The 143,523-nt window shown below is 48.2% G+C and overlaps 2 protein-coding genes and 1 long non-coding RNA gene across 19 annotated transcripts; 1 reads left to right on the top strand and 2 right to left on the bottom strand.

Moving 5' to 3' along the window:
- Positions 1 to 142: 142 nt before the first annotated feature.
- On the bottom strand, positions 143 to 33,554 carry TMEM273 (transmembrane protein 273). 7 transcript variants are annotated; one of them, XR_015156685.1, is made up of 7 exons: positions 33,331 to 33,554; positions 10,139 to 10,192; positions 8,899 to 9,039; positions 7,648 to 7,678; positions 5,630 to 5,786; positions 5,220 to 5,460; positions 143 to 1,289 (listed from the first exon to the last, which is right to left on the bottom strand). XR_015156685.1 is itself a non-coding variant. In XM_086381606.1 (6 exons), exons 1-6 carry the CDS (start codon positions 33,371 to 33,373, stop codon positions 1,265 to 1,267), a joined length of 318 nt encoding a protein of 105 aa, XP_086237732.1. In that variant the 5' UTR covers positions 33,374 to 33,554; the 3' UTR covers positions 143 to 1,264. The 7 variants fall into 7 exon arrangements, 4 of the variants coding, with proteins under 4 accessions (XP_086237732.1, XP_086237733.1, XP_086237734.1 ...); XR_015156683.1 differs by lacking the exon at positions 5,630 to 5,786; XM_086381606.1 differs by lacking the exon at positions 5,630 to 5,786 and having other exon boundaries at positions 5,220 to 5,243.
- Positions 33,555 to 88,856: 55,302 nt separating this feature from the next.
- C28H10orf71 (chromosome 28 C10orf71 homolog) lies at positions 88,857 to 140,511 on the top strand. Of its 11 annotated transcripts, none has more exons than XM_086381596.1 (4): positions 88,877 to 89,187; positions 111,703 to 111,808; positions 130,992 to 131,094; positions 135,393 to 140,511. In XM_086381596.1, the coding sequence occupies exon 4, from the start codon at positions 135,537 to 135,539 to the stop codon at positions 139,839 to 139,841; it is 4,305 nt and encodes a 1,434-aa protein (XP_086237722.1). In that variant the 5' UTR covers positions 88,877 to 89,187; positions 111,703 to 111,808; positions 130,992 to 131,094; positions 135,393 to 135,536; the 3' UTR covers positions 139,842 to 140,511. The 11 variants fall into 11 exon arrangements, with proteins under 11 accessions (XP_086237726.1, XP_086237731.1, XP_086237722.1 ...); XM_086381594.1 differs by lacking the exons at positions 88,877 to 89,187; positions 111,703 to 111,808 and adding exons at positions 113,802 to 114,085; positions 116,357 to 117,030; XM_086381600.1 differs by lacking the exon at positions 111,703 to 111,808 and having other exon boundaries at positions 88,857 to 89,187.
- Positions 112,361 to 113,711, bottom strand: LOC147342742 (uncharacterized). Its single transcript, XR_015156682.1, has 2 exons — positions 113,289 to 113,711; positions 112,361 to 112,963 (listed from the first exon to the last, which is right to left on the bottom strand). It is a non-coding gene; the product is annotated as an uncharacterized LOC147342742 (long non-coding RNA).
- Positions 140,512 to 143,523: the final 3,012 nt, after the last annotated feature.

Genomic DNA, 143,523 nt, shown 5'->3' with positions numbered 1-143,523 from the left:
GTGGGGTGAGGGAAAGGACCCCACATTCTATTGAGTTTATAGATATTACAGTGGTTACTGAGAATCTAGAAGCATTCACCCTCAGTTCCCAACCAGCTGTCTTAATTAAAATGCTGCTGAAAGAAGCAAATCAATTATCAGATACCTTACAAGATGGTTTATTCTAACACACAGAAAATTGCTTATGAGTATCGCATTACTGCTTTAGGTTATCCGTTAACCAAGGCTGCTAATGAACTACATTGTTATCAAGTCAGATAAAAGATGCCCTGGGAGTTCAGGCAAATTATTACAACACAGCGCTTTGTTTTGAAATATCTCATCTTTACCACACACAAGGTGAGTAACCTAATCTAAGGAGAACCATTCCATGTGGCCACCTGGATTTCTATTGAATGAAAAGGCAAAGAGTATTCCTTAATGCAGCCCAGAAACCCAGGGTACTATTAAGGGGAGAGAAATGTGAATGGGGCCTGCGTCACGCAGCCTTGGGTTTATGTCTCTTCCAGTGCGTCCTCCATGATAAGGTACGGACATTGCCATAGTCACTACAAAATAATCCTATAAGCATAACAACATAATAATCACTTGCTTTGGTATAGCTCACTACAGGCCATGGCAGCTGCTTTCTCTCTTCATCCTTTTTTGGTACCACCATTTGAAAGCTGCGGAGCTGTGGGGCCATTCCACAGCTGTCAGACTCCTTTATCCCACTCCAGCCCAGCCTGCCTTTCTCCTTTTGGAAGGTCTCTCAGTCATTTATAGAAATGGAGACTGCCCAAAGGTTTTCACCTTTCAGTTCCCTTGAGTGTTGACAGGTGGATTCTTCTGACAGCTAAGAAGTTGAGGCCAACAGCTGTAGACAAGGCTGTTCACCTCCTGGTAGACTGCGGTGCTAAAGAAGCTGTGTCTTGAGTCTGGTTCTCATTCCACGAGCCGCTTGCTGCTGGTAGGGTCCACGGACGCAGTGTCATCATGAAGCGTGAACAGCTCTGACACTGGAAACAAGGGCAGGCGTGAGCACGCGTCGACTTCCAAACTTTCTTACTGCTCGCAAGAGTGCTCGTACATCCCTTTATGCGGTCAGCTCCTTGCAGAAGAGAAGCACTGTTTCTTTCAGGACGGAGGCACTGTAGATTCTATAAGTTTATTTGCCCTGCATTTTGAGTTCCATGGGAAGGCCCATCACCAGCTTTGGATGCTCAGATTCAAGCTGTCTCCAGTGAGTAGCTGTCCAGAGTGCCCTCCTGAAGAGGCTGCTCGCTCAGAGCTCGATCACATGCGCATTTCTGGAAAGAAAAAGAGCCATCTGGAAGATTCATTAATACCCAGACCTGAGCTAGGTACCAAAAGAAAGAGAAAGAGACTTGGAGACTCTAGGATAATTAGTGGCTGCCTAGATCCAATTTTCCACCACATCCTCCAAAATCATGCGGATCAACAAGGAGAGAAGCAAAAAAACTGAAGTAGTAACAAGGGTGGCTGTATGTCCTCGTTTTCCTGGGACCATCCCAGAGAACGTCTCCTGAGGATGAGTTAATGCCTGCTAATGCTGAGAAGTCTTTTAACCAAATCCCACACAAATTTCTGGGCCAGGGGTGGGGGTTGGGGGGGAAGACTCAGTAAAATAGGAACTGGTGGGTTTCCTTAAGGTGATAAGACGTGTACTTTAGCCCTAAATCTAACATCTTACTTAATGAAAACCACTAGAGAATTTCCCACAACAGTCAGGCAAAAGACAAATATGCTCACTGTTTCCACTATTATTTAACACTGGTGATTTTAGGCAATGCAATCAGAGACGAGAAAACAATTAGAGGCTTATTGGAAGAGAAGATCTACAATTTGGCAGAAGACATAATATGATGAAAACTCAAGGAGATCAAGAACAAAATAAAAAAAAAACAATAAAAGCATTCAATATGTCAGCTGCTATCATGTTAATGCCCCAAATCAATGACCAATAGGAGACATGATGGGAAATCCCATTTACTAAAGCAACAAAAACATGAAATATTTAGAAGTGAACTTAATAAGAAATGTGAAAAATCCGTAAGGGCAAAATCTGAAAACTCTCCTGAGACACACAAAAACGCACTTGTGAAAAGCATAGGTTTGTGTCAATGAAGGATAACATCCTCAAAAAGTCAGTTGTCTTCAATTTAACGTGTAAACATAATGCAGCTCCAATAAAAACAGCAAGATGTCTGTTTCTGTAGCCAGATTCTGAAGTTGGTTGTCAAGTTTATATGGAAAACAAATACACAGGAATAGCTAGACTGGGAGAGCCAGGAGGGTGGGAACCAGCCACACCAGGCAATACGTGAAGTCACCCCAAGAAAGAGTGTGATGATGGCACATGAGTGATCACAAATACCGCTGGAGAATAATATGAAGTCTAGAAAGAGTCCAACTATAGGTGAAAGTTTTGAACATGATAAAAGTGACAAATAAAATACTGGGGAAAATACAGTGATTTTGAAAAATGATATTAAGATGACTGGATTGCCATTTGGGAAAAAGATAAAATTGGATCTATACCTCACAGCATGCACCGTACCAAACAGTCAGAGATCCAAGTAAAAGTAGACCCATACGAGAACCAGACTAATATATACACGCGTATGTAAATATTTATCTAATGTTATAAAAATTGTATACATGCAAATCTTTTAATTACACATATTTTTGTAAAAGGAACACAGGAAAGATAAAACCGGAACTGTTGAGATTAATTACCTCAGAGCAGTGGGGGTAGGAGCAGAGCAGAGTGGATAAGAGAGCAGGACATCTCCAAGTTTACCTGTTCACACATTTTTAGCTTAAAACTATACATGTGTTTCACATACTCAAAAAATAAAATTAAAGTACAAAGATTAAGAAACTAAACAAAAACCAGCATATACACTGAAACACTTATCTCTAACTATATATCAAACTGATAGCATAATCACACTGAGAAAATAATTAATTCAACTTGAACACAAAGCTCTGTACACATGAAGGGCTAAGTTCTAAGAACAAAGAACAGCAAAGAAATTTTTAAGTGAGTTTGTAGTTGTACAGTATTGTAATTCTTGAAGTATGTATTTTGTGTGTATTATAGGATAAAGCAACTGGATAAAAATATTTCTATGGTTGGGAAACAGGGCTTTCACTTTGGAAGAAGCAAAATAGAAATATGGAATGAGGAAATCTTAAGAAGAATGCTATGATGCTGAGTTTTTGATGCATACTGGTAAATACGCACGTGCTGACTATCCATTGAGAAAGTCTGCAAGAGATGATGCCTCAGTAGCCATAAGCACCCACTGTGCTCAGATCTTGGTTTCTAAAAACTACTCCATGTTAAAGAAAAGAAGGAGGGTGGAGGAGGGGGTAGGAAAACATGGATCTAGGGGAAATGCGTGATTCAAAGTCTGAGCAGGAACAGTGTAAGGTGAGCCTGGAACACTGTGTAATTTCAGAAGTCTATGAAATTCTTAGTGGCTACTGGAATCCAGTCTAAAGCCACCAAGAATTTATTTGTACTGATAACTTGGGACAATTTAAACATCAAAAAGATCCATGATGGTGATGAATTATAATGCATTGAAGTCCTTAGGAATAATGTTCGAGAAATAAGAGAAGAATGTCAGCTATTAAATGTAGAAGGAATGCTGGAATTAGAAACTCAGTACTTTGTAGCCCTCAATGCAATAACTATTCAAAGACGGGCCACAAACAGATGTAAACCATTGGGTGAAGAATTACTTGGGTCAGGGTGTTCCCACGGTCTCAAATTCCCACCCCTTAGATTATTTACTCATTGCAAATGAGGGATTTTCTCTCCACCAGGAGAGATCTAGTTGTCACTTCCTGAGCCAAGCAGTTAAAAGCAATGTCAGTAACAGTGAGAGAGCCTGGAGTCATGTGACTCCTGAGCAGTGCACTGAAAGATATGTGCCCAATGTCACCGCTGCAGTGATCATGACAAAATTCTCAATCTGAACCTGCTCAGGAGGAAAGAGACAAATACAGGAAATAGAACACGATGCAGGAAGGTTAAGTACTTCAAGACTGACAATGCCGTGGGGAGAGAAAGCAACATCGAGAGAAACTAAAAAGGGACAAAATCAAGGAAATAGAACACGATGCAAGAAGGTTAAGTACTTAAAGACTGACAATGCCGTGGGGAGAGAAAGCAACATCGAGAGAAACTTAAAAGGGACAAAATCAAGTACAATGGCTCCTGGCTTGCAAAAATAGAGCTTTAAGAGACACCTGGGAAACAATCAGAGAAATTTGAATACAGGCTGTGAAAGAGATGGTACTATTGAATTACTGCCCATTTCCATTCATTTCTTACCATTCCTGTCACTGTGATTGTGCAGGAGATACATGATGCGTGAATATTATGATATCTACACTAGTTTTTAAGTGAATCAGAAGAAATTACGCATGCAGAGTTAAAGCAAACAGAGCAAAATGTTCATTTATGGATCTAGGTGAAGGTTGTAAATGTTTTTATTGCACTGTTCTTTCAACATTTCTGTGGCTTTGAAGATTTTTCTAAAAGGACAGTGAGAGCATGTGGGTGGTACACGAGGTGTGGGAGAGCAGGACTAGGGGAAGTGAGTTATGAACCGACCGTTCAGATAAACCTGAAGGAGATGGCTTCCTTCCTGGGAACAGAGCTCCTTTAGCCATGACCTTGGATCCTGTCCCCCCTTCCTGAAAGGCTGCCCTATATGCTCAGGCACTGTCTATTCTGACACTTCACAGCAGCGTCGAAAGTCTGACACGTCAGCCAAACTGATGGCTTGATGACACAAAGAAAATTTTGGATTTTTTTTTTTTTCATCAAATGGTTTAAGGTGGCTACAGTTGACTGGCTTCTGTCAAAAAGAAGGTCTTGGAAAACCAAATCAATTAAGATAAAACTTTAACCATCCTGCTGTTAAAACCCAGTTTTCTCAGCTCTAATGAGGCAAATGCCCCACAACTTCATTTAAAATCTTGCCAAAGTACTGCCAGATTAGGACTTGCCACAGTTGTCCCAAAGAGATGCTGATTCCTGACGTCACAGCCAGCCTGACACCACGACTTCCGGCCCATGCCTAGCAATCCCCCTCCCATCCTGCAGGGGTCGTGCAGGAGAGCCTCCAGCCCGCACAGGACAGGAAGGGGACGGCCTTCCCTCCTTTGGGTACGAGCCATCAGCCACTCTTACAACTCACCTTTCAGAGAAACTGAGGTTTAACCTGCAAAACAGGAAGACGGGATGTCATTCCTAGACGACCAAAAGCAGGGGCAAAATTCTGCTACGGAGAACGGCCTGCGTGTCCTTTGCGTCTCCACTCTCGGGTCTATCGGCTTCCCGACTGAGCCTGACTCCATCTAGTGTCGGCTTTGGAAACCTGAGCTGTGTCTTCCTTCTCAGTAGAAGAGCTCTGCTGTGATGATGCTGAGGACAGTTCCCTGCACGCGGTGGAGGAACAGATGCAGGCGGACCCCATCCAGCCATTACCTCCCAACCGCCCACCTCTCCCCATCTTTCCTCTCTTCCCTGCCCTCCTCTGCCCCTTCACACTCCTCCTCCTGTACTTCACTCTCCCAATGTTTATTGTTGGACGGCTATGGCAGCCACCTCGCCTGGGTTATGGAAGTTTCCTCCTACAGCTCCAGTGTATCGAAATAATTCAGAACATCCAAATGTACAAAAGGGCTTCCTCGTGGCTCAGTGGTCACGAATCCACCTGCTAAAGCAGGAGACGCGGGTTCAATCCCTGGACTGGGAAAAGCTCCTGGAGAAGGAAACGACAATCCACTGGAAAATCGCATGGACAAAGGAGCCTGGCGGGCTATGGCCCACGGGGTCCATGAGCAACTGAACAACAAATATACCAAAAGCAGATGCTCCTCTGACCTGATCGTAGGTAGGAGCGTGAGACCATAGGAATGCTCATTCAGTGCTCTTGGATTGGTTTGTGATGTACTGCTCACAGCAGCATGCTCACACAGCAGCATCTGTGTGTCAGACCTGCATTATGAGTCATCACAGCCTGCCACATTCCCTACCCCAGCACGCACATATGCATGTACAAATCCACCAGGATTAAGAATTGGGCATTGTGAAATCTTTCCGTTTTGTGAATCCCATGACTAAGAGGTCCCTGAATCAGAGTTTACACCAGTTCTGGGAACTTCCAGGGGGCACTGGAGCTTCCAAAGCATGACGCCTTCACCCAAAGTGTCCCCCGAAGAGTGTGAGCTGTTTGGATGATCAAGATAGCATGGCTCGTGGGTGGTTACGAAGATCACTCTGTTAGAACCTCCACCAGCCCACTCGATCATCCTGACAGAGGGCCAGAGCTGGCCGCTGCAGCCTGCGGCCACATGCCAGGGTGCCTCAGCCACCCAGTAGAGGGCCCCTGAGACCATGCTGTAGGCAGAGGCCCCCACCACAGGCACAGCTCAGCCATCCAAAACTCACCCCATCCTACACTTCCCACCACAGAGATGAGCTGGGCCCCAAAGGCAATGCAGATTCTGGGTCTGGGGCTCATCTATACGTTCCCAGGTCCCCTCACTCCCACCATCAAGAGCTTTAGGTCCTCAGAAATTATTGACAGACACCATAACATCTGAAGGAGAGCAGAGCCTCAAAAAGTGAAAGTATTGAGAAAATCCATTTCCAGCTCATCCCCAGGGCGTCCCCCTGACCGCAGCGTACCACACATCATCTCTCCTTCATCCGTAGATCCACACATTTCTTCAAGAGATGCTGCTTTGTTCTTACCAAGCCCCAGGTCCCAGGGAAGAACTAGAGGGGGGACTGTGCTTTGCATCCCTCTAAAAGCCCACCAGTCCATCTCAACTCAGATTCTGCCCTGAATACCAGTCACTCACTGAACATCTCCTCCACGAGGAAGTCTCCAGAAGCCTCAGACTTACCATATTCAAAAAAGGTAGTGACCAACATATCCCACCCCACCCAGCCCACTGTCCACCTCTGCTCTACTGCCTGCTTCCCAAAGGGCACCTCCAGCTAGGGCCTCCCCACTCCAACAAATGCTACTGATTCTTGATTCTGGCCTGCACCTTCCCCCAGCCCCAAGAGACTGGCTGCCTCCTTGGTATCCCTCAGGTCCTCATTCCAGAGGGCTTCGCAGTAGCTTGTTGCTCTCTGAGTAAAGAGCGTTCCATATGATACAAAGCAGCGACGGCAAAGGTCCTGAGTTAGGATTGTCTTTGGAGGACAAGGGCTCTATACAGAAGAGCAATGTGGCTGGGTGGCGGCAGGGAAGCTGGGAACAGAACACATGTAGTTTCCCAGCTGGGACACGGCCGTAGCTGGGGACACGATCATGGGGGTGGGCGATCCACTGGGGGGACTCTGCGCAGGAGATGAGGCAAAGGCTAACCCAAGTGCAGAAAAGAGCCCAAGCTTATCTTGACTACTTAATACCCTCTGGGCTCCCCACTCTCATGACACTTGAGGGCTGCCCGAAGGAGGGGAGAGTGAGAAGAGGGAGGCCAGGGGTGCATCCTGGTCCCCTAGGAAGTATTTCAAAGTGGGAAGAGGGGCAAGGATGTCAGGCAAGGGCGAGGGATGGATGAAACAGGAGGGAATATGAGGGGGACACAAGTTGGTAGTGACCTTACCTTGAAGTTCTCTTCTTTAGCGCAATGGTCTCTAAACAGAGAAAGCAGGCTGTTAGGATGGGGGCATGGTGATGGTAGTGCCACTCTCTCGGTGCCAGGCCAGCAGGAGGGGGTCAGAGCCCAGCAGACTCAGGTGATGCTGAGACGGGGTTGAGGCCACTGAGAGGGTTGTTGGGCTGAGCGCTCTGCCCCCTTCCCGTTGGCACCGTTGAAGCTTCTCTACCCACTCCCTCACCGAACCCCCTGCTCAGCACCCGGGGAAGACCGAGGTTTCCCTATAAATAGACCCCCCAGCCCTCTGCCGGTTGTTCTTCCCCTTCTTCCTCCCTGAGGATGCTGCGCCCTCTCACCCGTAGGAGATCTAGGATGTCTCTCAGTGTGCTGAAGAGACTGTTTTTCTCTTTCCCCTTATTCCTAGGGATACAAAATCAATGCAAGTGAACTATGACCAGTTAAGTTCCCTATGCAGTTGGACACACTGGAAGCCCCCAGTGCAGTCTCCTCCTTGCCCTGTCTCCCCTTTTGGGTATCTTTACAGATAATAATCACATTTTCAAGAGACATGGTGAGAGTCCTTCCTCCCTGTCCTCTGGGGACTGCATTACCATCCCATTAAGCAGCCATATGGGCGATGGATTTTGCAGGTCCCCTCTTGAGAGACAAGGGGGTGCAAATCAATGTTGTATTTTGCTACTGAAACTCACTGAGTGTTCGGCTTCTACCCAAGGACGCAGATCTCCACAGCTGCGACAGGGTGTGGAGAAACATGCTGGGCGCTCATAAGCCCAGCTCTGCTCGGGTCATGAGCAGACACTCAGCATCACTCAGTGCAGGGCTTGCCCGATTTATGCGGGAAAAATGCAACCTGGCCAGGCCATCAGTGCTGGCCATAGCTCCCGCCACCCACCCGTGCCAGGAGCAGCCTCGCCACTTCCGGGGATTGATTTCATCTCATCACATCATTTGGGTAAAAGAAAAGAAATTTCTGTCAGAAGCCAACTCAGCTCCCTTCCCCATTTCTCCAAGAAAGCTGATTCTTAAGAATATCAAGAATGATTAAGTGGAAAAGTACAGAGACAGAAGCAGAGAGAGACAGAGACACAGAGAGGTCACTGCATTTCTTTTCGATCCATGATTTTTATTCTCTCTATAGTCAGTTTTACCCTCAGAGCCTCACACCAGATAACCGGCCAGAATGTGTCTTATCTCAGGAAAGGGCAGAGCCAGGGCTGAGCATCACTGCTTCCTTACCATTGAAGCCCACATTTGTGCTTCTCAGGTCAGAGGAATCGTTATCAAACATGTGCTTCCTGATCATGCAGAACTTCAGGGCCAGGAAGCCGGCCGATATGGCGATGCCCACAGCAGTCCCGATGACGGCATATTTGATGTCTGGAGGGCAGGGAGGAATTGAACAAGGGGCTTTAATCAGCCATCACCCAGCAAAAGTCTTCCACAGCTCCCTTTACATCAGAATGAAGTCCAAAGCGTACACTTGGACCTTCACATTACGTAGTCCAACCTGCTGCGTGCGTGTATGTTCGGTTGCTCAGTTGTGTCCAGCTCTTTTACAACTTCATGGAATGTAGCCCACCAGGCTCCTCTGTCCATGGGATTTCCCAGGCAAGAACACTGGAGTGGGTTGCCATTTCCTCCTCCATGATATCTTCATGACCCAGGGGTTGAACCCGTGTCTCCTACATTGGCAGGCAGCTTCTTTACCACTGAGCCACCTGGGAAGTCCCGACCCACTGAGGCCAGCCTAGTTTTCCAGCCTCCTGGGAACATGCTCCTTCCCCACCCCTCCACCCATGGTGCATCTCCTCTCCCTGGAGCTCCAACCCTGGTCCCTGCAGCTGTGGGAATCTTTCCCAAGTGGCTGGTGGCTCCTTTCTCTGTCTTCTTGCAGCCATCCTCACTTATCCCTGCATCAGTTCATCCATGTGTATGTCGATTGCCTGCTCTGGTGAGTGTGCTGACGGCAAATGAATGAGTCCTTGACTCCATCCTGGGGGGCCTGCAATCAGCAGCGGAAGACAAGAGCTCACTCGAGTGCCGAGTGACAGGGTGGGCTGATGTGGAAACTGACAGTCTTCCCAGAGGAGATGACATGGAAGGCGTACCATACATGGAGAGCTGAACTCTGGGGTGGAGAGAGGTTGGGATGGGGCAAGCGGAGGGAGGCACTGGCCAGGGAAAAGCCTGCTATCTGGGAGCTCACGGCTGCAGTGCAGGGCTGCTCATCTCAGAGAGAGTGGACAGAGGTGGCCCTGATGCCTCATGTCCCCTTTGAGGACAGGCTCTCATTCAGTACCATGCCCCCAGGATAGAGCCATGCTAGCCACTCAGACAGGTCTGGGGGTCAGCACTGCCCTGGTGCCACGATGACTGGGAGGAAACGGGCACCAGGATGCCCCACCTGCCCATGCATCTTGAGTTCCTCCTCCTGCCCCTCAGCCCTGCATCCAGAATCCACTGGGCAGCCACCTACCAGCTTCAGCTCTAGCAGGCTTGCCTGTTGCTAACACTTGAGCGGCCCCAACATCTGCAAAGACAAAAGCCCCAAATTCTGGTTAGAACAGAACTGCTGGCCAAGATCAGGCCTGGGGTCTCAGGCCAAAGCCCTGTCCCCAGCCGTCCACTCCAATAGGTCTGGGGAAGTCTGCCACAGGAAACCTCCTGCTTGGCCACCACACTCTGGAGCGACAGAGGTGGTTCCTGGTCGCTACAGTGTCCGGGAGCTGTACTGGGAGGTCAGAACCTCTGCCAAAGCAGGAGTAAGAGTGCGCTGAGCTCAGTTAACCCAGATCCTTCTAATCCCGTTAGAAGACCTTTTTATTTCATTCGTTTTATAAAAGATCTTTTTTTTTAGGTTAACAGGATATTTTAGCTGTAAGTTAAACCAGCTCTTTAACATGGTTTCTAAGGCCCACACTGGGATCCCCGCCTGCCTCTCTAGTCTCTTCTTCACTCCCAAGAACCCTCTCACTCTGGCCAGACTGCCTGATTCCAGCTCCTACCCAGGCCGGGACCAGCTGCCCTTGACCCACATCCTTTGCCCAGCTCTGTCTTCTCCCCTATTCCTCTTTACCTCATCTTGGTTCTGTGTTACTTTCTCCTGACACCCCACACCTGGCTTAGCTGCCCCTCTGGGTGCTCCACAGCGGCTGTACCTACCCCTTGTAACTGACCACACCATTTATTTAAGAACATTACATAGCATTGCTGTGTGCCCGGTACTGCCCCCAGAGCTTCTCAGCTATTCACCCACTGACGGGTCTTCTGGCTGGTCTTCCCACTAGGCTGAGTGGCGCCCTGTGGAGTTCTGTATCCCCAGCCTTTGACACAGTGTCTGGGCCACGGGAGGCATTAACAGACATCTGATGAATGAGTGAATGATGGTAACAGAGCACGCTGCAGGGGCGCTCACTCTTCTAGCCTAGACTTGAAACCTTAAGATAGGAGATGTGACTCCCAAGCTGACCTTGGTCCCTGAAGATGGGCTCTAGAAGAGCTAAGATGGACCCACGGGCCTTGTGAAGGAAAGTGTACGTTAACCGGCCACTTACTCTGAGGCAGACATTGGGGGCAGCACCTGCATTAATTAATACATTCAATAATCAGAGCAAGAGCTCTGTGAGACAGGCGCTGTCGTCCCCACCTTTTGAGGAATGAGGAATCCAGCGCTGAGGACTTGAGGGTGTGCCCAAGGGCCAACGACAAGTGGAAAGCAGCAGCCGTGCCACCTTAACCCAAAGCCCCGTGATGCCTTGAGAACTCAAATCCCAGGCAGCTAACTGACAGAATGATGCCAAGACCATCAAGACCGAGGACCGGAGGGCTGAGACACGGGCAGGTGAGTGGTGAGACCCAAACTTGATTCTTAGGCTCAAATTTCCAGGCAAGGCAGAAGTCCCTGCTGGTCCTAAAAGGGAGCCGCTGACTTCACTGAGAGGGACCACATCTTCCCAACTTAGCTCCAAGAGAAGTCCACCTCCTGAGTCCTGACCTCATGGAGGGCAAACGGTGGCTACTCGGTCACCAAAGTGACAAGACGTGCATGTGACCACGCTCAGTGCTGCCAGGGGTTGGGCAGACGCTCCACGGAGGATTTATTCGCTGCGTGCCCTGGTGGGGAAGGGGCCATTGTAATAGACTTCTGATGGCCTCACCTGGTGATGAAAAAGCTGGAGGACTCTGAAGCAAAAGGACACAGCCGTGTTCTAGTCACTAGTCTTCTTGGAAATCCGGTGACTTCTGTTACTGATGGGCCCACATGGGGCCCATCCACTCACTCACATACCACAGACACCACAGAACACAATATGACCCTGGTTCTATCAGTTCTTTGACGTCCCCACTGAGCTTCCTTGTTTCTCTGCATTTATTCTTCACATTAATCCCGCCACTCTAGCCAGGTTGAAAACCTTTCCGGGGATTGGACAAAGCCTTGTGTTTCACACATGGTAGGGCTAGGCTGCTAGAGTCACTGAACGGAACCGGCTTCTGGGCTGATGCTGGAAACCCTGACATGTGTGCTGCACGCTCACAAGGGGGCCTTTCCAACAGCAGTCTGCCCCACGCGGCCTTTACTGGACAGAAGACAAGGGACAGGGAAGGCAGGCGTCAGAGAGTGGGGCCAGGGCCACTGAGGGCCAGCCTCTCCGCCTGCCCGCTCAGACACAGACACTTCTCCTGGGTCCTCCTCAGGGGTCTTCTCCCCGTGGCCACGGCTCTGCATGACCATCACACAACATAAAATCCTTATATGAGCCTGAAATGAAACTTGAACGGGGAAAGAAGAAAGGACATAGGTCAGAAAGCGCGGAAAGGTGGAAAGAATCAGAGAGAGGCAAGGACACACAGAGATGGAGGGACATACAGACGCTCTGCCAGAGAAGCTCAGGCTGCCGAGCAGGCGAGAAGGGAAGAGAGAGAGAGTGTGTCTGCTGTCCGAAAAGCCTGGCCCTGGCCTTCCCAGCAGCACCAGGCCCCCAGTCTTCATCAGGCTGCCCAGCAAATGCGTCCTCCGGAATGCTCCACTCTTCCTGCCCTTCCCAGGCAGGGGTCCCTGGCTCAGCTCAGCTCCCACTCTCACCCCCACAGGCTCAGGCTCCTCAGACCCCTCCCTCCATGCTCTCTCCTGGGTCCACCCCAAGACAGGAGGCTGCTCCTAGTCCCTGACCCCAAACAGGTTCCCTGGGCCTCAGGGACTGAGTGAAGTCCAAGGTCAGAGACTGAGTGAGTGCCCTCCCTGGGGCTGCAGATCAGACAGCTGCAGGTGCCAAACCCCAAGAGTGGGCCACGCTGTGCACTCCATCAGCCATCTCCCATCTCGGTAATTCCTGCTAGCCATCCAGACAGCCACTTGGCGGCAGCCTTTTCCCTCCTGGGGGAGGGAAATCCTCCAAGCCGCCCTCCTGTGCTCAACATCTCGGCCTTGCAAGCTAAGAGCCCTTGATGAGGACCTGTCAGAACCACACTTACATCGGCTACCCGCACCCCCGCCTCCTGCCGAGATCATCACCTCCCGCGCTGTAGACCCCTGCAAGCCCCCAGGGACGATTTCCCCATAGCTGGAGGATGGATTGCTGGTCTGCGAGCACAGCCAGAGGCCGCCTGACTGCTCCTGCTCAGGTCTGTCAGAGACACAAGAGGAAGCCACACCACATTTTATTTACTGAAATTCTCTGGGTTCCCACATGCAAACATGAATTGGCAGCTTAGTACCCAGAAAACAGTCTCTCAAAACCTGGGGATAGTTCAAGGGGGTTGAGCAGGGGCTGACTGAACCAAGGCTGGTGTCCAGGGGGCACGCAGGGACCCTCTGACTGATAGATTCACATGGCTGTAGTAGGCACATGTGTGTATACATGCTAAGTCGCTTCAGTCATGTCCAACTCCTTGCAACCCTATGGACTGTAGCCTTCGAGGCTCCTCTGTCCTTGGGATTCTCCAGGCAAGAATACTGGAGTGGGTTGCCACGCCCTCCTCCAGGGGATCTTCCCGACCAGGGGTTGAACCCCCATCTTGTGTCTCTTGCATTGGCAGGCGCAGTGCTGCCCAAATCTGGCTTGACCGTCACCACTACACTAGGACTGTCTATACTGAGCCAGGTGCAGAGTGCAGGCGCCCGGTCCTGGGGCACAGCTTTTGCTGGTGTGCAGAGTCGGACACGACTTAGGGACTAAACAGCAGCAGAGCAGAGAGTAGGGTGCTGCCTCTAGATGGGCCTGCTAGGGTTCCAGGGCCTCTACCCACACGGTCCCCATGCACGCTCAGGTCCAGCCCTGCACCCCGGCCCTCTCCAAACCACTCACCTCAGGCTACGCCTGCCCAGAAGATGGTGCTTTTTTCTAAGATGTACTAAGACACCATTACAGCTCTGAGTCTAGAGTGGCTCTTCCTCCCAGGCCCCCTTTGGACAGGCAACTGACAGAGACCTGACATCCCAGCCCTCCCTGCAAAACAGCCAGTGCCCCGCCCCCTCTCTGCAGCCCTGCCCCTCTACAGAGCACGATCTGCTCTCTGCAAGTGGTTTCCCAACAGGAAGGAATCTCCTGCAAGAGTAAACAGTCCTGAAGCCTGGAGCTCCCTGGGTCCCCCTCCTCCAGGACTGGGAGGTTAGCCTCAGAGGAAGACGGAGGCAAGGCTGCTCCAGGGAGTGAGTGGAAGGCACGGGGTGGCCTGCCCCACCTCAGCTGGAATCTGACCCTGAGAGCCCAGCCCCATCAGCCAGACCTCCCGAGCTGCCCACACCTGTCGGGTCCACCCTTCCTGGGAGCGGGCCCTCTTCACCACCCTTATTTGGGCAGAATCGGGCTGTGTGTTTCCAGTTGTGGGGCAGTGGGCGTGCATGCACGCAGATGTCGTTCTATAAGTATCTGGACTAAAAATAGGGAGAGGCTGCCCTAAGTGTTTGTCAACTGATGCCTGGCCATTTTCATCTGAAACTTAAATATTACAGAATGGCTCCTAACTTTAGATCACATAAATTCCAGTGTTCTCAGCTCAAGGAAGGGGTCTCAGATAACTAGAAAAGACATCTATCCTCTCCTAACGAAGTACACAAGGGAATGAAGTATCTTTGGTGTGCTCTGCATGGCCCTGGTGACCAGGGGCATCCAAGTGCTCTTGGACAAAAGACCCTGGTGCCCCACAAAGGAGCTCACACAGTGATGGACAGACAAGACTGACACAAGAGAAGATCAGAGTGCTGTGGGAGATGTTCAGCACCTTCCTGCAAACCCGCGTCCCCAGGAGCTGGAGGAAGTCTGAACAGGGGTGTGTGGGGTGAACACTTGCCGTGGTCCCCCTTTCCTGGGCCTTTGGCTGCAGGCAGCACCTTGGTTTTCTTTTCAGGAAACACCTCCCCTTGATTCCCTTGAGGCTGGTCCCAGGATGGATGTGTGAACCATCCTGATTAGCCAGGTATGACATCTTCCAGTCAGCAATGACTGGTCAAGGGGTGATCCCACTCAGGCCAGTAAGACTCAACTCTGGGACTTTGTGGAAAATATTGAGAAAGAAGAATGTCTTCAGAAATTGGTAACTGTGGGGTTGCGGGAGACCCACAGGCTAGAGGGAACCTGTTGAGGCTGAAATCCCCACTGACTAGGGTCATGCTAGGTTTGGGTTCAGAGAAGGCAACGGCAGCCCACTCCAGTGTTCTTGCCTGGAGAATCCCAGGGATGGGGAGCCTGATGGGCTGCAGTCCACGGGGTCGCACAGAGTCGGACGCGACTGCAGCGACTCAGCAGCAGCAGCAGCAGCAAGTTTAGGTTTAGTCATTAAGTTGTGTTCGACTCTTGCGACGCCATGGACTGTACAGCCCCCCAGGGTCTTCTGTCCATGGGATTTCCCAGGCACAGGGGGCTTCCATTTCCTTCTCCAGGGGATCTTCCCAACCCAGGGACTGAACTCTGGTCTCCTGCATTGCAGGCAGACTCTTACTGACTGAGCCACCAGGAAGGTCAGGCTAAGACCAAACCTAAGACAGGTTTTGAGCCCCTGAATCCAGCTGTGCCTGAAGCACCTCTTCTTGACTTCTCAGCCAGCTCAGTAAGGAAACACCTCTTTTATCTTATAGTCTAACCCGAGCTAAGTAAGTGTCACCTGCAAGCGTCCTGATGACTTAGGTGGCAGGTCCTTCACACAGCAGAGAGTGCTGGCTGTGAACCAGGAGCTCACGGCACAGCCTCAGATAAACCCAACTATGACCCACCAACTAAGCAAAGCCTCGTGCCTCTGGGCCTTTGCACATCCGCCGTCTGATGCAATACCTTCCTCGTCTCCATGGGAAGCTCTTACTTATCCTCCAAGACATAGCACAAAGCCACCTCCTCTGGAAGTTCCCTGCTCTCTGCTGGCTCAGGATCCCCCTGCAACCTTATCAATATCTGCCCCTGCCCTGTCTGTACTGTCCTGCAGAATGTTCTAGGGCACGAAGGACACACTTCCTAGCCCCAGTTCCTCCCCAGGCCCAGGATGATATGTGAGACTCCTCGGAGCTTAGTTTCTCCTCCAGGGAGGTGCAAGAAGAAGGTAAAAGGGGAGAATCTTGAACTGACAGGAAAGATTCCCTGAAATTACTGTTAAACCAGAAGTGGCTTGTGTGATAAGATCAAGTTTACAGCACTAAGTGATATAATAAGGGCTCAGGAGGAAGTGAAGTTCAGCCACAGAGCAGTAGATCATGTAACAGCATTGCTCCTGTGACTCTGAGGCCAGGAACACCTGTGGGCCGTGTGTGAACACAGATGGGACACGTGGCTGCTGTTGCTGTGGACACACCTGAGGCCCTAGTCCAAGCACCACACAGCCAGATCCCACGAGGAGGGAGGATTAGAAAGGGAGTGGACGTGCGGAGCGAGTGGGGATGCTCTCAGTATGCTTCACATCATGAAAAGAGCCTGGACCTCACTCTTCTCACCTGAACATGGGCCCTGACACATAGAATGGACTCACTCAGACAGCTTTCTTTCATCCATCTGTCCCAAACCTTCCTGCAATGGAAGCTGACCCTGGGGTCCCAGTAGGATTCAGGGCACATTTGTCTAATTGGGCTGGTTTGGGGACTGTGGGCGCTGGCAATCCCGTCCCTCCTCAGAGCTCACAGATGGGTCTTCTTCTCAGAAAGATCCAGGTCAATGGCCCTGGCCCTTTTGCCCCTCCCCGGGGCTGTTAAATGCTAGAAATTAGACATGTGAAACCCTAACAGGATGGAGGCTCTAGTCCTCTCCTGAGCAGGATGCCAGAGAACTGTGAGTTGGTCTGGGTTATGCAGCGGCCCCTGTTCCCAGTGGCTGCTGGCATTGCGCTGGGATCTACGGCCTTCCTCTGACATTCTGTGACTTAACCTTGGGCTCCTGGCTCACAAACCTAGAAACCACCTTGAAATTGCTCTTCTTCAATACCCTTTTCCCGTCTCAGTAAAGAGGCCGCAGCTGCCAAACTTCAAGTAAACAGGGCATTGTCATTCCTATCCCATAGCTGTGGGCATTCCTTTCTTCCCGTGAAAGCACCTAGACTTTGGGTGGAACTCAAACCTGCAAAGCTGCACAGGTTTGAGAGATGGAAAACAGAAGGCATGCAGAGGATCTAGAACAAAGCAAAGATGGTTCCACGATGGGCCATGGAGACTGGGCACGCCTCCTTCGTTTCCAGGGATCCCCATTCAGGGCAAGAGCACACTGAACCAGACAGACCTTTCGCTCCCAAACCCAGGTCAGGACCTCCCAGCCCTGGACTGCAGTGGCCCCTGACTCCTGGGAGATGGGCAGTGAGTAAGGAATTCCATGCAGAGGGTTCTTCCCAACGCAGAGAAGCATACAGCTGTTAGCATCCAGGAGGAGTAAGGGGACCTGAGCCAGCCTGGGGCATCCGTGAAGGCCCCAGAAGTGAGCACGTTCAAAAACAAAAGGAAAAGCAGGATGAGGCCTTGGGAATCAGAAAGTGGCTCCGTGGGTCAGAGCCGCAAGGGGCCTGGGCAAACTGAGGCTCTGAGTGCTTCCCAGAGGACGCGGATGGGACAGGCAGCTGGGCAGGACCCGGAAGCAGGAGGCCACAGAAGGCCACCAGAAGGATGGAGGAGCCCATCTGAGGCAATAGAACATGAGGGGAAATGCCTCCAGCTTCCAGAAATAGCCTCATAATTAAGAGGAAAACATTAATGGTGGGTGACCAGACGGTATCAAAACTTGTGCCCACTTTGTTTTTCCTGAGCAATCTTTGCTAATTAATTCTTAAAGATTCACACACTGGGATTAAAACACTCAGCTGCAGAAGCCAACTGATCAATACCTTTCCAGGCTAATGGAGGGGCTGGAGGCAGGGAGCCGGCTCTGGCCCAAGGTGGAAGCAAGGGTGCTCCAGGCCCTCAGAGTGCTCCCGAAGGGGTAGGAGGCCACAGGGAGTTCCAGCCACGCTCAGTGAGGACTGGCGATGCATAAATGCTATCACACCCAGCAGAAGACCTGCTGAATCCTCAAGGGGGTCAGAGGTGCTTGGAAGCTGGGAGGAGCTTGAGGCTGTCCTGGTGGGGTGGGCAGTGATGTGCAGGAAAGCCTGGGTCAGAAGACCCCTAGTTGGAACACCCAGTCAATTCTACACTCACCAGTGGTTGGGATTGCTCCGTCTTTGAATGTCTCTGAGAGGGGACATGAAACCTACCTATGCCTCCATGGTGGATGGGAAGGTGTGATGCTTGGAACCAGAACATCTGTGTCCCCTTTCTGCCTCTGCTCAGCCAGTGGCCATGGGCCCCTCATGGCTCCCAGCTCAGTGGGCCCTGTGCAGTGGGGCTGACCACAGGAAGCCTGCCTGGCCACACAAGGACTGTGACTGCAAGGATCCCCTCACAGGTGGGTGGTGTAGACTGAAGTGTGGGCAGGAACCATCCTCCACGGGCACTTGGCCACTGCTTGACACGGCCTCAGCTTTCCAGAGGGCTGCAGGACAGGCGGGGACAGAACATATCAGGAGGGGCTCTGGAGAGGCACTCGGATCAGAAAGAAGGCCCTCCCCCTCAAGGTCTCAGGTCCCTGCTGTTGCCTCTGAGAGACTGCGGGGTCCCAGGTGGGGGACGGCCCACCCACTCAACACAGGGGCTTCAGACCAGAGAAAGCCTGTCTTCAGGAGCCATCTCAGGGCCGCCTTTGCAGAGAGAGCAGGGGAGGCTGGAAGCAGTGCAGAATAACTAATTAATGATGGTAAAGTATTGTGGAAGAGGAAAGCGTTGCATAACCGCTAAGTGGTGGGGTTATTATTATTCATGCAATATTCATAGTATGCGCTTCAGTCTCTGGGAAGCTTCGCTCTGGAGTCCTCGGGGACTTGGCGGAAGGGGGCATGTGCCCAGGGGGCGGGGCTGTGGGATGACAGCTGGCTTAGCCCTCAGGGAAGGGGCCATGAAGCTGCAGAGGAAACAGCCACACCCAGTCAATGAAAGTCCAGGGAGCTTGGCAACTCCGAGCCGTCTGTGGCCATCATTGGGCCGTACTGTGTGCCAAGGTCTGTGTCAGGCATTTCCACCATAGTTATCTTTTTAAAGGCTGCTTCTAACATTTGCAGAAACCAGGGCACACCACAAATCTAAATGTTTAAAGATTAGAGATCAAGCCACACACAGGGCTCAGCCCACTTCCTCCAGCATGGCCCCGCAGTCCACTGTCCAGGGGTCACCTTCTGGAAAGGAAAGCTCAGCCCTGCCTATGGCCCCAAGGGCTGCCAAGGTCTTCTGAACAGAGCAGGGGGATATCAGGCTTGACTTGGACCTCCTGGAAAGACCAGATCCCCAGGATTCAGGATGGAGCCTGGCTCAGTCTGACGCCCCCAAGGGCCTCACACCAACCAACACCCTGCTCTTCCCATTGGACTCTTGGGCAGCATGAAGACATGGTCCCACACTGGCCACCAAGTAGAGGGAGGAAGTGGAGCTACCCGGGAGTTGGATCTACATAGGAACGCCCGCGACCACTGAAATAAAAGCAGCAGCCTGCCCTCAGTCTGTAGTTCACAGCTCCCCACCAAGCTGTGGTCCCAGTCCCCTCACACTCCACTGTCCAGCACACTCAGACAGGTCCCTCCCTTACGTCTCTGTGCTGACCCAGTTCTGGAACTTTCAAGGATTTTCGAACACAACCAAAAAAAGAAAAATTGCATTTGTATGTGTGTGTGATTTTGGGGGCGGGTGGGGGGGGAGCTCTAAAGCCAAGTAGGGGCAGGAGTCTCTCTTGGGGACCACAGTCCTCTTTTTACAGGGAAGTCCCAGGAGGTGAATGCCATGTTGTGTCACATGGCTGGAGAAGAGTGCCCTGGGATTTGAACCCGAGCCAGCCAGGCTCCTCAGAGTCTCAGGCCAGCGCACACTGCAGGCTGTGGCTCCAGGCTGAGCACAGGTTCTTAATGTGTCATGTGTGGCTCAGGGACAAGGGCTCACAGGGCTCACCTACAGCTCTGTAAGGTGGGGCTCTGTTCTTCGTACCCCAGGGTCGCCTCAGGGGCCCTCTCTGAGCATCTCCAGAACCTTCTCTGGATCAGCTTAGCTGCCCAGGGCTATCTCCACACAGCCTCAAGCCAGTTGGTCCTACATCGTCTTCTGCAGTACAAGCTGTGACAGACAAGGCACCTGGGCCAAACCCTGACCTCAGGCCACGCACAGTGGGAAAGCTGGTGTGAGTGTGTAACGAGGCCTCAGACACCAGCACAGACCCTGCTGGTGAGGCCCTAGACACATCCAGCCTGTACTCTCTCCTAGGTGGTCTCCTTACTACTAACTTACCTGCTACACTGCTCGGGGAGGCAGTGGGGTGGCTCTTCTTCCAGGGCTGCTAAAATGCCCTCAGGGTAAGACCTGTTTCCTCCCCCAGCTAACCCCTCCATCATCCCTGGCTGCAGCTCACACTCCTCTCCAGCCCACACTGCCTTCCCGCAGTCCCCTCAGGCCAACCAGCTCTGTCCCTGCTCACGGTTCCTGCAGAGTGGCTCCTGGAAGCCAAGCTTCTACTTCATGCACTGACCAACTCAAACAAGTGCAGCTGCTGGGCATGAGCTGAGCGGTGGCTGGCAAGATTGGATCCCTGACCTGACCGAGGTGACAGTGTAGCAGGGAGCAAGATACCAAACAGGCATGGAAACAGCACTGGGAGAGAGCATCTCTGGGGTCCTGGGGTTGGAGGGGGCGGGGGTTGGCACATATCTCACACAACAGAGGCAGTACGAGACTGGACAGGAGACTGGACAGGAACTTGGTGGATATTCTTGGAGTTGGGGAGCAGGAGCCCTGGGATGGGCCACATGATGGGCTAGGGAGGCCCAGTGACCACATAAATGCTTGTCAGTCCTGGCAACAGCAGGAAGCTGCTGAAGGATTTTAGTCAGGCAGAGGTATAATCAAATTGCTCTCAGGAAAACTCCTCTTCCAGGAAGCCTTCCTGGATACTCTAGCTTGGTTCAAGGTCTCCTCTCTGTTCCCTTCCTGCTCTTTCATCTCAGCACTTAACACACTGCAACTGCCCTCTCCATGGACTGTCAGCTCCTTCAGGTTGGGGCCTGAAATCATGTACTTTTTGTGTGCTGGCAGAGTCAGGTGAAAATCACTATTTGGTTAACATAACAGATAGCCCTGATGTCCATGTGTTCCAGTCCCTTGGTATAGCCCATGGGTCCAGTTCTAGGTCCTTCACCTCAAAACCTGGACATCAACTCCTTGATGACATGGTCCAAAGATTTGCACAGGTCTCTGAGGTGGGTGCAGTCAGGTTCCAGGCAAAAACTCCCCCAGCTGCTCATCTGCTTCATTCAGACAACAGGGAGAGCGCAAGCCCAGTTCATCTTACTGAGAACCATTAGCCGCTTATTTAATGGAATCAAATTTAATAAAAGGAGCAGTTCAAGCAATTCTGGTGGATAAATGAGGGTCTGGGTGTGACAGAGATGCTTACATGACTTTACAGAGGAAGCGTGCATGCTTTAATTTGAGAGCAAGTGAAGAAGTCTGCTGATCAGTGTGTTAGCCAGGTCAGCAACAGCTCTGAGCCTCTCGGCTGTGGCTCCCACCCAGGGTGCAAGGAACAGGGGAATACTCCTCTGGACAGACACTCTGCTGAGGTCGCTCCTCCTGCCTTCACCTCACAGGGCCCTTCCCTTCAGGAATCTCTAGGGTCAGGGACGTGTGTCTGAGAGACTGGAAACAAAAGAGTAGAGAAGATCATCAAAACAAAACCCTGGTTCTTTGAAAAGATCGATCAAACTGACAAACCTCTAGCAAGACTGACAAAGGAAAAAAGAGAGAATATACCAATTACCAAGAGCAGAAATGAAACAGAGTCATATAGATCTTTCAGACCTCAGAAGGTTAATAAGAGAATACCATGAAACACTCTACACGTAAAATCCTGATGACTTGGATAAAATGAACCAAATCCTCAAAAAGTACAAATATCACAACTCAACCAAATGAAATAGGATGAATAGCTTTGTACCTATTAAGGAAAGTAAATTCATAATCTACAAATTCCCAGAAATATGCAAGACCAATTTCATGAGAGAATTCCAGCAAATGTTTGAAGAAAATATTCACATCAATTCTGCACAGTTCCGTCCAGAAATGGAAAGGAAACACTTCCTAATTGATTTTATGAAGCCAGCATTACTATGACATTAAAACCAGACAAAATTAAATATAAAAAAAAAAAAGAAAACTTCAAATCAGTATCCCTCATGAATATAGATTCAAAATATTATCAAATAGAATTCAACAAGATAAAAGAATTAGGGGAAGGTGCCAAGATGGCGGAGGAGTAGGACGGGGAAAACACTTTCTCCCCCACAAATTCATCAAAAGAGCATTTAAACGTCGAGTAAATTCCACAAAACAACTTCTGAATGCCGGCAGAGGACATCAGGCACCCAGAAAAGCAGTCCAACTCCTCGAAAGGAGGTAGGAAAAAATATTAAAGACAATAAAAGAGACAAAAGAGGGAGGGACGGAGTTCCGTCCCGGGAAGGGAGTCTTAAAAAGAGAGAAGTTTCCAAACACCAGGAACCCTTCTCACTACCGAATCCGTGCCGAGCTTTGGAAGCACAGAGGACAACATAACAGGGAGAAAAAATAAATAAACAATTAAAACTCGCAGATTGCGAGCCCTACGGTAACTCCTCCAGCGGAGAAGCAGCGCAGACGCCTGCACACGCCATTAGCAAGCGGGGGCTGGGCAGGGAGGCGCGGCGCGGGCTGCATCGCTGAGAGTAAGGATCTGGCCTGAATACCCTGAGCACTATCTGAGCGAAATAATCTGGGCTAGCAAACCAGACTGCGGGATATCTACCACGCGAAAAGCCAGCCCCAACCTAAGACACTGCCAGGCCCGCACACGGAACAAAGGACTGAACAGAGGTAGCCGGCTGCAGACCTTCCCCCTCCGGTGACAGGCAGCCAGAGCCGGAAGGGGGCAATCGCAGCCCCAGAGAGACATTATCTATAAAACTGGCTTCTTTGCTAACTAAAACTTATTGGGGGTCTGGACGGTCAACATCTGCCTGAGAAGGTGCGCCGGTTTTACACCCAGATAACCAAGTGGCGGGGAGGCGATAAGTCGCAGCATTGGTGCTCGCCAAACACCTCATCACCTGAGCTGCTCGGACCTGGGAAGAGCACAAAACGCAGCCCCAACTGAGTCTGCGCCTCTGAGGACTACCTGAGTGCCTGAACCTGAGCGGCTTGGACCTGGGAGGTGCATGCAACCCAGGGCCAGCCTCGGATTGTTCCCGGCGGAACAACCTAGAGCCTGAGCAGTGTGGGCAGGGAGGCTACACGCGCCGTGAGCGGGGGCAGACCCAGTGTGGCTGAGGCACTGCGAGCGCACGCCAGTGTCATTTGTTTGCAGCATCCCTCCCTCCCTCCCCATAGCGCGACTGAACAAAGAGAAGAAATACAGCTCCACCCACCAGAACACCGACACAAGCTTCCCTAACCAGGAAACCTTGACAAGCCACCTCTACATACCCACACACAGCGAGGAAACGCCACAATAAAGAGAACTCCACAAACTGCCAGAATACAGAAAGGACTCCCAAACTCAGCAATTTAAACAAGATGAAGAGACAGAGGAATACCCAGCAGATAAAGGAACAGGATAAATGCCCACCAAACCAAACAAAAGAGGAAGAGATAGGGAATCTACCTGATAAAGAATTCCAAATAATGATAGTGAAATTGATCCAAAATCTTGAAATTAAAATGGAATCACAGATAAATAGCCTGGAGACAAGGATTGAGAAGATGCAAGAAAGGTTTAACAAGGACCTAGAAGAAATAAAAAAGAGTCAATATATAATGAATAATGCAATAAATGAAATTAAAAACACTCTGGAGCCAACAAATAGTAGAATAACAGAGGCAGAAGATAGGATTAGTGAATTAGAAGATAGAATGGTAGAAATAAATGAATCAGAGAGGATAAAAGAAAAACGAATTAAAAGAAACGAGGACAATCTCAGAGACCTCCAGGACAATATTAAACGTTACAACATTCGAATCATAGGGGTTCCAGAAGAAGAAGACAAAAAGAAAGACCATGAGAAAATACTTGAGGAGATAATAGTTGAAAACTTCCCTAAAATGGGGAAGGAAATAATCACCCAAGTCCAAGAAACCCAGAGAGTCCCAAACAGGATAAACCCAAGGAGAAACACCCCAAGACACATATTAATCAAATTAACAAAGATCAAACACAAAGAACAAATATTAAAAGCAGCAAGGGAAAAACAACAAATAACACACAAGGGAATTCCCATAAGGATAACAGCTGATCTTTCAATAGAAACTCTTCAAGCCAGGAGGGAATGGCAAGACATACTTAAAATGATGAAAGAAAATAACCTACAGCCCAGATTATTGTACCCAGCAAGGATCTCATTCAAGTATGAAGGAGAAATCAAAAGCTTTTCAGACAAGCAAAAGCTGAGAGAATTCTGCACCACCAAACCAGCTCTCCAACAAATACTAAAGGATATTCTCTAGACAGGAAACACAAAAATGGTGTATAAACTCGAACCCAAAATAATAAAGTAAATGGCAACGGGATCATACTTATTAGTAATTACCTTAAACGTAAATGGGTTGAATGCCCCAACCAAAAGACAAAGACTGGCTGAATGGATACAAAAACAAGACCCTTACATATGTTGTCTACAAGAGACCCACCTCAAAACAGGGGACACATACAGACTGAAAGTGAAGGGCTGGAAAAAGATTTTCCATGCAAATTGGGACCAAAAGAAAGCAGGAGTGACAATACTCGTATCAGATAAATTAGACTTTAAAACAAAGGCTGTGAAAAGAGACAAAGAAGGTCACTACATAATGATCAAAGGATCAATCCAAGAAGAAGATATAACAATTATAAATATATATCCACCCAACATGGGAGCACCGCAGTATGTAAGACAAATCCTAACAAGTATGAAAGGAGAAATTAACAATAACACAGTAATAGTGGGAGACTTTAATACCCCACTCACACCTATGGATAGATCAACTAAACAGAAAATTAACAAGGAAAAAAAAAAAAAACATGTATCTATAAAGCTCACTAAAGCAAAGCACAGTAAAATGAGGTATGGCAATAAAAGGCGTTAAATTTATCAAATAAAAAATAAATAAATAAAGTGCTGAAAAATTAAAAAAAAAAAAAAAGATCATATCCCAACACGTATGCCACCATCTGCTGTTAAGAGAATCTACATTTGCTGTGCTTTCCACTTTTCATATACATTATATCAAAAAAAAAAAAAGATAAAAGATTTATACATCATGAACATATGGAGTCTATTTAGAGATGCAAGACTGGTTCGATATTCAAAAATCTATCAATGTAATCCACCATAATTACAAGCTAGTGAACAAAAAATTGCCTGACTATATAAAGTGATGCAGGAAAAGCATTTGACAAAATTCTACATCCATTCATGATAAAAACTCTCAGAAACTAAGAAGAGAGGAAAATTCCCTCAACTTGATAAAGAATATCTACCCCAATCCCTACAGCTAATATTATATTGAATACTTAATGGTGAAACACGAGATATTTCTCCATTAAGATAGAGAATATGCCTGTTAACATACTACTAGAAGTCCCTGCCAATCTAATAAAGCAAGAAAAGGAAATATAAGGCATACTTTTCAGAAAAAAATTAACTGTCCCTGCAGATGATATTCTGGAGAAGGAAATGGCAATGGTCTATGTAGGAAGATCTAAAAATTAAATCCTAGAACTAATAAGTCAATTCAGCAAGGGGGCAGGAGAAAAGATGGACATGCGCAAATCAATTATACTTCTATATACTAACAGCTACACATAGAAAGAGGAAATTTAAATACCGTACAATTTATAATCACTCACAAAAACACTCAGGTGCAAGTCTGGTAATATATATACAATGTTTAATATGTTAAACATTCCATAATGCTGAGAGAAAGTTAAAAGCACCCTAAATAATCAGTAATACATACTGACTTCATGAAAAACTCAACATAATAAAGATGCCAGACTCCTCAAATTGATCTATAGATTTAATGTAATTTCTATCAAAATTCCAGAAAGATTTTGGTTGATATAGATAAGATTATTCTGATATTTACATAGAAAGGTGAAGGAACTATACTTGCTAAAAATTTTTTTGAAAAGGAAGAGTAAAGTAGGAATGATCACACTCCCATTCTGGAAGGTGTACACTTACTGCGTGGCACTGGCGGAGCAACAGACACATACATCAGCGGAAAAGAGAAGATAGCACAGAAATATTTCACACAAGGACGACCAACAGATTCTTGAGGAGCAAGCAAAATCAATTCAATAGAGGGACAACCTTTATGTTAACCAATGGTGCTGGAGCAACTGGGTATCCAAAAGAGGGAGAGAGGGAGGCAGGGAGGGAGGGGAAAGAAAGAAGAGCAGAGAAGAAAGACAGAAAGGAAGAAAAAGAAAAAATTACCTTGACTTAAATTCTCAAACGAATTCAAAATGGATCATAGATTTAAACATAAAATATAAAACTATATAACTTTTAAAAGAAAATGTAAGATAAAATTTTTGAGATTTAGAGCTTGGTGAAAACTCAGCTATCAAAATCATGATACATTAAGGAAAAAAACCAGTAAATTAGGCAGTTACAATTAACTAGCTTTGTTTTATAAAAGACCCTGTGACGAGGATGAAGAGACAAGCTGAGAGAAAGTACTTGCAGATCACATATTTGACAAAGAACTCCAACCCCAAATATACTAAGAACTCTTAAGATTCTACAGTTAAAAAAAAAAAAGCAGTCAAATTAGAAAATGGATAAAAATCACAAAGAGAATTCTTACCGTATCAGGAAATTTCTCCTTGCCTTCCTGGGGTCTCAGCCCCTTCCTTTACCCTCTGCTGACTTGAGAAAGACTCTAGCTCATGTTTTCTTTTGTTATATTTATGATCATTTGTTACATAGTCAAAGAGAACTAATACAGCAGGAAGTCTTTCTCACTGGAATGCACACACCATGTGATTCTGAAGCATTGTCTTGGCAAGAATCTGAAACAGGGGAAAAGCTGTCAGGAAAGATTTTTACAAAGATCTCAGGGAGTAAGAGCCAAGGCATAAAGTGATGACTTTGACTTGTAAGATAAAAACGAATTTAATTCTCTACCCCGGCCTTTGCCATCTTTTCATTATAAATTAAGGGGGGAGAATAGCTTCTGCTCTCTTCAATAACTCTGCCTCCTCCAGTGAAGAATGTTTTAGGCACTGGAACATAATTAAAGTGATATTGTATTTCTTTTATTATCATGATTATAATAATACATAGATTTCAGCAGGTACTTTCCAACAGAATTAAAACGAAGACAGATGGCTGACATTTGGATGGGAGTTAGAGTCTACAGGAATATTTTATACAGCAGCTTTCTAGAAAGGAAGGTGCAAACCTCTAATAAAATGCCTAGAAATTTCACTGGATATTTTCAATAGCTCTTCTTAGGGCAATATTTTAACAAAATTTTAAAATATTGATTGTTTGGTAGTTAAGTGGCAAATTTTATTTAGAATTGTGACAACTATTATCCAAAACCTGGTTGTAAGTCTTTTATCATTATGTCAAAAGTACATCAGCCTCTCTCAGGAAGCTGTCCTACACTTCCCAATGTGAAACTCTAAGGACACAAGATTAGTTACAGAGTTTTCTGATGGGGAATGGATCCCTGGAATCTGATCATTGGGATATCAGACAAATTCCCAATTGAGGCATGTTCTATGAAAAAAAGGGGACAGAAACCCTCAAACATCAGTATCATAAATGGTGAACAAAATTTGTGGACATGTTCCAGATTAAAGAAGGTTAAAGAGACGTGGCGACCAAACACACCACCAGATCCTCGCCACTGACTTCTTGCCTGAGACACAGCAAAAGCTGCAAAGATCACTGTGAGGTCCCCTGAAATATTGGACTATGATAGATTACATGAAAAATTTTGTCAGTGCTAACTTTCCTGAATTGATAACCGTCCTGTGACTGTAGTTCTGTGAGAGATTGTGCATGCTCAGTTGCTCAGTGTGTGTGTCTGACTCTCTGCGACCCCATGGACTATTGTAGCCCACGAGGCTCCTCTGTCTATGGAATTTTTCAGGCAAGTATATAAGAGTGAGTTGCCATTTCATACTCCAGGGGATCTTCCTGACCCAGAGATTGAACCCTCATCTCCTTCATCTCCTGCATTGGCAGGAGGATTCTTTACCACTGAACCATATTTTCAGTTTTAAAAAATACACATTAATGTATTTAGGGTTTTTTTAAAGTGATGTATACAAGTTAATCTCAAGTGGCTCAGGAAAAAAATGCATCTCTTTCTGTACATATATATGTATATGTATAAATATATCTACTATATGTAATAGATATTTTCTGTTTCATAAAAACATAGCTATTATCTACATAAAGATCACTAGAGATTATAAATGCAGATCTACACATAACCACGTTTGCTTCATCATGCGTTCTCCCTACCTACAGAGAGAAAGAGAGAGGGCGTCTGGTAAAGCAAGCGAGGTAATTTGTTAAAGAAATCAGCAAATCGTACAACTCTTTTTGTACTAGTCTTATTCCTGCAACTCTTCTTAGGTTTGATATTATTTTTTAAATAAAAAATTGAAAGGATAGTTTGAAAAGTCTTGTTGGTTTTTGCCTGATGATCCATTTTCTATTCTTGACTGATGGGCCAAAAACATAGTCTTTGGGCATCGAAACACTCCCGCGTGAACCCCAGCGTCCTCGCTTCCCTTGCCCTCTGGTAAACTAGCAATCATGCTCTATTTCTCAGTTTCCTCATCTGCGAAGTGGGTGTAATGATGCTGCTCATGAAGAGCTCAGACACGTATTAGATGAGGACAGAAGTATTGAAAAGTAGGAGAAAAAAGAAAGATGATTAAATAGATGATAGGGCAATTAATATTCCATGAAGAAAAAAACTAAAATTAGCCCTTACACAAAAAGAAATTCCAGATAAATTAAAGACCTAATCATGAAACATTCAACCACTTTTAAAGTTTAAAAAAAAGGTTTCTTAGGCGAGACAGAAAAACAAAACATACAAAAAGGAAAAGACATAAATTTGACTGTATCACATCTAGAGACTTCCGCAAAGAATACCACAAGTATAAAAGAAAAGCAGTAATACAAGAAAAGCAATAATAAGAGAGAATATTTGCAATGCATGGCATAAACAAAAACTTAATATCCAGAAAAAAATTACATAAAAAACCAGTAACCAAGTAAAACTAGCAAGAAGAGAAAAAGAAACCTGTCTGATAAGTACATAGAAAATGGTTCTTCACACTAGCAATCAGAAACGTATAACCTAAACCCTTGTAGGTAATATTTCACAACTCTGGCAAAAAAAATTTAGAAATGTGACAATATCAAGTTTTATTGAATCAGTAGAAGGATAGATAATCCAGACCTCGCTGGTGGAGAGCAACTCCGGTAAGAGGAGAATCACGCATAGAAATGACAGGAAGTCCTTTCCAGGCGTGCCTCCTCAGGGCACACTGCTCACAGGTCCTAGGAGACAGGACCCAGAAGGCTCACCGCACCGACAGCTGTCATGAGAAACATTAGCAACAACCTGAATTGGGTCAGTACTGGAGCGGACAACGAAATTACTGTGTGGTGTTTCAACAGACTCATAGAGATAGTTGAGGTGAAGACACCTGATTCACAGGCTCAGCATGGGTAGATGACACAGATGTTAACCATGCGGTGAGGGCACTCAGGTCAACATTTTAACACCTAAAATACAACACAGGAAGGAAGCACAGTCAAAGCAGGCGCGCTGCTTCCTCTGGCAAGAGGGAGGCAGACGAGACAGGAAGGGCGACAAAGGGCTCAACGGCATCTCTGACGCCCTGCTTCTCTGATGGATGTGTTCATTTACCCATCTCCTTTCAAACACGGATATCTTAAAAAAATTTCTTTCTTTGCAATGTGTTAATTTAGGGTGTTGTGTCCATGAATGTTTGTCACCTTGATCTAAGTTTTAAGAATAGTTTCAAAATATTTGAGGACTGGTTTTTCAAAAGCTCTCCAACTACTCCATGTGTGGGAAACAGTGGATCTGGTCTCTCTTCCCTGGCCCCAGGCAAGCCCAGATGGCACCGAGGTGGCAAGGTGGAGATGCCACTCTGCCTCGCTGTGTCCCTAACAGCCTTCTCGTCCACAGTTCTCACATATACCCTGGATGACCAGCCCAGTCACCTGCCTTCACAAGCCATCTGTTCATGGGTTACACTAGATAATCCTTAGGCCACTTTCACCAGTCTATAAAGGGAAAGTGCAGTTTGTCTTATAATTTTCAATAGGTGGGTAGTTATTTTTCTCTTCATAGAAATGTACTTATTGGAATGAAGAATATATATAAACATTATGAAATTTTCCAACACAGAAACTGAAAGATGACATATAATCCTATTTCCTAAAAAGAGTTGAAGGATACTTTTAACCACTTGCTATATTTCCTTCCTGTCAATTTTTGGAAAGGTAAGAAAACATGTGCAAAATATGACGACATAACTAGAACTCTGTAACTATGACTTTGTCTCTTCTCTTCTACCCAGATCAGTTCTGAGAAAGGTAAGTCTTTCATTAAAACTTACGGGATTCATCGAAAATTTTAGAGCATAATTGATTTAGCCGGATTCCGACTGGTAATCATTAGTTTCTGGTTTTCGCTGTGATCAGCCATGCTGAATAGCATCCTGCTAAATATTTTAGGGAGCTTTTACCCTATTAGGTTATTAGGATGAGCTCCTGGAAGTGGAATTTTGGGGTAGAAGGCTGTGAACAGCTTACATTTTGCTGCTGCTGCTAAGTCGCTTCAGTCGTATCTGATTCTGTGCAACCCCATAGACGACAGCCCATCAGGCTCCCCCGTCCCTGGGATTCTCCAGGCAAGAACACTGGAGTGGGTTGCCATTTCCTTCTCCAATGCATGAAACTGAAAAGTGAAAGTGAAGTCGCTCAGTTGTGTCCCACTCTTAGCGACCCCATGGACTGCAGGCTCCTCCATTCATTTGCTACAAATTACCAAATTGTGATTACAGAATCTGGTACTCAATAACGAATGGTCCCCTCACCTTAGATACTGGCTACATGCTTTAAATATGATAACAGATTGAATTCTTTCAACCTGTGGGGTCGGTACTATCTTCATCCCCAAGTTACAGATTAGAAACCTGAGCAGAGTGAGGAGGAATATCCTACGCATGCTCTCTGGGCTCGTAAAGAGCAGAGCAAGGATTCACATGCAGAGCGTTTAGAGCTGGACGCACAAGGCTAACCACTGCTCTCTCTACAAGTGGTGTTTGAAAGCCCTAAATTGTTGTGATGCTTTGGCCAAGTATCACAATGCAAACCTCATCCATAAAACTCAGATAATAGGGGGCCGAATTTCAGAGTTGTCACGGGGACAGAATGAGCTAATGTAAAGTATTGAGCAGGATATATATGACTATGCAGCTTATCAGATGCACTCCAAAATGTTTGACATTATTATTTCTTCTGTTACTTGTGAGTGTGAGCATTTTAAAAGTTTATTTCTATTTGTCATTCTTCGGTGAATTGCCTGTTCGTATGATTTGCACCTTTTTTTCAAGAGGCTCCTTAAATTTAACTTTTTCCTCCCAGGCTTGCGTATCTACATAAGTCAAAAGCAGAAACAAGGGTGAAAACTTGCACTGCCTTCTGTCACTTTAGCCAGGCACACCTCGCACGGTCTGCCCTGCACACCCTTAGTCCTGGCTGCCTGGCTTTCACCATCCTTTCACTACCACCACCACTTGTTTCTCGTGCCATTCCCATGTGTAAACCGGCAGAGGCCGAGGCTGCCATCTGTCTGACGTGCTCACTCCTGGAGGCCAAGGACTTTATTCTCTCCTGGGCTCAGTGCAGGCTTTAGACAAAGTCCTGCCCATGAGAATGATTTTGCCCGTGTCCAGGATATAGGCTGTTACTCGAGAGACAGAACGTTAAATCGAGACAGATTGCTTGCCTCTGAGTCTTGACTCAGTGCAAGTTTTGGCAAAGAGCTTCTTTGGGTAGATGACAGACATCCATTGCCTTTTTAAGAAATAACAGTTGACGTTAAAGAGGATTTTGCAAAAAGTCTCAAGACTCTTACCTTTTCTGTTATCTATGCACTTTTCTAACCATCACCCTGTCTTGATCACTATCTCTTTTGGGTTTTTCCTGTCTGTTTCTCTGGCCTGATTTTTCTCCCTCTATATCATCTCCCTCTTTTTCTATTAGTCTCTGCCTCTCTCCCTTCTTTCCTCTTTTGATCACAGGATTAAAACCGACTTTAGAAAACAAATACCTCTGAGTAAATAAGAGCATGCTTTATTGCATAATAAGACTGATTCACCATTAACAATAGAAAAGCATCTACATATCTATATTTTCCCATTTTACATAATTATTTTCATTTGACTTAATTAAATTTAACTTAATTTTCACACAATCCTAGAAGGTAAACATTATTATTCTCCCTTTTATTGGTTCAGAAACTGAGACTCTAAGGAGCTCTGTTTTGTCAGCAATGGAGCCACAGTTTAAAGCTAGATTTGTCTAGGTCCCAACCCCACTCCAGTACTCTTGCCTGGAAAATCCCATGGACTGAGGAGCCTGGTGGGCTGCAGTCCATGGGGTCGCTAAGAGTCGGACACAACTGAGCGACTTCACTTTCACTTTTCACTTTCATGCATTGGAGAAGGAAATGGCAACCCACTCCAGTGTTCTTGCCTGGAGAATCCCAGGGACGGGGGAGCCTGGTGGGCTGCCATCTATGGGGTTGCACAGAGTCGGACACGACTGAAGCGACTTAGCAGCAGCAGCCCCAAAGCTTTTTCTGCCACAGGAAACTTCTTGTCCTCTGCACTCCCAGAAGCATTTGTCAGCTGCAGCTGGAGTGAAACAGACCAAAAGCTTTTCTCACTGTCCCATCAAAGTGAGAAAAGCCATCTGTCCAAAGGGACACATGCGTTCTTGAGGGACTGAGCCCCAGTGGGCTAGCAAGCCCCAGTTTCTGACTCACTGAAGCGCCCCTGCCCCAGCCAAGAAAGGGGAACGTGAGCCCCCTTTCCACACACCACTTACCAAGGAGGAGGAGGACTGTCAGCATTCTGACCACAGAGCTCATGTTGGCGTTCTGCTCAGGGCTTCTTAAAGGGCAGAAAGGGGGGCTATGTGACCTAAAGCTCTGGGGAACGGGAGCCCAGTCCCACGTGACAGACGGGGAAGGAAGCTGCCGCCACAGCCCAGCACTGCTCAGTGCCTCTCAGCCCTGCCATCCCAGCAAGTGCAGGCAGCCAAAGGGAGCTGGTCCGCAATGAGGGCATCTAGGGTAAGGGGTGGGGGGGCACCGGGGACCAGTACTGATCATTACCCAGTATTATCTCCTATGATATTCCCCACACAAGTGTGACTGCGTGCAGATTCTTCCCCAGAGACCCCAGCTGGTAAGTCTCAGAGAGGGATGTGGGCAAAGCTGGCCTGCCTGGAGGTACAACTCCTGCAGTAACCCCAGCCCCCCAGCCTGAGGCAAGGACAGAAAGTACCCCCAAGCCCACAGCGTGGCCAGTCACTGTTTTAGGACCACAGACTCCTTTAGGTTCCAGAGGCCTGTGGATTTCTTCCCAGAATAACATTTTTAAGTGCCCCAAATAAGGCACTTAGGGATCCTTTCCCAGGTGGCGCTAGTGGTAAAGAACCTGCCTGCCAATGCAGGAGACAAAAGAGACGCGGGTTCAATCCTTGGGTCAGAGAGATCCCCTGGAGAAGAAAATGGCAACCCACTCCAGGATTCTTGCCTGGAGAATCCCATGGACAGAGGAACCCGGCGGGCTATAGTCCATGGGATCACAAAGAGTCAGATAGGACTGAGTGATTTAGCACATACGCGCGCGCGCGAGCGCGCACACACACACACACACACAAGGATTCTAAAAGAAACCAGTTACTTTGAAACACAAGTATCCAAATACCTAGAAAACAGACTTGTGATGCAGAAATGCATGTGCTTCTTACCCACACAGTAAATAACAAGGCGTAGCATCAAGTGAAATGACTACCACGATCCTGATGCCGTGATATTAAGAGATGTCTCTAACAACTGAAATATGGATGGACATATTCACTGCTCCTACTAGTAATAAAAGCACCTATGTGGCAACGGCACTGTGGCTTACTGGCTGCACGTGCATTAGCAGGAAATGCTAAGTTTCCATCAGAGCTTAGAGGACAGAGATGGGATTTTTTCCCATGCAAGTTCACAGATCCAGGTCAAGCGTCCAACCTCGGAAGACCCTTGGTTGTTGACACAGACGCAGCCCGCAAATTTGGGGTCACGTGTTTCCATACTCCTCCCTGACACATTCTTAACTACCAAGGCACCAACTCCAGTGTGCAACACATGTCACTCGCAAAAACATAAATCAACTTCATGACAGTTGTAGAGCTCCATTTAAATGAGCGGGCAGAAACTGAACACTTTTTTCCTTGGGATCCCTCAGCCAAATCCCTAATGCAGCTAATTCAGTGAGCACTTGCACTTTTAGAATGCGAGCTTATTTGACCCCCATCCCAGCCCTCTGAGTCAGGTGTTAGCACTGGCCTTCCTTTGATGGAGGAGGGAACGTCATCACTGAGGTGTGTGGTACCCCGGGTCCACTCAGCTGGGTGTTGAGCCCAAGCCTTTGGCTGGCAGTCTGTGCCTCTCACACCACACTGTGCCATCCATGGGTGGGCACCACCCACTGCCAAGATCCATCTGTCCAGCCAGAGGCCATCAGGTTGCACTGGCAGCCGCTGACACCCACTGACAGGACCCCTTCAGAACAGCCGTGCTCGCTCCTCTGAGCCTCCACATGAATGGAGTAGAATGTTTCTGGGGAATGTAGTTTTCTGCATTTTGGTGCCTTTAAGTTTCATCCTTTTACCCAGATACACTTTATTTCACTTTAAACACTTTGGCTCAGTCTTCACTTGCACCAGGAAACATAGTCTGTCTTGCTTCTCCTGAAACAAGTGGACTTTTAAAATCTTTATCCCACTTAATGGAGACATTTGTAGAAGAGATATTTCAGTTTCCCCTAAGCGAACTGAAAGAAAATACCCGTGCAGACACAATGAGCTATGGACAATGGCTGTGGGCTGCAGAAAACACACCAGGGGAGCTTCAGGTGGGCCCAAGGTTTCAGATACACAAAGAGGTCCCAAGCTGATGTGACATCAGACTTTGCAATTTTTGGCAACCTGGCATGCTGCGATTCATGGGGTCGCAAAGAGTCGGACACGATTGAGCAACTGAACTGAACTGAATTTTAAAATGTCTTCACACACAATGTGCGTGCTCAGCCGCTTCAGTCGTCTGTGACTCTGTTACCCATGGACTGTGGCCCTCCAGGCACCTCTGTCTATGGGATTTTCCTGTGAAGGATACTGGCGTGGGTAGTCATTCTCTTCTCCAGGGGATTTTCCTGACCCAGGGATGGAACCCGTGTCTCCTGCATCTCCTACACTGTAGGTGAATTCTTTACTGCTGAGCCACTGGGGAAGCCCTCACGTGTGGCAAGTCAAACCGCACAGCAGTGTGTAACTTCTGCTCTAGAATACCTCTCGTGATCTCTTCCAGGGCTCAAGCATTCATATTTAAACCCACAAAGGGAAGTTTCTGCAGCAGCAGCTTCTTTTTCACCCAGCCACAACCTCCTAAGAGCAGAAAATGCAGCATCTGCTACCCACCTGAGTAGAAGAGTGGAAAATACAGAATCTCAAAATGGTCCCAAAAGCTGGAATCTGAAAAGACAGCCTGACATCATCTAGCCAGTGGACCTGGGAGTGATTGGAGTCTCAGTGTGGTCTGGTGCTATCCTGGCCAGAATGGGCTGCCCCACCCCATGAGCCTACAATAAATGCCCAGCTCTTAACCTGAGGCTGCTCTTTCACAGGTGTTGGGACGCCTCCCACTAGACCGGGAGCCTGTGAGGTCAGGGGCCAGAGCGCTGAGCCCCACACCTGACACATCAGAGGGTCTCAAGAGCTTTTATTGAGTAAAGGAGTCACTTTACTTTGCTCACACAGATTGAGCCAGCCCAGCCTCCAGCCTAGAGCACAGCTGTGGACCTCACCTGCAGTAGGGAGGTAACCTGCTCTGCCAGCAAACAGAGAAAGAGCTCTGCAGCTCTGATATTCTCAGCCTCTGTCCCTGCTCCAGTGTGGTCCCCTCATGCCCAGGAAGCGTCTGTCCTCTCCCAGCAGCTTAGCGCCAGCCACAGTGCATGCGACTCACACGCGCGTCTACAGCATTAGTCAAGCTGCTGCTGCTGCTTGGTTATTTCTGATTCTCTGCCGCCCCACAGACTGTAGCCGCCAGGCTCCTCTGTCCATGGGATTCTCCAGGCAATAATACTGGAGCAGGTTACCATTTCCTACTCCAGAGTGTCTTCCCAACCCAGAGATGGAACCTGCGTCTCTTGCATCTCCTGCATTGGCAGGCAGATTCTTCACCACTAGTCGGGAGAAACCGTCAAATCCGCCAAGACTGTGGGAGGCTTTGTAAAAAACTAAGTATAGGGGAGATTTTTAATCACATATTGATGTACCACACTTAAATAGAAGGCTGGTCCAAAAAAACAGAAAATTGTCTTTTCAACCATACATACAATATTTACAAAAAAAATCTGAACCAGGGAGCCATTCTCAAAAATTTCAAAGGAATAGGTGCCAAACAGCCTATCTTTCTTACCATGGCGCACCTGAATTAGGTAACAGTGGCCAAAAATACACTTACTTCTCCGTGTTTAGAAATTTAAAAATGCATTTCTAAGTAACTGATAAGTCAAAGAATAAGTTACAATGAAAATTAAAAACAGCTAGAACTGAATAATAATGAAAACATCTTGTATCAGATTTGTGGACCGCAAGTAAAATAAGAATTAAAAGGAAATGAGTAGATGTAAATGCTTAGAAAAGAACTTAAAAGGGCACAAGTTACATGAATAAGTCTGGTTATCCAATGCATAGTTCTGTACTTAAAATTTGTTTAGAGGGTAAATCTTAATTGTTCTCGATACACATGCCCACACACACTGAGGGGACAGATATGTTCATTGCTTGGCTGTTATTTCACAATGTATACATACATCGGAACACCAAGTTGTACACTTTAAATGTATCACGTTTTTTATTTGTTGATTAATACTTTAATGAGGATGGGTGAAAATATTGGGTAATGCTTAAGTTAAGCTGAGAATGTGAAAAAAATGTGATATAACATTTTTGAAGACAATTTTTATTCTCTGGTGAAGTTGAAGATTTACCATGTGATTCAACAATTCTACTCCTGAAGATATAACCAGATATACTCTTACACCTGTACATTCAGAGACATAGAAAAGAATATTCACAGAGCCTAATTTGTGATAGCAAAAAATATCTTGAAAGAACTACAAAATCCATCAACAGGAGAGTGGGTAAATAATTCATGATGAATTTTACAATTGAATATCATATAACTATTAATAAATTGGAATGCTGGAAAAATTTGAGGGCAAGAGGAGAAGGGGTGACAGAAGATGAGGTGGTTGGAGGCATCACTGACTCAAGGGACTTGAGTTTGAGCACACTCGGGCAGAGAGTGGTGGACAGAGAAGCCCGGCGCGCTGCAGTTCACGGGGTCGCCAAGAGTCGGACACGACGGAGCCACTGAACAACAAGTGAAAAACGAAGTACGGTGACAGAGACGCCTCGGATAAAACTCCAGAACATGATGTGTGAGAAAGCAGAGTGCAGAAGAGGACAGCGGAGCGATTCCACTTTCAGGAAGTACAGAAGCAAGCGAAACTAAGCAATGAAGAAGCCAGAGAACACACGCATTTTTCACTGAATAATATTTCTAAAAATCATTAAAATTATAAACAAAAAGTTCGGGAGATGAGGTATCAGGGGAGGAGTATGAAGGTGAGCGGCAGAGGCAACATTCTAGCTCTTTAATTTCTAATCAGCTGCATGGGTTATCATGCTTCACTAGTAGGAAGGCCATATGCTGAGTTTTGCCAGGTAAGTCCTGGTTTATGTCCATTATCTTTGTGTAGCTATAATAGCATCCCTTCCACTCCCCAAAGTTTGACAAGGACCAAAAGATTTGAATCATAATTATATAGTCTACTTATTCATAATTCACAGATGTTAAAGAAAATTTTTTTATTTATTAGATTGCATAATTGAAATAAATGTAGATACTGGCACAGTTGTCTGATAAGTTTTAAATTGTTCCAACCATTCTAGTCATAAGCATCTACAGCTTTAAAAGTTTACACAAGTTTCGACCCGTTGATCCCACTGTAAGAAACAAAGTTTACAGCAAGGATTGAACACGTGTACAAGGATGCATATGCAGCTTCCCCAGTGGCTCAGCAGTAAAGAGTCTGCCTGCAATGAAAGAGACACGGGTTCGATCCCTGGGTTGGCAAGATCCCCTGGAGAAGGAAATGGCAACCCATTCCTCTATTCTTGCTGGGAAATCCTGTGGACAGTGGAGCCTAGCAGGCTACAGTCCATAGGGTCACAAGAGTCAGGCACGACTTAGTGACTAAACCACCACCACCACCCACGAGGATGTATATATAAAAATGCTCACCATACAATTAATGAAAATTAAAAATAAGAACATGACAAGTAGAAAATAGAAGCCAACCTAAACTGGCTCGTGTCTTTGATGAAATAGTAAGAGGACAGGAGGGTCTATTCCAGTAACTGTGTGCCTTCACCGTCATCATCTTGCTTGAGTTTCATGAGTAAATTGGTGTAGATACCTGCTGCCAGGGAAAGAAAGGTAAAGGTTGTAGGCAAGCACGGTCAGTACTGCAGCCCTCTGGTTCAAAACCTTTTACAATTAAACAGTGGTTCAGCTCAATAACAAAAAAACCAAACAACCCAATCAAAAAACGGGCAACACAGACGTTTCTCCAAAGAAGACATACAGATGGCTAATAAACACACGCAAAAAATGCTCAACACTGCTTATTATTCAGTTCAGTTCACTTCAGTCACTCAGTCATGGCCGACTCTTTGTGACCCCATGAATTGCAGCACTCCAGGCCTCCCTGTCCATCACCAACTCCTGGAGTTCACCCAAACTCATGTCCTTACTTAGTCGGTAATGCCATCCAGCTATCTCATCCTGTGTTGTCCCCTTCTCCTTCTGCCCCCAATCCCTCCCAGCATCAGAGTCTTTTCCAACGAGTTAACTCTTCTCATGAGGTGGCCAAAGTATTGGAGTTTCAGCTTTAGCATCAGTCCTTCCAAAGAACACCCAGGGTTGATCTCCTTTAGACTGGACTGGCTGGGTCTCCTTGCAGTCCAAGGGACTCTCAAGAGTCTTCTCCAACACCACAGTTCAAAAGCATCAATTATTCAGCACTCAGCTTTTTTCACAGTCCAACTCTCACATCCATACATGACTACTGGAAAAACCATAGCCTTGACTAGATGGACCTTTGTTGGCAAAGTAATTTCTCTGCTTTTGGATATGCTGTCTAGGTTGGTCATAACTTTCCTTCCAAGGAATAAGCATCTTTTAATTTCATGGCTGCAGTCACCATCTGCAGTGATTTTGGAGCTCCCAAAAATAAAGTCTGACACTGTTTCCACTGTTTCCCCATCTATTTCCCATGAAGTGATGGGACCGGATGCCATGATCTTCGTTTTCTGAATGTTGAGCTTTAAGCCAACTTTTTCACTCTCCTCTTTCACTTTCATCAAGAGGCTTTTTAGTTTTTCTTCACTTTCTGCCATAAGGGTGGTGTCATCTGCATATCTGAGGTGATTGATATTTCTCCTGGCAATCTTGATTCCAGCTTGTGCTTCTTCCAGTCCAGCGTTTCTCATGATGTACTCTGCATATAAGTTAAATCAGCAGGGTGACAATACACAGCCTTGACGTACTCCTTTTCCTATTTGGAACCAGTCTGTTGTTCCATGTCCGGTTCTAACTGTTGCTTCCTGACCTGCATACAGATTTCTCAAGAGGCAGGTCAGGTGGTCTGGTATTCCCATCTCTTTCAGAATTTTCCACAATTTATTGTAATCCACACAGTCAAAGGCTTTGGCATAGTCAATAAAGCAGAAATAGATGTTTTTCTGGAACTCTCTTGCTCTTTCCAAGATCCAGTGGATGTTGGCGATTTGATCTCTGGTTCCTCTGCTTAGAGAAATGCAAATCAAAACTACAATGAGGTATCACCTCACACCAGTCAGAATGACCGTCATCAAAAGAATCTACAAACAATGAATGCTGGAGAAGATGTGGAGAAAAGGGAGCTCTCTTGCACTGTTGGTGGGACTGTAAATTGATACAGCCACTGCGGAGAACAATAAATGTGGATATTTCTTTAAAAACTAGGAATAAAACTACCACATGACCCAGCAATCCCAGTACTGGGCATGTACCCTGAGAATACCACAGCTCTAAAAGAAATGTGTGCGCTAATGTTTGTCACAGCACTATTTACAAGAGCAGGGACATGGAAGCAGCCTGGATGTCCATCGACCGAGGGATGGACAAAGCAGCAGCGGTACATGCGCACAATGGCACATCACTCGGCCGTGGAAAGGAGCAGATCTGAGTTAGTTCTAGTAGGTGGAAGAACCTAGTGCCTAGTATACAGAGTGAAGTAAGTCAGAACACTGCAATAAGTAAGGGTATGTGTACCTTTGGGGATGATCCACAGAGAATCTTATATATAAATGTGATCCATAAATCTTACCATACATGTGATGTGGTTTCAATATTATGTTCTGATTATAAAAATTTGGGATCCCTGGTGGTCCAGTGTTTAAGACTCTGTACAAGGACCTGGGTTCAATTCCTGCTCAGGGAACTAAGATCCCAGAAACCATGTGGCACAGCCAAAAAATATATATATATATACACACACATATGTATATTTATGCCTTAACTTACACATGGCTTAATTTCTTCCCCTATCTCTGCATGGCTGTATACAGTTCTGTTACTGATCCAAGAATAATATTGCAATTCTAAATTTTCTCAAATATGGCCAGGTCATCATAAAAAGGATAAAGTCCATTAAGATACTATTGCAAAATTCATTATTAGAGTAATCAATCTTGAAAAAATGAAACCACCAAAGCCAAAAAGGAATTTTCATTCTCAAATTTTTCCCAGTGCTTCAGGGAAGCTAAGGAGCTGGATATCTACCAGTGAGACTTTGAAGAGGCCGTGGACACCATAACACCCCCTTGCCTCAGGGGCTCCTGGTCAAAGAAACATAGGCACAGCTTGCTAAGAGCGCAGTTCAAAGGGAGTTCCAGGGACAGAGCATCTCTCTCGGGGTGGGCTTTCGATTTTACCCGTGCTCAGCCATCTGCATGCTGTGTGACAATCAGGAAACCATGGGGCATGCAGCGTTTCCCTCCCTGTCAAAAAGAAGAACTTCACTCTCAGCCCGTAGTTTTTAGAAGGTTGCAAAAGTTGGCATTTATCAAATTTGACGACTGGTAAAAACACAGACAACCCAGATGCCTGTTTCTTAACTTCAATCTTGAGTAAAAGAACGTCGGCTATCTGGACATCTTCGGTGATGCAAGAAGCTTAGAGAACACCAGCAAACAGTCTCCCCTTCCACCTTATTTTCTCAGAAGGAATTAAAATCATTCCTGGCTTCTCTGCCTAGGAAGTAAGCCTCGAGTTATCCAGAAATGCTCAATTTGCAGCTAAGATTCTGCCCTGGAATCACAAGAAATTAGCATAAACACCAATTTCGTTGGTGTTAAAAGATGTCATCATATAAATAAATATTTTGAAAATGGAATCTCTCCTTCCTTACACAAACTCAAAGGTCTAACTCCGTGGCTAATGTTCCTGCTAGGATACTGCTCACTGAACAGTATGACTTGAGATGGGGAAAAAGGCAAAGATGTTGGGGGGAGAAACAGTGCTGGGGATGAGCCATGCTTTTTAAAAATTCTTTTAGCTCTACATGTTTTTATAAGCACATTTTCTGTATACATATTATTTAAATATGCAAGTAGGGATAACTATAAGATAAACACTAACATTAAATTTTTTTAAATTCTGCAATATGTTGTCTATTTGTTGTTAAATAAAGATCTATTTTAGAAAGAAATTCATGAAAAGTTGAAAATTAGAAACAAAAAATTTAGCAGACAAATACAAAAAACAAGAGTAGTGATTTTAACACTAAATAAAGCAGAATTTAAGGTGCAAAATCACAGAAGTGAAAAGATGGATATTACACATATGGTAAAAATGATGAAAGAAAGTATAATAATCATGCATGCTGCTGCTGCTGCTAAGTTGCTTCAGTAGCCTACCAGGCTCCTCCATCCATGGGATTTTCCAGGCAAGAGTACTGGAGTGGGGTGCCATTGCCTTCTCCAAATAATCATGCATACGCAGGCACCTAAAAATACAATCTCAAAATATATAAAGGAACAATTGAAAGAATTGCAGAGAGAAATAAGCAAGTATACTTGGAGAATGTCATATATCTATTTTAGAAATTGAGACATCAAATAGACAAAAATAAGCAAGAAGTAAGCAGTCTGAATAAAGTGATTCATGCTTACACATTCACACTCAGAAAGAAAGAGTGCAAATTGTGTAGCATATTTCGTCTTACATCATATTGGCAAGAAATTAATCATGATCAGACTTAAATGCAAAGAGATTGGAAATAAAGTCTTTGATCTATGTGCCCTGTATAAAATTTAGGGATTTATTACTAAGGTAGGAAGGGGGGAAAAAACCTACACGATACAAAGAAGCAACGAAACACTGATTCTTTACAAATGCTGATATAATAGACCTCTAGCAAGACTTATCAAAGGGGAAAGAGAAATAACATAAAAATAAAAAGATACTATAACACGGAGTCACACATGACTGAGCAACTGAACTGAACTGATTACATAACTGAGAGGTTTTAAAAATTTTATAAAGATCTACAAAAGCAAGTTAAAAACCTCAAAGAATGGACAAAAATTGGTAAAAATATAAACTGCCAAAACTAGCATAAGAAAAACATAGACAAATTAAAGGGACCATAGCCATCCAGAAAACTGAGACGTTGATCGAAGACATCCCACCTTTATAAAACCCATGTTTACATGTGATTATGAGTTCTACCAAATTCTACAGGAACAAATAATTCTTATACAAACTTTTACAGAAAAAAAATGGCTAAAATCTGTCCTACTCATTTTAATAAAAGTTCATATTAATGATGCTAAAATCAGATAAGGACAGTATTAAAACAAATATTCACATATGAATATAGATAAAAGATTTTTATAAAGTATTAACAAATCAACTACTTACTTTTAAAATAAACTAATAAACTGTAATGAAATAGAGTGTATTCAAAGAATTCAAGAATGACTTAAAACCAGAAAAATCTATCATTTTAATTCGTTATATTTATTTTTCTTGTTTTTATTTTCTTTCCAGTGTGTTTTATCTTTTCATATACCTGGTTGTATTATTGAATCCCTGATATTACATATGAACACTAGAGAAACAAAATAATTTTAAGTTTAGGATGATTTTATATTCCTTCAAGTAGATCTGTATATCTTTTGACAGTATCCTATGCTTCACTAGCAAAAATTGCAACACTGAATACCATACCAGAGACTAAAATGAATAAAAGTTGGACTTTACTCCTTTTGAGGAGCAGTTTATTTCTGGTCCACTATTTCTACTAGGAATCAGCCCTTTACCATACAGACCAAAAGCTAGGAGGGTTTCCAAGGGTCCTCTTTCTTAGTAGGTTCTGGTTTTATCCCCCCAAAGTCATTGACACTCCCCTCCCTTCTCAGCCTCCCAGTCACCTCTTCTGGATTTGAAAGATGCCTCCAGGAGAAAAAATTGTCAAGTTCCACGCACATTTGGAATTTCTTCTCCCAGATCTTGTTCTCATACTTCATTGCCTGTTAGCTCTCTGACAACTTTAAACAGATGTTTTAAAATTTATTTTTTGTCTAGCATTTCCAGTCATTCTTAATAAAAGGAAAGATCTGAATTACTTAGTCTATATTCCCAGAAATCCAAGTCCACCACAGCCCAACTTGTCACAATACAAGATAATACTTGTATCTATGGAGGCATCTTCAAAACTCCCTATTCACAGAAATTAAAAAAAAAAAACAAAAAACTGAGCAGATGCATTCCTGGAAATTGCTAATCAGCTGCTAAAGACTCAAAAGCATCTGGTTAATGATATTAGCCTGAATGGATCACATTACTAAGCCCTTTTAAAACAGAAATTCAGGCCACCATCCCTAAGCAAACTTCTGGTAGCAAGGTCTTCACTTACCTGCAGAAAAATAAAGATTCTCAAAGCCAAACATAACTTGAAAGAACATCCTACACCCTAAGCTCATCTTCTAAAGCTTTTCGATGTTTCTGCTCCCAAGAGATCCCAGACTCTGAGCATCTTCTCTTTTAGACAGAATCTAGTGTCAGTCATGGGCTTCCCTGGTAGCTCAATTACTCACCCAATCCCAGCCTTTCTTGCGTTAAGAAAATCTCAGTCCATTTCTCTTCTGGACTCCCTCCCCACATATCTGTTGCAGTTCAGGATATATACATTTAATTAATTCAGCTTTACCTCCCACCTGTAAATAGTGAGAGAAGTGTCAGATTTATATGGTGGATAAATAACAAGGGTTTTCCCAGGAGACTCCATCCTGGTGAAAGAGGGTAAGTGTAATTTTCAGCTGTGAGTAATTGTACATAATATAATCCTAAATGATTTTTCTTCTGTAATTTCATTAGAGTTTAGAAATTTAATTAGATTTTGAATCACTCTGAAATAAAGTAGCAAAACACCGAGAGACTGAGAGCGGTGGTTATTTTGTCCTTAGAGGCCACATTCTTGGTCTCAAATTGGCATGTCTTCATTAGGAGGAAGTTTGCAGAACTTCTTGATATATTATTGTCTTTCAGAATGGACTCTGAATAGGTCTTTGGAGAGCATTAGAAGAGTACACAATTATTATGCACACTCTTCTTGAGGTTTAAGATCATCTGCCTTGCATATACTTAATAAAAATATGTCTCTAAAGTTGTTTAAGAAACTGTGGAGATAGGAAAGATGTTCCTTGAATGCCCCGATGCTGTTCCTGGATTATTAGCAAGTACCTGTGCATTATGATGCAGTGAGGGGCTGTTTGCTTAACTTTAATGATTATGTAAGGTTTATGGTTATTTTTATTGCTACAACATATGAACTGTCATGGTGGCTATAATTAGAGGCAAGCTAAAGTGTTGCTGTTACAGTCCTCCGGGACTGAGAAGAAACTACTTCCTTCTTATCAACTTTACCTCTGTGCAAGAGTTGGGGAAAAAAAGAGGGGAATCAAACTAAATGAACAGTTCTTACCTCAAAGCAGGTTATGACACAGAAAAATTGAAGAGAACATTAAAACTCCAGGCCAACAGCTTGCACCTAACGAAGCTGCAAGGAAACAATCTTCTTTTCCCCAAAATACCCTAATTTGTTTAATTCTCTGAAAGGCCATTGCCCACATCTTTTCCCAAAGCCCATCTGAGAAGCATGGCGATGGTGGAATTGCTCCAAGGGGCTTCAGCACATCCCTGCTACGCTGCTGCAGCCTCGATGCAAATATCCTCTCTGCACTCCAGGCTGGGGATTAAGAAACTCAAGATGGCCTAAGACATATGGAGAAAACAGCTCAGAGGCTCTGGGAGCTCATGAAAGGGTCCCTGGGATGCAGAGGAAAAAATCAGAATCCCCAGGAAATAAAACAAATTAGGCAATTTGACTACCTGGTCCATCTGAAGAAGGTAGAATGGTTTGGGTAAGAAGCTGAAAGCACATTATGAACTCGAGAGTTGAGAGTTATGTGATATGAATACAAGGGTCCTCCAAGAGGCACTGGGAAGGAGGTGGGAGGAGAGAGAATGAGGGGAAAGTAGGAGCCTGGGAGGAGCTCACTGGGCTCACTCACTGGGTGTAGTGGGAGCAAGACCATGGACATCTCCACACGGGTGGCCTAGCTCTGTGCTGGACTCTGGGCAGCCACAGACATGGGAAACGTGGCGCCTGACTGCTGCTGCTCCATCTGCCCTCTCGTCTAGACTGTGTGTTCTCTGAGGAACAGGGATGTCAGAATCATTTTTGTTTGCACTACACACACAGAAAATCCTGTTCTATAGCAGGGGCTCAATGAATATTGAATAAATGAATGGGGTCAGAAAGTAACAAAGAGAAGACAAAGCCTCTGCTGTAAGGAAGCGCCCGATGGCAACTTCATGGTTGCCCAGGGATCAGATCAGATGAGATCAGTCGCTCAGTTGTGTCCGACTCTTTGCGACCCCATGAATCACAGTATGCCAGGCCTCCCTGTCCATCACCAACTCCTGGAGTTCACTCAGACTCATGTCCATCGAGTCAGTGATGCCATCCAGCCATCTCATCCTCTGTCGTCCCCTTCTCCTCCTGCCCCCAATCCCTCCCAGCATCAGGGTCTTTTCCAATGAGTCAACTCTTCGCATGAGGTGGCCAAAGTACTGGAGTTTCAGCTTTAGCATCATTCCTTCCAAAGAAATCCCAGGGCTGATCTCCTTCAGAATGGACTGGTTGGATCTCCTTGCAGTCCAAGGGACTCTCAAGAGTCTTCTCCAACACCACAGTTCAAAAGCATCAATTCTTCGGCGCTCAGCCTTCTTCACAGTCCAACTCTCACATCCATACATGACCACTGGAAAAACCATAGCCTTGACTAGACGAACCTTTGTTGGCAAAGTAATGTCTCTGCTTTTGAATATGCTATCTAGGTTGGTCATAACTTTCCTTCCAAGGAGTAAGCGTCTTTTAATTTCATGGCTGCAGTCACCATCTGTAGTGATTTTGGAGCCCAGGGATGGTAACTAACTAAAAAGAGCCTCCTTGAGAAGGTCAGTTGGTCATTTTCAACAAAAGCTTTCAAAATGACTGTGTTCTTTGCCATGTGAACTGTACTGGGGATCTTTTGCAAAGAAATAATCTCAAAGATGGAAAACAGCCCAATGCACAAAATATACCTTTAATAGTGAAAAATTAGAAATAACCCAAATGTTCAAAGAGGAACACACCGAATCAGGAGACACAAACATTTGATAGGCTAGAGTACAATTAATAACAGTAAGTTTGACAAAAGGCTAACACGGAGAAGGCCATTTGAGGAGAAAGCTATATACAAAATCTGTTTACACAGGATGGTCACAAAAATTCATGGGAACAATGATGGTAACGAAGCAGCAACATGACAAAAAATAGCTTCGTTTGGGTTACTAACCTGTGGGAAAGTCAGTGACTCCTCCACTCAACTTTTCTGTTTTCCTGACTTCTATTGATGTCACAGTAGTGGTCTCACTCCTGAAAGAGCCCTCAGTCCCATCCTCCTTTTTGTTGTTGTTATTTGTGGCTAAGTCGTGGCTGACTCTTTTGCGACCCCAGGGACTGTAGCCCTCCAGGCTCCTCTGTCCATAGGATTTCCCAGGCAAGAATACTGGAGTGGATTGCCATTTACTTCTCCAGGGGATCTTACCAACCCAGGGACTGAACCCACATCTCCTACACTGGCAGGCAGATTCTTTACCCACCTCAGTCACCAGCAAATGCCTGCCAATCGTGGCCGGACTGGCAAGTGGGCTTTGTGGTGAGATTTCCCCAGGAGATTTTTCTAGTAAGATTTTCAAGGGAGAATCACTTCCTGTGTTCAACCCAACCCCCTGGTGACTCCTGCTCACAAAACCTACATCCAACCTTGTAGAAAATGCACGGCAACCTAAGTCACGGAACTGAGTATGTTTTACGTATTTTTCCTTTGCTTTCAAGATTTCATTCCATTTTATTTTGTGCAAGTCGCTAAGGCGCCATTTGTGTCAAGCTTCTGCGTTAGGCCTCAATTGGGACAAATATCTACCGTTTATCGACATCCTTCTGTCATTTCCACTGGAATTTAGTGTTCTCATCACATCCTGTTCTGAGCCTTGCCTGCTTCGGAGCAGTTGGGAAGAGCTTTCTCCAGGGTCAGACGTCGTCTCTTGTGCAGCTTTTGTGGTTCTGGGGGTGGCATCATCCTCTCCTGTCCTCAGAGGTCCATCCCACTGATTACCTGAGCTCTAAGCCATCCCTCATATCCTCGGGTCATTCTCTCTGGAAAGAGCCGAGACACAAGCGCAGGGAGTGCCAGGGGAGTCGATGCCAGGAACGAGGCTGTGAGTCAATTGTGCTCTCTAATTAAAGTTGGGAGTTGGGGGGATATGAGGAAAACATGCGGAGCCCATGATCAAAAACAGAACAAGCAGGAAGATGTGAGCAGTATTGGGCTGGAGAAATAGTTCTCTGATTAAAAAAAAAAAAAAAAAACACACAGAGAAAACTGAGCCATGTCCTAAGCATCTGGGGCTGAGACCCTAGGGATCCAGGCCATTCTTGAGCCCTAAACAGGAATTCTGAGCTTTGGGGGCAGTAAGTGCTGACTCTGCCCATTACTGACTATGTCTGGAAGCAGGGCTCACATGGAAGCAGGATGAGCTGAGGTCCCACAAGGTCGTCATACAGCAGTGCAAGCCCAAGAAAGAAGCAGGGTTGTGCATGGTCAGGAACCCACCCTGGACCCAGACTGTCTGAGTCCCAGGACCCATGTCCCCAGTTATGCACAGTGTCACCTAAGCAAGTCACATGACCTCTCTGGGCTGCAGATTCTTCATCTGTCAGATCAGGATGATGCTCACAGCAAGGCCTGCCTGGCATTGTGTGAGCTGATGCCCTAAGGTGGCAAGGAACACCTGCCCACACTGAAGCTCCCTCACTGACCCAGTACAGGGTCTGCACACAGTAGGAAGGCCTCACACTGATCCCCCTTGCCCCAACCACGGTCCTCACCAACTTCCTGGCTGCCTCAGAAGCAGAACTATCTATGCTTCTGTGCTCCTTGGGCCATCCAGAAGGGTCTGGCCCCAAATCCACCTGTGTCTGGATTAGGCCCACTCCTGTGCTCCTACTTCCTCAAGCTGAGCAGCTCCCTGGCCTGGCCCTTACCTCCACCTCCACCCCTCAGTGGCCAGAAAACGGGGTTCATGGACACTCTGCCCCAGAGCTGGCTCAGCCAATTGCTGGTGACAAAGACCCCCCAGGGGATAGCTCCTCCACATCCTCCCTGCCTACCTCACCTCTCATCCCAGGGATTGTACAGTCACAGCAGCACAAGAGGCTGACAGTTGGCTCCTCCTGGCCACTGACCACCCCCAGGCCACACAGGCACAGAGTTCCTCCTTGGCCCTTCCTCTTCTCCCTGAGGGCTGAAGACAGCCTCCAGCTCATCCATCATTGTTCCTGGTGTCAGCACGGGGCACCCACATGCACTGCACCATGTTTTGTAGGTAGGGAAGTGGAATCCCAGGATAAGAGATAGACCTGGCTGGAGTCCAGGCGTGCTCAGCATCTCATGATGAGCCAACTGTATGAAGGGTCAGGGGACGGGCAGGGGAGAGGGGAGGAAGAGCCACTGAGCTATTGCACTGCTCCACTATGCAGAAGATGCCACCAGCGTCTTGTTCCACACGGACCTGGCCACCTCCACGCTCAGCCACAGCAGGTGGACAGTTCCAAGCATGCGTCCCTTGGGTCTCTTTGCCTCTGCTTCTGAGCTTTCTTTGTAGAAGTGGCATCCCATTTAGCTCATAAGTAGTCTGGAAATGTGGGGGGTAACTACTTTCTGGGCAACTCAAATGATGGGGGACAGGAACGCACATCCTCCAGCCTCTTGAGTTTTAAACAGACAATTCTGACTGGCAATGCTTCACGGAGATTCCTGCAGAGGTCAGCCTCTGCCGAACACATAGATATCCCCATGCTGTACACATTTTATGAGTTTTTCCCAGTCTCACCTTCCTTCCTCCTTCTTTCCTGCTCCTGGGCCTCACCTCCCAGAAGAGTTCTTTGCACCCAAGGATTTGTGTGAGATTCATCTTGGGAGAGAAACACAAACAAAAGCCACTCAAGCAACAGAATAAAGAACTTTGTCATTTATATCCTTGGCTGTCTTCTCGCAAAGGTGAATGCCATTTAATAAAAGGCCATTTTGCTTGCTGAGCGCCCAAATGACTTGGATACAACTCCGGGGAGAAGGACTTGGAGTTCGTGTGTTTTCTAGTGCAGACAGGAGGAGGGAAGTGCAGCAGCAAAAGAGGAGTGAGAAGCCAGTGGGGGCCCTTGAGGGACGGGCCAACAGGTGGACTGAGCGCAAGGCGTCCGGAGAGAAACTTCCGAAAAAAGAAAAATCGGTGAGTGACCTCAGTGTTTTGCAGGATGGTGTTCCCCGTGAGTCTCCCCTGACCTGTCTCAACAGTGTGTGTGTGAGTGGGTTGTCTGAAGCTCAGTTCAGGGGTGGGTCTCACCCCTGCATCAGTGTTACACTTGGAAAGAGTCCCCCCCCCCAGGAGATCAGGGTCTCTGGGCACAGTGGTCAAAGATGCAGGGCCTTGGGAAGGTGGAATCAGTGCCACGCACGGCTTTCTTGGCACGTAGTGTTGGCGGACGAGGCATCTGGCCCAGAGCCTGAGGGGCGATGGACTCCACTTCCAACAGTGTGGGAGGCCCAAATGGGAGATATCAGGGTTGGTTGGAGAGAGCTGGGGCTTTGTCAAAGTTAATATAAAGGGGAACCAGAATCCAAACACGGGCTTGTCTCTCTAAAACCTGTGCCTTTTACAACACGTGATGAGACTAAGGAAAATCATCATTGGTGAAGTTAGTGCAAGGGCTAACCTGAGGACAGCACCTGTTTCCTGGGTGTTCACTGGCCCCAGTGACCCTGAAGGCAGGGGCACACTCTGGCGCATAATAAACACAACATGTAACAACTGTGCGGAGCTTCATTCCAGACCCTGTCCTAACGACTTCGTTGGTATTAACTAATTTACTTTCTCAAGAGAGAAAAAACACACACGCACACAACACCTACTGCCTTTGCGTTAGAAGCGCGGCTGCCCTGGAATGAAGCCTTATTGCTATGCTGTATTTCCAAGCAAATTGTTGACTGCTAACAATTTGGCCACTTTGAGTGGCTCCTCATGTTCCCTGAAACAGCTCTAGCTGCCTCCTCTATTAATTGCTGGGAGGGAAAATGAGAGCTCTAGTGTCTGGTGAGTGTAGAAACGAAGCCAAATGGCTGTTGAGACTGTTCGCATAGAGACAGCGAGCAGCTCACACCTCTGGTCCCGTGATCGCCTTTGGACAAAACAGAATTCTCCTTCCCTGGGTGTGTGTCACCAACCTGCTTGACGAGCTGGCTTAGTGGCCTGGCATTCCACACAGGCTGCAGCCCTGTGCTGGCAGGACAGACCACACGCTGGACTCGGGTCACAGAGACCCTAAGGATGCTTCACCTTGAAGCGTTGCCACTCAGCTTCCCTGTATGGTGTCACTGCCTGTCATCATGCCTGGCCACCAGCCCTGATGACAGTGAACCCTAAAAGGAGGGACAAGCTCTTGCACATAATAAACACAACAAGGCAACTGCCAGGAGGGATCTGAGGCAATAAACACCCTGACCTCACGCTCTTTCTTTGATGCCTCTGATCTCCTTCCAGAACACTTTCAACTCTCACTTTATGGTGTGTCTCAGGAACCCAAAATAAACAAACATACAAACAAATAAGTCTGAACAGATCATAATGAATCTGAACTTAGAAAGTTTCATTGATGAGCTTGAATGACTATCTCCAAATACATGTAGCAAATGCAGTTACTTTATCATTTCAGTTTCAGTCAGCCAAACCTTAACAAATATTAACACTGGCATCAAGTGTCATAAAATTAAAGTTAAAGGAGGTGTTTTCAAATATGTGTTCACACTGACCCTCAAATTTTCTCCTACAAGGCAGGTATCCGTGTGGCAGCTACGACATGTCCGGATGCGTTGGAAAGTTGAGGCTGAGAGATGAAGGAACTTGCCCAAGGACACAGCTGACATGTGGAGAGAGCTGGGACGTACCCTCAGGTGCTCTGGCCTCTAAAGCCTCTTTGCCCTTCTCCAGGAGACCGCAAGTGTCTGAGGCCAGTGTTAAAAACCGCCAGTCACTGGGTTCCATTCTGTGCAGCAGGCACCATGCCCTGGGCTGCATGTTCATCTCCCTACTTGGCCCCCACGACACGTGTAATGAGCTCTAACGACCACCGTTTGCACACGGGGGGAGCAAGTCAAACAGCTGCACAGCGGGGCCGGGATTTGAACCCGGTCTATGTGATACTGTGTGGGCTTCCCAGGCGGTGCTAGTGGTAAAGAACCTGCCTGCCAGTGCAGGAGACATAAGAGGCGTGGGTTCAGTCCCTGGGTTGGGAAGATCCCCTGGAGGAGGAAATGGCAACCGACTCCAGGATTCTTGCCTGGAGAATCCCATGCACAGAGGAGCCTGGCAGGCTACAGTCCACAGGGTTGCAAAGAGCTGGACATGACTGAGCGACTTAGCGTGCGTGTAGCGTGTGATGCTATAACCTATGCTAACCGTCGTGCCATCATCCTGCCCCCATATACACAGCTCTGGAACCTGAAAAGCAACAAATTTGGCTGCCTAGGAGTAAGAAAGGGTGTCAGGAAGACAGAGGGACTGGCTCATGGGACAGACTCTGGCCAATACAATGAGGGATGACTTCAGCCAGCCAGAGGATGGATTGCAGCTCCACACACTCACTCAGCCCCATCAGAGGATGGAGGCCCAGGTGGGAAGCTGGGACCAGAATCTCTGTGGGTCAAGATTTACTTTCTCATAGCTCTAGCTTCCAGAGTCTTCTGCAGTATCCTGTGGACTGGGGCAAAACATGAAGTCGTTGGTTCTCAGCCCTCCCCCGAGGTACCCATTCATCTGTTCTTACTTATGCCTGCCTCCGTGGCACAGCAGCCGCCGATCAGAATCCCAAACCCCACTGCCTGCTGAGTAGCTCCAGACAGGTCAATGTCCCTCTCTGAGCCCTGTTACTGTTAAGTGATTTTGATTAATTAAAGGAGGCCCTTCCAGTCAAGATTAGGTGACCAATGAAACATCCATTTGAAAACATAATACTTCTATTCTTCTACTCAAAGAGCTTCGTCAGTAGACCTGAAAGCTGTTGCCTATGGGGTATGACCATCTCCCAGCAGGGAGAGTTGGAATGCTTTGGCTCCCAGATACACACCAGGGAAAAATTCCAGGCAGCCCTCTGTGTTATTGCTGCTCGCTGATAACACCCCGTGACTCTTAACATAGTTGTCGAGTGGATGGCTGCGACCCTCAAATATTTCAAGGCAAAGGGTAAAGAGGGTGATGTGATCGGACCCTGGGAGGCTGCTTCTGTATTCTGCTCTCTTTCTGAGGAAAGGCTCCGCGCTGTGAAGGTCAGAGAGAAGCAGTCAAGGCAGCAGGCGGCCCTTGTCACTGGCGTGGCACCAGCTCAAAGAAGCCACAGGAAAAGAGAGTGCAGCCCCGCCCAGCACTCTGAGGGCAGGACAGGCAGCGTGTGCACATGGCTGACTGACACACCCGTGGTGGCCAAGCACAGCCAGGACCCCCTGCGCCTCAGGGCAGGCTCAGTGTCACCTCAGTGCACAGCCCAGACCCCCCCCAAGGAGGCCCATCTCTGCCACCCACAAGCTTCTCACCGTCTCCCACCGGGCCTCCCACTGGAGGCTGAGAGAGTATCAGCTTGCAGCGACCCTTCCTCTTTATCAGCCCCGTATCTCCGGCCGTCTTGCTGACCAAGACACATTCTTCCTGCTGACTCTGATGCGTTCGTGAAGATCCACTGATTTCTGCTGTTTCATTACATTCTATTTCTACCAACCCACGTGGCAGGCAAAATGTTTCCAAACATGTGTGCCCATAGATGGAACTTCTTACAAGATTTGTTTCTGGGCATATTTCTTAACCTGAGAAGGCCACCCCCTTTCTTTGCTGGGACTGGACCTTGCCCTCTCAATGACATTCTGCCTCCCACCGCTGGGCTGCAGAGGAAAGTTGGTGAGGCTGGGATCTGGCAGCCAGTGGCTCCAGTGTGGCCAGCTCCTAAGGGTCAATGAGATTAACAGCAGAGTCCCGTGACACCTGCCTGTCAGGGGACACATATGGAGCCCACTCCACAGGCAAGGGAGCAGGGGCTCAGTGATTGGCAACCATGAGACACCTCCTGAGGCCAAGCCTTTACATGGACCCCAGTCCTCCTCCACTCCCTGAGATTATCCTCATTCTTAGAAGCTGCCTTGCAGAGTGTTTAGGGTGAAGTAATTCGCGTGTAAATACTTATTTTCAAGTAATACAGAGGGAATCTGTATCTATACGTGTACACATATCTCAGGGAATCTGAGAAAGATATGAACACCAAGAAGCAGGAGAATATACGATAGTAGCATTCAGCCAGACCTCACTGGCCCTCCCTGTGGGACCCAGCCTCTGCCCTTCTCCAAGTTCCTAGAACAAATGTGATTAGGCACAGTCGGTCAGGTGCCTACCCACAGACCAGGGAAGCAAGGTTGCACCGGGGTGTCAGCTCTGTGCTCCTGGAGAGCAACGATTTGTGGGGAGCTTAGTTGGCCTGCCTACCTCAGCTCCCAAGAAGGCTCTGCCAGAGTCAGAGGAAATTATTTCTAAAAGGTAATAGCAGGTGGAAGGAAGGGGAAAGGGCAGCTCAGGGAGAGACTTTCAGGACGTGCTAAGCAGAGGCATTTGGACTTCCCCTGGGCACGATGAGGAGCCCCTGGGGGGTTCTGGCAGGGTAGTGACTGAACGTGCTGGTGTCGAGCCGACCCTTGACAGCTCAGAGGCACTCAAGGCAGTGCCCTGGAGGACCTGACTGCCACCCCAGACCTCTGTCCCACCCAGACACCTGTGTTGCTGTACCCCAACCCGTCTCCCATGACGGCTGGCACGCTGATCTGTGCCACTTAGCCTCCACAAGCAGTCGGTGCTTCAGTAAAAGAAACGTAACTAATTCGGCCACCAACCTGGCATTGTCTAAGTGCCCCTCACATCCCAGCTCCATGTCTTTCCTCCTGCAGCTTCTTCTGCTTGGAATATCATCCCTGGAAACCAGCTCCTCGAAGGGGAATTGTATCTGACCTTTAAGATTGCAAATACTGCCTCCTTCCTGAAGGTTTCCTTCATCCTCCCCAATGGACATGATTGCCTCTCTAGACCACTTTCTACCTACCACAGGGTATTCATCTCAGCCTGGGTGTCTTCGGCTATTATCTGTTACCGTTTCTCTAAACTAGAAGTGCAGGTTCTGTGTAGGTAGAATCTGGGCTTCATTGTTCTGCGAATCTGCCACTGGGCCTCACCAGACCTGATCCATGGAGAGTGCCCCTTGTTGGTGTAGTGAGATGGAGCTACGTGAAGAGAGGGTGGAACCTGGGACGGGAAGTGAATCTGAAGCTCTTGTAGATTTCCTCATGGCCTGGGCCAACCCCGGCTGGTGCTGTTGCAGAGAAGCTGATGTGGAACCAAGGTCCTGTGGGAGGTGAGTGCTCAGCTCACATACACTTGGAGGTGCAGTCCTGCACATGACCACCCGTGCCTGCCAGTGTAGGGGTGGGGCCAGCTCTCTGCTGCAGAGATAATGCCCATTGGTGAGACACCGAAGCAGCTGCCTCTCCCAGAAGGACAGAGGAATGGATGGCCCCGTCTATCCCCCGGAGGGCCTAGGTATAGCCCTCTGAGAGCTGTGTGGCTGTCAGACTAAGGGCACATTTAACAAGGCACAGAGAGTCTTGGCTGGGGGTGACATTTGCAACCAGAGGAAGTTCCGGGCTAGGGACACTCTGCTTCTGGAGAATGTGCTGAATGCCCAGCTGCTAAAGACTGAAATAAAGCAGAGCACGCAGCCAGTGGCTGCCAGGAAGACCACAGTGCGGAAGAGGGGAGTTGCCCCCAGACTACCGCCTGAGGAGCCTGCCTGGTCACGCGCAGCGAGGCTGAATGCCGGGCCCGCTCCTCACCCAGGGTCCTGGACCCAGGCCCTCTCCTGGGTATTCCCCTCTTTCTCTCAAGAAAGGTCTTCCCAGAGGAACAAGGAGCCATTTTCCAAAAGGTCTGAATTACAGGTAGCCTGGAGCAGCCCACTGGGCTTCTTGGGAGCAACTCCTTCAGTCACCAGAGCAGAGCCATTTGGTTTAAAATCCCCATAAAAGCAGCAATGCTCATTTCCTATATTGGGTCATATTTCCTAATTACTGTCCCACAGGAAAACCTAGAGAGGAGGAGAGGGGAGCCAGCCCCGCAGCCTTCATTTGTACATTTAAATAAAGTGTGATTAAAAAGCACACCCTGCACATTTGCCTGGAACACACCTTCCTTCGGTGAACGTTTCTGAAGAACACCAAATGGAATCACTTGAAAAAATTATTAGTTCAGCTTGAAAGTAATTGCCACTTATTTTGTTTATAAGGCAAGCTCTGCTGGTGACATCAGATTAGACTTAACTGCATCCTGTTTTGATGCTAACTAATATTTGCCCTAATACTAAGCATAAATAAGTAGGAATTTCTCCTGAGACACCAGAGATATTACATCTTTAATGGGACCTAATAGGCAGAGGCAAGCCAATTGCCCTGCTGTGGGATCATAATTACGTGCGCTCTTGTTCCCCCTTTTAAATTTCACGAGCAGAGAGGAGCACTTGAAGCCATTAGGCTTTCTCCAGAAACATGGAGTAAGAATAAAACGGCCATGTGCAAACTCCACGTCATCCATTCCGGAAGCTGATGGCATTCCGAATGCCCCGCAAATGCACTGCCTTTCCCAAAGCTTCCGGGTAAGTGGCAGATGCCCCTGGTGGCTGGCAGGAGGCTGGGCATTTGAAAGGGGCCACACCCACGCTGAGACCAGAAGGCTGCTCTTCGAGTGTCCTCTGCCTCCAAGACAGGCTCCTGCAGCCTCCTTAAGTGTCTCTGGCTTGGGTCCCTGGTCTATACCGGGAAAATTCCCCTGGCTCTATCTGGAAATCAGGTTGTTGCTTTTTTCTCTAAGGATGTTTGGTGTTAAGGACTCAGAGCCCTATCTTGAAGGACATATAGGCCACCTGGAGAAATAGGCAAAGCCCTAAATAAAAGCTTATTCAGGCCACCAGCCCAGGGCCTGAGCACCCATCCTGTCTCTTCAAGCTGATGAGAACCTGGGGCCCTGAGACAAGAAGCACAGTGACCACTTTGAACAAAGGACTAGAGACAGCTAGATGCTGGAGGCAGAAGATGGGCTGTAGACTATAGAAAGAGAACTTGCGGCCTGGACAGCTGAGGAGCTCACCCACTTCAGCTTCAAGTAATGGGCGAAGCAGCAGTGTGCCCATAGGGCCAGAAGCTGTAGGGGTGGGCAGACCCTTAGCTGGGGCAGGAGGGGCCAGAGCCAGGCAGCTGGACTCCAGGGCTCTTTGCTTTTCAGAGCCTGCTGTGTAGTCAGGGGAGTGGGGCCAAGTGAGGAGAGTCGGGGTGAAGGCCTCTGTTCCTTTCCCTGTTGCTAGAATCCTACACCCTCTGTGGGTCAGCATAGAAGTAGTTCTCAAGGGGGCAGTTACAACAGCCAGTTACAACAGCTGGGTGTATCCCAAACCTGGCCCCTTCTTGACATCAGAGAAAATGGCCTCTTCACATATTGCCCATCTTGGCTCCCCCAAATAATTTCAGGTAGACCCTCTTGTGTTGACTCTCCTGTGCCCAAGGAATTCTCTAGGCTGAGAAAGTCCATCTCCAGCCACAGCCTGGATGGCTGGGGCCCTGCCAACCCTTTCCTGGCCTCTCATCCCTCTGGCCCTCCATCAAACTAATGGCTTTGGTTAGTAACTCTGTCTGCACCTGACGTGGAGGTACTCAATAAGCAGTAGCTATTACTTTATTATTATTTTATAGTAGGTATGAAAGGAATGCATGAGGGCATGGATAATACATGATGAGAGAGCTCAGAGGGGAGACTGATTACTGAGAGTGGATCACAGAGGAGCCAGTGAGGGCCAGGCAGGAGGGAAGGGCATTCCAGGCCAGCCAGGGGAAGGTGAGCCATAGGTTTGAGAAACATCACGTGGACTATTTGGCTCTAGTGAGAGATTCTTGTTCACAGACTGGAGGAAAGGAGTCAACGGAGGACGGGAAGGAGAAGAGGATGAAGAAGAAATGAAGGCCGGAGTCAGATTGAAGAGAGGACCACAAGTGTTAGGCTAAGTTATTGAGATTCTGTCCCAGCCTCAATAAGGGGCTACCAAGAATCTTTACCCCTGGGAGACAGACATGCGCCGTGGGATTTAGGAAGGCCAGTCTGGAGTCTACACAAGAGGGATTAGAGAGAGGGGGGCAGTGCTGGGAGAGGGGGAAGCTGTGAGGAAAGTGGGACTTCAGCTCTTGGGGACTGTTTGCATGTGGGGAGGGAGGGAGGGAGAAGAAAAGAAGCCAGAGAGAGGATCCAGGGTTTTGCCTCTGAGAAAAGGGCAGACAGGTTTTTATTAGAAGACTTGGCTTTCCGATGGTCCCAGACTGCAAGAGCCCACTGGGTCTTGAGACACACCACAGTCACAGGACTGACACCCACTCCAGTGAGATCTGCCAGTTCAGATGGACCCACCACATCACAGTCCAGGGACCTTTTTGGATGAGCTATTGCTATTGCAGAGCAAGGTTCTGCCCTTTTACAATCTTTGGAAATTAAAAGTACCAAAAAGCAATGGGGAAAAAAGAAACAATGACCCATATGTGAGACAGTGAAACACTGTGCCTACTTCAGGATGTTTCGTCTCCATCTTTTTCTGTGCTTATACTCTTTTAAAAAACAATCCCACAAGTATCATATTCTCTTTTAAAAAACAGTGTTACAACACGTCAGCTAAATGTAAGGTCCTTTGCCCTCTCGTCAACCCAGTGGCTACCTGTATTATATTTCATTTTGCCTTCAACTCATGTCTTGCAGTCATATATACATAGATACATATCTATCCATAAAAAATAAATATTATTTGGTATATTTTTATTTTCGTAACTGACATAAAAATGAATTTTTCTGTACCTCATTTTCTCACTCAACAGTAAGTTTTTGAGCTTTATCCCTCTTGATTCAGATAGCTCCAGTGCCTTTCGCCTGCTGTACCTTGTTCTGTTTGCATGCTCTGTTCTGCTACCTTTAACTTATCCCTTCCTCCATTCACACTGAGGTTGTTACACCCTGTTATTGTTGCAAACATTGCTGTAGTGAAATTCCTGGTGCATCTCTCCTGGTTTCCATCTTTGAGCCGGCCCCCCAAAACGCTTCTGTCGTAAGGTTACAGAAGTCATTGCCCTGAGAAAGACGGCCATTTCACTGGCGTTAGTATCAACATAGAATTGTTGAGTGACAGGGTGTGTGCATTTTAATTCCTTTTCTATGAAGGGATTTAACTGGTCACACGCTTTCCCAAAATAAGCCCTCAGCCTCTGGAAACTTTAGTGCACTCCCAAGAGGCATGGTAACGAGACTATCTGGGAAACTAGATTAAAATCTTCTGTATGGATAATGCCATTTGGTCTCAGCTCACTACTGATAGCGACATAAACTTCCATTCTTATGTATTTATATTTTTAATTACAAGTACATTACAGCATTAAATAAAGTGTAGGAGCAGATAAAAGGCCAGGGAATTAGAAAACTACAGTTCTGCCACCGCAAGACAACGAATCCAGATGATATTCATCAACGGCTGAAGGCCCACTGGGAAAAGATTGACAGGGATTTTGTAATAAGAGAGACTTAGATCACCTATCAGTGAGTCATCAGTAATCACTCAGAGTGGTTTCACCAGATGCCATGCTCCTTATGATACGATACAATAGGAAGAACAGAACGCCATCTAAAAAATTCCCTTTCAAAACAAAACCGAACCAGAACATAACCAAGTAACTGGGTCTAATTGCCTGTTAAAGGAAATCTGACGTGGTCAATGACGCTTGCAAGATAAAATCAGTCAAACCCAAAATGTGAAGAATTCATAGGATAGATGTTCAGTTCTTACAAAGGTAAATGGCATGAAAAAGGGGTGCTATTATAGCACCCCTTTAAGAGACTTACCACCAAATAAGAGTTTGTTTGGACCCTGATTTGAACAAATTAACTGTAAGCAACTTTACAGAAAATCAGGGAAAATTGGACATAGACAGGGTAACAGATGGTGTTAAATTACTGTCAGTAACCAAGATGATGGTTAGTGGCCAAGAGGAGCTACCCCCATGTCCAAGGTCAGGAGCAGCGGCTGTGCTTTCTGGAGCAGCCGTGAAAAGATACCTCACATCCAAGGTAAGAGAAACCCAAGTAAGACAGTAGGCGCTAAGAGAGGGCATCAGAGGGCAGGCACACTGAAACCACAATCACAGACAACTAGCCGATCTGGTCACATGGACCACAACCTTGTCTAACTCAGTGAAACTAAGCCATGCCCGTGGGGCAACCCAAGATGGACGGGAAATGGTGGAGACATCTGACAGAATGCGGTCCACTGGAGAAGGGAATGGAAACCACTTCACTGTTCTTGCCTTAAGAACCCCATGAACAGTATGAAAAGGCAAAATGATAGGATACTGAAAGAGGAACTCCCCAGGTGGGTAGGTGTCCAATATGTTACTGGAGATCAGTGGAGAAATAACTCCAGAAAGAATGAAGGGATGGAGCCAGAGCAACACACAGTTGTGGATGTGACTGGTGATAGAAGCAAGGTCGAGTGCTGTAAAGAGCAATATTGCAAAGGAACTTGGAATGTTAGGTCCATGAATCAAGGCAAATTGGAAGTGGTCAAACATGAGACAGCAAGAGTGGACATCAACATGCTAGGAATCAGCGAAATAAGGTGGACTGGAATGGGTGAATTTAACTCAGATGACCATTATATCTACTACTGCGGGCAGGAGTCCCTTAGAAGAAATGGAGTAGCCATGATGGTCAACAAAAGAGTCTGAAATGCAGTACTTGGATGCAATCTCAAAAACAACAGAATGATCTCTGTTCATTTCCAAGATCATGGTAATCCAAGCCTATGCCCTGACCAGTAACACTGAAGAAGCTGAACTTGAACGGTTCTATAAAGACCTACAATGCCTTTTAGAACTAACAACCAAAAAAGATGTCCTTTTCATTATACGGGACTGGAATGCAAAAGTAGGAAGTCAAGAAACACCTGGAGTAACAGGAAAATTTGGCCTTGGAATACGGAATGAAGCAGGGCAAAGGCTAATAGAGTTTTGCCAAGAGAACGCACTGATCATAGCAAACACCCTCTTCCAACAACACAAGAGAAGACTCCATACATGGACATCACCAGATAGCCAACAATGAAATCAGATTGACTATATTCTTTGCAGCCAAAGATGGAGAAGCTCTACACAGTCAGCAAAAACAAGACCAGGAGCTGACTGTGGCTCAGATCATGAACTCCTTATTACCAAATTCAGACTTAAATTGAAGAAAGTAGGGAAAACCACTAGACCATTCAGGTAGGACCTAAATCAAATTCCTTATGATTATACAATGGAAGTGAGAAACAGATTTAAGGGACTAGATCTGATAGACAGAGTTCCTGGTGAACTATGAATGGAGGTTCATGACATTGTACAGGAGACAGGGATCAAGACCATCCCCAGGAAAAAGAAATGCAAAAAGGCAAAATGGCTGTCTGAGGAAGCTTTACATGGATGTGAAAAGAAAAGAAGCGAAAAGCAAAGGCGAAAAGGAAAGATATAAGCATCTGAATGCAGAGTTACAAAGAATAGCAAGGAGAGATAAGAAAGCCTTCCTCAGTAATCAATGCAAAGAAATAGAGGAAAACAACAGAATGGGAAAGATGAGATCTCTTCAAGAAAATTGGAGATACCAATGGAACATTTCATGCAAAGATGGGCTCATTAAAGGACAGAAATGGTATGGACCTAACAGAAGCAGATGATATTAAGAAGAGGTGGCAAGAATACACAGAAGAACTGTACAAAAAAGATCTTCATGACCCAGATAATCACTATGGTTTTATCACTCACCTAGAGCCAGATATCCTGGAAGGTGAAGTCAAGTGGGCCTTAGAAAGTGTCACTACAAACAAAGCTATTGGAGGTGATGGAATTCCAGTTGAGCTATTTCAAATCCTAGAGGATGATGCTGTGCAAGTGCTACACTCAATATGCCAGCAAATTTGGAAATCTCAGCAGTGGCCACAGAACTGGAAAAGGTCAGTTTTCATTCCAATCCCAAAGAAAGGCAATGCCAAAGAATGCTCAAACTACCGCACAATTGCACTCATCTCACACGCTAGTAAAGTAATGCTCAAAATTCTCCAAGCCAGGCTTCAGCAATACATGAACTATGAACTTCCACACGTTCAAACTGGATTTAGAAAAGGCAGAGGAACCAGAGATCAAATTGCCAACATCCTCTGGATCATGGAAAAAGCAAGAGAGTTACAGAAAAACATCTATTTCTGCTTTATTGACTATGCCAAAGCCTTTGACTGTGTGGATCACAACCAACTGTGGAAAATTCTGAAAGAGATGGGAATACCAGACCACCTGACCTGCCTCTTGAGAAACCTGTATGCAGGTCAGGAAGCAAGTTAGAACTGGACATGGAACAACAGACTGGTTCCAAATAGGAAAAGGAGTACATCAAGGCTGTATATTGTCACCCTGCTTATTTAACTTATATGCAGAGTACATCATGAGAAATGCTGGGCTGGAAGAAGCACAAGCTGGAATCAAAATTTCCAGGAGAAATATCAATAACCTCAGATATGCAGATGATACCACCCTTATGGCAGAAAGTGAAGAGGAACTAAAAAGTCTCTTGATGCAAGTGAAAGAGGAGAGTGAAAAAGTTGGCTTAAAACTCAACATTCAGAAAACTAAGATCATGGCATCTGGTGCCATCACTCATGGCAAATAGATGGGGAAACAGTGGAAACAGTGGCAGACTTTATTTTTCGGGGCTCCAATGTCACTGCAGATGGTGACTGCAGCCATGAAATTAAAAGATGCTTACTCCGTGGAAGGAAAGTTATGACCAACCTAGACAGCATATTCAAAAGCAGAGACATTACTTTGTCAACAAAGGTCCTTCTAGTCAAGGCTATGGTTTTTCCAGTGGTCATGTATGGATGTGAGAGTTGGACTATAAAGAAAGCTGAGTACCGAAGAATTGATGCTTTTGAACTGTGGTGTTGGAGAAGACTCTTGAGAGTCCCTCGGACTGCAAGATCATACCAATCCATTCTAAAGGAGATCAGTCCTGGGTGTTCATTGGAGGGACTGATGTTGAAGCTGAAACTCCAGTACTTTGGCCACCTGATGCAAAGAGCTGACTCATTTGAAAAGACCCTGATGCTGGGAAAGACTGAGGGCAGGAAGAGAAGGGGAGGACAGAGGATGAGATAGTTGGATGGCATCACTGAATCAATAGACATGAGTTTGAGCAAGCTCCAGGAGCTGGTGATGGACAGGGAAGCCTGGCGTGCTGCAGTCCATGAGGTGGCAAAGAGTCGGACACAACTGAGCGACTAAACAACAAAATGAGTTCATGGTAATATCACTCAAGCAAATTCATATGTTGAAACCTCAGTCCCAGTGCAATGGTATTTAGAGGTGGGCCTTTAGAGGTGATTACATTATGAGAGTGATGCCCTCTTGAATGAGATTAGTGTTATTATATCAGAGACCCCAGAAGGTTTTCTTGCCCCTTCCACCACGTGAGGACACAGCAAGAACATGTCACTCTATGAACAAGGAAGTAGGCTTTCACCAGAAACTGAAATTGCCAGCATCTTGGTCTTAGACCTTGCAGCGCCCAGAATATGATAAATAATTGTTTCAGTCACTCGGTGTGCTATTTCAGTTACAGCAGCTGGAAGAGACTAAGACAAACTTTTTTTTTTTTAATAACACGGTGTGACTGTGGGGAGGCGAAGACGAACAGAGCAAACGAGGCACATGTGAACATTTGGATTTTCTAGAACAAGGCTGCGTGAGTGTGAGTGAAGTCGCTCAGTCACGTCCGCCTCTCTGCAGCCCCGTGGACTGCAGCCCACCAGGCTCCTCCATCCGTGGGGTTTTCCAGGCAAGAATACTGGAGTGGGGTGCCATTTCCTCCTCCAGGGAATCTTCCCAAATAAGAGTATATAAAAATTCTATTGTTCCTCCAACTTTAAGTCAAAATTATGTCAAATTTTTTTTAAAAGACACACACAAAAGAAATTATGTTGCTTGTTGTGACATGTGGATTATGCATTTTAAAAAGTTATTGTTTATTGAAGATTTTTTAACTTACATGAAGCAAATATTGCAAAAGGTTACTAATTGTGAAATCTAGGTGATGGGTTTATCAGCATTTTTTCCCTTCTCTCCATATAGGTTAGAAATTTTTTATAATGAAAAGCTCTTTTTAAAACAAAGTTATTCTTAATTCCACATCATTCCAAAGACTGGAAAGAAACATTACTGTTGTATATTTCCTCTGGACTTTGGAATGATGTGTATTTTTTGTTGTACAGACCACTTAATTCTGCCATTTTACTGTTCATGTTATCTAGTCTTCATAACTGACTCTTGGATGGCTGCCTATTACTTTGTCAGATAATATACTAACTCATTTCACTAATGTTGAACTTGTATTGATAGCTTGCTTATGCAATGAACTCAAAAATATAAGATTTTTTCCCTATTTTGGATCTTTCCTTGGGAAAGATTTCCAGAAATGAGATTTCTGAATCATAAACATGAATCCTGAAGCATTTTGCCAGATTGCTCTCCAAAAAGGAGTACCAATTTACACCATATGAGACTAACCATAGGGAGTTAGCATTAATTTTTTAGCTGGTGCTGGGGTTGTGTTAATTGCATCTTTCTGATTTCCCTTTTGTGAGTTGTTCTGTCTCCGTGCCTTTGTTGGGGTCTTAATGCTCTTCAACATTTGCATGAGCTCTTTGAGTAATAAAGATATTACCCTTTATACCATGTTTGCATCAAACGTTTTTCCTGGAAAGCTCACTTTAAATGAAGGAGAATGTGTAACAATGTCTTGCCGCTGCTGCTAAGTCGCTTCGGTCGTGTCGGACTCCATGCGACCCCATAGACGGTAGTAACCAGGCAATCAATACACCTGCTGCCTCTCACATTCTAAGAAAAGCCCGCATCCTGGTGAGGCAATCAACTGTTTAGAAAACAGGATATTTATATTTGTAAAAAATAGAAATAATGTGAAAACGTTGTCTCGAGATAATTTGCCAAAGACTACAAAAGAGAACAAAGATTCTGGCTCTGTCTTCATGACCAAAATAACCAGCTTTAAAAATGGGTGATGTGGTTTTTGTACTGTTTTAACAACCAAGTCAACAGTCTCATGACTGAAAAGTAGAACATTATGGCAGCCAAATAAAGCTAATTTGTAGAAAAAAGGTGACATAACTTCTATTTCTACAGGGGAAAAAAAAGTAGATCTATTTCTCCAAGAACAGATTTCCAAATAAATTAACCTGCCAGGGTCTGATACTCACATTGTCCCCATAGGCAGTCCATGCTCACCAAGTAGGTGAGATATGGTTAAGTCACCCTGATATCCACCAGGCGGTCCTCCTTTGAAAGGCACATCAGTCTCCCATGCCAGAGGCCATCTGCCTCAGCCTTGCCTCTTCTTCCCCATTTCTTGTCTCTCCAATACTTTCTAAGCAATCATGTACCAAGTGTGCTGAAGTTAGCACTGATGAGGAAAGCAGAGTGTTCATGTGGAAAGCTGTCCCTGATGGGGTTTTGGAACAGATAGATGAGCAGGCTCATAAATCAAACAAGTTCTCCACCAACAACAGGGTCTTCTAGAGACACAGTCAGACCCCTGCCATTTGGATCACGGTGTCGGTTCTGGTCAGAATCATGTGAATTTTATACTAAGAGTTTCCCGGGCATAAGAACGGAGCTGAGAGTTACTCTCTGCCAGTGACCCTTTTGCTGGGTGCTCTGGGTACAGCTTCTGTGTTCACCCCTCCTTTACCAGCCACAAGGCAATACTCGGCGCTTTTTTGCATTCATCACAAAGAACCTGTCCACTACAAAGGTGGGTGTGCGGAGCCACAGCTGGAAAGTTTCTGTTAGTTTTGTCTCTTTTGCCAAGTGTTACATTTCAACTGCTAGTCATGAACTCTCAGTCTCTCTCTCTCTCCCTCCCTTCCCTACCCATCTTCCATCCTGTCCCTTCTACCTTTCCAGGGGTTAGAAGACTACAGACACCTGCTTTACTGAAACAGCCTACCCATTTAGGTTCCATCTAGGACTTGCTATTGTGCTACAGCTACAGAGTTGAGAACCCAGGACAAACTGAATGGACCTCAAAGCCTAAAATATTTACTATCTGGCCTTTAAGAAAACGTGTGCCAACCTCTGCTCTAAATCTCCTCTCTTACTACCTCCTGTTCCTAGATTTTCCCCAAGACCACTCAATTTGCCACTCCTTTCTTATTAAGGAAGGCAATTTACAATTTCCTGGTTTCTGCCTTTAAACTCACACACCCGAATCAATACTGTGTTCAGGCCTGGGGAAGCCATTGCATAGAGCGTGATAACTGCACTCAGCAAACAAAACACTCCCAATTAGCACACCCATGCTTCTTAGAAGGCAGTAAGGGGTTTACATAAGAAAAGAACACTTAGATTTGCTACAACATACATTATCACATATAATTTGCTACAACATACATTATCACATATAATCTGTTCACAGGCACACTCAGCCCCTCTGGGAATGACCTTCATAGCCTAACTGTGTGGAATCAGATCCCTGAATTCTTCTCAGCCATTCTGACATCAACCAACAGGCTCTGGCTATCCTGAGGTATTGAAGGAGGTCTGGGAAGGCCTGGCTGGGGTGCAGGGGTGGGGGGAAGCCTAAAATAAATGAAAGAGAGAACCAGAGGAGAGAGCTGGTTGCCTGGCCACTGAAAATTTGGGCGATTCCAGCTCTACCTAGCCAAGTGAATCAAGATTCTAAATGAATTAAGGTCACAGGAAAGACAATGAAAGGAAGAGTTGTCTCTGACACTTGAACCTGACCTTCAACCCCAGCCAGTACCTGTACTCTTGACTTTTCTAGCAGAGCTGAGTAGAATTTGGCTGCAGTCAAACCCCCTAACCCAGGTTTTATCAGTAACAAACATGAAAATATCATGGTCAGTCATCCTGGAAATGCAAATCAAAACCACAATGAGATACTACTTCATATCCATTAGGACAGCTAGAAACAAAACCTCAGATAGCAACAATCATTGTCAAGGAAATTGTAGAGAAAATGGAATCCTCATACACTGCTAGTGGGAATGTAAAATGAGGCAGCCACTTCAGAAACCTTTTCCCTTAACCTTCTTCTTTGTCCCAATCCTAAAAGAAGTGGATCCAAAAGAGAGTGGGAGAGGAGAGGTGAAAAACAGCAGACCATTCCTTCCTATTCCTTCCTACCAAGATGGAACCTGGGCGTGTGTTGGGTATACGTGGCCCACTCCTTCCTACCAAGATGGAACCTGGGCGTATGTTGGGTATACGTGGCCCATTCCTTCCTACCAAGATGGAACCTGGGCGTGTGTTGGGTATACGTGGCCATTCCTTCCTACCAAGATGGAACCTGGGCGTATGTTGGGTATACGTGGCCTCAGGGCAACAGTGGGGAGGGGGCCGCACACACAGGCTAATTCTCCACCCACCTCTGCCACAGCCTGACTGATCAGGTTTCTACCTGGGGTGTGGTCCATCAGATAGCCTCTCACTGTACTTGGCCCCAGGGCATCCTGTGGCACCCAGGGCAGAGCTCTGAATTCCACCATTTGCACTTGGATACAGAGTGCCTGCTCATGACATCTCTTGGACCTCCTCCACCCCATGCTGCCACTGTGCCCTCTCACCAAGGCACACAGCACATCTGCATCCTTGGTATGGGACAGGAACTCTGTTATGCATTCCTTTTCCTTCTGGGCACATGGCCAAACTACATCATCCAGACTCCCCTGCGATTCAGGATGTCATGTGATTTGGTTCTGGTCAAAGATGCAGTGGAAGTGGTACTCACTGCTTGCCGGCCAAACCCCTGAAGCTTCCTGGGCCATCCTCCATGGACTCTCCTTCCTCTTTTTACTTCCTTGTTTTGACCGGTCAGATAGAGAGGATATAGTAGAGAACTGAGAGCTAAAGAGGCAACAGAACTAGCAGATGGAAGAGCTTGGGAGGCTGCCCAGGCGCCCTCCCTGTGGTTCACCTACCAGCCTCCTCTTCTGCCAGTGGCACACCATCGCTCCCACTGCAGGTCAAGCGTGGGGATGAAGTGTTACCTCTCCTCTCCTAAGGCCATAGCCTTTCAGGATAACACGCAGGCAGTGATATGCGGGGCGGGGGTGGGGGGGTATAGAAATGTTTCTAAGCACCCCAACCCCACCAAATTGTATCCCCAAGAAGGGGAAGATGAAGATTCTACTTTTGGCCAATGTTTCCTGGCTCTTTCTCTCTTCTCTTTTTATAACTCACTAGCGGAGAAGGCAACGGCACCCAACTCCAGTACTCTTGCCTGGAAAATTCCATGGGCAGAGGAGCCTGGTAGGCTGCAGTCCATGGGGTCGCTAGGAGTCGGACACGACTGAGTGACTTCACTTTCACTTTTCACTTTCATGCATTGGAGAAGGAAATGGCAACCCACTGCAGTGTTCTTGCCTGGAGAATCCCAGGGACGGGGGAGCCTGGTGGGCTGCCGTCTATGGGGTCGCACAGAGTCGGACACGACTGAAGCGACTTAGCAGCAGCAGCAGCAGAGTAGAAGGGGTAAGCTTTTGCTTTGTTTTCGCATGTAGCAGGGTCTATGATTATACTATATCCTGAATTTCTCTACCCAATATGTTACTGTAACCTTGATGTTCCTGTTGCCTAGGCACGGCTGCTAACATGTTCATGGGAGCTTCAAGAACTTAGAAGAAGCTTTCTCTCTCTACAAATCCTGACTCTTAAGATCATTGTCCTGTTAGAGACTCAAACAAGCATTAACTTTGTAAAGTCAGAGCTGAGTCATGACATGGAGCTCTAGTTAATATCTGCCTTCTGCCTGAAGCACTGAGAACTGTTGCTGCCCCACCCCAGGTGGAAACCTGATCAGTCAGGCTGTGGCAGAGACGGGTGGAGAATCAGCCTGTGTCTGCGGCCCCCTCCCCACTGTTGCCCTGGGGGGCTGGCTGGCCCTGTTAGTTGCCCCCCGCCACCCCCACGAGCTTCCTATTCTGGGCTAGACACTGTATTTCAGAGAGAGTTCCACATACCACCAAGCGTCCGCCAGGCTGACACACCGACTTGGAAAATGAAGTGAACAGCAAGACGTTCTGGCCACACGACAGCACGTGGCATCTTCCAGAAGTCTGAGTGCAGGAACACCTGACCCTTCTCCACCCCGGAAATGGGGTTTGGAGAGCCTGGCATCATAGGTGTCAAGCGGGGTGTGGCAACGGCCGTGGTATTTTACTAGAATAGTCTTGTGTGAGCTTGGGCAGTTTTCCTGACTGAGTAGCAGCCAAGATCATTCCCTGGTTTCCCAGGAGGTCCTGTAAGCAAACAAATATGATTTTAAAATCCCCTTTCTGATGGGGATTGGATTTTGTTGGACAGATTTTGTTGTCTCCTGGTAAGAACTCTGTCCAACACAGGTGGGGAGCCCAGGGCATGAAGAGTTGCCGGATAGGAAAATACTTCAAAAATATTATCCCCTTTAAACATGTTCTCTGAATGCATGCCAAGTGAATTTATAAGCATCTTGCTGAAATTGTGAGGAAGAGATACCTAAAGATTTTCAGGAAGGAAGGAATGGTAAATGGAAATTAATTATAAACTTGCTGCTATCACAAATTTATGATGTGTAAGAGGCCAATGCTTTTGTCTTTATTTAGTATGCTGCCTTTGTTTTATTGTATTAAAGGTTAAAAAATAAATAGATGTAGAGTGCTTCATGGCTTTGTTTATGATCTCAGGCCTCAGCCCTATTTTTCTCAAAAGCTTCTCAACAATGGGTTCCCCTACTACTGAGGTTTCAAGGAAACTCACCATTAGGCTGGGCATAGATTCCTAGCCACACATTGTTGGGATGATGTACTCAGTAATTAATGAAGTATGACCTGGTAACTGCAGCCTTTATCTTGAGCGACCAGAGGATGCTCAGGTTCTTTCCAGCCACAACACTTTACAACTCGCTCAATCCAGTTTCTACGACACTGAAGTCTTGTTTCTCCAACCAGACTGCAAGCTTCTTGCTGGTCAGGACATCCTTCCTAGAAAGCTCAATGATTCCCACACAGATTGCCCTGCATGATGTAAGAGTCTATGCCAGTGTCCCAGGAAGGGGATCTGGGACACACCAGCATCTGTCTGATTTCTGAGATGAGGGAGTGCTTTTGTGGGTAGCAGATTTTCCCAGACCACCAGGAAGAGAAGAAAGATGGACCACCCTTCTACAGCCAGTCTGAACAATCTCACAAATGAAGACAGAAAAAGACGCTGAGTACAGAAGGACAGAGCATCTCAGTCAGCCCTGGACCAGCAGGTGGGAGCCAAGGACCTGCATGGTTGCTTCATCTCACCGAGACTGGTGGATTTTTATGAGAATTCACCAGCTGTCATGGATATGAGGGTAGTGGGGCTTCCCTCACTGGGCTGTGTTTCAGACGTGCTCTAAGTGTCTTGGTCCATTCAGATTGTGTGGTTTATAAAATACAAATGTGTACTTCTCACATTTCTGGAGGCTGGGAAATCCAAGATTAAGGCATGATCAGATTTGATCTCTGATGGAGGCCTGCCTCCTGGTTCATAGACAGTCATATTCTCACTGTGCCCATACATGGTAGAAGAGAGAAGGGGGCTCCCTCAGTTCAGTCAGTTCAGTTCAGCCTCTCAGTCATGTCCAACTTTTTGCAACCCCATGAATCGCAGCACCCTAGGCCTCCCTGTCCATCACCAACTCCCGGAGTTCACCCAGACTCATGTCCATTGACTCAGTGATGCCATCCAGCCATCTCATCCTCTGTCATCCCCTTCTCCTCCTGCCCCCAATCCCTCTCAGCATCAGAGTCTTTTCCAATGAGTCAACTCTTCGCATGAGGTGGCCAAAGTACTGGAGTTTCAGCTTTAGCATCATTCCTTCCAAAGAAATCCCAGAGCTGATCTTCAGAATGGACTGGTTGGATCTCCTTGCAGTCCAAGGGACTCTCAAGAGTCTTCTCCCTAGGGTCTCTTTTATAAGGACACTAATCCTATTCATGAGGGCTCCACCCTCATGACCTAATCATCTCCCAAAGGCCCCACCTTCAAATACCATCACACTGAGGATAAGGTTTGGAGGGGGAGAGGGCGGGACACACACATTCCATCTCTGTCACTAAGTAAACACACGTTGGACTTCTTGGAGCTGAGAGATTAACAGTCTGGCAGAGATGAGTGCTCACATTCCTGTCTGCTGAAGATGTAATGATGCACAAAGCGACCTGAAGGTTCACATGGCCTCCTTGCTTACAGCCCCTCAGAGGTATTGCACAGGGAAGAAAACTCCACCCCTCACCCTGGGATCCAGGACTCCGTGGGAGCTGCTCCTGAGTCCTCGCCCAGTTCATGTCCTCACCACTTCCTCCCTGACTGTAGTCACCGGGCCCTTCTCTCTGTTGCTTGGGCATCTGGAAGGCTTCCCTTCCTCAGGGCATTTGCATGTACCATCCCCTCCCTTTCCTACATGATCCCCTACTCACTCCCCAGTCGGCATCTTTGTCTCCCTTGGTCACTGCCAAATCCTTCACTCCCCAAACTGTGTCTAGCTCGTAGTAGGTGCTTAGTTAATATTTGTTAACTGGAATGGGTGAATTTAACTCAGATGACCATTATATCTACTACTGCACACAGGAATCCCTCAGAAGAAATGGAGTGGCCATCATGGTCAACAAAAGAGCCCGAAATGCAGTACTTGGATGCAATCTCAAAAACAACAGAATGATCTCTGTTCATTTCCAAGGCAAACCATTCAATATCACAGTAATCCAAGTCTATGCCCCAACCAGTAACGCTGAAGAAGCTGAAGTTGAATGGTTCTATGAAGACCTACAAGACCTTTTAGAACTAACACCCCAAAAAGATGTCCTTTTCATTATAGGGGACTGGAATGCAAATGTAGGAAGTCAAGAAACACCTGGAGTAACAGGAAAATTTGGCCTTGGAATACGGAATGAAGCAGGGCAAAGACTAATAGAGTTTGCCAAGAAAATGCACTGGTCATAACAAACACCCTCTTCCAACAACACAAGAGAAGACTCTATACATGGACACCACCAGATGGTCAACACCGAAATCAGATTGATTATATTCTTTGCAGCCAAAGATGGAGAAGCTCTATACAGTCAGCAAAAACAAGACCAGGAGCTGACTGTGGCTCAGACCATGAACTCCTTATTGCCAAATTCAGACTTAAATTGAAGAAAGTAGGGAAAACCACTAGACCATTCAGGTATGACCTAAATCAAATCCCTTATGATTATACAGTGGAAGTGAGAAATAGATTTAAGGCCTAGATCTGATAGATAGAGTGCCTGATGAACTATGGAATGAGGTTCGTGACATTGTACAGGAGACAGGGATCAAGACCATTCCCATAGAAAAGAAATGTAAAAAAGCAAAATGGCTGTCTGGGAAGGCCTTACAAATAGCTGTGAAAAGAAGAGAAGTGAAAAGCAAAGGAGAAAAGGAAAGATATAAGCATCTGAATGCAGAGTTTCAAAGAATAGCAAGAAGAGATAAGAAAGCCTTCCTCAGTAATCAATGCAAAGAAATAGAGGAAAACAATAGAATGGGAAAGACTAGGGATCTCTTCAAGAAAATCAGAGATACCAAAGGAACATTTCATGTAAAGATGGGCTCAATAAAGGACAGAAATGGTATGGACCTAACAGAAGAAGAAGATATTAAGAAGAGATGGCAAGAATACACAGAAGAACTGTACCAAAAAGATCATCATGACCCAGATAATCACGATGGTGTGATCACTGACCTAGAGCCAGACATCCTGGAATGTGAAGTCAAGTGGGGCTTAGAAAGCATCACTACGAACAAAGCTAGTGGAGGTGATGGAATTCCAGTTGAGCTATTCCAAATCCTGAAAGATGATGCTGTGAAAGTGCTGCACTCAATATGCCAGCAAATTTGGAAAACTCAGCAGTGGCCACAGGACTGGAAAAGGTCAGTTGTCATTCCAATCCCAAAGAAAGACAATGCCAAAGAATGCTCAAACTACCACACAATTGCACTCATCTCACATGCTAGTAAACTAATGCTCAAAATTCTCCAAGCCAGGCTTCAGCAATATGTGAACCGTGAACTTCCTGATGTTCAAGCTGGTTTTAGAAAAAGCAGAGGAAGCAGAGATCAAATTGCCAACATCCCCTGGATCATAGAAAAAGCAAGACAGTTACAGAAAAACATCTATTTCTGCTTTATTGACTATGCCAAAGCCTTTGACTGTGTGGATTACAATAAACTGTGGAAAATTCTGAAAGAGACGGGAATACCAGACCACCTGACCTGCCTCTTGAGAAATTTGTATGCAGGTCAGGAAGCAACAGTTAGAACTGGACATGGAACAACAGACTGGTTCAAAATAGGAAAAGGAGTTGTCAAGGCTGTATATTGTCACCCTGTTTATTTAACTTATATGCAGAGTACATCATGAGAAACGCTGGGCTGGAAGAAGCACAAGCTGGAATCAAGATTGCCGGGAGAAATCTCAATAACCTCAGATATGCAGATGACACCACCCTTATGGCAGAAAGTGAAGAGGAACTCAAAAGCCTCTTGATGAAAGTGAAAGTGGAGAGTGAAAAAGTTGGCTTAAAGCTCAACATTCAGAAAACTAAAATCATGGCATCCGGTCCCATCACTTCATGGGAAATAGATGGGGAAACAGTGGAAACAGTATCAGATTTTATTTTTCTGGGCTCCAAAATCACTACAGATGGTGACTGCAGCCATGAAACTAAAAGATGCTTACTCCTTGGAAGGAAAGTTATGACCAACCTAGACAGCATATTCAAAAGCAGAGACATTACTTTGCCAACAAAGGTCCATCTAGTCAAGGCTATGGTTTTTCCTGTGGTCATGTATGGATGTGAGAGGTGGACTGTGAAGAAGGGTGAGAGCTGAAGAATTGATGCTTTTGAACTGTGGTGTTGGAGAAGACTCTTGTGAGTCCCTTGGACTGCAAGGAGATCCAACCAGTCCATTCTGAAGGAGATCAGCCCTGGGATTTCTTTGGAAGGAATGATGCTAAAGCTGAAACTCCAGTACTTTGGCCACCTCATGCGAAGAGTTGACTCATTGGAAAAGACTCTGATGCTGGGAGGGATTGGAGGCAGGAGGAGAAGAGGACGACAGAGGATGAGATGGCTGGATGGCATCACTGACTCGATGGATGTGAGTCTGGGTGAACTCCGGGAGTTGGTGATGGACAGGGAGGCCTGGCGTGCTGCGATTCATGGGGTCGCAAAGAGTCAGACATGACTGAGCGACTGATCTGATCTGATCTGAATGAGAAAACTCACTGGGTTTTGACTAGCATAGGTTCTAACTAGCATGATGCGTTCATGTGCAATGGAAGCAGTGGTAGCTCCAGCTTTGCCCTTTTCCTCACCTTTCTACTCTTAGGTTCCCAAGCTGAAGGCAAGAATTTGATAGAGTCCCATGGATTTCTTGGACCCAAAGCTTTCCTTTATGACATTTCCCATGGGCCAGCCTGTGTCATCTTCGAAGCTGAAGTCTGACTGTGCCATGACAGTCCTTAGAGGCTTGCCTAACAAGTATGAAGCTTTGTCTTATGCTGTGTCCTCTTTTATTTAACACTTTTGATCTTCATAACAACCTCTTTGGTTTTTCTATTCTTACTTAATAATCAAGGACCCCAAGTCTTGGGAGCATTAAGAAATGTGTTCATAATCACCCATCTTACAAATTATACAACCAGATTTTGACTCTGAAGCCAGTGTTCATCCCTTCATGAGGCTGTAAATTGACAGCAGCCTCTGGAGTGTCACTGAGGTCATGCATTTCAGCCATCCAATCTGCCTGCCGACTCAGGAGATGCAGGAGACACAGGTTAGATCCCTGGGTCAGGAAGATCCCCCAGAGTAGGAAATGGCAACCCACTCCCATATTCTTGCCTGGGAAATCCCACGGACAGAGAAGCCTGGCAGTCTACAGACCATGAAGTCACAGAAGAGTTGGACGTGACTGAGCAACTGAGCATCCACTCGCAGGGCACCTCACTGGAGATTAGAGTGGGTTGACAACAAGATTGTAAGACGTGAAACCCACAGGTAGTCAAGGGTCAAAGGCAGAGCCAGTGACTCGGGCCACCTGAGCCAGGTAACCCTACACGAGGCATCTGGCCTCGCCTGACCTCAGCAACCTCGTCTCCAGATTGGAGAAATGGCAACCAGAGTCCACTGACGGCTCCAGAGTGCTGGGAGAATTAACTAATAAATGATTGGGAGCACTTGGCCAATGTAAAGTGCTATATAACTGCTTAATAGTAACAACCACCCTGTCAGGCATCCAGGGTTGCTTTTGAGCCCTGTGGTCCCTGTGTAATGATACTGAAGCCTACAAAGTGCTTTACGAATAGTAAATAATTCATTCGCAGGGCACCCCAGGGACGCGAGAAAGGACTCCTCTTACTTTAGAGGAGCTGAGATCCAGCGTTTGCTGGGGCTGCTCAGCCGGGAGTCCTCTCAAAGCCAAGTTTGGGTCTCCATGGTCCTCTGCGTCGGGCCAGGCTGGGCCCAGCTGCTCACGGATGAGAACGAGCGGAGCCTTCCGCCCACTCCCACCCCAGGGCTCTGGTCAGGCATTTGCCTGTCAGGCTCTGGAGCTCAAGGCCACAGATGGGAAGGGTGAGCAGCACGGGAAGATGAATGAACGTAGCTGGAAGTGGGAAACATACAGCGACTGCTTGTTGGTCAGGCGCTCGGCCTTTGAGAGAGTGGGCCTCTCCGTGACCTTGGAGAGGAGGTTGCCGGGGAAGGGAGATGACAGGGAAGGGTGGCTGGAGGGAAGAGGCACTGAACTCAGGCCTTGAAGGGGGGTCCTCCTCGAGCAGGAGCCATAACCCAAACTTGGCCAGAGAGACGGAGCCTAGGGAAGCTGGAGGGACCTAACTTCCCAGTGACGGGGCAGAAGCCCACTGTTCAGAGAGCTGCTGTGTAGGGTTCAAGTCCAGGGGCCTGAGCTCAGGGTGTCAGGACAGGAGTGGGTTGGGCCCTGAAGGATGGGGCTGGAAGGCCACCAGCAAAGCATCAACTTTGTGTGGGGTCAGTGCCCAATGCTGTATGTATGGATGTGAGAGTTGCACCATAAAGAAGGCTGAGCACCAAAGAATTGATGCTTTTGAACTGTGGTGTTGGAGAAGACTCCTGAGAGCCCCTTGGACTGCAAGGAGATCCAACTAGTCCATCCTAAAGGAGATCAGTCCTGGGTGTTCATTGGAAGGACTGATGCTGAGGCTGAAGCACCCCCTTTTTCATGCCATTTATCTTTGTAAGAAGAGAACAGGGATCGAACCCACATCTCTTATTTTTCCTGCACTGGTAGTCAGGTTCTTTACGACAGGGTCCCATAGATAGGCAGAAACAAAGAAAGAAAGAGAGAGAGGGAGGGAGGGAGGGAGGGAGGGAGGGAGAAAGAAGAAAGTTAATTGCTTTCCAATTAAATAGTTAAGACAATTACTATCATATAGTGGTAGAATTTTTTAATGAAACAAATATTTACAAAATAATTCTAAACATCTGAAAAATAAACAACTGGGAAATGTTGGAAGCATTTCTTAAAAGAACAGAGAACTGTTCTGCCAAATTTTAAAATCTGTACTAAAGTTCCAACAATTAAGTGTTTTATTGGCGGAAGAATTTGCAAACAGATCAATGGAAGAGACTAAGTAAGCACAGAAAGAGATCTGCAAAGTATGTAGGACCCGAGATGGTAAAAGGAGCACCGCACCCAGGGGGAGGAAATATACCAGTCATCAAATAGAATTTTTATTTATAGTGAAACCTTAGAAAATAGAAGTGAATATATGTCAATAATTACTAATATCAGGATGGTGGGGGCACTTCTAAGGTCAGCAATAAAAATTACTACAGAAGAAAATGTGATAGATTAAGCTGCACAATCTATGTGTATATATATATCTTATATATGCTATATCAAAAATACCACATTTAAAAAATAAAAGGATAACACAAACTGAAAAAAAGTAGTTTCAACAAATATGACAAAGGAGTTAATATCCTTATCATTTAAGAGACCCTTACAAATCAGAATGGTGTGGATGGAGCACAGTTTTGTTTAACTCTTCACCAGAGGAGCCTGGCTCCAGTCCGTGGGGTAGCAAAGAGTCGGACATGATTTAGTGACTAAACCACAAAGTGGAATTTACTATAAAGTTACATTCTTTCCCTAAACCAGGGAGTGTTCCTGGCAGAATAGCAGCAGCAGCATCTTGACAAGAGCTGGGCCGGACACTATTCTCATGATGGTCCTCCAAGTAAGGGGCATTATCCCCATTTCCCAGACCAGGAACCAGGCTCACCATGTTGAGAGCCAGCATCAGCATCACTGTGGGATCCGAGGCCAGATGTGTCCGGCTCCCAACCTGTACCATTCCCACCAAACCATGCTGCCTAGCCTGAACATCCCCTTTAAGCAGCCGCCAAAACATTCTTAATGCATTAGGACCCTAGAAGACCATAGGCAACCCCCACAGACCTTGGCTGACCAGACCTGCAGGCCCACGTCTTGAAAACCACAAAGATGCCACTGATGTAAAGCACATCCATCACAGAGGCTGTGTCTACTTGGAGAATGCCGTGCCTCTGTTGCTGGCTGAGCCCTGGATCAAGAATTCCCTGAGAGTAGGGACAACCCCTGTGCTAAGACGTAGGTGCTGCATAAGTGATAGCTAAATAAATAAGAACTGAACCACGTTCCAGGCACTGGCTGAAGACTTGGCGCCCATTATCTCCTGGAATCTCATGGCAGAGACAGTGATTATCTACACCAACCATGATCCTCCTTTCCTCCCTAGTTATAGAACCCTGGTTTTTAATTAAGAGAAGATATACCAGCTAAAATCTTTATTCACTTCCCTCCCTTGCAGTTAAAGGTAGTCTGACTGTTTCTGGCCAATGGAATGAAAATGAGCTGCTCTATGGGAATGCCAGAAAATGTATTCAACTGGGAAGAGAAAGCTCCATCTCCCCAGCACCCCTACCTTCTTTCTGGCTGCCAGCCTGCAACGCTGACATGATGGCTGGAATTTTCCACCAGCGTGGACCGTGAAGTGACCTTGACGGTGAAAGCTATACGCCAGGGTGTGAAGAAAAAGAGGGAATCCTGCCCTGCGATGTCACCATGGGACTGCCTTTCTAATGCTGGGGAGTCTGGCTCCAGACTTTCTTAAACCATCAAGACTTAATTTCTCTGCTTGATTGCATTTTAACTTAATCCAAAGCCTTATGAATTACCTCAATGATTCTGAAAGGCGGACTACAAAGGCGGACTGCTAAATTTTTCACTCCTCTGAAATTGGGGAATTTGGGGGCCTCTCGTAAAGTCGGGTAGACTTTTCCAGCACTGTGAACACACCCAGGTGTCCTGGAGTGTGCTCTTGCCCCTCCAGTGGGAAATGATGGATGAAGACTGAGAATTAGGGTCAGTGTGCTCTTCGTGACATCTCTCTGCTGCTTGGGACTAAAGAAAAAGTACAAGTCTACCTTGGCTTGGGACTTCGCTGGTGGTCAAGTGGTTAAGAATTTGTTTTGCGGTGCAGAGGACACGGATGCAATCCCTAGTCTGGGATGACCCCACATGCCACAGAGCAGCTAAGCCTAAGCACTGCATCTGCTGAGCGGGTGTGCTCCAGAGCGCATGTGCCACGTGCCACAGCTCCTGAGGCCTGCACACCACAAACAGCGTCCACGAGCTGCTACCGAAGTCCCCACATGATGCGACAAAGGTCCCATGTGCCACAACTAAAACTCAACGCAGGCAAACAAATAAATAATTTTTTTAACTAGCAGATAAGATTTACAAAAAGAAAAATCTGCCTAGGCTTAGCCTTGTCGTGAAAGAAAAAGATATTTAAATGCTCCCTTCAGCAGACTGCTTTTAGCTACAGAAGAATTCACCACCATTAATTATGATGGTGATAATTATACAATGTATCAAATATACCATGTAGTTAAAGTATATGATTAAATAATTACCACATTTCATGATCTCTTATGGGTCATTCCAGGATAATGAGCAGAGTTAATTATGTCAAATTACACCTACCTTGTTCCCATGCCGATTGCCCAGGCGTTTACCTTCCTGGACCCCGGTATCCTCACCTGTAAGATGAGAGGTTTGAATGAGAGGCTCAAGGATCTCAGAACAGGGCTGTTCTGAGCCCCGGGAGAGAGCAAGCCATTTCCTCTGGGCGTGGGATTAGACTTGGAAACTGTGGAAGATCCTTACTACAATGCATAGCACTTCTTGCTTCCAATATTCAATGTGGTTTAAATGTCACATCTCACCCTTTCCTAAATTAGGGCACACGTGGGTTACACGGAAGTAGACAAAAGAGGCTGCTTGTGGCTGGAGGTGATCAGTTGCCTCTCCCCCACGCCTGCCCGCTGCCCCAGGGCCAAGGGGGACAGGATGCTGGCACTTTTCTAAGCCACTCATGGCACGCCAGAAGTGCTGAATCCAAGACCAGAAAATCTAGAGGCGTAAACATTTTTAGTACATTTAGTTATCAAAATTACTCTTTGCTCTGGTTTTGCCTGCAATGCGAGCACAGAGGCTGAGACCTTGTAACAGTCTATCCAAAAGCAGCTCGAGGCAAGCTGCCTGAAACCCTTGGCCTTTGTATCCGCGTGTCCTGTCCTCTTTGCTTGTACCCCAGGACCAAGCAGCCCCTTGGGCTGGCCAAAGTTGTCAAGACATAGAGTGGACAGCAGGGTCCAGCTTTCATTCTGGGGGTCCTCAAACTCAAGGCCAGGTTAATTTGATCTGCTGGAAAAGCTCTGTTCTTCCTCTTGAGACCCAGTGACAAGATTCCCTAGTTACAATCTTCCACTCAAAGGCAGGGCTAGGGAAAGGCTTGAAAGAGAGAAAACCTAGTTATCTTCTTTGGATGTTGAAAGATGAAGCTGATTTTGTTTGTACCAGCGGCCAGATGCTCATCACCCAATGACCTCCTTCATGGACTTAATTGTTCATAAGTAGAGGTAAGAGAGAATGGCCTGGGATTTGGGAGTTAGAGGGACCTTTGTTCTAACTCTAGTTCCTCCATTTACTTCACTTTCCAAGTCTTGGTTTTTTCTGTGTGAAAGAGAAATATTCCATCTGCATTAATAAATATTTATTAAAAACCTATGATGTGTATATCCTGCGAAAACCATAATTGAAAAAAACACATGTACCCCAGTGTTCATTGCAGCACTATTTACAATAGCCAGGACATAGAAGCAACCTAAATGCCCACCGACAAATAAATGGATGAAAAAGTTGTGGTACATATACCATCGGATATTACTTGGCCATAAAAAAGAACACATTTGGGTCAGTCCTAAAGAGGTGGATGAACCTAGAACCTACTATTCAGAGTAAAATAAGTCAGAAAGAGAAAGACAAATATCATATACTAACGCATATACATGGAATCTAGAAAGCTGGTCCTGGTGAGCCTGTTTGCAGGGAGCAATGGAGACGCAGATGTAGAGGACAGACTTGCGTGCACAGTGGGGGAGACGAGAGTGGGGGAGCCGAGAGAGTAGCAGGCAAACGTGCGCATTCAGTTCAGTTCAGTTCAGGCACTCAGTCATGTGCGACTCTTTGCGACCCCATGAATTGCAGCACGCCAGGCCTCCCTGTCCATCACCAACTCCCGGAGTTCACTCAAACTCATGTCCATCAAGTCGGTGATGCCATCCAGCCATCTCATCCTCTGTGGTCCCCTTCTCCTCCTGCCCCCAATCCCTCCCAGCATCAGGGTCTTTTCCAATGAGTCAACTCTTTGCATAAGGTGGCCAAAGTATTGGAGCTTCAGCTTCAACATCAGTCCTTCCAATGAACACCCAGGACTGATCTCCTTTAAGATGGACTGGTTGGATCTCCTTGCAGTCCAAGGGACTCACAAGAGGCTTCTCCAACACCACAGTTCAAAAGCATCAATTCTTTGGCACTCAGCTTTCTTCACAGTCCAACTCTCACATCCATACATGACCACTGGAAAAACCATAGCCTTGACTAGAAGGACCTTTGTTGACAAAGTAATGTCTCTGCTTTTTAATATGCTATCTAAGTTGGTCATAACTTTCCTTCCAAGGAGTAAGTGTCTTTCAATTTCATGGCTACAATCACCATCTGCAGTGATTTTGGAGCCCAAAAAAGTAGTCTGCCACTGTTTCCACTCTTTCCACTCTTTCCCCATCTATTTGCCATTAAGTGATGGGACCAGATGCCATGATCTTTGTTTTCTGAATGTTGAGCTTTAAGCCAACTTTTTCACTCTCCTCTTTCACTTTCATCAAGAGGCTCTTCAGTTCCTCTTCACTTTCTGCCATAAGGGTGGTGTCATCTGCATATCTGAGGTTATTGATATTTCTCCCAGCAGTCTTGATTCTAGCTTGTGCTTCTTCCAGCCCAGCGTTTCTCATGATGTACTCTGCGTATAAGTTAAATAAGCAGGGTGACAATATACAGCCTTGATGAACTCCTTTTCCTATTTGGAACCAGTCTGTTGACATATGTATTACCATATGTAAAATAGATAGCCGGTGGGAATCTGCTGTATGACACAGGGAGCTCAACCCTGTGCTCCCTGACAACCTAGAGGGGTGAGACAGGGTGGGAGATGGGATGGAAGGTCAAGGGAGGGACATCGGTCCACCTGAGATTTACTCATGCTGATGTATGGCAGAAGCCAACACAATATTGTAAAGCAATTGTTCTCCAATTAAAAATTAAAAAAATTTTTAAATCCTATGATATGCCAGGTATGCCAGGTACTATGCTGGAGTCAAAGGAATGATGATGAACATAATATCAGAGAATGTTGCTGCGCACTGCCAAGAAGCCCCAGGGAGGAAGGACCTGCCGCCCCAGCTGCTGGGGTGCTAGGAGCAGGGGTCCCTTCACAAGTCATGTCAGCACAGAGCTGCCAGGCACCAGGTCCCACCTTTCCCAGGGTGGCCACCATGCAATGACCGATCGAAGCCAAAGGGTGAAGACTTGGCCATCTCTACCCAAATCAGGACACCTCTGGAGGGCCACTCCAGCCCCACAGCTCCCAGAAGTGTCAGACAAGATCAAAGTTTGATTCTCCTTCTTCCCATACCTGCTGCTAACACCTCCTTCTACAGGGTTGGCCCCAAAGAGCCCTCCTTAATAGAGATCCTGCCAGCTAACCCCCATCTCAGAGTCTGCTGCCTGGCAGACCCAACCTGCAACAGAAACAACCTCCAGTCTCTCAGGAAACAACCTGGAGGAAGAGATGATGGGGTGGTTTTATGAGGACCATTGAGAAAAGCAAGTGGGAGGCGTGTGAAAGCACTTCAGTGGTCCAAAACCAGCATTGAAGGCGTGTGTTTCTTTCTTTTTCTTAATGGCTTGAAGTGAGTTGAGTTGCAATGTGAAAACCTTTCTCATTTCTTAGAAAGAAAGCCTCCCAGTTCCCCTCCACTTCGCCATCTTCAAAGGCTCACTTCTCTGTCCTCAAAGGCTCAGTCTCAGTAGCCTGCAAGGGGTGACCCCCCACCCCGAGACAGGTGTGACATCACCCAGAGGGGCACTTCGGGTACTCCAAGGAAATTTCTTGGCTCATGTCTGCCAAGTGCCTGTCATTAGTGAAGCCCAATTTCAGAAGCTACAAAAAGAAGAGGGTCGCTTGACCCCATGCCCAGCTGCCAACTTTCCAAGTTCCCCAGTGCTACAACCAACTCTGCAGAAGCAGAATCTTTGGCTCCAAACCACTAATGAACTCCTTCTAGCTCCAGGTTTAATTAGTTTTCATTGCAATATTAATGATCCTAACAAACCAGTTCAACTTTCCTGTTGCACAGCTGGAATTCTTTTATTTGGCATTTGGTCTCTTTATAAGAAAATCCCTCACGCATCCTCCTCCCGGCCGGCCCCATCAAAAGGGAATAAGATCACATTCTTACTTTCCTTATCACTTTGGCCAACCCAGGGACAGTAGCTTTAATAATTTTGAAACTGGGAGCTTTAAACACATCACAAACTGCCATACAAATAACGTATAATATAACTCCAGGATTTTAATTACAGTGACTAATATAGGTACCAATCTTAAAATCTCTATAGTACCATTAGGTCACACGCATGGACATTACTGGGAGGTTTAAATTTTGCACAAGGTATATCATTAGTTGATCCAGGACCTTCCAGATCTAGAGCTCTCGCCCGGGACTCAGAGCTCATTTGTTGGGCACTTTGAACTATGCAGCCAGAAGCAGCACTGTTTTCATTAGCGACTATGAAAAATGATTAAACATTGCTACCAGTTCATAGTGGTTTGTGTTGAAGATCGGCTTGCTGCATGGCTGAACAACTAAGCATTTGCTACTGGATTCCAATGGTTCTTTATTTTCTCTGCCTTTCCAAAGAAGAGAAAAGCAACAGTAAACCAACGCATGATAGAACTGTTTTCTGCCTGCTCCCAGAAATGCTCCAGCCCAGCCTTAATGGAATTTGATCTGGATTTATATGAGAACATGCTGGATTTTTGCTACAGTGTTCTTCTAGCCAGAGATTTGGATTTGGGTGGACCTGCTGGATGATGACTGATAGAAACTGAATGGAGACTCCCAGTGGGCCTCTCCAAAGAAAGGCTAGCAGCCTGTGCTTTAAGTTCAAGGACATGCGGTGAACTCAGATTCAGCTCAGCCAGCATCAGCCACCCAGGAACTATGCTATGTGGGACAGCAGTGCTGAGCTTGTGGTGAGGCTCCAAGGTCAGGGATATAGTCAGTGTAAGTTGGTCCCAGTGGACTCCAGGGAGGGAATAAAGAACAGGGAGGTAAATTGGCCAGAAATATGGAGCATAAGTAAGTGGAATTTATTCCAAGTACACAAAGGTTTATTTAACATTCAAAAATTGGGAGAATGGCATTAAAACATGTATAATATCGTATAAGAAACAAATCACCAGTCCAGGTTCAATGCAGGATACAGGAAGCTTGGGGCTGGTGCACTGGGATGACTGAGAGGGATGGGATGGGGAGGGAGGAGGGAGGGGGGTTCAGGATGGGGAGCACGTGTACACCCGTGGCAGATGCATGTTGATGTATGGCAAAACCAATACAATATTGTAAAGTAAAAAAAAAATAATAATAAAAAAATTAATCAATATAATTCACCATATCAATAGGCTAAAGAAGAAAAATCATATGATCATACTAATTGACACAGGAAAAAATTTGACAAGATATAACACCTATGTATGACAATTAGAAAAAGAAAACTCTCCAGTAAGCTAGGAATAGGGGGTTTCCCGGGTGGCTCAGTGGTAAAGAATCTGCCTGCCAGTGCAGGAGACACAAGAGACATGTGTCTGATCCCTGGGTCAGAAAGATCCCCTAGACAAGGAAACGGCAATCCACTCCAGTACTCTTGCCTGGGGAATCCCACAGACAGAGGAGCCTGGCAGCTTACAGTCCATGGAATCACAAAGAGTCAGAGACACTGAGCTATTGAGCATGCGTGCACACAACAGGAATAGAAAGGAACCACTTGACACAATAAAGAACATTTACAAAAGCCTACTCAATGGTGAAAAGTCAAACAAGGAAAGGATACCTGCTCTGACCACTCCTCTTCAACATAATTGAAGTGCTAGCCACTACAATAAGGTAAGAAGAAGAAATGGCTTACAGACTGAAAATAAGAAATAGAACTGTTCTTATTTGCAGACCGTTTGGTTGTTTGCACAGAAAATCCTAAGAAATTCACATACACAAAAAAATTAGAATAAATGAGTTCAGCAAGATTGCAAAATATAAGATCAACACACAAAAGTAAATTGCATTTCTACATATACAAATGAACACCTTGAAACCAAAATTTAAAACACAATACCATTGGTTATTGCTCCAAAGTAAATGAAACACTTAGGTATAAATTTTACAAAACATGTATAGGATCCGTATGCCAAAATTATTAAATGCTGAGAAAAGAAATCAAAGATCTAAATAAGAGTAACATATTATGTTTAGGGGTTGGAAGCCTCAACACAGCAACCTGGATTCTAGCCTCAGCTGGATCCCTCTTGGTTGAACCCAGCGCCTGGTCTCCCTCTCCCTGTGTGCCCGCATGCTAAGTTGCTCAGTCCTGTCCGACTCTTTGCAACCCAAGGGACTGTAGCCCGCCTGGCTCCTCTGTCCATGGGACTCTCCAGGCAAGAATATTGGAGTGAGTTGCCATGCCCTTCTCCACTCTCCATGCCTGATCCTTATTTCTTTACTTTGGTACCAATGTGGTAAAGGGGACTTACCTACTAAGAAGCATTGGAGGATGTGGCAGGCTTCCCTGCCCAAGGCATTCAGTCAGCCCAAGGGAAACCTTTGCTAGGGATTTTAGGGTAAGTGGTTCCAGTAGAGACCAGGTTAAAGGGCTGATGTAAGTAGTTGTATTGGGGAGAGATCCCAGGAATGTGAAGTGTAGGATCAGGGAAGAGGGCAGAGAAAACATAAGAGGTAACTCAAGGATGCATTACGGGTTACCCACTGCTAAGGAGGACTGGTTCTCCACCTGACCAGAAAATTTCGAAGAACTTTTTGAAATGCCTTTCAGAATTGTCCTCCTGGGACTCAGGTGGAGAATAGCTCATCTTCTGGCTGTCCCCCTCCACAGGTCGGGGATGGTCCCAGGCACACAGACTCCTACACTTTGGGGCCACACCTGTGTGAGTGCTCAGTGGATGCCCATGGGTGTTGCCACATGCACTGGTCCCAGGAAGTCTGAGACGGAAGTGAGAGGCGTGTGTGTGGAGTCCAGAAGGGATGGGGTAGTTCCTGTAGAGCGTATTTGTCACCCGTGGAGGTGGCAGTAACTAGAATGAGAATTGTGGACAGATTGGTGTGGTGCTCAAAAGGCGTCCAGCAGCGTGGAAGGTGGGGGCTGGAAGTTATCGATAGCCAAGGCCTCTGGAGGGCAGCCACTGGCGCACCTGGGTCTCTGGCTGGTGAAGCACCTCCTGTCCTCTGAGCGCACCCACACTGCCCTTATCTTGGGGCAGCATGATGGCTCATCTTATCTGACACCCCCCAGGCTGTCAACTCCATGACAGAAAGAGCTTCCGCTTAGACTAGAACACATAGTCATCCTCTGCGCTCTGCATGGAGTCACTCACAAAAGCTTCACAGCTGAGAAAGCAAGGCCCAGAGAAGTGCAGTGATCTGCCCAAGGTCACACAGGCAGTTCAGTCCCCAACACTGGCTCCAGAGCTTGGGCTCTGGACCATGGCCTTTCTCTTCCTGTGGGAGTGCAGTCCGAGGATGCTATGTCCACTGCAAGGCTCCACAAGAGGCTCGGGACAGTGTGGCATGGTTGTGGGAAATTCAAGGTGCCAGAGGAGCAGGGAGAAGGACAATGGGGGTCATGGGGAGGTTAAGGACAGGGAGGGGAGGAGGGAACAGATAAAGAGAAGAGGGAGAGTAAACAGGAGAGTGATGCGGAGAAAGGAGAGATACTGAGGGCGAGGAGGCGGGGAGGGGCCGGCAGCTTGAGCCCGGCTCCTGGGCACTAGATCACAGCGCGTGAAGAGGAGCGGTGATCCCTGAGGCTGCCGTGTGGGCGGGGCTGATGCGGAGGGGCTCCGGTCCAGGCTCCAGCGGGGGTGAGAAATCATCAACACATGTAGCTGGGAATGTGACAAAACCAGAGCTTCCCTGGCGTCGGCTGCTGTGTGAAGTGGGCCTGGAGCAGGCAGCCTGGGGCAGCGAGGGTGCTCAGAAAACTGCTGCAGGCACCCCCGGGGAGCAAAGGTGTGGCCGGGCCAGGGCGCACAAGGTCAAGACCCCGAAGGACTAGGAGCCAGGGAGAGGAGGGAGCAGGCAGTGGAAGGTCCAGGCTTCTGCACACAGTGGGTGGGCTTCCCAACCCCAAATCCAAACGGCCATTTACTGTATGCCTACTATGCGCCAGGCCCTGGGCCAGGCCCTTGAGACAGAATCTAGGCTTGTAATCACAACCGTGTTTCCAGATGGGTTTGTCCCTCCTCATTTTACCCAGGAGGAAGCCTTGAGAAGTTCCCGTGGGTGGTAAGCAATGGCAGGGCCAGACCCAAGGGGTCTGTGGGACTCCAGAGTCCGTGTTCTTTCCATGCACCGTGAAATTACACTCAGGTCATTTCACTCAGCAAAGAGCATGAAACCGTGACAGCTGACCAGGCTCTGTGAGTGTCACAGTGGCCGAGAGCCAAGCTACAAATCACGCCACGTCACCACAAAAGCCAAAATAACCAGCGCCTATGTGTGGTCTGCTTACTCCAGCTGTCTTAGCTCAACCGGATCTATTGACGATTCACTAATCCAGCCAATAGCTGAGTGCTGACCCACACACTCAGCTGAGCCGGAGACAACACGAATCTGTTTCTGAGCCCTCGGCTTTGCCGGGGAGAGTCTATCATTAAAGTCTCCTTCAGAAGCAGCGGGATTTACCTGGCCTGGCCACAGGGGAGCCCTGGACAGCAGAGCCAAAGACACCCCAAAAGGTGTCTGTAAAAAGCCCCTTTTCTCAGGGTTCCTCATTTGACCCACCTGTCAATGGCCATCTCAGTAAATTTCATTCGTGACAATGAGCTGTAGTGGCTGAATGCTGGCCCCTAAAAGATACGTCTGTGTCTTAATCCCGAAACCTATGAATGTGGCCTTCTTTAGAAAAACGGTTCCTACAGGTGGAATTAAGGATTTTGTGCTAAGTAGCAAGTTCGGTAGCCCCTAAATTCAATGACAAATGCCCTTTATAAGAGAAATAGACATTTGAGCCAGAGAGAGGGGGGCAATGCAACCACATGGGTTGAAGAGATGTGTCCACAAACCAAGGAATGAGTGGGGCACTAGAAGCTAGAAGAGACAAGGAAGAGCCCTCCCCTAGAGCCTTCAGATAGAGCTACCCTGCCGACCCCTTGATTTCAGACTTCTGACCTCCAGAACTGTGAGACAATGAATGTCTGTTGTTTAAGCCACCCTGTATGTGGTCATTTGTTTGGGCAGCCGCAGGAAAGTAGCCTCTGACTGTCCAGTGTGCGTTGCTATTTGCAGGAAAATCTGTGATCTCATCCTTCAGGCCCATGAGCCCGCCGGGTCCTGCTCTGCCCTTGGCTGGAAAGGGAATCCCGAGGTTGCATCTGCCTCTTGGGTGTGGAGCTCTGGGCTGGAGCAGGATGAGAAATGGGCCTATTTATAAACGAACAGAGCCAGAGGGCGGGAGCCGGGTCAGCCGAGGGCTTCACCAAGGTCACAGACCCAGTCCCTTGGGATGGGGGCATTGCAGAGAAGGGCCAGGCTCCAGAGGAAGCAGGGGGCGGGAGCACTCAGGCCTCTCTGAGCGGTGGGGCCGTGGTCCATTTCTGAACAGCCTAACAGGAATGTCCAGCTGGCTTCCAAGTCAGATCTGGTGTCTCGGGCGAAGGGCAGGCCCAGCTGGGTGGGAGTGGATTCTTTCCCACTGCCTCATTGCCGCTCCGAGAAAGGAAGTGTGAGCGCCCGGGGCAGGCGCCCTGCACGCAGCCCATGACTGTGGGCGGTTGTGTCCTCCACGCTCCTGCGGCTCAAGGAGGATGCTGCTATGGTGAGTAAGCCTCCATGCTCCCCTCGCTTCTCGCTGTAAAGAGCACTCTCTCAGCAGGGCCAGGCTGGAGGGACTTAACCGGGTGATACTTCAGCCCCAGGCTGTCTCTTGGAGGGCAGAAAGCTGGGCAGTAGTACCAAGGATGTGGGTGGATAGGGACTCTGCCGATTAGTGGCTGAGTGGGACCAGGGTCTACTTCCAGCGTGACTGGTGCCGGGCAGAGTTGTCCAGAGGAAGTCAGAGCACACAGGCTGCCGTACCCGGCCCCTCCCACAGGCCTGGGCCTGGGGGATGCTCAGCTCCACAGCACCAGGAGTCTTAAAAGCCAGCAGAAGGCTTTCCTTTACAGCAGGAACAGCTTCTGATCCAGCTAGGATGCCTACCTCAGTCACATCTGTGACCATATCATGTCTCTTGAGTCTTGTATGTCTTTAAGCACTTCTCCCTATAAGAGTAAATTTCTGAGTAGCTATCGCAGGAAGAAGAATGGGGCAAGATTTTTCACCTGCTTGTGTTCTGAGCCACAAGCTTCAGGAAGCATTGAATCTCAGCTGCATCTTCTTCTTGCTGTGTTATTCTGGACAAGTCAGTTAACCTCCCTGAGCCTCATCTCCTAGTCTGTAATGTGGAGATAGCCCAGTCTATTTTGCTGAACTGCTGGGGAGGTTATACGAGACAGTATGTGTGACGCTCCCATCTCCATCCACAGAGCCTGGGCTCATTTCCCAGGACTTTGGACATCTTTTCTGTTTAACCTTTCCCGTCGAGAGAGTTTGTTGGAGCTTCAGAGTCCCATCCACTCCAGCTGGGCACCTGGTCACATGGAGTGATCAGCACAGCCCCATGCTGTCATGGGGACATTCATGCAGCCCACGAGGGACTTACAGGGCTCAGGTACCTGCAGCCTACAGACTCCTCCTCTACCCTCCTCCCCTGACTCTGGACTCTGGCCTCTGGCCCAGCTGCTCATGGTCAGAACATTCAGATTCCAAGCCTGAAACCAAACCTGTATCCTTTTCATTCACTTGTCAAGCCCTGTCTTTCCTGCAGAAGCCTGCCTGTGACCTTCTCAGGGTTAAGCTTATACTAAAGTAGAAACAGAACCAGCATGAGGTAGGGATTGTCTGTGGAGAAGGACTTACTGCCTCCACTACGGAGGCAAGGGGGGCTGGTCCCCGCTGCTGATGGGACCTTGGACAAGTTGCTTTTTCCTTTCAGTTTCCTCATCTTTAAAACAGGTATGTGCTGTGCTTAGTCACTCAGTTGTGTCCGACTCTGCAAAGCCGTGTACTTTAGCCTGCCAGGCTCCTCTACCATGGGGATTCTCCAGGCAAGAATACTGGAGTGGGTTACCATGCCCTCCTCCAGGGGATCTTCCCAACCCAGGGATCGAACCCAGGTCTCCCGCATTGCAGGAGGATTCTTTACTGTCTGAGCTACCAGGGAAGCCCTAAAATGGGTATAATTTTATCTAAGTCTCAGAATGACTGTAGGTTGATCGTCAACCACCTGGCCTTGCCCCTGTCATGTATGAGATGCTCCCCCTCCTCTTGTCCTGAGCCCCAATTTGCATGAGTACAGCAGTTGGCTCAGTCCCCAGATACAGAAGCAGGCTGGCTCAGGGAGGGCCCAGGACTCAGGAGACCCAAGGAATAATAAGGGGCATGATCTCCCCTTCCTGGGAGCTGACAGTCCTTGCAGAGGCTCACCAGAGGGGTCTTGCCCCCAGGAGGGGGATTACAAGGGTGAATACTCAGGCCCACAGCAGGAAATGGGGATGAGTCAACTCAGGACCCCTGAGAGGAGCCTTCTCGGACTTCATATCCATTCCCAGGAAACCCGCACACCATTCTTTTGTTAATCAGATCTGCAAAGCCGTGGACAACATGGCAACAGCACCCTTAGGAAACTCACTTGAGCCTCTTGGCTGCTCTGCCCACAAGGGGAGGTCAAGGGTGCTGCAGGAGGTTGTGTCCCCCAGACTGCAGTGAGAGGGCAGGGAAGACCTGCTTGAGGGTCTCCTTGGGAAAGGCCCGGAGCTGAGGGTGGTCGCTGGATCCACCAGCGCTGTTGAAACCTGTAGCATCTGATGGAGCGGATGCTGGGCTCAGACAGCAGGAGACCCTCGGGGCAGACGGCCGGCACCTGCCGTGCTGAGCGTCAGCCCCTTCTCTCCCGCCCTCTGGTAGGGACGGATCGGTAGATGGGTTCTGTGGGGCTGTCTCCAACCGCGACTGGGCCCGCAAAGTACAGACAGGAGAGAGCCATTGTCATCAGACAAAGAGGCCATTAAAACCAAACGTTTAAAATATGACTCCATGTATATAAAAAGATATTCAGGCAAATTAAATGCATTTAGGCCAAATGCCTGGGACAGAATCCCAGCTCCACCACCTGGAAGCCCTGTGACCCGGGGCCAAGAGCTGGTCTTCCTTAAGCCCTGGTTTCCTGGCTTCTGTGGACTGAATGGTGGCTCTCAAAAGATACGTCAACATCCTAACACCACAACTTGTGAATGTGACCTTACTTAGGAGGAATCTCTGCAGATAGAATGAAGTTAAGAATCTAGAGATTAAGAGATCATCTTAATTACCCAGGGGAGCCCTAAATCCAGTGACAAAGTCTCTGACAAGTCCCCTTTTAGAAGCACTCAGAGGAGACAGACAGACAGACAGAAAAGAGAAGGTCATATGCAGACAGAAGCAGAGATTGAAGGGATGCGGCCACAAGCCCAGAAACACCTGGAGCTGCCAGAGGCTGGTCAGGCACTTGAAGGCAGCTCAGCCCTGCCAACACCTTGAGCCCAGATTTCTGTCCTCCAGAACTGTGAGCGAATAAATATCTATTAACCCTCCCTCACCACCAGCTTGTTACAGTGACCACAGGAAGTATTCTTCAAAGAAAGAAGGTAAAGATCTGACAAGAGAGGATCAATATAGATCATGTGCATTTTTACATACAATAGAATTGTATGCAGTCATGCAAAGAAGCTGTGGACAGTCATTAAGGATGAAGCTGGTGTTGGGAATATCAAGCCGGAAAAACAGAGTACCAGAATACTAATTTGTAAATGTTTAGGAATCGAATTTTGTTTTTAAAAGTATGCCAAAACAGGAAAAATAACGTTGATCATCTCCAGGCCATGTTATACAATTTCCTTTATTTTCTTCTTTGCTATTTTCTGTATTTTCCAAATTTCTTCTCAGTGAGTGCATGCAGGATGCTGTGTTGAATCACTTCAGTCGTATCTGACTCTTTGCCACCCTGTGAACTGTAGCCTGCCAGGCTCCTCTGTCCATGGGATTCTCCAGACAAGAATACTGGAGTGGGTTGCCATTCCCTTCTCCAGGGGATCTTCCCAACCCAGGGTTGGAACCCACATCCCTTAAGTCTCCTGCCTTGAAAAGTAGCTTCTTTACCATTAAAGAAGCCACCCAGGAAGCCACCCGGGAAGCCCCTCAGTGAATATAACTTTTACTGTCAGAATATAAAGAGCCATTCTAAAATTTTCTTCCACAAATGTGACTTAGCTGTGCAAGAGCCCCCGAAGGCCCACTTTCTTTCCATCTATAATCTCATGAGAACCTTACAACAGCCCCACCATAAACTCACCTGTGATTCCATTCTGTAGGTGAGAAAACTATGCTTCAAGAGGTAAATAGTGAGTGCAGAGCCAGCCTATGGCCAGAGTTGGGAAAGGAACACAGTCGCCCTGTCTTCTGAGCCTTGTGTGAGAAGCCACACTCCCCTACCCCATCGAGACAGCCACTGCTCTGCCCTCACCTCCCTCTCAAGGCCACAGCCAGGATCTGGCCTGTCCTTCAAGTCAGAATGACTGATCAGAGTCTCAAGTGCCCTCCAGGCAGAGATAAATAACAGAGAGCTAGATCCTGGGATTCCGGTTTTGTATTTTTAAATGGAAGGAGAGATAAATCATTTCTGCTAACTGTTTTTACCTGGCTGCAGGAAATGATGCATCGCCATCTTTTAAAAGAAAATTAAGCCTTTAATTCCATGGCACATGTAATAAAATGATACTTCAGCTCTCTGCCTTGAATATATGGCCCGTCGTGTCCTAATTTACTATTTCAATGCTGCCTGAAATGTTCTGAAGTTATTAATGTGGCAATATATTCAAGCACCAAACCTGGCCTTCAAATGCTGTTCAAGCGTTCAATTAATACAATGGATGGCCAGGCGGGAGCCAAAGGGGTCACATCGAGAGGGAGGCCATGCGGGTGGGGTGCACGGTCGACCCTGCTGTAGAGGCCACTGTGAGCCGGAGCGGGAGGCCATGCAGGTGGGGTGCACGGCCGACCCTGCTGTAGAGGGCTACTGTGAGCCAGAGCCCCGTTTTCTTCCTCTTGGGGGTGGAGATTATGATGCCTCACTCACAGGGCAAGGTGCCAGGTACAGATCTGTGCCTGGGTCCCCAGTGCCCCCAATGCCACTCTCTTTATTCTGATTCTCTCGTGGCCCACAGGAGAGCTGTGGTGCTTCCACACACACACCAATGCTTAGCATGTGTGCACAAGCTCACACGTGGGGCACTTCATCCCAAGACTCTGAGCAGGCACATCCCATTGCTCTTAGAAGAACAGGCCTTTATGACCAGGGAACTGCCCAATGATCCATGCAAAGATATACTGGGGGGAAGTTTCAATGGAAGATAAAGGGCAGGGGCCTGGGGGCTGCAAGGCCCGTGCTCTTCACCTTGTGCGCCTCCCTCCTCTCCTGTGAGTGTGTGGTGCTGACCGGAGAGCACGTGCTAACGTCAGCTGCCCTCACAAGCCCTGCCCACTGGCACATGGCAGAGCCACTGCACGCGAGCATCCGGATGGGACCGCTTGAATGAGAGCGCCCTTGTTCCACAGAAACTCCCGAATGGGCTCAAAAGACACTGCTGGGGTCTCTGGGGTCAGGGACTTCAGGTCTTTCAGTGGGCCCCTCAGCAGGAGCACCGGGTGCCCTGGGAGGTTCAGTGCAGCCCCACATCCTCTCCAGGGTAAATCTCATCTGTTTCAGAGACAGAGTTGGGACAGTTCATTTAGCTTTTAGCAAACTCACAAGGGGAATAATCGCAATCCTATGTCTAGAGGTGAAGATATACATGAAATTCTCCAGTGTGGACCAGATCCCTCGGCAGTGGGCAAAAACCAAGCCCCCTCTGATACTCAGAGCTGGGGGCCTGAGGGAGAGATGACAGCGATGGCTGAGACTAATTCTCTGGAGGAATCAGGGTGATACTCAGAGCTGGGGCCTGAGGGAGAGATGACAGCGATGGCTGAGACTAATTCTCTGCAGGAATCAGGGTGCTACTCAGAGCTGGGGGCCTGAGGGAGAGCTGACAGCGATGGCTGAGACTAATTTTCTGGAGGAATCAGGGCGCTGGGGCAACCAGACAAGTGAGCTGAGCAAGTTATTTAGACAACAGTAGCGCCTCTCTTGGGCTTCCCTGGCGGCTCGGACAGTAAAGAATCCACCTGCAAGGAGGGAGACCTGGGTTCCATCCTTGGGTTGGGAAGATCCCCTGGAGGAGGCCATGGCAACCCACTCCAGTATTCTTGTCTGGAGAATCCCCATGGACAGAGGAGCCTGGGAGGCTACAGTCCATGGGGTCGCAGAGTTGGATACAACTGAACGACTAAGAACGACATAGCACAGCACCTCTGTCTTGTAAGATTGCTGTAATTATGAAAATGAATCAACAATGCGATCAGTCACACAGACGTGCTCCTGTTAGCGGCGGAAACCAGCCCACTGCAGGTGGCTCCCTAAAACTTAAGCTGCTCCTGTGGCAGACAGTGGGAGTGAGCACTCGACGCCGGGAGTCCTGCTGGGGTCTCCTCTTCCTCATCACTCATATTCCAGTGCCCAGAGCCAAATTCTACCCCAAATAACCTCCCCACTCTCCTCTCCTCTCTGACCTTCCAGGCCACTTACTCCCCTCTGAACACCTACGAAGTCCTTCGACTGGCCCTGCCCCCATCTCATCCCGCAACATTCCATTTTCCATGCTGCAGTCAGAGAAATCTTTTTTACATTTATTTTCTCATTGAAGGATAGTTGATGTATAATATTACACAAGTTAAAGGTGTCCAATAAAGTAACTCACAATTTTGAAGGTTATACTCTATTTATAGCTACCGTAAAATGCTGGCTCCATTGCCCGTGTTGTACAGTACACCCTGTAGCTTATTTTATACCTCAGTCTGTACCTGTTAATCCTCTGCCCTCCATCGCCCCTCCTCCCCTCCCTCTCCCCACTGTAACCGCTAGTCTATTCTCTATGCCTGTGAGTCTCCTTTTTTTGTTCTATTCACCAGTTTATTGTATTTTCTATGTTCTACATGTCAGTGGTACCGTACAGCGTTTGTCTCTTTCTGTCCAGCGCACCTCACTCAGCATAATGCCCTCCAAGTCCTTTCATGCTGCTGCAAATGGCGACATTTCGCTTTTTATTGCTGAGTAGTTTTCCGTTGTGTGTAAGCATGTGTGTGTATGCATACATATGCCACTTCTTTATCCATTCATCTGTTGATGGACACTTACCTTGCTTCCATATCTTAGCAATTGTACATAATGCTGCCATTAAAGCGTCTTCAAATGTTTATCAGATCCTATTGGCCCTGTGGCTAAACCCACCATTGGCTTCCTATAATACTGGATAAAATGCAAACTCCATGTCTCTGGCCAGCAAGGCTCCACATGGCCTGGTCCTGTCTGCTCTCTACTCTCATCTAGACATCCCCACCCTCAAGCCCCAAGTGTAAGTTCCATGAAAGCAGAGATCCTGTCTTGTTCACAGCTGCATCCCATTGCCGGGCCCATGGTGTTTACAAAACAAATGTTTCTAGAATAAATGAAGGATTCAAAGCCAGGATTCAAACTACCTATACTGCGTTGTACCACTGGATGGGGAAACAGACACTAATAAAAATGAACCCCTTCAGTTAAGCAAATTTCAATCCCTCCTCCTAAACTGGGAGCCTGTGGAGCCCAGAAGGCTGGAGAAAAAGTTTGAACACACCCAGCCTGCATCTTCAAGGGGCCAAGACAGCCTTGGGAGAAAGTGACCCTACAGGGACCGCTGTACTCAGCTGCACAGGCTGAGGGTGGCCCAAATCGGGGATGGCACGGACACAGAGCGACGCTCCCAGGGTTCTCAGCTGGACCAGCGCAGCAGTCCTGGGCCCCTAACCTGCCGCATGAGGACTGAGCCCCCGTTGAGTCCCTCCCTCAGCCCTGCCCCTCTAACTTCAGTTGGTCTCCTCCTTAAGAATTCGCAGACCAGTAAACCCGAGGGCAATACAAGTGGTGTCCCTGGGTGAAAAGGGAGGGTGGAATGTCAGGTGTGCATCTCCTGTCTCTGCTGCATCCTGTCTGTGTGTCCTTGAGCTCATTATTTTTTGGAGCTTCAAGCTCCCAGAACACAGAGATGCTTAAAACAATTTGTCTGAGCTGAACCAGATACCTGCCTGACATGGCTGATGGAGAGATGGCAAAGCCTGTATCGTGTGGCAGAGTCTAGTTCCACCAGTGTGAGGACCTTCAACAGAAAGCACTTTCTTGTTTTCCTTTATTCGCTATAGCAGCGAGCATAAGGTTACCATGACTCTTTCCCACACATGAGGCCACTGTGGCTCAGAGGCTCAATGGTTGCCCAATTGCGCACACTGCTGGTGATGAGCCAGTGACTTACCCTGGCCCTAAAGATGGGCCCGACAGCTCCTGTGAGGCTGCTGCGTTCCCAAGGCTGTTGGGCACAGGAACCCAAGACTCTGGTCTTGAGGACTCAGCTTGCTGCCACGCTCAAGTCTGCAGGTCCAGGCGCTCTGCCCCCATCCGACTTCCCCTGCCTTCTAGTCGGCCCTATGGGGTCTGTCCCTGGGTCTACAATTTAAGGGGAGGAGGGGAGGACTTCTGAAAACAAAATCCCTGCCCCCCATAACTGAGTTTAACTGAGAAGTTCCAGTCTGAAAACTTTGGACACACTGCTGACAGTCCCGATGACAGCCCAGCTGGGAGGGCAGCTATATTTAGCCACATGCTTGACCTACCATGTTATCGGGAGCAGAACCAAAATGTTGGGGAGGGAGGTAGCAGAAAACGCCTCCACCCTGTACCGCCCCAGCCGCGCAGCCTTAATGATCTGCTCAGCAAAGTTTCCTCTTTCTGAACACATGTTTTCCCCAATGTTGGGGACATTTGTGACTTGCCCAGTGCTTTGGGCCTGGAGGTAGAGGCCAAAAGCAATCAGCTCCATTTGTAGCAGGAGGAATTTCTGCACCAGGTAGTTAAGAAGCATGTTGGTTGTGGGTTACAAAGCCAAGCTTTCCTCCTGCATCCCTGGGTGCCTGCAACGATAGGAGGGAGTCCATGCCGACAGTGCTTGGGCACCGGGAAGGGGACTGAACCGTCAACAGGTGAATCTTCATCCCAGATAATCATGCTCCCCGACTCGTGGAGCTTCTGAAAAGAGTGAATGAAGCATAACGTGAAAAGCACACAGCAGAGCAAGCACCGTGCCTCCCTCTCCTCTTCCCTTGATCCTCACAACCCAACAAGCTGAGATTTAGCCAATGTATCCCCATTCTACAGACAAAGAAACTGAACGCAACACTCAGAGAAGGTGATTTGCCTAAATGCTCAGCGGGGGACTCAGCGATAGATGTGTTGCAGACACATGGATATTTCCCATCTCTAAATTTGACCTGTGTGTTCAATGGCCCAAGGAAATCAAGGCTGGGGGCAGGTGTGATGGTGCTAATTTCCCAGAAGCAGTCTTACCTCTGCTCTTTGAAGTGTCACAGAATTGGCTGGAAGCTGCTCCTGTCGGCAGCGCTGCGCGAGGCTGCTGAAAGTGCTTTTAGCACCTGATTAAAAAGGAGCCTTATTTTCCTGAGCAATTACCAGGCTCGGCTCTCATGATCTCATCCCAAAGACAAGGAAGAAAAATGATGGAAGGCTGGCCTCGAGACACTCACCCCACAGAACACTAAATGGCCTGGCCTCACCCATGTGTGGGGTATGCCAGGCACAGCATAGGCAGCAACGTCCAGAGCTGCAGGGCAGCAAGCAGGGCTCGCCACAGGGGTGGGCTCTGTCCTTTCCAGCTCCAATGGAGACACTGCACTGGCCTGCATCCGGCTGTGACCTGACTCCTGGGGGATCTGGGAATGAAGCAGAAAGAAGAAAGGAACTAGCCTTTCTTGAAGTTCTCCTGTGGGGAGGTTATCCCTTTTATATCCCCAAACAGCTGTTCCTGGGAGCCTTCTAGTCTTGAGATATTTATTATAGAAAGCAGAGACGTAGGAGGTGACTTCGTGCCCAAAAGCACACAGCCAATAGTTTAGAGAAAAAATGGATTCAAACCCATGCAGAGCTCTAAACAGCCCCTTGCATTATACCGTGCTGTCCCGTAGCATCCCTGGGCCGCCTTAAAGAGGAGCTTGGGCCCTGCGCTCACCTAGGCTTTCGCCCTCTGGTCCCAGTGTGGGTAACAGCAAGGGCGCCTCGCCCCGTGCGTGGCTGAGAACTCCTGCCCCATTTGTCCTGTAATCGTGTCACCCCAAGGGCACTGTACCCCTGGTCTAAGTTGTAACCAAGGCTGTCTCTTACACCCATAGTAGCAAGGAGCCATAAAAAGCAAATGCCCTTTGCTGCCAGAGATGTGGTCAAACAGGCAGGCTTACTCATCACTGGTAGCAGTGGAAAGCCATTTGGCAAGATGTATGCGTACAGGGCTTGATAATGTGAATCTCTTCAATCCAATAATCACACATCTGCAAATACATCTTGAGACAATAAATCCAAATAAAAAATCTTACCTATAAACATCTTCATTGTAGCATTTCCTAAAGAGCCAAATACACTGAAATTCCATGATTTGGAATATTAAGCCATTTAAAATAATATTTTAATTGCAAATTTTATTTTAAAATAATATTTGGATTGCAAGGACTACATTGTCAAAATGGCCATGCAACCCAAAGCAATCTATAGGTTTTATGTAATCTCTATCAGATTACCCATGACATCTTTCACAGAACTGGAATAAATAACTCTAAAAATTATATGGAGTCACAAAAGATCCCGAATTGCCCAAGCAATCCTGAGGAAAATGAACAAAACCAGAGACATAATCTTCCGAGACTTCAGAAAATACTGCAAAGCTGTAGTGATCAGAACAACGTGCTATTGACACAGGAACAGGCGTATGGATCAAGGGAACAGAATAGAGAGCCCAAAAGAAACCCACACACCTACGGCCAACTAATCTTCAACAGAGGAGGCCAGAATGGAAAACGGAGAAAAGACAGTATCTTCACCAAGTGCTGCGGGCAGGCTGGAGAGCTACATGTGAATCGGCGAAGCTAGAAAACCATACCCACCACACACAGAAATAAGCTCCAAATGGCTCAACTCCAGTATAAGACAGGACGCTATAGAACTCCTAGGAGAGAACACAGGCAAACGTTCTCTGACGTAAATAATAGCGATGCTTTCTTAGGTCAGTCTCCCAAAGCATTAGAAACAAAAAGCACAAACAAACAAGTGGGACCTAATCAAACATAAACTTTTGTACAGTAAAGGAAACCATAAAGAAGATGAAAAAACAATCTATGGACTGAGAGAAAATATTCACAAATGATGTGACTGAACAAATATACAAACAGCTCATACAACTCAAATAAAAAAAAATAAAAATAAAAAATCAAATTGAAAAAAAGGGCAGAAGACTTTAATAGACGTTTTTCCACAGAAGACGTACAGATGGCAAGCATGAAAAGACGTTCAACATCGCTGATTATTAGAGAAACGCAAATCAAAACCACAGTGAGGTGTCACCTCGCACAGCAGTCAGAGTGGCCCTCATTGCAAAGTCCACAGGCAGTGAACGCTGGGCAGGAGGCGCTGACGAGGGAGCCTCCAGCACTGCTGGTGGGAAGGTAGGTTGGTGCAGCCACTATGCAAACAGTATGGAAGTTCCTTAAAAAACTGGAGTTACCGTATGATCCAGCAATCCCATTCTGGGCATACATCTGGGAAAAAACACTCTAATTTGAAAAGATACATGCACCCCAATTGTGCGGGCAGCACGATTTACAATAGCCAAGAAACAGAAGCAGCCTAAAGGCCCATCAACAGATGAATGGATAAAGAAGATGTGGTCCATATATTCAATGGAATCCTACTCAGCCATAAGAAAAGAATGAAATAATGCCATTCCAGCAACATGGACACACCTAGAGATTATCATGTTAAGCAAGTCAAACAAAGACATGTATCAAATGATACCACTTATAGTTGGAATCTGAAATGTGATACAAGTGGTCTTATTTTCAAAACAGACTCACAGACATAGAAAACAAACTGTGGTTACCAGAGGGAGAAGGGGAGGACGGGTAAACTAGGAGTTTGGGATTAGCTGATACAAACTACTATTTATAAAATATAATATGCAAGCAACAAGGTCCTACCATGCAACACAGGTAACTATATTCAGTGTCTTGCAATAACATAAATCAAATATAATATGAGAAAGGAGTATAATCTGTGTATAACATAATCTCTTTGCTGTACACCAGAATCTAGCACTATATTGTGAATCAACTATACTTCAGCAAAAAATGTTTCAAAAGAATTCATAATATGGAAATAAATGCTTTTGTTACAAAGTTTAATGGCAAAAGAAAGTTAAGAAGTTGTCCAGATGGTATGATCACAGCTATGTCCAAAAAAAAAGTGAATGAATAAATAGTACATGGGACTTATGGGTAGAGGGTGGTTTTTGCTTTTGTTTTTAACAGACTTTAGTTTTAAGAGCAGTTTTCTTTCAGTTCCTACCAAGATTCAGAAAAAGGTCTAGGAATGTCCCATATACCCCTCCCAACAGGCACAGCTCCCCCATGTCAACCTCCCTGGGTGGGTTTTTTCCCCTACTTTCTTTCCCCCAGTCCTAAATTGTCAGATTGTCTGTAACGAGAAAAATAAATTCTATTAGGAAGGAAGGAAATACAAGAGGAAGTGAGGGCAGAAGGAAAGGCGAGAAGGAGCCCTCACCCCAAAGGGAGAGTGCAGATGGCTTCTCAGCCCTTTCGATTTCCAATACACCTTTTAATTGCACGAGCTGTTGGAATTTCTCACCATTTTAAGGTTGTGGCATCATTTCCCCTTTCCACATACTGCTCACAGACCATTTTAATGCTTTCTCATCCCCGAAACCACCCCTCAAACACCGAATTCAAGCCAGTCCCTGATGGATGCCTCCTCAGCTCATTCTCTGCCTCCTTGCGCCTTAGGCAACTTTTCCTATAGAAGCTGAGCTCCCCGCGACCTGGGCAGAGATTCTCTGGCTTTACCACATGCACACACACACAGATCTCCCTGGTGATGGCGAAAATACGACCTGCAGTCCCCGCCTCCTGCCAGCATGGAGTGAAATGCTGAGCCCGGGTAGGGGTCAGGCCCAGGTGTGCATGTCAGGGCCTCCAGTACCCAGAGCTATACAAGCACAGGCACTGAAGGATGAGCGGACGCCTCTGTAAGCCCATTTTCTGGCACTCTTTGAACTTTAAATTGAGACTAGATTTTTCCAGGCAGTGATGGTGGAGTTGAAGTGTTAGTCACTCACTCGTGTTCAACTCTTTGCAGCCCCCTGGACTGTAACCCGCCAGGCTTCTCTGTCCATGGAATTTTCCAGGCAAGAACAATGGAGTGGACATCCATTCCCTTCTCCAGAGGATCTTCCTGACTCAGGGATCAAACCCGGGTCTCCTGTATTGCAGGCAGATTCTTCACCACCTGGGCCACCAGGGAAGCCCTTGGTCATAGAAGGTCATGTAGCAGGTGCCAGGTATACATTTACAGAGGTGTCTCGTTGGTTGGCCCCTTAGTGCTTTTATTCATTTATTTACTCTTTCACTCTACAAATAATGCTCAGGCACAGAGTCCAGGTAGAATCCAGAGAGCCCAGCCTACAGGCTCTCTCTTGGCCAGCTCATGACCCAGCAAGTCCTTTTAGGGAGAAGCGGCCCAGCGTGGGGAAAGACAGAGGAAGATGGAAAGGGGAGCCAGGGAGACAAGAAGCCCGGACTTTCCAGGCTATTCTGGAGCAGTGGGACTGAACAGATGGAGGAAGCTCCCTGTGGGACCTTGTCCGGGGACTGACTTCCAGGAGGCCTGAGGCTGTGTTTGCTTCCCTTGGCAGCCCCCATGCTAGCACGGAGACCCAGCCTCAGTTGGCTTGTGACCTGGCCCAGTGCGTGTGTGTAAGTGCTCAGTCGCTTCAATCGTGTCCGACCCTTTGCGACCCCATGGACTACAGCCTGCCAGGCTCCTCTGTCCATGAAATTCTCCAGTCAAGATTATGGAGTGGGTTACCATGCTCTCCTCCAGGGGATCTTCCTGACCCAGGGATTGAACCAGTGTCTCCTGCATTGCAGTCAGATTCTTCACCCAGTGAGCCACCTGGGAAGCCCTGACCTGTGAGAGCAGGGGCTAATTTTACAGGAAGTACAAAAGAAAAACATAGTCTGGGCCTGGGGGTGAGTTACAAATGCAGAGGAAGCTGCCCACACCTATTGCCCCAGGGGCCCCAAGAGGAGGCCACAGCTGTGCTTACCCTTGGGTTCTGAGATGCCTCGTTTGGGGTGGACAGCTCCTCTGCACGCACACCCATCTCTTCTCTAAGCCAGCGATGGATTGTTTTCATTTCATTCCAATTGAACTGCGAGACTAAACTGGGCCCAATTTCTGATCAGCGTCATTTCTCTCAGGCTTGCTCAGGGAAGACAAAACCCATTAAACTTCTGCCTGCTCCCCTATGAGAAGCGCTGAGCTCCCCATGGCAGCAAGATGGCAGCTCTGGAAGAGAGAGACTCATTTTATGTGGATCAGTGACTGGCTTATTGTAGGTGCTTAATAAATATTCAATCATAACAATCTTAATTACTGGATTACATCATGTCTGTCTTAGGGTAGGATATAAATAAATAATGCCATAATAATAATGAGGCTCTAAAGGAGGGCTGCTCGGTTTGAGTTCCCACTTAGACGCAGGCGGTTTTAATAAATTTGGGAGGATTTCATATTTCATGAAGACATATCTGCTCACAGCAGGTAAATGTTCCTGAAGATAAGCCTTATTTAGTATTAATGCTGGCAGAACACTTGCTAGTTTACATGCTCTTCAAGGTTTAATTCAGCTCAACGTGACACCCAGTTCTCTGAGTGTTTGAGGGTGCCCAGTGGCAAAGAGGTTGATGGGCAGGGTGTTCAGGGTCCGGCCCCCCAGATGGCTTTTGGGGAAACATTGAGATGTGTTAGCCATCCCTCTCCAGCACACCCTAAGCCATCCCCTGCTCAGAATGGAGTTGCAAACAGTCCTGGCAGGTATGAAAATGATGAAGTTAGCTAGTGGCCAGCAGGAGGGCACATGCCTCGTCTGCAGGGGCAGCCCCACACATCCCGCCACCCAGTGGCGCCCGACCTTCCGTTTGAAAAGGAGTCAGAGATGCCACTGTCCCACCCCGCCTCCCAAATCTCCCAGGCTTTAAAGGCTGCTACCCAATCCAAGTGACTTTAGAGCAAAAGCCCCCTGCAGCCTTTGGGGCCCCTCTGCCCATGGGCTGCACTAGGTGACCCTGGGTCTGGAGCTGAGAGTGAGGGTGTGCAAGGAACGGTGTGTGCTGGTTCCTCCAAGAAGGCCAGGAGACAGCCAGAAAGCCCCTGGCAGGCTTGTTGGGTGCCCTAGATCTGACCCCAACTCTGTTATCTGCTGGACTCACCATTTGCCTTTCACAAGTCCCCAGGATCCCGCTCCCTCTGCAAGAAAGCAGGACATGATGAGGCTGCATCCAGAGCCCTCCTCTAAGGGCCGCATGAAGAGCCAATGCCCCGTAAACAGTAGGATAGCCCTCTGCATGCCATTCACACCAACAGAACTCCAACTAGTAGACGCCCGTTTGTGTGTGTGTGTGTGTGTGTCTGTGTGCTGAGTCGCTCAGTCACGTCCAACTCTTTGCAACCCCATGGGCTGCCAGGCACCTCTGTCCATGGAGATGCTCCAGGCAAGAATACCCATGAAGTTGTGCAAAAACCTCACAGCTCTCTGAATTTGGGCTGCTGGAAGCTTCTGGAAGCAGTAGTAGTCTTGGAGGGTTGAGACCCAAATGTCAGGTAGTGAACCTGGAGCAGACATGGTGACTTGCAGAACTGCTCATCTCAGAGCATACAGTCTGGCTCAGTCCCAGCCTCCCAAGGCACCTGAGCCAGCTCCGGTCCCACCATGGGTATCTGCTTCCCCCACTCTTCTCTAAAACTGGACAGGACGATGTGAGAGGACCACCTGTGGAGGAGCTGAGGATGGGCAGGGGTCTTGACACCTTGCATTCCCCAAAAGGAAGCCAGAGCTCTGATGGGATTACAGGTACAAGAGCTGGGCAGCCCCCGTGGTTGTGAGCATGCCCTCCTCACTCTGAGGGCCCGAGGTGACCCTCTGCAGCAATGCCTAGAAAAGGTCCTTAACATGTGCAAGGGTCCAGAAGCAGCTTTTACCCCAGAAACGGTTATCACCTCACAGCACTGGCCACTGGAGAGTGACCTCCCCAGCCCTCGGGAGAAAGTAGACAGCTCTGGGCTTTCTAGAGAAACTGCCCCTGCACTGGGATATTTTTAGCTCCACCACCCCATACATCCATTCCAGGGGTGTTAACATCACCAGTGAAATTAACCATCCACCTTGGCCAGGCAAAGGTGGCTCCAGCCGGGGGTGTGGGGCGGGGGAACGGAAAGTGTCTCACTAAAACTCTGGACTCAGGTTTCCCTGCAAGTTGGTCCGACCATAATCTCTTGTCAAAAGTAGTAACAGGTTTTCTTCACCCTGTGGCAAATCATCTCAATGAAAAATACACCATCATTTAAAAGAAAATAAAAGGAAAAATCAACACATGCACGTATTCTGCTGACAAAGCAATATTTGTTGGTTTTAGGCATCATTTTACCTATCGCTTGGCTATATATTATTTGAGAACTTTTTTCCCTGTAACTACATTTTTACAGTTTTAAAGTTTTTTCCCATGAATATATACACATTTTTACATTAATTATATAAACTCCATCTTTCTTGATTACTTAATGGAAACATGGAACCATCTGAAGTTGCTCAGCTGTGTCCAACTCTTTGCAACTCCAAGGACAGTAACCTACCAGGATCCTCTGTCCATGAGATTTTCCAGGCAAGAGCACTGGAGAGGGTTGCCATTTCCTTCTCCAGGGCATCTTCCCAACCCAGGGATCAAACCCGAGTCTCTGGAATTGCAGGCAGACGCTTTACCATCTGAGCCACCAGGGAAGCGATTGATTACTTAATACTCTTCCGTAAATATTTTCTTCTATTTTAAATGTGTTAATGTTTAAGTCTAGCCTTAGCCAATCAAACTCTAAAATTGGGCATTTGGCTGTTTCTGATGCTTTGTGTACCTGCCAATATTTGTAGAGCTGTTGGCCTCGCTAAAGCCACTTTATATCAGATAACCCTAAGTGAGGTTACCAGACAGACTGGAGTCTGAGGGACGGGCCAGGCAGGCCCAGGTGCCACCTCCTCGGCCACGTGGCTCTAGGACAGTCTCAGGTCTCGCCCTGGCTCCCGTGGAGCCTGCCAGCGTCCTCCGGCTCCCTGCTGTGTCTCTCGTCTTCACAGGAGCTCCCACCTCCCCCTCGGTTCACTCTGACCTTCTCATTCTCTCCTTCCTGCCCCAGGGAATTTCCTATTTTCTTAAAATTATGGAACATTTCAAATGTATACACAAGTTCAGAAGACAGTGTAACAAATACCCAACCCCAAAAATCTTGCTTCATATACTCCAACTCATTTCTCCATACACTGCATTACTCAGAACTAAGTCCCAGATGTCACATCATTTCATTCTTAAGTATTAGCGTGCATGCGTGCTAAGTCACTTCAGTCATATCCAACTCTTTGCAACGCTATGGACTGTCGCCTGCCAGGCTCCTCTGTCTGTGGGATTCTCCAGGCAAGAATACTGGGATGGGTTGCCACGCCCTCCTCGAGGGGATCTTCATGACCAAGGGATCAAACGCGCATCTCTTAGCATCTCTTGCGTCTTCTGCATTGGAAGGCGAGCACTTTACCACTAGTGCTACCTGGGAAGTATTAGCGTGGATCTTGCTAAATAATAAAGCTGCTTTTTTCAAATACCGTTTTCATGTCTGAAACATTAGCAGTAATTCCTGAATGACATCAAATACCCAGGAAGCATTCAGATTACCCAAGTGTCTTATAAATGTTTGCTATGGAGGGTGTGTTAGAACCAAGATCCAAAGAGCGTCTGTGCATGGCACTTAATCCCTGTGTCTCTCAGGTGTCTTATAATCATGGCTTCCACCTACTTTGATTTCAATGGCTTATTTGTTAAAGAAATTGGTCGCTTGCCCCCTGGAGTTTTCCATACCCTGGATTTTGCTGATTACTTCCTCATGGCATCATTTAACCGTTTCCGCTGTCCCTGTTATTCCTATAATCCGGTAGTTAAACCCAGAGGTAGAGATTTGTTCTGATTTAGGCTTGTTTTTGTTTGGCAAGAGCACATCATGGGTGTTGTGTGTTTATATAGGAGTCCCTCAGGGATCATTGTTTTGATCATTATTTGTCAGGGGTTTGAAAAATAATAATCTTCTAGTTCTACCCTTCCTTCTTTATTGGGGCTCCCCAGGTGGCACCAGCGGTAAAGAATCTGCCTGCCAGTGCAGGAGATGCAAGAGACAAGGGTTCAATCCCTGGGTCGGGAAGATCCCCTGGAGCAGGAAATGGCAACCCCCTCTTCTTCACTCGTCACTTGGCTCTTTGGACTACTGGGTATCGTTCACACAGGAAAGTCAGGTGAGGCACTCGGCCCTGTTCACCTTTTCAGAAGGATGAACCTGCTCTCTCCATCCTCCAAGAGGACCATGGAGGGTTGTATGAGTTATTCGGGTTTTGATTTGGGGTTTTTTTCAGTATCATTATGAGCTCATGAGTTCAAACATGCTCAGTGTTTCGATCTACCCCGGCTTCTATTTGTACTAATGTAACCTGCTCCATCTGTCGCTGTGGGAACCTCTTCAGTTGACTCCGCAGTTATTTTGATATCATCCCAGCCATCTTTCTGAGCCTGCCTGCTTTGGTGTGACCAGAGGTTTCAGACTCTTCTTACACGTTTTCTGTTAAGAGAATGTGTGTCCTTTTTAATGAGCTATCTTCAGAGACAGAAATGTTGGTAAAGAGGAGAGTCATTGCTCTGATGTTGGTTATTATTTTTAGGCCTTTTAAGAAATGCTTTTCATTTTTTAAGAGAAACTATATCTTGATTTCACACTTTTGCATATTTGATTTTATAGAATTTATATTGATATCAAATAAACGTTACCAAGTTTTACTTACCATTTTGCTTTTATATTTGCAGCTCTTTTCTCTAACACTAAAAAATGACCTTGTTTTCTCATGACACTAACATACTTCCTAATTTGCTTTATCTATATCTATCTATATTTCTGAGAACAATTTAAGATTTTACTTTACAGTTGATTTTATGTTCAGGTATATCCTCCTCATGAATGTTAAAACAAACTAATGTAGTTTAAAACCATTTGAAATAATTCCCCTTAGCGAAATTATGCCCCCTACACATTAGATTCATTTTGCTCTTAATTTCTCAAGACTGCCTGTTTTAACTTTCTGGTTTAGTTTACTTCGGTCTTTAGGTAAGGTATGCGCGCGGCTGTACACGGAATCCACCAAACAAGGCAGACTCAGACACCTAGCTCCTCCTCTCATTTGCACACCTGTGCCCTCCTGTCCCCTGAGGTACCCATTTCAGTTTAGGGTTTATTCTTAAATTGTTTTCCTTTAATATAAGCAAATACATACAAATGCACATACATATTCTCTCCTGTTTGGGTAAATGGTAGCACACTTTTTTAAATTTATTTATTTTAATTGGAGGCTAATTACAATATTGTAGTGGTTTTTGCCATACATTGCCATGAATCAGCCATGGATGTACATGTGTTCCCCATCCTGAACCCTGCTCCCACCTCCCTCCCCATCCCATCCCTCAGGGTCATCCCAGTGCACCAGCCCCGAGCACCCTGTCTCATGCATCAAACCTAGACTGGCAATTTGTTTCACATATGATAATATACATGTTTCAGTGCTATTCTCTCTAATTATCCCACCCTCGCCTTCTCCCACAGAGTCCAAAAGACTGTTCTATACATCTGTGTAATTTGGGGCAAGGGATTTCTCCTCTTTGACCTTGTTCTCCATCTGGAAAGAGAAGGGCATGGCTTCCTCCCAGGGTGACTGTGAGGATCAAAATACACACCCTATACAAGACAGCTAGCGATCCTAACAGTATATTCTATTAAAGCCAAAATATTCAAAGTATCACCATTTCAGCATCATCAAGATCACCAATGTCACCATCATCAATGCAATATTCAATACAGAATACTACTAAGAAGATATTTTGTGGGTTTTTGGTACTAAGTCTTTGAAGTGCAGTATATATTTTACACTGACAGCATTGCTCAGTTCAGACCAGCTAGGTTTCAAGCGCTCATTAGCCACATGTGGTTGGTGGTGACTGAAGTGATGGAGGGGCTCAGGTTTGGCACACCATGGCCCAAATCCACCTGCCCCTGTTTTTGCACAGCCCTGTGAGCTAAGAGTGAGCTTCCCAGGCGGTGCCAGTGGTAAAGAACCACCATGACAAAGGAGCCTGGTGGGCTACAAGTCACAGGCTCTAGTAGCAGTAGTGAGCTGAGAGTGGATTTTATGTATCTAAAGAGGAGAGAGAACCAAAACCAGAATATTCTGTGATATGTGAAAATGACATGAAATTCAAATCTCCATGTCCATAAATAATGCTTGATTGGAATGCAACCCCACCTCTTCATCTACAAAGTGTCTCTAACTGGTCTTCATGGCTGAGTAGAGCACTAACGCGGAGAAGGCAATGGCACCCCGCTCCAGTACTCTTGCCTGGAAAATCCCATGGACAGAGGGGCCTCGTGGGCTGCAGTCCATGGGGTCGCTAGGAGTCAGACACGACTGAACGACTTTGCTTTCACTTTTCACTTTCATGCATTGGAGAAGGAAATGGCAACCCACTCCAGGGTTCTTGCCTGGAGAATCCCAGGGATGGGGGAGCCTGGTGGGCTGCCGTCTCTGGGGTCGCACAGAGTCGGACACTACTGAAGCGACTTAGCAGCAGCAGCAGAGAGCTAACAAAGGCGGTCTGATCCACAGGCTAAACACATATACTCTCTAGCCTTTTACAGAAAAAGTTTGTCAGAATGTGCTCCAGAAGCACAGCTGGAGCACAGCTCCTGACCCCTCACACTCCTCCTGACCCATTTCCAGGTCCCTCCTAGTGGCCAACCTCTCAGCTGGTCACCGTGATTTTGTTAGTGTTTGGTCATATTTTAATAAAGTGGATTTACTTCATTTCTCAGGACAGGTTCTGTTTTTTTCTTTTAAATCTTTTATTGCAAAGTCCTAAGCCAAGAGTCCCAAAGCAAAGTCCTCAAAGAGAGCTCCCAGACCATGTATCCCTCAGCTGACTTTGACAGCCACCAATCTGGCCCCCGGTTTGTCAGACAGGGGGAGCATCTCTAAGGAAGGGTCTTCAGTGACCTGGGCCAGTGGCCTGTTTTCCAGCCACGAGTTGCAAACAGAGCCCCCCAATTAAATCCAGCCCTTCTGAGCTGGGCACCATTATCATGCCCCATCCCTTCACAAAGCCACTAACTCTGAGTTCCTGGTAAGGAGATCCATCTGATGAAAGGGTCTGAAGGTGAGAAGTGTCCTGCTGCCATGACACCCCATTCTGCCATCAGCCCTGAGGACACCCTTTCACTGTGCTGACACTCAGGTACAGAATCCCACAGTTAACAAAACAAATCAGTAGCCAAGGAGATGCCCTGGCCAGACTTTACTCTCTCCCCCAGAGGGAGGCAAGCAGAACAGGTGGATGGAAGGAAGCCGTGTTCCCTGTGCTTAGGCTTAAAGAGAGATTCGCTAGAGCGGCTAGGATGGCTGCAAGGGACCTACTGTCTAGACAGGTCAGAGGACAAACCCTCTTCTGTGTCCTCAGAGCCAAGCTTAGTCATGTGGCATCCAGGACCTCTGCAAGCCTCAGTTTTCTCATCTGGAAAGAGGGCACGTGAACAGTCATTACATACAGGGAGAAAAGATGCCAGACAGTGCCTGCCACACAATGGGTGCTCAGCAAGTAGAGGTTCCCCCGTCTTATCTTTCCCCAACCCTCCAGCAGGGAGCAATTTGCAGTGAAGGAACAAAATGGTGCTGGGCCCCAAGACAGAGTACAGTGGGAGGCTCATTTGCATAAGGGCTCAGAATGGTGCAGGCCACGGAGTAAAGGTTTTCTGTGTGCACCAACAGTACTATTGTGTTGTTATACGTATGATTATTAAGCTTTGCGAAAGCACCAACTTCCTGGAGACATTTATGGAAACAACTCATAAAGAAGACTGAGCACTGGTAAAGAGAGCTCAGACAAGCTGTTCAGCACAACCACATCTCGAGAGCGGAGGATCAGGGGAGCTGCCTCACATTATGTGCAGAGATGTGAACTTCAAACACCCAGAAGTGGAAACTGGCCTGAAGGACCCATTCCACATTGCCCTCCTTTACCAGCTTCTCAATGTTTCTAATTAGTACAGATGAAGAACAGAGCAGATCTGTCCCCAGATTAAGTTAGCAGCATCACGCACGTCCAGACGGGAGTGAGGCCATTTCCACCCATGCTGTCAGGCAACCAGGCAGCTCCCACGATGCTCCAGAACCTCTGGAGCCAGTGGAGTCGGAGCCAGTGAAGTCACCGCAAGGAGTGGACACCATAGCACGCCGCCTGAGGACAGCTTTATTTATGCTCTTGCAGAATGTACAAGCAGGTCTTGTTTTTCTGGATGATCAGGGAGCCGGCTCACATAGCGTTCGTGATTCTACATTTAGAATTGTGTCTTCATTCACATTCTTTCCACGCAGCTCACAGCTCCTGGACTGGGAGAGAGTGGCCACTTTGCCTGGGCCCGTCCCCTGAAAAGATGCCAGCTCTGGCTCACGCAGACCCCGCGCTCTTGGTGGAGCTTGGGCTGAGTCGTCTGGCTGTGTTTTGTGCTTGAGGTGGTCCACACCGCTGCCCCACCAGGAGTGAGCCAGACATGGGGTCTCTGGGACAAGACAGCTGGAGGCACATTTTGGGGGAAATCAGATTCTACCGTGGTCAGCTATGGTCAGCCTAGCTGGATTGGGTCCCAGGCCAAACTCCGAGAGCTCCTGCTCCCAGGACAGGCTTTTGCCACGTGAACTGCGTTTTATTGTTCTCTCTCGACCCCTCCTGCTGACGTCATTGACAGAGCTGCCAGCCACTGCCCTGCCCCCAAATGTTCCCTGAACCATCCTTACGGTTCTCTTTTCCCAATCAGCCACTCCAAGCAAACACCATCAGCACCTGCCACACAGCAAAGCTCACCACTTCTAGGATCCTAAACCAGACATGAGGTCATGTTCTCCACCTGTGAAGAATTAAAAGTAAGCTGGGGAAGAAACGTTCTGAGGAGCGGGAGGAAAGTAAGGGGCCCTGTTGAATGGTTTCAGCTCAGGTTACTCATTCCTCAAAACAAACTCCTCCTTAAAATGGGATTTAGAAATACAACTTTTCCTAAAATCCAGAACAAAATGATTTGGGGCAAAAGCAGATAGCATACAAACTGGCTGTATATTTGTTCCAATGTATAATTGTAGGGGGTGGGGGGTGGATTTAAAAAACTAGAGCATCAAATCCAGGATTTCTCAGGTATTGCTGTTGACTCCAAAGCTCTGTTTTTTAAAAAATAAGTCAATCTGAATGCTCTTTACCGAAAGATAAGTAAACGATGGTACAGATGGTTGAAGATGTGGCAAAAATCAGGGAAAAAAATAACAAGTGAATGCCTACCATTTGAGAAGCTTTGTAATATAGAAGCATGTCTGTATGAGCTTATCTGATCTTCAACCCCACAGAGCGCAGGCAATCTGTCCATCTTAGAGATGAGTAAATTGAGGCACAGAGAGGCTAAGTGATTTGGCGGAAATACAAGGGGCTGGGGCTCTAAATCCCATTTATTGTTTGGTTTGTTTTGTTTTGTTTAATGCTGGTTGATCTCTCAAATCGATTCTTTTTATCTGCCAGGTTGGCTAGCATTGATTTTGACACTCAGGGGAGGTAAGTGGGGTGGGTAGAATCAAGGGGTTCACTTTGGGTGTCCCTCAAACCATCTCTGAGTGCTGATCAGTGAGCAGGAGTCCCCACAGACAGGACCTCAAAAGACAAGTTTAGAGGCTCCCAGGAGGAGGAAGGGCTGGATCGTCCTTTCGTTGGAGGTCTTGACCACTCCATCTGCAGGGCCACGAGGAGCTGTTCTTTGTGACTCGTTTGAACTGAAGTGCATAGACCCGTCTCCCTGGGATTCTGCTACTGGTAGGTTCGAGGCTGGAGGTGGTGCCAGGCCTTGAGTTAGGGCTGAGACTGAGGTCGCTGGCTGTGAGTAATCCACCGGGGCAGGCAGGGCAGTCCACAAATAGATTCAGAGGTACAGTGCAACACAGACTTCCAAAGGCTTTGGGCATCCACAAAGCAGGACACCAGTCTGAGACCAGGCACTTCGGCCTTCCCAGGCCCCAAGGAAGGGGAGTGTGAGAAAGGATCTTGAAAAAAAGAAAGAAATTCCTACATTAAAACTCTTGTGCTCTCCCAGGGTCAGCTTGGGGGAAGGTAAATAGAACACCCAGGAACTGGCATGGTGTGAGAAAAGGCAGGGGGTTGGAAAAGGTCTGGGGGGTCTGTGGGCAGTTTGGGGAACAGGTGACCCCAGGCCAAGATAGGAAGTGGCCATGGGAAGGCAGACATAAGCCCACCTCAGGGCTGTGAGAGGCCTGCCCTCCAGAGATGAGGAAGGGAGCTCTAACCTGGCACCTGGGCCTTGCCCACAACCACATCTGCCATGGCCAGGCTCACCCAGTGGGCACTTACCTTACCTCTTCTCTGATTATTTCATATCCTTCAGCAACTCTCATCCTGAAACCCCAGGCTAGCCTTCCCCCAGCCTGCAGCCAGGCATGTTATTTTGCTCCAAAAGCACAGCCCAGGACGGTTCCTTACTCGAGGAATGCAGGCTGCGGTCCTCCGAGCCGATGATGAAACGGGCTATTTCTGCCCCGGGGCATCAGCAGGCCTCTGGGCTCTGGTTCCAAGGCACACACCACAGTGTTTATAATGTTTCCCTAAACAAATGTTTTCCTTTGCATCTTGGGAGATTTTTATTCAAATCTCAGCACTAGAACAGTATTAAAAATCAATCTGAATAGAAGTTGGAATCCTGGGTTAGGATCCGGCTAAGAGGCAAGCAATTTCTCACTCCCCAAGTTATCTATTACCCGTGGCCGATCTGGATGTAAAAATAGCTGCTGAGGCTGTTTGTTTAATCTGACTGTTACATGACACCACGCGGGTGTTGCAGTGGGGACTGTTTGCCTCTTCCCCACCAAGAACACCATTTGGTTTCCCCCGGCTGGGTCTCTATTTAGGTACGCTTCCCCAACTTCCAGTGTCTGGCCAGCTTCTGGTCACTGATTTTCCTCAGGTGGGCAGGTTTGTGAACATTAAGAGATCTGGGTCTTGCATCCATTCCCCTCTATCTCTGGGCAGTCTGGCTGACAAGGGAAGAAATTTTGGCTGCTGGGCAAAGCCAGGCTGCTGGAAGAGTCAGGGTCCTGTCCGGTTCCTGGGAGGCCCGGAGAACAAGCAGCACGACTTGCGGAGAGCAGAAGGTAGGGTCAGATGCCGGTCTGGTTCCCTCGCAGAGGCTGGGAGGCACGAGCTCCCACGGGCCGCAGGGGTGTGCGCTCTGGGCCGGCGGGGCTGGGAGGCTGCCCGCCCTGTGTCAGGGAGCTGTGCAGGGCGCTGTGAGTGGCCAGGGCCATGTCGGGGCTGAGTTTCTCCGTGTGCTGCGTGTGCTGTGGCGACGGACTGCCGTCTGGACCGTGAGGAAACAGAGGATATGGTATAGACGGGTGTGACTTGGTCCTTCTGTGCATCTGTCAGGACACGCTGCTCCCACATGGCTGAGTGGGCACAAGTCTTGGGCGTGTCCAGGGCGCTATGGTGTCAAACGGGTGCGACCTTACAGGTTCTAGGGTGGGAGCCTGGCTCTCTTGTGTCCCCCACTGCTGGGTCAGGCGGGAGCCTACTAGTAATAAAGAGGACACTTGGTCCTCAGGACCTCATGGCCCGTGGACTCCGAGCGCACGTGTGGCTTCAGCAGGGAAAGACCCCCAGGCTGCATGTTCTTCCACACCCAGGGGTCCCCAACCAGACAGGTGGGCTGGCCTGAATCTACCATCGTATCTTTTCTCCCTCATGGAGAATTGATCCTTAAGAAGAACAAAATTGAATACGTGTGTAAAATTAAATAGACCTTAAGAAGTTATTAACCTTAAGAAATTAAGAAGGATTTTTAACACCCCCATGGATATATTGATAATGCAGAGGGCTATGCATGGTGGATGAGGGACTATATGAGAAATCTCTGTAGTATAAATTTTGCTGAGAACCTAAAACTGCCCTAGAAAATAAAGGCCATTTTTAAAAAGACTGAATTATGAATCATTTCTTTCAACATATCTAGTCCAATTATAACAAACAATATTTGCAGTAATATTTTTTAAAACCCAAAATATAAGAGTCCTGGAGAGTAGATTAACAAATGTTTGTGTTAAACGAGGTCTAATTTTCCAGTATTTGTGCTCCCTTTACTACAGCGGTTGGTAAACCAAGGCTGTGGGCTGGGCACCTGGTTTTATAAATAAAGTTTTATTGGCATGCAGCCATACTCGTTCATTTACATAATGTCTTTGGCTGATGCCCACAACTGCCCCAGGCTGTGTGGCCAGAAAAAACTAAGCCTTTACTACTCAGCCCTTTACAGAAAATGCTTGCTGACCCCCGTTGTACCACTCCTTAAGACGGATTGTTTTCGTTCACACACAAACAGCAGTAAGCATTCCAGCTTGTCCAGCCTGTGAGCTGGACCCTGCAGAAGCAATGACTCGCTCTGGAGCTCCTTGCCCCTCCACTGGGCTCGTCTTTCCAGTCTAGCTGGTGCAGGAAATGCTCAGCTTGCCCCTGGGAGAATTAGCTTTGCTGTGGAATAAGGCCTAGGTTGAGCAGGGCAGATTGTGCTTATCGGGATGGTTTATAAATAGACACGTCCGGGTGAGCCAGGTCCAGCCTGCATCTGCCCCCTGGTCTTTGAGAGGGGAACAATTGTGCCTGCTCGCTGGTGACCAGAAGCTCATTGGGGTGGGAGTGACCATAGCCTGCTGGGAGGACAGGGGCTGATGGAATGCTGGGTCCTAACAGTATAGGAACCTGGATCCCCTGGGAGCCCAGGAGACAAAGGTGTGCAGATGAGGCGAGGGAAGGCCCGGTGGTCCCGAGGCCCCTGAGGAAGAGTATGTCCACCCTGATGTCTTTTCCCTGGGACTTCAGCAAGTGATTTGGTGTTTTTGCCTTTTGCTCCTGACCCTAAGGAAGCACAGGAGACCCTTACAGAAAGGGGAAGCCCCATGTCTGGAAATAGCCCTATTCCTCCAGCCTATGCCAGAAATCTCAGTAATTGAAACCAGCCAGCCAACAGAGCCAGGCCTGGGCCATCTTCCTCCTTGGCTTTCAGGCCTTCGCTCCATCTGCCCGGGGTTACTGGAGAGATGAAAAGGGCTTTCAGCGAAGACAGCCTTACGGAGACACAAGTGCTGACGTTTTCCCAACAGGCTACAGTGGTCTTGGTTTTATCTCTGTCTGAGAGTTTAAATCACATTTCAACAGACCCAGCCAATCTGTAGCCCTATAATGCAATCTCATGTCTCATTTCGTCAGTTGGGAAAACCCAAAACACCTCTTAGTTTCTGCTTGATCCCAGGGGTTGCAGAATGAGCTGGGGGTATGGGGAAGGAGAGGACAAGACTCATTATAAATGCACAGGTCGAGGCCCGAAAATGGAATGTGTGGAGCACTGCTGAGCTGTGTCACCTCCAATGTAGGTCATCCCCATCATTCTGGAACATTTCCTGGAGGGGGCTGCGCGAGTGAGTACTACGTGGCAGCAATGTCAAGGCTGAGATGGAGTGGGTTCTTGGCTGCCCTCGGTTCCCAGGGCTGAAGAAGGCTTGGTGCGAAGCGCATTCCCTTCTGAGGTGCGGCTGTCAGAGTGTCTACAAATGTGATTCCAAGAGGAGCCAATGGAGCCAACGAACAAATGGCTTTCTCCCCAGGACTTGCCAGACCACTCTTCTCATCGAAGGAGAAAGCAACCCTTCTGGACCACAGCCCATCAAAGCAGGGAGAGAACCTTCCGCGTAGCCTCCATTCTCAGCTCGGCTCTGAACTGCAGCCCAGAGAAGACACTGCACAGTGAGGGGCCTCTGAACCCATGGAGGTGCCCACGCCTGGCATCAGTAGGAACCCTTGGTTCCTTTGGGTCTCTGCACCTGGACACTGTTCCCTGGCCTCAGTGAGTCCCTTCTGTCCCTGAGTGGCCCCTTCCCAGGTGGGCTTCAGCTGCTGAGGACTTCAAGGCTGAGCTAAAAGAAGGGTTTCATCTTAGCCACGTCCCATCTTAAAGCCTTTACCTGAAGCTTGATGAGGGAAGAGCGGAGGGGAACCTGAGATTCGCTTGGGCAACCAGTGCTTTCTCTACTCTCTGCCCAGTCTGGAGGTCAGTTTCATGTCTCTGAGCCCTGCCTGCAATGGCCAGGTCGTGTTAGAGCTGCCGCCGGGCTTGCCCTGGCCTGGGGCGGCCTGGGCACATGCAGCACCACCAGCAATTAAGGGGCAGGAACTCAGACCCACTTGCTAAACCCACGGGCTCAGACCTGCTCCTTGCCCGCAGTGTCCCACCAAGTTCACCATAGGAATCTAGCTTCGTTACTCTGTATGCAAAATGCTTACACAGATCGCCTGGTTTTTTGTTTTGGTTTTCTGACTCATCTAGCATGCAAGATTTCCTCAGACTGGTTCCAGTGATAGCTTAGGAGACGCAGGCATAGTTTTCAGGGAAAACAACCGCCATACAAACACTGACGCTCTTAACGTTCAGCCAATAAGCATTCAGATGAGGGAACTGAGCGGTTTGCTCAGTCAGAGGAGCCAGTCAGAGGGCAAAGGTGCGAGCTGGTTCCAAGGACAGGCAAGCGTTGGGGGCTCTGGGCACTCGCTGGCTTGCTTCTCTCTCTTTCATGTCGGGGAAAGGCATTGTCCTCGTGACCTCGTGCCCCTAGCCCTGGCTTGGCGTAGATTGTACGGCGAGGAGGGTGATGAGACTGACAGTTAACCAGGTGTCAGCCGCCTCACAGACACGGATTCGCTGGGAGGCGGGTATTACGTTAGGCTCCTTTTGCAGATGAGGAAACTGAAGCAGAAAGAGGTTTTGTAATTTCCCTAGGGCCACTCACAAGCAGTACAGCCAAGAACCATGCCCCGGGAGGTCTGGCCTCAGTCCACGCCCTTCTCACTGTGTTATAGCGCCCCCGTCTGGAGGTTAGAAATGTGGCAAGCGGCATTCAGCGAGCACCTACTAGAGTCTTTCCGACAAGGCAATGGCATCCCACTCCAGTACTCTTGCCTGGAAAATCCGGTGGATGGAGGAGCCTGGAAGGCTGCAGTCCATGGGGTCGCTGAGGGTCTGACACGACTGAGCGACTTCACTTTCACTTTTCACTTTCATGCATTGGAGAAGGAAATGGCAACCCACTCCAGTGTTCTTGCCTGGAGAATCCCAGGGAAGGGGGAGCCTGGTTGGCTGCCGTCTATGGGGTCACACAGAGTCGGACACGACTGAAGTGACTTAGCAGCAACTAGAGTCTTTACATGCTGGAGCTCACCCTGAAAGCCTGTTGGCGGGTGTTAGCACCACAATGATAGATATGGAATTCCTTCTAAGGGAGGTCTCTTTCAAAAAGCCCAAGGTCTCTAGTGGTGTAAACTTCCATTTACTGAATCGTCTCTCTGTGTAGGTCTCTTCTGGGTCCTTGACACTTTTCATCTCTACCCTTCACCATCACCCACAGAGGTGAGAACAGCTGCAGAGAATGAAGGGAGGCTCAGAGAGGTGGAGGGAACTTGCCCAGGTTGCACAGCGCTGGGAAACGGGACATAGTCTGGCTCTAATCTTTCCACTCCCCTGCTGGGTGCTGAGGCTGAAGCCAGCTGGGTGCCTGCACACAGACTGGCAGCAAAGCTTCCTTCCCAACTGCCTTCAAGCAAGCACTGCCTGGAGAGACCACCCTCTTCCCACATCCTGAACCCTGCAGATGGCACTGGTCTCTGCCTGTTCTCCCCCAACAGGCAACTGTCCCTTGGAGAGGAAAGCATTTCTGATTCATCTCTGTACCCTGCATATGCACAGCCTGCCCAGAGCCAGGTCTAGAGCCAGGCAGACACAGCCCAGACGGGTCATTGACCCGCATGCACCCCAAGTGGCCCAAGAGCATAGGACTCACCAGCACAACCTCCCAGAAAGAGGTCCAACCTCCAGTCGCTCGAGGCCTAGGGCAGCAGAATTCCAAGTGTGGTCCCAAGTGTCCCTGGATGCTCTAGCCCTGCCCCAACATCCTGAGAGAGCATCTCTGGGGTGGGCCCAGAACTCTGTTTAACAAGCCCTCCAGGGCATTCTGAGAAGCAAGGGCCACTGTCTTATGAAAGAGGAGAAGAGATTCCTTGTTTATCTCAGCAAGGAGAATTCCAAGAAACTGACTTTTTCCACTTCAACTCAAGTCATTGTTTTAAATAATCCTGTCTGTCTAAAGAGCACTATTCAATTTTTTTAGAAGGATTGCCTGGATGGTAAATTCTTTATCTCACCACTCTAAGCACTTCATAAGGAATTCTGTGAAAAACAGATGCTTGTCAGTTCTGTGACTGTGTCCCCAAAGCAGAGAAGTTCCCTTTCCTTCCCTGGAAGAGCTGGTCTCACAGCTGCCACATGGGTTGGAGAAAAGACAGCTGTCACTTACCAACCAGCCATTTCCGTTCTACGTCCTAGCCTCCAGCAGGAAATGAGGAGAAGGCCAGGGACAGTGGGGCTCTGATGTGTTTGTGGGGTTGGGGAGGGGTTAGAGATTCCCAAGGGCTCTGTGGGACACCCCTCCCCCAGCCCAGATACTCATATTCCTGACACTTCAGGGGCAGGATGCTGGATGCTGGATGCTGGATGCTCCTACGGGATGGCCGTGTCCAGCAGGTGCCTTCTCTAGCTTTACTAAAGCATATGCTCTCTGGTGGGGAGAGGAGGTGCTACAAGAAAGACCTCCACCCCTTCCTACCCTGTGGGGACACCATGGCAGAGGGAGACACCCACCCCGTAACCTTTTCTACTTTGGCTGCTCAAGGAGGGCAAAACTGCTTGGCAGAGATTGGGGTCTGAATCCCAGCTCTGCCACTCCCTGGCTGTGTGATCTTGGGCAAGTTGCTCAGCCTCTCTGTTTCTTGGCTTCTACACCTCAGATTTCTTTGACACAGGTCCTATCTGACTTGGCCAGTGGTTGTGACCCCTGAGAAAGATGGTGGATGTGAACTTCATGGCAGTTAACAGGAGCTGGGTCAGCTGTGGTGGCTCTTGCAGCTCTGCTTCTCTGCCTTTGCCACCCAGCCCTGTGGCACCAATTTACAGATGGGGAAATGAAGTCTGCAGATGGTGAGGAGAGCCCTGTGCCTCTCTGCCCTCTTTGTGGTTCCAGGAGCTCTTCCTGGAGCTTCTTCTCTCTGCCCAAGCCTGGGACTCCCCTCAGGGCTGCTTTCCAGGGGTGTCCTCCCATATGGCCTGGCTCTCTTCCCAGGGGCTGGAGAGAGGATGGTTGCCTGAGGGACATCCCAATCCCAGCAAACCCACATGCCTCTTCCTCTGGGAGTCTCTGAAGCAGCCTCCTCTCTGAACAAGGCTCTCCAGAGTGGAGTTACAATTGCCCCTGTAACACCCACTTCATAGTCCATAGAGGCTTCCTCAAGGACCAGGCTGTACCTTCCCATCAGCCCCAAGGCTGAGGCTCAGATTGAGTGATTTGTCCAAAGTCTAACTGATTCCGCAGCTCTTAAGTGAACAGTCAGGTGTCCATCTACTGAAAGCCTTGCTGGGTGGCCTGCCAAAGCTGGACTCCCAGGTGGAAAGGGATGCCCAGGACAGAAGACGGGATAGAGTGACTTTGGGTCTTAAGATGAGCTCCAGGGAGCCCTGCGGGTGACAGCCAGGAGTGGGGGACTACAGGGTGCCCAGGAGTGGGGTGGGGTGGTGCCGAGCACAGTTTCTCGGCCTGAAGCAGAATCTCCTGGAGATGCCTCTTTAAATGTAGGATGCAGAGACCCTATCCCTCTCTAGCAGCCCCAGGTTCAAGCTCTGCACCACCAAGTATTAAATGTCTCTGGATTCAAGGTCTTCCTCTGTAAAAAAAGAAGCGTAATTTCTACTTTGCAGACTTGCTTCCTAATTACGTAATAAACAGGAAGCAATAATATAGTATATAAAGTGCCTATCTCATGCCAGGCCCTCTGTAAATGGGGGTTTCTTTTACTCATTCGTCCACTTGCTTAACAAATGAATGGCCCTCTGTTAGACCTAGGAGCTGTGCCGAACGAGGGAGGCAGCAGTGAAGCAGAAAGGCAAGGCCTGGCTCGTGGACCCAGCACCTGGTGGTCTTCTCCTCTCCCTAACAGTATGAATACGGTCAGACCCTAACAGTCCCTGTGTTTGGGCCTTGGATCTCTATTTCTCCATCCAAATGAGAACCTAGCATCACTATAAACAGGGCAACCCCAAACACAGCCTGATTAGGAATGATCAGATTCTGGTCTCAGTTCAGTTCAGTTCATTTCAGTCGCTCAGTCCTGTCCAACTCTTTGCGGGACAGTTTAAAAAAAAAAAAAAAACCACTACAGACTATAACTGATTATTGAGCCCTCAAATCACTTACTATGTTGCACCTAGATTTTTTTTTTTTTTCTAAATGAACGACTACTATGGAATAGGATGAAAATATCAGAGTGGTCCATGTAAGCAAAGTAAGTTTGCTTCATGAATTTTCCTTGTTTTGTATTATATGTCTCAGCTGACTGTATGCTGTAATGTAGATGTATTTCTTGCTGTGTCTTGAGGGGAAAACGAGGGAAACCTCTGCTCCTGGAACATACGCAGAGAAAGACTGCACACATTCCCCGTTGCCCAGTAGCCTGCGTGTGGGTAAAGTGCACGGGAGGGCGGCTGGGGCTCACAGGGCTCAGGGGGCCTTCTTCTGTGCAGGCAGCCCCCCGGGCTGGGGGAGGACCCGGGCCTGGGGAGTCTGGTGGCTCTGAGCATCTCGAGCAGTGGCTGCCTCAGGGGCTAATTCCATGACCATTCCTTTCCTCAGCCCACTCCAGCGCAGGAAGCTGCACACACCCCCCGACCAGGGCTGGGGGCAGAACTGAAGTTGCTGTTTATTGTCCCAGTTGCACACGCGCAGGTAGAGGTGACGCTGCTTTGGAGCAGGACCTCGCCCTGGTCTCCAGCTCCTGCTGCCCAGAAGAGCCTAGTTTACTCCTATCTTATGTCACTTCCTACCGTTTCCAGAATACAGGACAGGATGTTCCTGGGAAAGGTGGAAGGAAGGGAGGGATGAACTTACAAAGGACGCTCCAAAGGCCTTACTAATGTTCTTCTCCTTTCTGTAAAGCAGTTCTCAGCCGGCAGTGATCTTGCCCCAGGGGCCTTGGCAAAGTCAGTGGTACAGAGGCTGAGAAGCCCTGTTATTAATACACAGATCATTAGCTCCATTTTACAGACAAGAAGCCTGAGGCTCACAGACTCCCTGTAAGTTAGCCAAGGTTGTAGTCAGCAAATGCAGGGTAGCAGTGGGATCTGGCCCAGATGCCAGATGGGCTCAGCATTTCAGTGGCCCCTGTATTTCTGAAAGAGCTTTATGCCCGCTTCTAGCAGCTCCCCTGCCCTGGCCTGGCAGTGGTGTGGCCCCTGGACTTTGGGTTGCATCTAGCAAGGAGGCCAGAGGGTCACTGGGCTGAGCATCAAAACCATTTCTACCAGTTTCGCGCTTCTCGTTTCTTAGCCTCTCATGGCTCCATCAACTCCCCTAAGGCCCCCTCTGGCAGTGGCTGGCACTGACCCCCCTCTCTGGGAAGGCATGAAGGAGGCAAGGGCAGAGTTGTTTAGGCTCAGGTCTCTTCTGCTCCTACTTTTACCTTTGATGGCAGCATAGTCACTCCTACAAAAGGTAAACTGGGGCACCTCTGAGCTCACAAGAGAGCCCAGTCCCCTCATCCAAGGAGCATCTGGCCACCAAGGCTGGTCCCCCAGTGTCTGCAGAGAGCTCTTAGTGGAGCCGTGCCAAAAAGCCGGCCAGTGCTGGACCTGAGCTCCTTCCCGTGGAGGGGAGGGTACAAAGACTGCACTGACCAGGAGGCTTAAGGAGTGATTCTCAGCAATGCCAGCCATCAGGAATGATCAGAAACAGTGCTTCTGTTAGCCTTTGTGGGGTGAGAGCCCTGCCTGAGGATATAAGAGCAACTGCAAATCCGATGGGAGCCTGCAGGATTCAGAGGCTCCACAAGCCCATGTTCATGCTTCATCCCAACTCTGCCTCAGATGCCAGGTCATAGCAGAAATCAGCCATGGAAAATCAGTCCATGCTACACAGCAGGGCTTTTGCCCCAGAGAGCAAAACATTGCTCTGCCCACCATGGCCACACAATCAGGAAACAGAAATGGAACTGAAAAGCAGGTTGCTGGAAGCCAGCCCATCACTTCATCGTTCTCCTCCTCTCCCTGCCTCTGCGCCTTGCCTCTCTGCTTACCTCCTACAACTAGATGGCCCCGGGTGTGTGACGCCAGGTACTGGCACCCTCCTGTCGTGGGGAGCGCTGGTTGGGTCAGACTCAATCTTCCCTGTGCCTCCAACTCCAGACATGGCCCCAGGTCTGGGCAATGCTCGGAGGTTCCTGAGGAAGCATCCCATCCAGACACAGTGGACCAGGGACCAAGGCTGGAAGCAGGAGTCAGGCTGCACTGAGTCCCAGAGAGAAAGCATCTCTGCTCCCCAGCTCTCTCCCAAGGGCAGGAGAACACCCACAGTGGCTGTGACCACAGGTCACAGCCAGCTCCTTGCACCTGGCAAGCCCAGGCGGGCTGGTTTCTTCAGTCACATCCCTGGGATCCCCTGGACTCCTACATGCTGCAGGGCTCCGAGGCCCCTGGCAAGCCCAGGCGGGCTGGTTTCTTCAGTCACATCCCTGGGATCCCCTGGACTCCTACATGCTGCAGGGCTCCGAGGCCCCTGGTGAGCCCAGGCGGGCTGGTTTCTTCAGTCACATCCCTGGGATCCCCTGGACTCCTACATGCTGCAGGGCTCTGAGGCCCCTGGCGAGCCCAGGAGGGCTGGTTTCTTCAGTCACATCCCTGGGATCCCCTGGACTCCTACGTGCTGCAGGGCTCCGAGGCCCCTGGCGAGCCCAGGCGCGCTGGTTTCTTCAGTCACATCCCTGGGATCCCCTGGACTCCTACGTGCTGCAGGGCTCCGAGGCCCCTGGCGAGCCCAGGCGGGCTGGTTTCTTCAGTCACATCCCTGGGATCCCCTGGACTCCTGCGTGCTGCAGGGCTCCGAGGCCCCTGGCGAGCCCAGGCGCGCTGGTTTCTTCAGTCACATCCCTGGGATCCCCTGGACTCCTGCGTGCTGCAGGGCTCCGAGCCCCTGTGCGTGTGATGTGATTCAGGAAGGATTTCTATGCATGCCAACTTGGCACTGCTGATGGGGCCCCCAGTGCCAACCAACCATGTTCCTGGGGTTGGATCAAGTGGGCCCTGTCCTCTCCCAGCACTTAGAAGCCTCAGGGTTTGTGTGAGAACCCTTGGTTTTCCCAGTCTAGCCCCTAGGTTGGGCTTATTTAAGCCAGGCTGGGCCAGGATGCAAGCAGAATCCCCTACCCTGGAGTGCCAAGAGCCACACCAGTGGAGCCAAATGGTCAAACCAAGTGTGCGATGACCTGTGTGCACATCAAAGGTGCATTTTTCATGGTTAAGAGGCACTGCCCAATGGAAACCGGTCCAAGGCCGTCTAAGTGCGGCCTAGCGCCATCCCTCGGTTCGTCCAGCTCTGCAAGGAGAGGGCGCAGGTCAGCCCTGCTGGGCTGGATCTCCAGCTCTAGAACCCAGAGGAGTGAACAAGGATTGAGTGGATGGATGTGGGAACAAGGTTCAAATGTGGCTTCTGAGAGTCCATGTCGACCTCTATTAGAATACAAATGATCTTGAAGTTTCTGATGTCCAAAAGTCCAGAGGAGTTATAAGAAGAGAGCGATCGTTGCATTGGGAACTAGCTAGGGAGGAATCATCAAAAGCCAGACTGCAGGGCCCTGGAGCCAAAGGCGGGTGTGATACAGCTCCAGCGATCTGTATGGGACAAGCTACCCAGGGAGCCTCAGTTCCAGTCATAAGGAAAAAAAGAGGACAGGGAGATGGCAGTAGCGGGCCTGCCACCCCGTAGACACTTGACACAGATCTACACCCCTTTTCCAACCAGGAAGTTGATTTTGCTATGTAAAACGTAGGACATAGACAAGGACGTTCCTCTGAAACAGGAAGACTGTTGAAAAATACACAGAGAGGTCAGGAGCTTGCCCCGAGAATGGCCAGCAGGGCATTGCCCAGTGTGAAGTGGTGGAGGCTATGTGTACAACATCTGTGATTCACAAGCTGGAGGAAGCCAACTGTCATGGTTCACTATACTGAACTGCTCCTCAAGGCAACCCCGAGTCAATGTCTCAGAAAACCACCCAGAAAGAAGATCGAGAAGAATCAATTCCAACCTGTTAGGGCCTCTGGGTGTGATAAAGCCAACCCCTGTCATTTCCACTGGCTTCCTACTTCCCCCTTTACTGAAAACTGAAAACACCATTCAATTAAGGTAATTAAATCCACCCAAAGAGCTCAAGCTCAAAAACCACACTACAGGCAAGTGGTCAAACCCAGCAGCCAAGCAAACCCCAGCGGCTTCCTGTGCAATCATGGGACGGACACAAGGAGAAGGGAAGGGCCTGCCTGGCAGCCGGAGAGCAACCCTCCCAGCTCTCAAGGACCAGAGCCTCCCCAGACAGGAGGGAGCCTGTGCCAACCCGCCGAATGGTCCCTTCTGCTCCTGTTGTTGTCATGAAAAACTGGGCTGTGAAGTTCTTAGGAGGTGAACAGAATGATAAACCATCCTTTTCTCCATGGATCCTCAATTCTCCCTTGAGCTCCAGTCCAGGAGCCGGGCCACGCCCTTCTGTGCCTGAGCCCAGTGATCAGAGGGGCCAGGGCTTCATGCTGGAGAAAGTGTGGGGTGGTCAGGCGGTGAACCCGAGCTGAATCCCAATCCCAGTTCTCTTTTTTACATGCTGTGACACTGAGCAGTATCTGTACCTCTTCGTGCCTTTCTTTCTCTGCCTAGAAAATGGTGCTGATAAAGACCTGTTGAACCCATTCCATCAGGGTCACAAGAATCAAACGTGATTATGGATCCCAGAGTGTGTCCTGAACTGCAGAGTAACACGCAGCGATGAGTCATCCCAGGATTGACTCACCGGACTGGCTTCCTCTGACTGTGATCCACTTTGGGTACTAAAAGCTGGTGAGGACCTCAGGTTGCCAGATGAAAAAACAAGACGTCCAGTGCAATTTGAATTTCAGATAAATACAGGGTACCTATTTTTAACATAAACATGGGATGATTAATTTTATAGAGAAATTTGACTAATATAAAGTATGGCCCAAATATAGGACATACTTATACTAAAATATGTTCATTGTTCTATCTGAAATTCAGATTTCTCTGAGTATTCTGCATTTTCAGTTTGCTCAATCTGGCAACCCAGCCATGCCAGACCACCAACTGAGACCTCCCTTGCCGCGTCTCGACTCCAAGCCCAGCCAGGCTGGGGTCCCAGGCCCTCTGTCACTCAGCAACGGTGCGACAGGGAGTATTCCGAAGCTCTGTTATCTCAGAACTCTCAGTGTGCAGCCACGTGGAGGAGTGAGGGGCTGGGGCCTGCCGGGGGGCAGTCTGCTGGGGTTCTGTGGACCCGCCACGGCCGCTAGCCCTGAGCAGCTGCGTGCGGCAGTCTGGACCAGGGTCTGTAGGGGGCGCCAGCAGGCTCCCTTTCCCTGGCCACTTCTGTCCTCAGAGCCTGGTGGGGTGTAAGGTGGGGCTGCCTGACCCGTCAGGCCTGGGCTGGCTGCCGGCCAGGAGTCCCGTGAGAGACCAGGAGAGCGTGAGGCACCGGAGCTTTCTACTGCCTTCCCAGGCCGCACACTCGCCGCAAACCTCTGTCATCACGTCCTTGTGGCCCAAGAAGTGTACTCAGCAGCAGCAGCTGAGAGCCTTGACGAATGGCCACCGTGACACAGGCACCCTGTCAGTCAGAGAGGAACCAGCCGGGGACCTCACCCCTGAGGAGCTCAGAGCTTGGTTGGGAAGATGGATTCATATCAGATAAAGTGGAATAATGCAGTGACTTTTTTTTTTTAAGAATTCTATAAGGAATAGGGGAAGAGAGGAGGAAGTGGTCAGGAACTGGTGAATGGGGAACACAGAGACACATTCCAGGCAGAGGGACTACCGCCCCAAGGAAGTAAGCCAGGACCAACCCCGAGGAAGTAAGCCCAGGGCACCGCAGGCCTGGCGGGAACGGGAGTGAGGGAACTGCTGGCTCGCCCGCCTAGAGGGCCTTGAATGTGAGACACTCGAGAAAGAACGAGAGAGAGAAAAAATGATATCTGTGCAAAATGACTTATTCCAGTCCACAGTAGTTCCGCAGCATCATTCAGGATGATGTGGGGAAAAGCATCACTTGAGAAAACATTTTGGAAGAGTCAGAATTTAGTAACAATCATGCAAAGGCTATTTCATTGCTCACGGTGAGAAAAAGCTGATTCATGGGGATGCTCCCACAGATCTGGCTTCTTTGACATATTTTAGTTCAAAAAGATGATCCTTGCAATGAAAAGAGGACGAAACACTTCTTCAAGTACAGTTCTCCCTGCCTCTGGCTGCAGCAGCAGTGCGTGCGCGCCCCCGTCTGCTCCATGCACGTCTTCTCTGTGGTTGTATCACCTCAGCCTTTGGCCCCTCCCTGAAGGCTGAACTGGAAAACCCCACTGATGCCTTCCTGCTGGGGACCCCATTTCCCCTTTTGTGCTCTGGTGCTTCGCAGGACCCATGCCCAGCGTCCAGCATCTGCAGATGGAGTGTTAGGAGAGCAGTTCTCAGAAGTCTGTCTAGGCTCCAGGGTTGCCTGTATAAGGGCAGATGCCAATGCTCCACCTGCTGACACCCAAAATTTAGGCATCGTCTCAGCTAATGACCATTTGCAATGTGTCTGTAATCAACACCACAGTTAACGTATGCAACAATCATTTTCTGGACGCTAACCCTCCAGAGAGATTCAAAACCGTTCCCCAATGTGGAGCACTGAGTGCGGTTAGAGACTCTGACAAACAGGAAAATGGCAAAGTCGTGAAGTCACTTATTTCTCCCTGATGTAAATGCTAGCATACATTCAGCCTGAAACTCAGCCCTAACTTCACTGGCATATGCCGTGGTGTGAGTGAACACCTGCCAGCCAGCCTGTGGGCCAGCATAAGGATGATCTGCTCAGCCTGCTTCCAGCTCCCACCACAGGCAGATTTTAAATCTTTTAGGGCTTGGAATCAAAAGGAAAAATTAAAGTCACCTGGGTTCAAATTCACTAATTTGAAATTTGTGATAATTCTAGAACTACTGGACTATAAGTCACTTTCAGTAATGTCCCACTAAGCCAGTCAGTAGTGCGAATAATATCATGACAGAAGCCGAGGGATTTGCTAATTTGTAAACAGATATTTCTGTGCTATGCACTGTGCCACAAGGGGAGATAGCCTGAGAGCCAGATAGACAGGGGCCCCTGCCACAGTGAGGCGTCCAGCCTGGCAGGAAAGACAAGCGTTCCACAGTCATCCAGTTAAATACGTAATTACAATTATAATAAGTACTTCAGAGGAGAGGGGTATAGCGTGGTGCGAAAGCAGACAGCAGAGAGACTTAGCCTGAGGAATCTGCCTTATTGAAGGGGCTTGTGAGGTGGGTTCTGAAGTATGCATAGGAGTTACGCAGTTAACAGGAGAAAGGTGGAGTCAAAGAACTCTAAGCAGAGGGAACAACCTGTGCAAAGACCCTGAGGCAGGAGGTAGCATGGCATATCAAAGAAGCTGGTAAAAGTCCAGGGTGGCTGGAAAGCCAAGCATGAAGAGAAAAATAGTCCAAGATAAGAATGGAAAGGGAGACTTGTTTAAGGAGATTGATTTTCCTTCTTTCAAACTGGGAAGTCATTAGGCAGTTCTAAACTAGAGGTTGACATGAACAGGTTTGTTCTTTAAAAGCTGCTTCTGGGAGTGGTGCAGAGAATGACAATGGGCTCCTGCCATCACCAAAGGGAGACATGACAGCAGCTGAGGCCACACAGGGACCATGGCGATGGGAATCATGTGCAGCGGGTAAGAGGCCTTTCAGAGATGAGACTTGTGGGACCTGGAAATGGCTCGGTTTAGGGAAGGCATGGAAGAGGGAGAGGGAGCAGTCACAGGGAGTCAGATTTCCGGGCCCCTCAAAGGAAGAACTGGCCTGTGGAAAGGTCGTGGGTTCCATATTAAGTGTGTGAGCCTATGGAGCTGTTCAGGGGACAGATGGAGACAGAGGCTGGGCCCAGACAGGTGACCTGGCCTGGACATGCCATCAATGCATGGAAGCTCGTGGCAACCACGAGTGTGGCTAAAATCCCCTGGTGAGCCCATCAAGGGAGAGGAGAAGAGGTCCCGGGGCCAGGTGCAGGGGAAATCCAACCGTCCAGGAGAGGAAGATAAGGGATGAACCATTAGGCTGAGATGTAAAGTATGTACATCTCCCAAATCAAGATGGGAGAGCTTCCCAGGAAGATAGTGGCCAACGGTCTTGATTGCACCTTAGAAGTTAAGTCAGATGAGGAGCCAAGTTCCCCCTTGGGCAATCCCTTGGGGAAGGGGAGACTAAAGGCAGAGTAAACGAGTCAAGGGAATAATAGGGGGTGAGGAGTCAGGAAGCATTCAAAAGAACAAATTGATTTTGAAGGCATAGACATAAATAGGAACTTACCACACCATGAATAAATATTCATTCTTGTTTCTATATATTCATCAAGGCAGATTCCAAGGCCTTGTTTACAGCATGATTTGAGAGTATGCTGTTTTGCCTCATTCGTGTTGCCTGAGGGAAACTGCACTCTTTCACCTGGAAAATGCTCTTATGAGCCAGACTTTTCAGCCACTGAGGTTGGCTTCCTTCAAACAGTCGAAAGCAGGGAGGAGGATGGTTTTGTGCTGGCCTCTGAAAAATGTGTTTCAGCAGCAATGACAGTGAGTCTGTGACCCCCAGCACGGAGCGATGGCTCCCTAAATGTCCACAGAATAAAGGGCAGCATGGCCTTCTGCACCTCTGTCTTGTCCATACGTGACATGCACTGATTTTACCCTCATCCCGAAGTTGCACCCAGGGGAAGCTGCAGACAGGAGTGTGCTCTCTAGTTAGTGACACAAATCTGAGCTTTCCAAACCACCTTAAGACCCAAGGCCACGGGTCCTGCTCAATAGAACTTCTCTCTCTCTCTCTCTCGTTTCTTTTCTGTGTCTGCTAGCCCTCCATCAAAATTCAAATTGAAGACACCCAATTCAGAGCATTGCCACAAACATTTATCCGACTTCTGTGTTGGTATGTTTGGTACATGAGAGCAAATAAGACTCCCTTCCTGGACTCATGGAATTTTCTAACTGAGGAGCGAATGAAGCAACCATCATTCCTACGACACATGGGTTATGATGGGTGACAGTATGGCATGAGCTATGGAAAAGGTGAACCCAGAGCGTGGTCAGGACACGAAGGACGGCCTCAGTGTCAGGGAGGGCGCTAGCCAGATAGTGAGCAGCACAAAGTGCCTCTGGGCATCTCCAAAGACATGCGCTCCGCAAAGTTGAGCTATCATGATTATTAATATTATTAATAAACCACTGCAGACTGGATGAATATCCAGGAGCTACAAGATGAGGACAGGCTTCTGGAAGCCCTGGTGGTCTGCGTTTTTAGTGTGCACAGTGAATTTATTTTAACTAGTTCACACTTCACTCTGAATACTCTTAAAATCCTCCTGGGCAGCTTTTGGGTTCTTTTAGCTGTCAAAACAGATATCCAAATCTTCTGCCAACAATGAATTGAACACTTCTTCCTTGTGAGTGGATTCAAGTTCAACCACTCTAGTTCTCTTTACTGCAAAACCTGAGTTATTAATTCACAGGGGAAAAGGGACTTTGGGCCAATGTAACTAGCAAAAAGTGATTCACAACTAAGCCAGTCATATTAAAAATCCCAAAGGCTTGAAGCAGGTTCCTTAAGGTTTCTTGGGCCAGACACAAATTCATGATCACTGGAAGGGATATAAAACCACCTTGCCTATATTTGGAATTTTGTTGAGTTCAAATGTGAAATTAAAACTAAAATTGAAAGCCAATTGTATTACTGACATTTAAAGGTATCTTTTGCACTGAATACCTGCTTGGTTTTTTGGCCTGAGGGGTTCCAACAAGATCACTTTTCTTCTCTCTAGATGGGTAGCAATGTCAGCAAACGTCAGCGTGAAAAGAAGTTTTAAAACTACAGTTCCTAAAACGCAACAAGGCAGGCACCTGCAGCTCCCACTCCTGTAGCAGGTACGGAACTAATCCAAGAGCCGGGCCCTGGACACCTCTTCAGTTTGAGTTACTCTGCTGAAGGTTCCACCGGGTATCTGGGAGATTAGCGGGTGGGAGTGGGGAAGCTGAAGCCAACTTTATGATCATCCCATTGAACCCAGGTCAGTCAAGTAAGAGTGCAAGAAAGTATCTGAATGAAGCCAGCAAGAGGGACGTCTCTCTTCTTCCTGAGGCAGAAGGAATGTGGTTATTTTCTGAATACTCTAAATACCAGTGATCAGCTTTCGTTAACTGTTTGGAATTCTGACACAAACCCTAGATCATTTTGGGTTTTTTGGTCACATGCAATAGAAACAGAAACTAGACAAATAAATCAGAAACAGATAAGTACTAAAAGGAAATAGGAACCCTTGTAGACTCAAGGTGAAGGCTGAAGTTCCAAGCTGGGAAAGGACACAAAGAAGGTGCTGCCGCTGACAAAGATGGGCAGGGAGGCTTCATCCTTACATCGCTCCAGGAGAAAGCGTGCCATAGGCTGCCTTGGGTCTCACATGCACCCTTAGCTCTGAGAGGTCTCTGCAGGCTCCTTGACTTTCAGCCCCATGAAGACTGAAGGCCAAGAGTGGAGGAAACTTCCCAAAAGGTATCACGTGTTCTTGCTCAAAGGAGGGGATGGAAGATGAGTGTTTAAAAAATAATAAGTATCTGCTAGTAGTAGGTGGTATTTAATTGACTGGGGGTGTTTATTTAACTCTAAGATTCTAATTTGGATCCCCAAGTATCCTATTTCCGTGCTATTGTGGAAGTAGAGAAAGCCCAATGTTACTGAGTTCAGTCTTATTGAGGTCAAAACCCCAGCATTCAGGATACCAGAAGACTCCCTGACTCTATTGTTAAGACCTCAAGATACAGAAAACTTGACTTACAGTGGCTGAAGCCACGGAGGGCCCCTAACTCACCCCAATAACACAGATTCCAGAGGAGGGGGTGGTTCTGGCCCAGGCTCACAGCCCTGCAGTGTCATCAAGGACTCAGGAATGTTCTTTTGTGTACCAGGTGGTCCTCAGCAAATTGACCTTGAGTCAGCATTGTTTCTCCCTCAGGGTTGCAAAGTGAACACCTCAGTGTTACAAGTTGAACTGTGTGTGTGCGCGCGCGCGCGTGTGTGTGTGTGTGTGTGTGTGAGCGCGCACTCAGTTGCTCAGTGCTGTCCAACACTCTGCAATCCCATGGACTGTAGCCTATCAGGCTCGTCTGTCCATGAAATTCTCCAGTCAAGAATACTGGAGTGGGTTGCTCTTTCCTAGTCCAGGGGATCAAACGAATACAGTTTCAGGCTTCTCGTGTGCAATAAAGCGAGAAGAAAGGGCACCAAGAGAGCGGAGACGATGGGGATCGTTCCTTTGATCAGAAAGGCAATCATTTCCCCAGACATCAGAATGCTTCCAACCCCTGTGGTCAGGAGTAGCTGTGTGGGGGTCTGAGATCATGAGCATTAGCTTCTGCAGGTTTTTGAGCCAAAGTACACAAGGGAACAGGGGATGGGGATGGGGTGAGGTAGGCCAGGTGAGGGGGCTAGGCTGCAGCTCTCCCCTTTCAAGTGCCTCCTAAACGGCACTTACTATTCTTTCTGGGGAGCAAGAGCGCAGATTTTCAAGGCACATAAGGACAGTCTTTTCCAGGGCCAGTCAGTGGCGCCTCATCAGCTCATCCAGTTTACTAGAACTTGAGGTCCTTTGCTTTCTCTGGCAGCCCCAACTCAGCCCTTTCATTCATAAAAAGAAGTCAGCCTGTCCACAAATCAGCATTAGAAGCCTACCAGAGTGCTGTGGTCCAGAGACAGGAGGAGAAACCTCCGAGGAAGGCCGGCCTCTGGGATCAGATCAGTGCGGCCGGCATGGTGGCATCGGCCATAGTGGGACACCCTGTAGGTGGCCTTCTCTGAGGAGCCAGGATGGGACTTGGGACTCCCGACCTGCGGCCCTGCCACCCTGGTGGAGCATCTTCATCCTCCATCCCTAGCAGACCTGTTCAGGCCCCGTGCTTACTGTGCAGGCCGGCCAGGCTAGCAGGGTGTGCCGCCTCTCCAGCCTCCTCTGCTAACATGAGTGGGGAGGCTGTGTGAGTGTATCACCTGGCAGCTGAGGCTCACAGCACCCTGCTGGAAGTTCACTGTCCAAATGCCCCCCACTGGAGCTCAGTCTAGGGTCCATACCTGGTATTTTATCTAACGTTTGACATACTCGCCCCGGCCCTGGCCAGGCCTGCTCTAGGCTTCGGAGGTATGTACCCCTGGTAGTGATCAGGCTCCCCGTCAGGAAGCAGCATCCTCGCGAAGAATCCAGGAGGGAATGCAATGAACCACCTCACGCATGTTAGGATGGCTACTGTAAAAAAAAACAACCACATCATCGACTCAGTGGACGTGAGTTTGAGCAAACTCCAGGAGAGAGTGAAGGACAGGGAAGCCTGGCGTGCTGCAGTCCATGGAGTCGCAAAGAGCGGGACATAACTGAGTGACTGAACAACCGCAACCACAACTATCAGGGAAAAAAAACAAAACAGAAATTGGAAAAAAAACAGAAATTGGAACTCCTGCGCACTGTTGGCAGGTGTACAAAATGACACAGCTCATGTGGAAAATAGTATAAAGACTCCTCAAAAAATTAAAACTAGAACGACCATGTGGCCCATCGATTCCATCTCTGAGTATGTGCCCCCCAAAACTGAAAGCAGGATCTTGAACAGACATTCAGACACCCGTGTTCATAGCAGCATTATTCACAACAGCCAAAAAGTGGAAGCAAACTCGGTGTCGACTGACAGATGAATGGATAAACAAAATGTGACATATGCATACAATGCAACGTTATCTTAAAAAGGAAGGAAATTCTGACACATGTTACAGCATGGATGACCCTTGAGGATATGATGCTAAGTGAATAAATTGGTCACAAAAAGATAAATGCTGTCCGATTCCCCTCAAATTAGGTACCTTAGAGTAGTCAAATTCGTGGATACAGATAAAAGAATGGTAGTTTCTAGGGGTTTGGGGAGAAGAGAATGGGGGTTATTATTCAGTGGGTACGGAGTTCAGTTTGCAAGATGAGAAAGTTCTGCAGATGGATGGTGGTGGTGACTGCACAACAGTATGAAAGCACGTAATACTATTGAAGCGCACACTTACAATGGTTAAGAGTGAACTCTGTGTCCTGTGTACGTCACCACAATTTTAAAAGGAAGGAGAATGTAATGAAGGGGCTATAACAGAGGTGGGGCAGAAAGGGGGAGACCCCAGGAGGTGGAGTCATTCGGGAAGTGACAGCCGGGTAAGGGCAGCAAGGAGAATCAGAGCCCGGGGAGGGGCCGTAGTTAGAGAAGACTGCAGTACTGCCCGGACCCCAAGCACAGTCAGAGCAGGAAGCCAGCAGAGGGACGGAAATGCCTGGCCTGCTGGGTCCCCCTCAGTCCAGGCTCCTACCAGCACCTCCCGCTGGCCACATCCAAGGGCACGTTGGAGAGCCAAGGATCCCAGGCTGTAGGGTCTGTGCCCGCTTGGGGTGGCTCTGGGACCAGGGCAGTCAGCAAGCAGACAGTCTAGCGGCTCCTGAGCACCTGGTTCTTATAGGCTAAGCAGAGGCTGGTCAAGAAAGAAGTACATTTTATTTTAGATTGTGCTCAGGACCACAGAGGAAATAAACCAGGCACTGTGACAGGCGGCGAGGAGGAAACATGGAATGCCAGGGAAGTTCTCTGCAAAAATGACACATCTGCACTTGAGGCACTGTATTAGTCAGGGTTCTCCAGAGGAACAGAACCAATACACACATATACACATGCATAAATGCACACACACACACACACACACATATCCTATTATTTATATATATACACACACACACACACACACATGTGTATATATGTATGTATATGCACATGGAGGGAGAAGGAGCTTACTGTAAGGAACTGGCTCGTGTCGCGATGGGCTGGCAAGCCTACTGTCTGCAGGCAGCCAACACGCTGGACCCCGAGGGGGAGCTGATGTTGCAAGTGCAGTCCAAAGCCTAGAAGTAGGATTGCCTACTGCTCAGGGCTTCTCAGCCTTGTGGACAAGGCCCACTCACATTGTGGGCCTTTAAAGCAGTATAAAATGCTTCACTGGCATTTGGCCAAAACCTGGGCATCGTGGTCCAGCCAGGCTGACACGTAAAATCAACCATCACGGGCACCCTTGCCCACCCACAGCGGCGTGTCATCTTATATGATGCCACTAAGTTGGGTATCATATTCATACCCTGCACTTCTTTCCTTTGCAGAGAAAAAGAAATTCCCACTTTGCAATTGCATCTGATCATCAGGAAGCTCTAGTTTTGTGGGAAGAGAGCTGCATCCAACCCTTCTGAAATCATCCCCAGAGGCACCCACTGGCTGACGGGGACAGGCTTGCTGGCTGGCGGACGATGCAGGGGAGCAAGAAGTGCATGGACGGCTTCAGCGACTCCTCAAGCATTGGCAGCGTGCTGGACGATGCAGACAAGGAGGTGAGCAGCCTCACGGACCGCGCGTTCCGGAGCTTGTGCATCTCAGAGGACGCATCCTTCCATGACTCTGACCTGGCCCTGTCCCCGGATATCACCCGCCAGGTGTTTGGGAATTTTCACCAGGGGACGGTGAGCCACACACACAGGAAAAGCGGCATCTGGAGTCAGTTACCATCCCAAGGCACTGAGCATGCAGGCTGGGCGGCCACATTCCAACAGCTGCCCAAGTATGTTCAAGGGGAGGAAAAGTACCCCAAAAGCAGCTCCCCACTGACACCAGCCCAGAGGCGACTGGAAGTGCCAGTTTCTGGCCTGAGGAGCAGCAACAAGCCTATTTCCAAAGTGTCATCTCTGATCAAATCTTTCGACAGGACCGAGAGCCAGCGCTGTGACAGCGGGCCTCCTACCAGCAAGCCCCCAGCTCTCAAAAATCCCCCCAAATTTGCCCCTCTTCCAGAAAGTGGCGTCAACTTCTGCTTCGATTCTGCCTTTCTGACTGTCAGGAGGGTGCCTGCCGAAGTCTCCAGCACCCATCAGGCCAGCCACCAGCCTGGCCGGAAGCACGGGGAGCAGGAAGCCCCCAAGAATCCCGAAATGGCCAGTCATGGCCCCAACAGCTTCCTCCCAACATCTGAACATGCAGCCAATTCATTCGAGCCAAAGTTCCCCTCTCCTGCCCACAAGGCGGCCACCAGTGAGCCTGGAAGGGGCCAGGAGTGGGCTCGCAAAGGGACCTTTCTCCATAGTGAGAACAGTGCTTTTGAGTCATGGAATGCCCACCAGCCGAGGCTACCCGAGAGAAAGGATGCTGCTGACGCTGTCCCAGAAAGCAAGGCTCTCAAGCGTTATGAGGACACGCCCTTGTTAAGAGAGCCCCCGGCTTCTGAGCAAAAAACCTCCCCCTGCCATGTCCGGGCCAACTGCAGTCAGGAAGAGAACAAGATGGCTGCAGGGACTCTCTCCACATCTGGAACCTGGGTGTCGAGGGATTTGGGAGCCCAGATATTTGCTATGGAAGAAAAAGCTTCCAGCTCACAGGCTGACCCTCCTCCATTGAAACCGACCCATGCCCCCTGGAGGAAACCAAAGCCTGGCAAGGGAGGGAAAGACAATCTACAAGATGCTTCGGAAGAGAAGAAACAGACGAACTGGAGAGGCCCAGCCTTGTATACAAAGCACAATCCCCAGGTGCAGTTTCCAGAAAAGGATGCTCTTGATATGCCTGTGGAGCCCCACGAGCATTACGATCCTCCTTTCAACATCAGTAAGCTTCTGACCCCTGTCATACCCACCAAACAGGTCCTGGAGTCGTCTGACAGCCAGCCAGCGGAGATAACCCCTACACCCCCAGGACAGCTAAATGGATACCAAGAGAAGGATCCCAGTGATTGTCAGTCCCGGGACAGCTACAAATCTAAAGCCCCCAGCCTGCTGTTCAACCTCAAAGATGTGCGGAAGCGTGTGAAAAGCACATACAGTCCCTCGCCTCTCATGAAAGGCCCAGATGAGAAAACCAGAGGCAACCAAGAATCCCTGAGCAACGGCGGACTCCTTCCCAATGGGCTCGAGGAAAACCCTCCAGATGAGTTCTCTAAGGAGACACCAGATGACAGCCCTTCTGTGCCACTCACCAGTACCCAGAAGGACCCCAAAGCTGACCCTGATGCAGCCTCTGCAGACACCTACCTAACTCCCACCTCACCATCAATTATCACCAAAGCCCCCTTCTGTGTCAATGGCGAGGCTGCCAACAGGAACAACTATGAGAAGGATGATACCAATGGAGAATCAGAGATGCATGATGCCAGGCCCAGCTGGCGTTCAGACTCCAGGCAACGCCTCCGCAGGAAACATCTGTCCCTGAAGCTTTGCAGCGAAGACCCTGAGGCAGGGAAGGCTGCAGAGACCCCAAAGACCTCCGGCCTAGAGAATGGATTCTTGAGATCCATCTCTCAAGAGACAGAACCCGAGAGACAGGCAGGACTTCAGAATCCAAACTTCAACCCGAAATTCTCCCCAGGGCCCCTTTCTCCCGAGGAGGAAGATGTGTTTTATAGCGACAGCCAGTCTGATTTTATGCCAGGCCTCAAAAGTAAGGCCAAATTCAGCACCAGCTCTTCGGATCAGTCCTTTGCCTCGTTTGAGGATCAGCAGAAGACGTGGTTCGCGGAGACCCAGCAGGAAGACGGCAGGAACAACATGAATGCAGGTGACGGTTGGAAGGATGAGCAGGAGAAAGTGATGGAGGAAGATGAGCTAGAGTATGGTGCCGTGAGTAATGGGAATGCGTGCGTGGAGGAGCACAGCAAGCGGGAATCCTTGCCAGAAGAAGAAAGTTTGCCAGGAGGTAGCCCCAGGAAGGCGCCGAGGGAGGAAGCTGATTTCAGACGTACTGGGACCGGGGGAAGTAAGTCAGATACAGCTCTGCCACATGCCAGAGGCCTCGCCCCTTCACCAGGTTCCACTTCAAACAAGCACATACTCTTCGCAATTAAAGACAACACGCTGAGGGCCACCCCCGTGATCAAACCCATCATGCTGCCCCTCTTGAGGTCCGTGTCCTCGGAGTCCCCACTGGGCAGTGGCCACAAAGAAGAAGAACTGCCAAGGTCAGGCTGGGGCGGGGATGCTGGTCTCTGTGCCGCTGAGAGCCAGGAAATGCCCAGCACGCTGACACCCACCAGTGCCCGGGGCACACACGTGAAGGGGGTGGCCTGTGAGGGGCTGGAGGACCAAGAGAGGGTGCCCAGCGCCACCAGGTCGGAGGCCTCCCAGGCAGCCCCAAAGTGGCATGTTCCATCTTCTCCACTCACAGGAGAGGGCCAGGGGATGAAGCCACCCCAAAAGGCCACACAGAAAGTTACGGTGAACAACGGCAAGAGCGGTTCAACAGACCCGGTGAAGCTGGACGCTCCAAGGTGCATCCCTACCATAACTTTGCCGGAAGATGACCCAGAAGACCAGCTACCCCCACAGCAGCTGGGAGCTTTTTGGGAAGAGCAGGTGCAAGGCTTCAATAGTCACTTTTTATCTACTCCCAGAGCAGGGCCCCCGGGGAGAAGATGGGTCACCGGTGAGCTGGCGGCTTCCCCCAATGCCAGCTCCCTGGAGGAGAACAGTGCGTGCTCCCCTGCTGCCAGCAGCATTTGGGACGATGCTTCCCAGGCCCTTAGTGAGCCTGGTCTGCTGCCAGGGGAGCCTCCGCGCAGCAGCCCCTGGGCCAGCCCCAGCCCTGGCAGGGTGGCCCGGAGGGAAGACCTGACGCATGCCCTTGCGTGGGAGCCTGGCTCCGACCCCCAGCTGGAGCCATCAGCCGAAGACCTCAGGACGCTTTCTCCAAGAGGCTCACTGCTGGACGTGGCCACCAGCTCGGCTAGCCTCCTGGAGAAGCCAGAGCCTCCTGCTCAGCTGGAGAGGGCGGCTGGCAAGCCACCTGCAGTCCCGCCCAAAACAGAGAAGGCCCTGCGGCGGGCAAAGAAGCTGGCAAGCAAGAGGAGAAAGATCGACCAGCCACAGGAGAAGCATGGAGAACGCCGGGAAGAAAAGCTGAACCCTGAGGACTCAGAGCGACGGCCGCTGTCCCCCGGAGAGAGGCCCCGCCCCAGGCTCCCCGTGGTCCGCGCCCTGCCCCCTCCCGCGCACCGCCACTCGGTGTCAGCCCTTTCAGAGCCAGTCCAGAGGAGGCCTGGGGGGCCCCAGTCGCTTACACCCCAGCCCCCTTACCCTGCCACCCAGAAGGTCCTCCAGGACCCCCAGTCTGGAGAGTACTTTGTCTTCGATCTGCCGCTCCAGGTGAAAATCAAGACCTTCTATGACCCAGAGACAGGCAAATACGTCAAGGTCTCCATCCCATCCTCTGAGGGGGCCTCCCCTGAGCCAACCCCGCCGGACGCCCTTGCTGCCCCCTACGTGCTGTACCCCGGCTTCCGGCCCCTGCCCGTGACGGCTCTGATGCCCCTGCGCTGCTCCTCTCAGCTCTCTGCCCCCACCTTCCTAAGGCAGCGCCCTCACACCGCCGAGGCAGCCGGCCTCAGGCCCCAGAGCGTCCACGAGGTGGGCCTGCAGCTGGCCTCTGCGGCTCCCAGCAACCCCACCCAGCCCTCTGCAGGCCAGCGCCCCGAGGGGCCCCCCCAGAGTGCAGGGCAGGAGGGGGGAGATGCTCCAAGCCTGGGCATCATCCCCACCAACGACCTAGAGGACTTTGCCACAGAAGGCATTTCTTGAGCATCGTAGTGGACAAACCAGCCCCCGGCCCCACAACAAAACCAGAAAAGCTACTTCCCTCTCCCCCTGAACAATCACACACACACATACACACATCAACTCATACTCAGCCATTTGAGATCCCTAAAATTTGTGAGGAAGCTGGGATCCTGAGCAAACCCAACCTGAGGGGCTCGCCTCCCTGGGAGGGCGCTGCTCTGCTCACATAAAGAGTCCCTTCAGAGCTCCTGGATCCCGGACCCACTCCTCTTCCTTTCTCCCTCCCTCCCTGCCTCCCTGTCCTTCTCCCCTGACCCTGGCACCCATGTGTATCCGGCCTGATTCCTAACAAGCCTTCCCTTCAGCATCCCATCCACTCCTCCTCAAGGGCCGGCTCACAGCCTGAGCACAGCTAAGGCCCCCAGAAACGCTGTACCCCGCTGAGCCCTGGCTGGCAACACACCGCCCAGCACATCCCCTTCTAGGTCAGGTCATACAGGGCCCACCCCACCCTCGCTCAGACCCAGCAGCTCTTCCGGCTCACCTTAGGGGGGAAATGGCTGAGAAGCAACCCAAGGCAATCTTGCAGAAATATTTATTTGAATAGAATGGGTTTTCTTTACTGAAGAAACTTTCCTCTGAAGGCTATTTTCTGATCTTCTGGTAAAAAGTGAAACAAGTTTGCAGATGAGGTGTTGTCCCTGGACTCTTATCTTTCTTCTGTGGCAGAGACGGGTCTGTGCTGGTGAGTAAACAGTCATGCCCTCCAGGTTTTCCATCATGATTGGGCAGCTACCCAGGGTCTCCACTCGGAGCAGAGTGGCCTCAGCACTCACCCACCACAGTCCCGGTGTCCCTGCCTTCTCGGGCCAGGCTCTCCCCCTAGCACTGGGCAGCAAAGATGAGGGAGACCCTACCCGCCATCAAGGATGACTGGGACCCAAGTCAGGCCCTGACAGTCCCGATGTAATCACTGGTACCTGTGCCCTGTGCTCAAAAGGAGATCACACTCCTCCCGAGTCCCTCTGGGATTTGGAGGAAAGACTCTGAATCAATTCAGGGTAACAGGGTGCAGCAACCGCCTCTGCACCGCTGAGAGCAGTGAGGGTCTGTAAGCCGATGCCCACTGTGGACAACATGTTGGGAAAGAATCAGGCCAGCCTCATGGGCCTCTCCCTGGGGCTTCCACGGAAGCTTCTTAATTTTTGTGCTGTGGGAAAGACGGGGGCTAGAGTGCCTTCGTTCTCGTTTAGAAGGGGCAGCTGTCGGGACAGCTGTCAGGACAGCACTGCTCACGTCCCAGGGGACCACACAGACTGCATTGCCCTGGACCCTTTAGCAAACATGCCATTTCTAGGCTGGGAAGACGGGGAGGCCCCCAGCTCACCGTGTCCCAGACTCACACAGATACTGGGTCTTTAAACATATTCTGGGTTGTGATTTGGACTCAGAGTTTTATATACCTGCTTGTTTTCCACAAAAGTGCAATCACACCTGAATTTCATTGTGAAAATGCTCCACAAGCCCCCGGCCCCAGCCCAATGCCAGGAGCCTTGTCTACACCTGTGAGTCAGCTGGTTGGTTAGCCGGGAACTCAGGCAGGCCGTTGTCTGAGAAATCCGGTTCCCACGAGTCACTCACTGGGATGCCAGTGAAGAGAACCAAGTTGTAATCTTGGCTCTGCCAACAAATCACAAGCATGCTCTCACCTGTTTTCCGTCTTACTCAAACAGGAAAGATAGTATCTCATTTCAAAATTCTTAGGACCCAGGAAAAGAATTACCTAACAAGAGTCCCCCACTTAAAAAATAACCATAGTTACAGTAACCATGTCCCCACAAAGAAAAATGTACTTTATATAAGGAGAGTTCAAATTTGGGCACCGGGCTTCCCCAGTGGCTCAGTGGTAAAGAATCCTCCTGCAAAGCAGGAGATGTGCGAGATGCCGGTTTGATCCCTGCATTGAGAAGGTCCTCTAGCAGAGGGCACGGCAACCCACTCCAGTATTCCTGCCTGGAGACCCCCATGCACAGAGGAGACTGGCGGGCGACAGTCCGTAGGGTCAAAAGGGTTGGACACGACTGAAGCAACTGAACGCAGACACATGTTGGACTCCAGTCACTTTCTGGCCGAGGAGCAACGTGAGCAGGGCCATTGATGGAGCTGAAACCATAAAGATGGATGCTTGGAGATCAAGAGCAGCTCCCAGTCCTCTCTGCCCCTGTGGATGTAGAAGAGGAAAGCGTGTCTGTCCAAATGCAGCATCCACTCACAGATCTAGAGTAAGGATTCCTTCCTTGGGCATCTGGCCCCCCAGCAAGTCAGCTGGATGGAAGGCCTCCAGCACTCACAGCAAACGACCTAAGTTGCTTAGAAGCAGATAATGCCTCCAGAGACAGTGAGGACCAACTCATTTGCAGGTAGATTCCTTTCTGTTTCTGCGTGGGGTTGGGGGCAGTTACTGCTGCCTCCTTCCTTCCTCCCCCCATCCCTCACTCTTATCCTTTTTTATTCTTTTCTTTCCTCCCTCTCATTACATTTCCAGAGATCCTGCTCTGTGCCAGGTGCTTCACTGGGCACCAAAGATACCATGACAATGAGATCTGATCTCTGTGCCAGGGAATTCAAATCTGACAGAGAAGAAAGACAAGCCCACATGGTAAGGGATTTAGCACAGTGGTCTGAAGGGCATCTGGCTCAGCCTGGAGGGAAAAGGGGACTTTTGTGGGAATGACACCTGATCTGAGCCAGGAAGTACAAAGCAGTGCATCAGCTTATGAGGAAACAAGAATTTCCCCATCTTTGATCTATCAAACAAAGATAGACATATATTAAATACTAATCCATCTGTCTTGCCATATCAAAGTGTACTGGCTTAGCTAGTTGTTCAGGGCTTCCCTGGTGGCTCAGACGGTAAAGCATCTGCCTGCAATGTGGAGACCCAGGTTCGATTCCTAGGTCGGGAAGATCACCTGGAGAAGAAAATGGCAATCCACTCCAGCACTCTTGCCTGGACAATCCCATGGACGGAGGAGCCTGATAGGCTACAGTCCACGGGGTCGCAAAGAGTCGGACACGACTGAGCAACTTCACTTTCATTTTAGCTAGTTGTTCACTAGCATTTCTAATCAGCACGAGCACAGAACCAAGTGTAGCCTGGTAGAATAGACCTTTGCTGATATAGTTGGATGGCATCGCCGACTTGATGGACATGAGTTTGAGTAAACGCCAGGAGTTGGTGATGGACAGGGAAGCCTGGTGTGGTGCAGTCCATGGGGTCACAGAGAGTAGGACACGACTGAGCAACTGAACTGAACTGATACGTTCATCAGCTTCTGAACTGACGCTTTGCTCACCTGAGTTGCCCAGAAAAAGCGCTATTTCTCCCAATCTGTTTACTAGCATAGTGGTGAGAATGGTGAACATGCTTACGGAAGCTGTAGGTAAAGGCCACGCCTGCGTCTTCCGTCTAGTGCGCTGCCCCTTTACGATGACGACGGCTCTTCCAGGCGTCTCCCAGGGAGGAACAAGAATGCGGAGCACTTTGAGTGAATGATCAAAGGTCCTAGGGCTCTTCAGTGGAGAATGACCAAGAGCTCACAATGTCCATCACACAGGCTGTGCCAGCCCCTGACAGAGGAGCCTGGAGCTTGGCCTCAGACCTCGCCACAAACCTACGAGAGGGACCATCATTAGCGTCACT

The sequence above is a fragment of the Bos grunniens genome, chromosome 28, assembly GCF_055505025.1.
Source record: "Bos grunniens cultivar Pamir isolate PY7600 chromosome 28, Bosgru_T2T1.0, whole genome shotgun sequence".
Lineage (NCBI taxonomy): Eukaryota > Metazoa > Chordata > Mammalia > Artiodactyla > Bovidae > Bos > Bos grunniens.
Note: the sequence above shows the minus strand (reverse complement) of the source record. Positions and strands in the feature narration are given on the sequence as shown.

Bases quoted from the DNA above. Each gene is read 5' to 3' on its own strand.
- TMEM273 (XM_086381606.1), bottom strand. From the start codon at position 33,373: ATGAGCTCTGTGGTCAGAATGCTGACAGTCCTCCTCCTCCTTG. The intron at 10,193-33,330 runs GTAAGTGGTGTG...TTGTCTTTGCAG, and splicing joins GACAGTCCTCCTCCTCCTTG to ATGTTGGGGCCGCTCAAGTG. The intron at 7,679-8,898 runs GTAAGGAAGCAG...TTCTCTGTTTAG, and splicing joins CACAAATGTGGGCTTCAATG to AGACCATTGCGCTAAAGAAG.
- C28H10orf71 (XM_086381605.1), top strand. From the start codon at position 135,537: ATGCAGGGGAGCAAGAAGTGCATGGACGGCTTCAGCGACTCCTCAAGC.